Source organism: Danio rerio, chromosome 17, assembly GCF_052040795.2.
Source record: "Danio rerio strain M-AB ecotype USA chromosome 17, GRCz13ab, whole genome shotgun sequence".
NCBI classification, from domain to species: Eukaryota; Metazoa; Chordata; class Actinopteri; order Cypriniformes; family Danionidae; genus Danio; species Danio rerio.
The window spans coordinates 49,273,668-49,417,846 of NC_141037.1; the positions used below are offsets into that span (position 1 = coordinate 49,273,668).

Genomic DNA, 144,179 nt, shown 5'->3' on the forward strand with positions numbered 1-144,179 from the left:
TGACTACTTATACGGTAACCATTTCACCGTTATTACAGATAGCAACCCTTTGACTTATATCCTCACTACAGCAAAATTGGATGCTACAAGTTATCGATGGCTGTCAGCTCTTTCCACCTTCTCTTTCAAATTGCAGTACAGAGCTGGCAAGCAGAATGTAGATGCGGATAGTCTCTCAAGGAGACCCCAGGAACCCATTCCTGAGACTGCTTGGTCCAGTAAAGAGCAGGAAAGAATCCATCAATTTGTACAACACCATCACCATGATGCTGCTGACATTGTTAGTGCCCCAAATGATGTAGTTCATGCTATTTGCGAAAAGCACCTTATTAATCAAGACGCAGCTTCTGGGGTTGCACTGGTGGGATCACTTGCACTCCGTCCTGATGCTGTACCTGATGAGTATGGAGAGGATTGTAATTTAGATGGATTACCTGTTATGCCTTACCTACCACATGAGATTGGTGAAAAGCAGAGAGCAGACTCAGTCCTTCGAGAAGTCATTTTTCACTTGGAGTTGGGGGAGAAACCTTCTCCTACAGTGCGAAAAGAGATTCCAACTTTTCCTCTTTTTCTAAAGGAGTGGAATCGACTTGAGTTGCGAGATGGAATACTCTATAGAAGAAGGCAGGAAAATAATTTACTCACTTACCAACTAGTACTCCCTGAGGAGTTAAGACCCTTGGTGATGAGCAGTTTACATGATGACATGGGTCACCTAGGGATTGAGAGGACTGTAGATCTGATTCGATCTCGTTTCTACTGGCCAAAAATGGCTGCAGATGTGGAACGAAAAGTCAAGGAGTGTAGTCGCTGTGTGCGTAGGAAGGCACAACCCCAAAAAGCAGCTCCTCTGGTCAATTTTCATGCCACTAGGCCGTTACAGCTGGTGTGTATGGATTTCCTTTCATTGGAACCTGACAGGAGTAATACCAAAGACATCTTGGTTATTACGGATTTTTTTACCAAGTATGCAGTGGCTTATCCTACACCGAATCAGAAGGCTAAAACAGTAGCAAAGTGTCTTTGGGAGAACTTTGTCACACACTATGGGTTTCCTGAACGCTTGCATAGTGACCAGGGCCCTGATTTTGAGTCACATGTCATCAGAGAGCTCTGTGAAGTGTCAGGCATAAAGAAAAGCCGAACAACTCCCTATCACCCGCAGGGAAACCCGGTTGAACGCTTCAATAGGACCCTGCTGGGCATGTTGGGTACTTTGGAGGAGAAAGATAAAGCCCATTGGAAAGACTTTGTCAAGCCACTTGTCCATGCGTACAATTGTACGAAGCATGAAGTCACTGGGTTTACTCCTTATGAATTGATGTTTGGCAGACAGCCAAGATTGCCTGTTGACCTTGCTTTTGGTCTGCCTCATCATGGGAAATCAGATGTCATTCCTCATTCAGAGTATGTGAAACAGCTGAAATCACACTTGAAGGAAAGCTATTTGCTTGCTTCACAAGGTATGTTGAAAACTGCTGAAAAGAACAAAACCAGGTTTGACAAATCTGTCACTCATTCTTCTTTGGAGGTCGGGGATCGTGTCTTGGTGCGAAATGTCAGACTGCGTGGTAAGCACAAGTTAGCAGACAAGTGGGAATCTGAGGTGTATGTGGTGGTAAAGAAGGCTGGCGACTTACCTGTCTACACCGTTCATCCTGAAAGCAGTGAAAGTCCCCTTCGTACCCTTCACAGGGACCTCCTTCTTCCTTGTGGTTACCTGCCATTGTCAAACAGTTCAAACCCCTCCCCACCCAAAATGTCAAGACCTAGAACAAGGCAGAATCCAGGTTTCCAACAACCTGAAGAGGATTGTTCTTTCCTTAGTCCAGAAGATGAGGATTATGAGTGGTATGGTGATAACCATCAAAATGTGGAACCATTGCAGTTCTCTACAGTGTATGATGTTCCCCAACCAGTAAAAGGAAAGAGTGTGTCCTTAGCTGATGAATCAGCTGGTCAAAACCTCGGAAAAGATGGAACTCAATGCAAGGAAGGAACTCAAAATGATAACCTACCTGTAACTCCTCCAGTTGACAACTTACCTGATGATCTTCCAGCCAATGATCCTCCAGTTTATAATGCACCTGTACACTCTTCAGTTGATAACCCATCTGATGATGTTCTGGAAGTCTGTGAAACAACTGAGACACCTGGAAAAGACCAACCTGAAACTGATAACAGTAAAGACTTACCCACTCAGAGAGAGAGTAAAGTTGAAGAGGCAAATGATTCAGAAAACTCTGTTTCTTGTGAAAGAGAAGAACAACAATCAGAACAAGAAATACCTTCACTAAGACGTTCTGCAAGGGAGAGAGACAAACCTGAGAGACTTACCTACTTTCAGCTTGGAAATCCTCTGTCTCATGTTGTTCAGTCTCTGTTCCAAGGATTAAGCACTGCTCTTGTTAGCTCTCTCAATAGTGTTGAAGATCTGGGTGATTCTCCTATAACTTCTGACATTCCAGCAAACATAGTGACTACCCAACCGCTCAGAGCATGCAAAGGGACTTGCATTGTTTCAAGAGGGGAAGGTGTAACCCCCCTAAAATAATGAATGGGAGTAGATAAAACAGATAAGATAGATAAAATAGATAAGACAAATAAAAACAGATAAAATAATAAATAAATATACACCTCATCATCATTATTAAAGTGTTAAAGTGTTGATGTTAAAATAAGTATTAAAATAAAATGTATAAAAAATGTTAAAACATGTATATGTGAGTTATAATTCTCTAATTGGGTGTCAGGCTGTCAGCAGTCTTAAGTCAGCAAATGAGAGCGCTGGATGCTCATCTCCGCCCCCTTGTGGTTGCGGATATTACTAAAGCATCGGAAGAGACACACAGCGTGACAGAAAGGAAACCCGAGTGATTATAAAGTAAATATAGCAAAAATACATAAGTTAAAACTTTTAAAACCAATATAATGTTAAAAATATAAGTCTATAGCACGAGGATGGCGAGGGATTGAGTAGATATATGCTGATTTGAGCGCGATGGATGCATTTTGACTCGGTGAGTTTATCATTAGCTTATTGCTAAAATAATAGAAACATATTGAGTGACAACATGTTGAATGTGATAATATTTTATTAGTTTCATGTTTAAGAAGTGATAGAAAGTTGTATCTTTCTGTTTAATGGAAGAATTATCCATTATCACAAGGTTATAAAACCGCATGGTGTTTTATTATTTACTACAGCTCACAGACATCACTGTGGTCACGTGTACCTGATAGGAATAAAAAAAAGAATACATTAGAAGAACAGGTAACTGAAATTAATGTTATTTGTTATGACAGTAGTTTTTGTATATGTTTTGTGGATGTTTTTATGCTATTTTGTTCTTTATGTATATATTTTTTTATTATATTGTAATACTGAATATTTGCTCTGGTCTGTGAAAACAGGCCAGGTTTTTTATGTTGCTGGATTTTGGAACTCTTGCGATTCTCGGTTGATGGCGAGCCTCCCAAGTGCAGTTTCAGTGGACCTACAGGAAAGGACTGATTTCTAGGGAAAAAGGACACTTGCTTTTTCACTATTTCCCTTCACTCAAGTAAGAGGATTTGATCCTTAAGACTGTTTCTCTTTTTTTTCCAAGAGGAAGACATTTTGTGAGTACCAAAAAGACAGTTGAAAGTAAATAATTCATTTATTTTATTTTGATCTTCCTGGATTTGAGACTTGATATATTTGGAAAAATTTTATTTGGTTACATGTAACAAAACAATTTGGAAATTGCTGATTTATTTGAACTCTCATCTATTTGTTAAATTGTGAATTTAACAAAATTTACAGCGTCATATAAAGGGTGCACCCGGGGTATATTTTTACTTAGTGTTTATATTATTGGTATTTCTTTTGTGTGTGTATATAATACAGAACAACGTTGTGCAACTTACTCTTTCGTCTCTGTGAGTTACTCAGCATCACCACTACCTCCTTTACCGTTCTTAGTAATCTTCTGATTTTAATTGTTTGGTCCTTTAAGGTTTAATACCCGTTACATATGGGCTGTATGAAAAGAACCAACTGCAAACCCAACTGGTGGAGCTTGATGTCTAGTTCCTTTTCTCTGGAGTTTATCGGTAGAACTGGATAGTCCAGCCATACCCTAAAGGCCCTTGTATACTTCAAAACATAACTGAAATGGCATTATTTTGAACAAAATCTAGCCAAAACAAGCTACCACTGGTCTGTTGCATATATGAAATGGGTCTGGTGTATACTAGAATGTTTTGGACATGAAATTTCTGATTGTATGAAGAAAAGACAAAAAAGACAACATCCAAAACAAACACAATAGCCACTGTAAAACACTGGAGGTTTGAGTAGCAGAGCTGGTACAGATGTATCTGCACCTGGACGATTATTTACAGAGAGATTTTAGGGAATCCGAGGGGGTCACACACCAGACGAGAAGTGCCACAATGATGTAGCCATTCAGTGTCTGTCTGTAACAAGTAGAAAACTATGTAAAGATGTGGTACATCACCAGATGTCAATGAAATGTTAATTTTCTATCTCAGCCCTTGTCTTTGTGTTTTGGGGTGCATGCAAACAGTGTGACACATTTATGACCTCACCTCCTACAGTTCGAGGGGTGTTTAAGTGTTTGAACCGTATACTGTCACTCAGTCTTTTCAAACTTACTTTGGACCTCGAATGAAGAACAAAAAGAACTTCATTTGAAGAATATTGAGGCCTTAAGCGTAACTCCATCACAAACATTCAGAACTAGGTCAAGCTCCACCCATCCAGAGAGGGAGATTTAGTCACCCCTTTAGATCTGCAGTGAGCAAAACATGTTTGAATGATGTCAGTGTACACTTGTTTAGAAGATTGGTTAAGGTCGTACAAGTGAAGATCTCTCAGTGTTGACTAAATCCGGCATTTCCAGAGTAAGAAAAATAGATCTACACTTTTTTTTTCTTGTACCCTGATGGTGTATCCCAGAAATTAAGGCACCACGACTACAGCGAATTATACTTTCCACTCCAACAACACTGTAATCAGATCTTGTGGGACGACAGGGCAAGGCTCAGTGCTCACCAGCTGCCAGTCTTCTCCCTCTTTATTTGAATCTTTTATTCTTGAAGCACTCACAAACTTTTAGTTCTTGTATCAGATCCACCTATTTAGAATATACCTGACTGAAACTCAATTTGCATGTTTTTTTCTATATGACAAGCAACATAAGGTTCAGAGTTTGAATTGTACTAACGCAACTCATATCAAACACACCTGCCTGTAACTATGACGTAGTGTTCAGGTCCTAATTAATTGGTTCAGGTGTGTTTGATAAGGGTGGCAACAGAAATCTGCAGGACGGTGGCTCTCCAGGAACAGGGTTGGCCACACCTGTACTATCGTTTCAAGGGAAACTTTTATTGTGAATAGGAAACCTAAGGTGTACTTTAGAATATCAACTGCCTGACTGTACTTTGTCCATTACAAATCTGTAAACTACTCAATACTACTTTGTCTATGAGTCGTAATGGTGCAAATTTATCAGTTACTTAAAGAACATTCAGAATATAAATTTACATCAAATTTGTTTGTTTTCATTAATATATATTGTATTGGTCTAACCCAGGGGTGCCCAAACTTGGTCCTGGAGGGCCGGTGTTCAGCATAGTTTAGCTCTAGCTTCCTTCAACACACCTGCCTGGAAGATTCTAGTATACCTAAAAAAAGAGCTTGATTAGCTGATTCAGGTGTGTCTGATTGGGGTTGGAACTAAACTCTGCAGGACTTTGGCCCTCCAGGAGCAAGTGTGGGCACCTCTGGTTTAACCTGAATGAGTGGTATACCTGTGGTGCTTTTCTTGTGCCACAGTGTCCGCCCAGGCTGGGAGTGGAATAACAGTGGACAGGCCCATCTCTCCATTCCATTTCCTGGCAAGAACAAAATTCATGATGTTCATTAAATGGCAAGACCTAAGCCACCTTATGGATCACCCTGCTTTAGAAACAACTTGATGCATTCTTTTTAAACTATTCAGAAAAGATGAAAGAACATTGTAAGTAACCTCAGACGTTGTTGTTTTGCCTGCCATGCATGCATGCTTGTCAGGATTCAGATCAGCCCTTGTGGCAAGGATCTTTGTTTGCCATCCCTGTGAGTTGAATGTTAATAATTAGGATAAAAATGATATTGATTGCAATAAATTTCTGAATGAAAGTATGAATGACTGTTACTATTTGTTATGTTCAGAACTTTACTGGTTGTGGTGGATGGGACTTAATAATATTGTCACCAGATTTATCACAGGTGCTTTGAGATCCTTTGGCTGACATTAGAACTCGGTACACAAGTATAAATAAAGTAATGATAAAAATGCATTACAAACAATTGGGGTTTAACAGTACACAGAAGTCAAGATTTGGTAAATCCCTTGGTTTTGAGGTCAGAGTTTGATAACAGGAATATATTCTCTGTGCTTGCCTTTTTTATTTATTTTTAACAAGCAGACTTGTTTTGTCACATTCACCAACAGAACTGAAAAGCTTAATGTGTTTCGAAAGTAGAAAATAAATAAAACAATGAAAAATAAAACAATTAGGAGATTGTATTAGGTTTACAACGGTTCATCCCTAACATCTAATTAAATAACAGAAAAAGAGTAATTGTGCAAAGATTCATTCCTGGAGGTCCATCCATAACAGAAAGTGCAGTGGACAACAATTGTTCAGTCTTGTGCAAGTTTTGTCTCATGTAGCAGCATTCATTAATGTCAATTCCAAAGCATTGGACCAGTCAGAAGAACTTGGCAGGTGAAACGAGCATTGTGAGCTTCTGTTTACAGTACCATGTCGGCATGACAACAACAACATGGCGGAAGTATTTCTGAGTCCTGCAACTCATGTTATCAAATGCAAAGACACGTTCTTTGTGAATGGCTTCTAAGTTGTTGCATTGCTGTGGTCTTTGTTGCCAAACTCCATTGACTGGCACATTTGGATGACTGTTTTTGTCGTTCAATCGAACTGTGACCCCCATACTGTGACAGGACAAATACATGTACTGTTACCCCCCTAACATAACATACAATTATAATAATAATGATAAAATCATAATTATGTGTTCGACCATTAAATCTGAAGAGTGACATCTGCAAAACAAAAGAAACTGCAAAAATGTAACTATTTAAACATGTTTCCAGAATATATCCCACATTTATCATTGGTCAAGCAAAAGGACAGTTCTGCCCCAAACTAATGTCCAGCCTCTCAAAACAACTCCTGAATTGGAACAGCTTATAATTATGCTACTCTTACCCTTTTGTAAAAGAAATGTAAATACAATATAGTAGTATGCTAGTACATTTTTAACCTTCTGACTCAGCCTTGGCCTACAAAGTTTGGATATAAAAAATATTTAAATAATGAAAAAAATAAAAATTACGTTAAATCTCATGTCTTTTTAGCTTCAACATAAAGATAATATCACAGTACTGACCTGGTTCTAAATTAACAAGTCGAGGCACTTCAGGTCTTCCTGTCAAAGGAGGCAGGCGGTTGGGTTTCCTCTGTCCCACAATTCCTTTCTCTTGCATCTCTGGGTCTTTAACAACAGTGACCATCCATGGCGAGGTTGGAAGCAGGGAAGGTTTATCCTCTATTGGTTGACTATGAGATGGTGCAACTTGGCAAATCTTTGGTCTGGAGCTGTTGCTCCCCATGGTCCATTTATACTCCCAGCCAAGGTAAACTATATATCAAAATCAATACCTTAAGTAACCACACTAGCCGCAACCAATAGCCTAATTCCTTACTCTATTCCAATGTTGTATCCGGTTGTCTTAATATTGGCAAGGGTGTGCATTCTTCAAATATGTCCATTTGCAAATATTCCAGTGAATTTAAGACTTGACCTGAACAGAAGGTTATTTCCTCTCAGTTCTGTGAACTACAAAATGAAACTCTTGGCAAAGTTGTGTTGTGAAATGGCAGGTGTGTGCCCCCTCTCTCTTGCTTTATAATTCCTCGTTTTGGCGTAATGAGGAAAGTTTCCATGGTGACTGTCCCCACAGGTTACTTTATAACTGTGTGTTAATGCTTGGACGGCAGTGAGAGGGCCTGTCTCTCCACTGATTGCTCAGGCATGCGACTGCTCAGGGAACCAGGCTTGATGATTGACAGAATTAGTGGTATTTTTCGCTTTGTCTTTGATTGTTTTCGGATTTAGAGAAAATGAACCTAAGTGGGCCGGTATTAAAATATGGCATTCTAATTATGCTATTTTAAAGTATTAAATTAGTTTTTTCTTCATAAACCAAGCAAAAATAAGTTGGGACAATGATAAGAATATATGGTATCACTTTATTTTGATGGTTCCTTTTAAAGATCTTGTTGACTATAAGTTTTATTTTCCAACTACATGCCAACCAATTCTCGTTAAGAGAATTAGTTGACAGTTTAATAACTACCAACAGACATTTTCTTCACTATAAGATACTGTTGGACAAGTAAATGCCAACTTACACTAAGCCAAAAGTAACCTAGTCTACTAATACTCATAACTGATAATCAACTATATGCATTGAGTGAAGTTTTTAAACTAATTTCGAGAGGAGCACGTGATATAATTGACTGCAGCTGGCCACCTATCTACACTCATTAGTTAGCCAATCAGATCTATCCTAACTCACTCTAAGTAGCCTAGCTAGATATTACTCCCTTATCTTCGTTTTCCGAAGAAACCCCCCATCCACCCCTTTCTCCTCCTTTCCTCCTTTAAAAAGGGGAGCTCTCGAGAACCACCTGATCTCGTACTCCCCTCACATGCTCTATGGACCTGGCGGGATCCCTGGGCTCAACTATCTCCGAGCTCAGGGTTCTCTCCCGGGACAGCATGCCAAACCTGCTAACAGTTGTCAAGCAACATCTAAGTGTGAACTCTTGAAATGACCATTAAATTAAAGTTATACGGAATATAGATGATAAAATAAAAAGTATTTATGCAGTTTTCACCAAGATACTTGAATGAATGCCCCACTAGTCAGCATAAGAGACTTCTTGTTGAAATATTAAAAATCTCATGACTCTGAATTTTGGCCTTTGAAAAGGTCATAAAAAATACTGTACATCTTCTGATTGAACTGTGTCAGCTTATGGAGTGTTATCACCACCTTCCAGGCTGAATGAACCGGGCCCATTATGTGGATTTAAAGACTTCCTCTGTGCTCAGTGTACTCCCCTCCTGTTACCCTTCTTTTTCTCTGCCTCATTTGATTTAATGGGCTCCTTCAGCAGAGAGAAGATGTTCAGACTGTCCAGTCAGCTAATATCTCATTACATTTCCAAGAAAGCAAGGTCATTATATGCATTTACACAGAGCAACTGACAAAGGACTGTGATGGTGTCCATGTGTGTTTATCATTGGGAGAAACGAGGGAATGAGGTGACCTCTCCCACCTGCAGCTTCTGCACAAGAAGTTTGGCTATAGGAGAAATGGTCAGGCCCAACTGAACCTGGTTTCTCTCAAGGTTGTCACACTGGCTTGTATGGTTTGGGACTTGTGGAGCTGCGCATCTATGGATTTGCTCTTCGGTGTTTGGACTTTTAGCAGTGAAAATTAACCCACAATAAACTGAAGTTCAACTCTGAAAACTGGACTGACACTGTTTCAATGTACTATAATCTTCTATGTTAAGCTGCTTTGACACAATCTACATTGTAAAAGCGCAATAGAAATAAAGATGAATTAAATTGTACCTCATGGTCAGATCATAGAATATAGAGCAGTCCACCAAAGCTATAGAGAATGGGGTGAAGGTCTGAACCCTTTCTGCACATTTTAAAGACAGAATTTGCCCTCCATTCCTGGCATTTTCGTGTACAGTATTTAACATTTGATGTGGATCAATAGTTTTTCAAAATGATCCTGACCAGAATAGGTGTTGCTCAAGAGTTTCAGGATAACTTGAAAAGTGGTGCCACTTGGCCCCCAGGAAGTCCTCGCTATGCCCACTCTAGCCCTATGTGGACTGGCCTCACCTTACCCACAGGAAGACCTTACTAGGCCCCTTACTTAGTTTGCACAACTAAACCAATGGTATTGAATGGTCTCAAAAGGTTTTAATGTATAACAGTAATTGTGTTCATCTGAAGAAAGAAAGTCATCATTTTTTTATGTTGATTTTTTTTGTACCTGTACATGTTTCTGACTCAAAATTGTGAATGCCATTGACTTGCATTTTATGAATAACCAGGTTCCTAGTCAAAAGACTTCTTTAATGTATCAAAATTAAGTCACCCACATCTTAAATGGCCAGAGAATGAGAACATAAACAGCAAATTTTTAAACTATTCAAAGGGGTGCAATTCTTTTAAAATGTATTTCAATTTTGAACAGTCTTTTGAATGTATGATGAAATATCCATGCAGGTAACAACATAATATATTGAGATCATCATATTTCGTTTTGAAGGCTTTCTAATTTATGTCTCTTATATCAGGGGTTCCCAAACTTTTCAGCCCGCGACCCCCAAAATAACAATGCCAGTGACTCGCGACCACCAATATCCTCTGAGGTGGTTATAAATACAAAAACCTTGCATGCAATGACGCAAACACACCAATTAAATTTGTGTCAGTGCTTTAAATGTGCCAGAAAGTTTAACCTGATGTTATAAAATCAAAATGCATCTGACGCTATTGCTGCCTTTAATATAATGTTATTACCCCAGGGGTCGCATTCAAATAGAACTAGTAACTATAAGCTACTATAGTAACTATAAAGTATATAGTAACTATAAACGACTATTTTTATTTTCAGTATAGTTATGGATAAAATATGTTAATTCTTATGGTTTAATAAAAATAAATAGATTTTTGGAAATCACCAGGCGACCCCCTTTCATTGCCCCGCGACCCCTCGGGGGGTCCCGACCCCCACTTTGAGAACCACTGTCTTATATAATGGTGACTTTAATAATTAAATCGCTTCAGGATTATGAGTAGTGTGGCTTGTCCATAAATATCTAAAATAAGATTTCTTGTGCAGAATGTGATGTTTGCACTATATACCCTCCAATAGTCCAATAACAAAATGACAGGCACGTTTTCAAAGTAGATCTTTATTTTTGTCTTTTATTATAAAAGGAAAAGAAAAGCTTATTCATTAAAGCATATTATATTTCTCCTACATATATTACACTACTACATACAATGCAAATATTCCTCATATTTCATAGACATATATATCCGATCTCTGAATGCATTCATGTGAGCCGAACTGGCCCTGACAGAGTCTATATTCACAGAATACATTCCATGGGGAGGGTCAGTCGAGAGGTTCAGGGGTGCAGGGCTGGCGTGCAATAGGAGACCAAAGTCTGAAAGTCCATTTCTATGGAATGGATGCGTAACTTCCCATAGAAACGGCAGGGAAGATAATGCTAGATTTAGATTGTAAATTAAAAAATACTGTCAGTAAATATCCCCGTTCCAGTAAAACGCTATTCTCAGAGCACTCAAATCTCTAATAAAGAGCAGGGGTCTCATTTATAAAAATTGATGTAGAGACCATCCTAAAAGTTAACGTACGTCAGAATAAGTTTGAATGTATTTATTATTGATAATGGCTTATAGGGTATACTTAAGTTAAATATGTTTACTTACAGCATAGGTCTCAAACTGGATTCCTGGAGGGCCACAGCTCTGCACAGTTTAGCTCCAACCCTAATCAAACAAAGCTGATCCAACTAGTCAAGGTGTTCCAAACTACTAGGCTGCGTCCGAAACCGTTTACTTCCATGCTATATAGTACGCTAAAATCAGTATGTGAGCTGAGGAGTATGTCCAAATTACTAAAATTTAAAAAAACAGTATGTGAGAAGTACCCGAATGACCTACTACTTCCGAAGAATCCATGCACGTTGCACTATCCCATGATGCCCCACAAGAGAACTCATGAATGGGAGTGAAGCGATGCAACTGACACGGTTAGGTCATGTGACCATGACAAAACGGCAAATGTAGTACATCCGGATTCCATTCATATTGCTCTGCACTGGCTTTTTATTGTCTACACCAACCCTGACCTGCTTATACTGTATAGAACGTACTTTTCAAACTGCCGAGTAGTATGTTTAAATCCAAATGCAGTACCTACTTGGTAGTGAGCAGTTTTGGCTGCAGCCCTAGAGACTATCAAGCAGGTGCGAGTTGGAGGTGGTTGAAGCTAAACTATGCAGAGCTGTGGCTCTCCAGGAATTAAGTTTGGGACCATTGACTTACAGCCTCCCATCAAGTTAGGTTTAGGGTTTGTTTTTGACAAATCACAACCTTAGCGTGAGAAGTACCCACGTTTCCACCCTAGTTTTGTGCATACGCCATGTTTATAAATGAGACCCATAGGACAGCATGCTCTCATTTTTTACTTTGCGACATGATTGATTATTATTAAAGAAACACCATCCTTCCTTTGCTTCACTATTCTCTTACTCCCCCCCCCCCCCCCCCTTCTAAAAAACAATTAAACTGCTGGATCTATGTTGATCGCTGGCTACTCATTCACAGGTCAAAGGTCATGCCAAGGGAATGGATACGGCACCGTTGGCTCTACTTCGGCTGCGCGTGTGTACGCTGGATTCTGTGAGCTCTTCTCCATGCTCCTCCGTCTTCTTGTCGGCCAGGGTGGTGAGGAAGCGCAGGGTAACCGTGTCCCACTCCTCAGGGAGCAGCAGCAGCAGGAAGCCCAGGCAGATGATGCAGGTGGCAGCCAGACGCACCACGCTGAAGATGACCTCATGCTTCAGCACATCAATAGCTGATCACCGAACAAAGAAATTAAAAAAAAAAGAGAAAATCATGTTTAAAATAAAAATGTCTAAAAATAATGCCTGTTTTTGTTAGGAATGAACTTGAGGGTGTGCGGGATCAGTATGTTGTTCAGCTGATGAAATGTCTTTTTGACAACATTTTGAGCTCAAATGTTAAGGTCTGTTTTCCAGATGTCTTCACTGCAGTCTGTAGCGTGATAACATACTTGATCTGGCCTATTATGTAGTGGACATTGTAATGCACATGCCCCTGTGAGGATTGGGTTTAGGGTTGGGATAGGTGTAGACGTTAATGACTGAGGGTTGGGGTAGACATTAATAACTGTGAGGGTTGAGTTTAGGGTCGGGGTAGGTGTGGACATTATTAACTGTGAGGGTTGGGATAGGTGTAGACATTAAAACTGTGAGGGTTGAGTTTAGGGTTGGAAAAGGTGTAGACATTAATAACTGTGAGGGTTGGGTTAAGGGTTGGACAAGATGTAGACATTAATAACAGTGAGGGTTGGGTTATTAAAGGTTGGGATAGGTGCAGACATTAATAACTCAGGGTTGGGTTGTAAAGGGTTGGGATAAGTGTAGACAGAAATAACTGTGGGTTGTGTTGTTAAAGGTTGGACTAGGTGTAGACATGAATGACTTTGAGGGTTGGGTTAAGAGTTGGGATAGGTGTAGATATTAATACCTGAGGGTTGGGTTAAGGGTTGGGAAAGGTATAGACATTAATAACTGTGAGGTTTGGGTTGTTAAAGGTTGGGATAGGTGTAGACATTAATATATGTGAGGGTTGAGTTTAGGGTTGGGGAAGGTGTAGACATTAATAACTGTGAGGTTTGGGTTGTTAAAGGTTGGGATAGGTGTAGACATTAATATATGTGAGGGTTGAGTTTAGGGTTGGAGAAGGTGTAGACATTAATAACTGTGAGGATTGGGTTGTTAGGGGTTGGAATAAGAATAAAAAGTCATAACTAAGGGTTGGGTTGTTAAGGGTTGAGCTAGGTGTAGAAATTAATAATGCGTACCTTGACTCTAAAGGTCAAACAACAAAAAATAAGGTCAAAATCTTGGTGTGATTCTGGAGTCAGATCTGAGTTTCAATAGTCATGTCAAAGCAGTAAGAAAATCAGCACACTATCATCTGAAAAACATTGCAAGAAATAGATGCTTTGTTTCTTGGACTTAGAGAAACGTGTTCATGCTTTTATTAGCAGCAAGGTGGATTACTGTAATGGCCTTCTCACTGGCCTTCCCAAAAAGACAGTCAGACAGTTGCAGATCATCCAGAATGCTGCAGCCAGGATTCTGTCCAGAACCAGAAAATCAGAGCACATCACACCTGTCCTCAGGTTTTTACACTGGCTCCTAGTTACATTCAGAATAAATTTTATTACTTGTCTATAAATAACTAAATGACCTCAACACATTACAGATTTGCTCACTGAATACAAACCTAACAGATCACTCAGATCTTTAGGATAAAATAAACTAGAAAATCCAAGAGTTCAGTCAAAGCAGGGTGAATCAGCTTTCAGCTACTACGCCCCTCGCTGCTGGAATTACCTTCCAGAAATGATCAGATGTGATCCAACAGTAGGCACATTCAAATCAAGACTGAAAACACTTCTGTTTAGCTGTGCCTTTACTGAATGAGCACTGTGCTACGTCCAACAGATCACACTATTATGTCTTTCTTTTCTTTTTCATTCTTTTATAACCTGTTTTAACACATTTTCACCTGTTTTTAATCATTTTTATTATTTGTTTTTTTACTTTCTTATACTTGTCTTTTTTTATTCTTGTTTATGAAAAGCACTTTGAATTACCACTGTGTATGAAATGTGCTATATAAATAAACTTGCCTTGCCTAACAACTGTGATGGTTGGGTTAAGAGTTGGAATAGGTGTAGACATTAAAAACTGTGAGAGTTGAGTTTAGGGTTAGAATAGGTATAGACATTAATAACTGTGAGGTTTGGGTTGTTAAGGGTTTGGGTAGGTGTAGACATTAATGAATGTGAATGATGAGTTTAGGGTCGGGGTAGGTGTAGACATTAATATATGTGAGGGTTGGGTTTAGAGCTGGAGTAGGTGTAGACATTAATATCTGTGAGGGTTGGGTTTAGAGTTGGAGTAGGTGTAGACATTAATATCTGTGAGGGTTGGGTTTAGAGTTGGAGTAGGTGTAGACATTAATATCTGTGAGGGTTGGGTTTAGAGTTGGAGTAGGTGTAGACATTAATATCTGTGAGGGTTGGGTTTAGAGTTGGAGTAGGTGTAGACATTAATATCTGTGAGGGTTGGGTTTAGAGCTGGAGTAGGTGTAGACATTAATATCTGTGAGGGTTGGGTTTAGAGCTGGAGTAGGTGTAGACATTAATATCTGTGAGGGTTGGGTTTAGAGTTGGAGTAGGTGTAGACATTAATATCTGTGAGGGTTGGGTTTAGAGTTGGAGTAGGTGTAGACATTAATATCTGTGAGGGTTGGGTTTAGAGTTGGAGTAGGTGTAGACATTAATATCTGTGAGGGTTGGGTTTAGAGCTGGAGTAGGTGTAGACATTAATATCTGTGAGGGTTGGGTTTAGAGTTGGAGTAGGTGTAGACATTAATATCTGTGAGGGTTGGGTTTAGAGTTGGAGTAGGTGTAGACATTAATATCTGTGAGGGTTGGGTTTAGAGCTGGAGTAGGTGTAGACATTAATATCTGTGAGGGTTGGGTTTAGAGTTGGAGTAGGTGTAGACATTAATATCTGTGAGGGTTGGGTTTAGAGTTGGAGTAGGTGTAGACATTAATATCTGTGAGGGTTGGGTTTAGAGTTGGAGTAGGTGTAGACGTTAATAACTGTGAGGGTTGGCTTAAGGGTTGGAGTAGGTGTAGACATTAATATCTGTGAGGGTTGGGTTTAGAGTTGGAATAAGTGTAGACATTAATAACTGTAAGGGTTGGGGAAGATGTAGACAGTAATAACTGTTAGGGTTAAGTTTAGGGTTGGAATAGGTATAAACATTAATAACTGTAAAGGTTGAATTTAGGGTCGGGGTGTTAAGGGTTGGGTTAAGTGCAGACAGTAATAACTGAGAATTGGGTTGTTAAGGGTTAGGCTAGGTGTAGACATGACTAACTGAGGGCTGGGTTAAGTTTGGGTTGTTAAGAGTAGGGATATGTGTAGACATTAAGAAATGTGAGGGTTGACTTTAGAGTTGGGGTAGGTGTAGACATTAATTGTGTGGGTTGAGTTTAGGATCTTATTAGGTGTAGACATTAATATCTGTGATGGTTGGGTTTAGGAAAGGTTAGTTGTATAGACATTATTAAATGTGAGAGTTGAGTTTAGGGAGGGTCGGGTTTGGTGTAGTCAAAAACTGTGAGGCTGAGTTTAGGGTCAGGGGAGTTGTGGACTAATAACTGTGGGTTGGGTTTAGGATAGGGGTAGATGTAGTCATTAATAACTAAGGGTTGAGTTTAGGGTCTGGGTAGGTGTAGACATTAATAGATGTGAGAGTTTGGTTTAGGGGTCAAGGTGGGTGTGGGCATTAATAACTGTGTGGGTTTGGTTTAGGTTAGGGGTAGGTGTGTGGGCATTAATAACTTTGAGGGTTGGATTAAGGGTTGGGGTATGTGTAGATGTTAATAATACAAAATATAATGGGTAATTTAATAATTAATACAAACAATTCACATTTCAGGCAAAACAACCCCTCGCAACATGCACATACCAGATCCAGTATGTCATCATGCTACAGGCTAAGGCGAGGATACACTACCTGTTTTAGGGGCATACAGTAGTCCACATTTCAAGTGGATCAAAAAAGTTTTTCAAAATTGTCAGAGATTTTGATGAAAGGTTCCACTTGTTGAGTACCATGGTTTGTTAGAATCAATATTTTAAGAGTACTGAAAGTACAACGCCCAGTGCTTGGAAACACCTACACCATCTTTCATTCACACTCCTACATCACATGTCTTAGGACTGTGGGGAAAACAGAGCACCCAGAGCAAACACACACAGAAACACCTCCTGGTCCAGCCGGGTCTTGCTGTGAGACCATGCTAACAACTTAGCCACCATGCTTATTGCAATTTAGCATGTTAGAAATAAGTTTTGCTAAGTTGATAGATTGCAATAAATTAGCTAGCTAGACATACCTTTTTACTTACATTATGCTAGCTTAGTTGATATGCTTAAAGTTGTTTTCCAAATATCTGAAACATATAAATATCTGAACTTTCTGTCAGTATTTGTTAGTTGGAAAATATGTTTATACTGTTATTGTTATAGATATACAGGTATTTATTACTATACTCTCTACATTAGAGATTCATGGTCTGAATTATTTGGAGAACAATTCTTAGAACTATTTCTTTAAACAGTGTTTGCCATTGCACAAATGCTCTCTGAAACTGATTGCATTACATAATAGCAGCAACGTATGCTTGTCTATCTATCAGATGTGTGCATTTACAAATCTTGATCTTTTCATTTATTTGTCAAAATAACTGTTCATACATTTCATTGCTTGTATTTTGTTCACAAATGTGACTTTTAAATAACTTTGTGCTGGTGCAAACTGGTTGTAAATATGAACTCTTATTTGTTATTAAACTGAATGTTGCTATGTGGGTTGCTTGATGGTCCAAGTCAAAACTGCACTCTTAAACTTCTATTAAATTTTGGTCCCTAAAAAGTGTGTCAAAATAAGAAAAAAGTCAGATTTAAACACTCATTTTATCATCTTTCAGTTTAAACACTTTGAATAGTAACAGAAGGACAGTACGAAATATAAAAATTAATTAAAGCTGCAAGCAGCGATGATAGGGACCTCGCACCCGGGCTCACCGCCGCCGGTGGCCTCCGGATGACAAAGAACAGCGAACAATAATAACTTAAGCCGATATATAAAAAGAACCAGAGAAAATCACAGATTTATGCCTAACTTTCTCCTGTCAGCAGGTGGCGCTATGACTGTGTCTCAATATTGGCATGTAGATGTGTTCAGGAGAGGATTTTACTAAACCATGTGAAGTTTCAGGCTGATCAGACATTGTGGGGCTGAGTTGTAAGCCAAACTACTATCTGCCAGCAGGTGGCGCTATGACAGACTCAATATTATTATGTAGATGTGTTCAGGAGAGGACTTATATCAACCATGTGAAGTTTCAGGCAGGTCGGACATTGTGTGGTTGAGTTATAAGGACTTTCTGTTCCATGGCGAAGCGTTGAGGTTTGTCATGCCGCACAGACACTCTAGATCTAGATCTTTACAATATATCATCGCTAGAAATTTCAGATAACACCACCCAGTTTTGGTGCTGATACGATAAAATATGTGGGAGGAGTTTGTTACTCCGTAAATCATGTAATTTCCTGTGGCCAGCAGGTGGCGTTATAACTGTATCTGGATATTGGCATGTAAACGTGTTCTGGTATGGACTCTTATTAAACATGTGAATTTTGAGGCAGATTGGATAATGCATGCCTGAGATATAATGACTTCCGGTTTTGTGGCGAATCATCAAAGTTTGCGAGGCCGCCACAGACACGCCCATCGACAAAAACTCTAAAGCTTCGCAATTTAACATCGCCAAGGCCTTTTGATGACAAAACCCAATTTTGGTGTCGATCGGATAAAATCCCTAGGAGGAGTTCGTTAAGATACAACGCCTGGAAATGGCAAAAATGCCACTTATTTGCCGCAGGAAGTTAAAAATATCCGACTTCCTGTTGGGTTTGAGTTATGGCTCCAAGAGACTTTTTTGTATGTTTTGGCGTGTTTGAGGTGTGTGTCAATTTTCGTGCATGTGTGTGATTCGTAGATCAGGGGCTCGTCCGTTTAATTATTATAGGTGGCGCTGTCGAGTCATTTTGCCACGCCCACTTCAATATTGTTATGGGGATGTGTTCAGGAGAGGACTTTTATCAACTATGTGAAGTTTCAGGCAGATCAGACATTGTGTGGTTGAGTTATAAGGACTTCCTGTTCCATGGCGAAGCGTTGAGGTTTGTCATGCCGCCACGGACACGCCCCTCTGCAAAAACTCTAGATCTTCACAATATATCATCGCTAGAGCTTTCAGATGACACCACCCAAATTTGGTGCTGATACGAAAAAATTTGTAGGAGGAGTTTGTTACAGTGTAATACATGTCATTTCCTGTAGCCAGTAGGTGGCGCTATAACTGTATCTGGATATCGGCATGTAAACATGTTCAGGTCAGGACTCTTATCAAACGTGCGAATTTTGAGGCAGATCGGATAATGCATGCCTGAGTTATAACGACTTCCTGTTTTGTGGCGAATCGTCAAAGTTTGCGAGGCCGCCATGGACACGCCCATCGACGAAAACTCTAAAGCTTCGCAATTTAACATCGCCAAGGCCTTTAGATGACAAAACCCAATTTTGGTGTCGATCGGATAAAATCCCTAGGAGGAGTTCGTTAAAATACAACGCCTGGAAATGGCAAAAACGCCACTTTTTCGCCGCAGGAAGTTAAAAATATCCGACTTCCTGTTGGGTTTGAGATATGGCTCCAAGAGACTTTTTCGTATGTTTTGGCATGTTTGAGGTGTGTGCCGATTTTCTTGCATGTGCGTGATTCGTGGATCGGGGGCTTGTCCGGTTAATTTTTCTAGGTGGCGCTGTCGAGTCATTTTGCCACGCCCATTTCCAAAACCAGTAACAAACGTAAATTTTCGCCACTTCTGAGGTGTGTGCAAAGTTTCGTGAGTTTTCGGGCATGGTAAGGCCCTCAAAATCGCGATTCATTCCGGAAAAGAATAATAATAATTAAAGCTGCAAGCAGCGATGATAGGGACCTCGCACCCGGGCTCACCGCCGCCCGGTGGCATCAGGATGACAGAGAACAGCGAACAGTAATAATTTAAGCCGATATATTAAAAATATCTGAGAAAATCACAGATCTATGCCAAACTTCCTCCTGTCAGCAAGTGGCGCTATAACTGTGACTCATGATTGGCATGTAGATGTCTTCAGGAGAGGAAACTTATCAACCATGTGAAGTTTTAGGCAGATCGGACATTGTTTGGCTGAGTTATGAGCCAAACTCCCTTTTGTCAGCAGGTGGCGCTAAGACAGACTCAATGTTGTTATCAGAGATGTATAGTAACGAAGTAGAACTACTTCACTACTGTACTTAAGTACTAAAAGGCAGTTTCTGTACTTTACTGGAGTATTATTTTTTTGTCCTACTTCCACTTTTACTTAAGTACATATTTTCCATGAGTTTAATACTTTTACTCCGATATATTTTTTATGTGCTGCATCGTTACTCGTTACTAGGGGTGTCAAAATGATTGATATCAGTTCATTAATAGACCATAACCACTTATTACGTGATGACGTCATTTATCTCCTATGCGCGATGTCGCAATACTATGGCGAAGGACGGAAGCGCGAGGACGAGGCGGCATGAGCCGCTAGTTTACTATTTGGGAGGAATGTTGTAAAACTTCACCTCTGCCTATCTCTCGCTCTCTCACTTTGGACATTTGACCCGCTGGCCAGTTTGTAAGGTAACTTTTCCCCTCTTCTTAGCTGTTAAAGCTGTGGATCCAGACATGAGCATGCCTAATGTGCAAGTTTTCTCCACTGTGTCTATTACCTGTGAAAAATCACGTATTTTTCCCGCCATGGGTGAACAGCGCTTATATTTCTAAAGCCCTTTCCGTTGAGGACAATAACCAATCATAGCCGTGTAAGACCCGCCTGTCAGCGCTCAAAAAGCAGCCGGGATAATATTGACATGAGTTTATTAGCTGTAAATGCTCGTGCTGTCTTCTGTGAATGAGTTTTGTTTGATACATCCAGAAAGAGTGTTTTCTTTGAGCAGGTCAAATTGAGGGCACAGTTTGTATATCTGACTGCTGTATTAAAGGACAAAATTGTATTACAAAAAACCCTTTAACTGTCACACCAAGACAAAGCAATAGAATTTTTTTGATTGTATTTCTTAACTCCTAATGTCGCTAGTTAACACAATCAGTGCATTTTTATTCAACACATCACATTATTTCTAAAATATCAGCCTCTACCAAATGGTTGAGATGTTGGTTTATGGTAAATGTACCAGAATTAATAAATATACTACAGAAAATATGAACTGTAAGACCAATTTAATTAAAAACATAATAAAAATAAATAAAAATTAATACTAAATCATAGCCATAAGCCATATAATATTTCCGATTTTCATTTAACACAGTAATATACACATTTTCCTGTTTTTTTTTAATTAAAATCAAAATCAAGTGAATGAGTGAAGCAGGATTTAGTTTGCTTGTTTAGTTTAGTTTCACAAGTGCTTCCAGAAGACAGAACTCCTGTTTATTGTGGTATTAACCAATCAAACTTCAAAACTCCCAAAGTGTGAGTGTGTCTTTGTGTGTGTGTGAGTGAGAGTAAATAATGTGTGCGTAAGAGAGAACAAAAGTGTGTGCGTCTGTGTGTGTGTGTGTGTGTGTGTGTAAGAGAAAGAGAGTGTAAAAACAATTGCAACCTATGTAATGTCCCCACAATTCACAAAAATTTGTGTGTGAGAGAGAGATAGAGAGAGAACTGTGTGTGTGAGAGTGTATGAATGTGTGAGAGTGGGGAGAGAGTGTACATTTAGGTGTGTGCAGTGCAGTGTGTGTGTGTGTGTGTGTGTGTGTGTGTGTGTGTGTGTGTGTGTGTGAGAGAGAGAGAGAGAGAGTGTATGTATGTGAGTGAACATGCTGAATTATCTCATCAGTGAAGGCATTTTCTGGTAAAAGGGCCTGACGATGTGAGTTCCTGTACCATAGAAACTATTTACAGAGGAAAACAGTATCATAAGCCATGTTTCTTTTCGTTCTGCTAAATCAAGTACCCCAAAAAACATATTTAAAATAAACAAAATAATTAGTGTATTTTGATTACTTTCTTTAATAACTACATTACACAATACTTGTACTTTTACTTTCAGTACTTGAGTAGTAAATTTTGAAATAAACTACTTGCAATACTTAAGTACAAAAAATGTTGAATACTTTTGTACTTCCACTTAAGTATGGTGCTTAAAGAGCACTTCTACTTCTACTCAAGTCAATTTTTGATAAAGCACTTGTACTTTTACTTAAGTATGGGTCTCTAGTACTTTATACATCTCTGGTTGTTATGTAGATGTGTTCAGGGGGTGACTTTTATTAACCTTGTGATGTTTCAGGCAGATCGGAGTTTGTGTGGTTGAGTTATAAGCCAATCTACCTTCTGCCAGCAGGTGGCGCTATGACTGACTCAATATTGTTATGTAGATGTGTTCAGGAGAGGACTTTTATCAATCATGTGAAGTTTTAGGCAGATCAGACATTGTGTGGTGTAGTTATAAGGACTTCCTGTTCCATGGCGAAGCGTTGAGGTTTGTCATGCCACCACAGACACGCCCCTCTGCAAAAACTCTAGATCTTCACAATATATCATCGCTAGAGCTTTCAGATGACACCACTCAATTTGGTGCTGATACGGGAAAGTTTGTGGAAGGAGTTTGTTACAGTGTCAAACATGTCATTTCCTGTAGCCAGCAGGTGGCGCTATAACTGTAACTGGATATCGGCACGTAAACCTGTTCAGGTCAGGACTGTTATTAAATGTGTGAATTTTGAGGCAGATCGAATGATGCATGCCTGAGTTATAACGACTTCCTGTTTTGTGGCGAATCATCAACGTTTGCGAGGCTGCCACGGACACAGCCATCGATGAAAACTCTAAAGCTTCGCAATTTAACATCACCAAGGCTTTAAGATGGCAAAACCCAATTTTGGTGTCAATCAGATAAAATCCCTAGGAGGAGTTAGTTAAAATACAACGCCTAGAAATGGCAAAAGAGCCACTTTTTAGCCGCAGGAAGTTAAAAATATCCGACTTCCTGTTGAGTTTGAGATATGGCTCCAAGAGACTTTTTCATATGTTTTGGCATGTTTGAGGTGTGTGCCAATTTTTGTGCATGTGCGTGATTTGTAGATCGGGGGCTCGTCCGTTTAATTTTTATATGTATTCAGGAGAGGAATTTAATTAACCATGTGAAGTTTCAGGCTGATCGGAATTTGTGTGGTTAAGTTTTAAGGACTTCATGTTTCATGGCGAAGCGTTGAGGTTTGTCATGCCACCACAAACACGCCCCTCTGCGAAAACTCTAGATCTTCACAATATATCATCGCTAAAGCTTTCAGATAACAACCAACCAAATTTGGTGCTGACACGAAAAAATTTGTGGGATGAGTTTATTACTCTGTAAATCATGACATTTCCTGTGGCCAGCAGGTGGCGCTATAACTGCAACTGGATTTTGGCATGTTCTGGTCTGGACTTATATTAAACATGTGAATTTTGAGGCAGATCGGATAATGCATGCCTGAGATATAATGACTTCCGGTTTTGTGGCGAATCAAAGTTTCGAGGCCGCCACAGACACGCCCATCGACAAAACCTCTAAAGCTTCGCAATTTAACATCGCCAAGGCCTTTAGATGACAAAACCCAATTTTGGTGTCGATCGGATAAAATGCCTTGGAGGAGTTCGTTAAGATACAACGCCTGGAAATGGCAAAAATACCACTTATTTGCCGCAGGAAGTTAAAAATATCCGACTTCCTGTTGGGTTTGAGTTATGGCTCCAAGAGACTTTTTTGTATGTTTTGACGTGTTTGAGGTGTGTGCCAGTTTTCGTGCATGTGCGTGATTCGTAGATCAGGGGCTCTTCCGTTTAATTTTTATAGGTGGCGCTGTAGAGTCATTTTGCCATGCCCACTTCAATATTGTTATGGGGATGTGTTCAGGAGAGGACTTGTATCAACTATGTGAAGTTTCAGGCAGATCGGACTTTGTGTGGTTGAGTTATAAGGACTTCCTGTTCCATGGCGAAGCGTTGAGGTTTGTCATGCCGCCACGGACAGGCCATTCTCCGAAAACTCTAGATCTTCACAATATAACATCGCTAGAGCTTTCAGATAACACCACCAAATTTTGGTGCTGATATGATAAAATTTGTGGGAGGAGTTTGTGACTCTTTAAAATCATGTCATTTCCTGTGGCCAGCAGGTGGCGCTATAACTGTATCTGGATATTGGCATGTAAACGTGTTCAGGTCAGGACTCTTATCAAGCGTGTGAATTTTGAGGCAGATCGGATAATGCATGCCTGAGTTATAACGACTTCCTGTTTTGTGGCGAATTGTCAAAGTTTGCGAGGCCGCCACGGACACGCCCATCGACGAAAACTCTAAAGCTTCGCAATTTAACATCGCCCATGCCTTTAGATGATAAAACCCAATTTTGGTGTCGATCGGATAAAATCCCTAGGAGGAGTTCGTTAAAATACAACGCCTGAAAATGGCAAAAATGCCACTTTTTCGCCGCAGGAAGTTAAAAATATCCGACTTCCTGTTGGGTTTGACATATGGCTCCAAGAGACTTTTTCGTATGTTTTGGCATGTTTGAGGTGTGTGCCAATTTTCGTGCATGTGCGTGATTCGTGGATCGGGGGCTCGTCCGTTTAAGTTTTCTAGGTGGCGCTGTCGAGTCATTTTGCCACGCCCACTTCCGAGACCCATAATAAACGTAAATTTTCGCCACTTCTGAGGCGTGTGCAAAGTTTCGTGAGTTTTCGGGCATGTTTAGCCCCTTAAAATCGCGATTCATTCCGGAAAAGAATAATAATAATAATAATTAAAGCTGCAAGCAGCGATGATAGGGACCTCGCACCCGGGCTCACCGCCGCCCGGTGACCTTACAATGACAGAGAACAGCGAACAATAATAATTTAAGCCAATATATAAAAAAAGATCTAAGAAAATCACAGATTTATGCCAAACTTCCTCCTGTCAGCAGGTGGCGCTATAACTGTGACTTAAGATTGGCATGTAGATGTCTTCCGGAGAAGAATGTTATCAACCATGTGAAGTTTCAGGCACATGGGACATTGTGTGGCTGAGTTATAAGCCAAACTACCTTCTGCCAGCAGGTGGCGTTATGACTGACTCAATATTGTTATGTGGATGTGTTCAGGAGCAGACTTTTATCAACCATGTGAAGTTTCAGGCAGATCAGAGATTGTGTGGAGATTGTGTTTTAAGACAAACTACATTCTGCCAGCAGGTGGCGCTATGAAAGACTCAATATTATTATGTAGATGTGTTTAGGAGAGGACTTTCATCAATCATGTGAAGTTTCAGGCAGATTGGACATTGTGTGGCCGAGTTACAAGCCAAACTACCTTCTGCCAGCAGGTGGCGCTATGACTGACTCAATATTTTTATGTGGATGTGTTCAGGAGAGGACTTTTATCAATCATGTGAAGTTTCAGGCAGATCAGACATTGTGTGGTTGAGTTATAAGAAATTCCTGTTCCATGGCGAAGCGTTGAGGTTTGTCATGCTACCACAGACACGCCCTTCTGCAAAAACTCTAGATCTTCACAATATATCATCGCTAGAGCTTTCAGATTACACCACTCTATTTTGGTGCTGATACGGGAAAGTTTGTGGAAGGAGTTTGTTACAGTGTCAAACATGTAATTTCCTGTGGCCAGCAGGTGGCGCTATAACTGTAACTAGATATCGGCACGTAAACCTGATCAGGTCAGGACTGTTATTAAATGTGTGAATTTTGAGGCAGATCTGATAATGCATGCCTGAGTTATAAAGACTTCCTGTTTTGTGGCGAATCATCAAAGTTTGCGAGGCCGCCACGGACACGCCCATCGAAGAAAACTCTAAAGCTTCGCAATTTAACATCACCAAGGCTTTAAGATGACAAAACCCAATTTTGGTGTTTATCAGATAAAATCCCTAGGAGGAGTTCGTTAAAATACAACGCCTGAAAATGGCAAAAGCGCCACTTTTTTGCCACAGGAAGTTAAAAATATCTGACTTCCTGTTGGGTTTGAGATATGGCTCCAAGAGACTTTTTCGTATGTTTTGCCATGTTTGAGGTGTGTGCCAATTTTTGTGCATGTGCGTGATTCGTAGAGCGGGGGCTCGTCCGTTTAATTTTTCTAGGTGGCGCTGTCGAGTCATTTTGCCACGCCCACTTCAATATTGTTTTGTAAATGTGTTCAAGAGATGACGTTTATCAACCATGTGAAGTTTCAGGCAGATCGGACATTGTGTGGTTGTGTTATAAGGACTTCCTGTTCCATGGCGAAGCGTTGAGGTTTGTCATGCCGCCACAGACACGCCCCTCGACGAAAACTCTAGATCTTCACAATATATCATCGCTAGAGCTTTCAGATAACACCACTCAATTTTGGTGTTGATACGATAAAATTTGTGGAAGGAGTTTATAACTCCGTAAATCATGTCATTTCCTGTGGCCAGCAGGTGGCGCTGTAACTGTATCTGGATATCGGCATGTAAACGTGTTCAGGTCAGGACTTTTATTAAATGTGTGAATTTTGAGGCAGATCTGATAATGCATGCCTGAGTTATAACGACTTCCTGTTTTGTGGCGAATCGTCAAAGTTTGCGAGGCCGCCACGGACACGCCCATCGACGAAAACTCTAAAGCTTCGCAATTTAACATCGCCAAGGCCTTTAGATGACAAAACTTAATTTTGGTGTCGATCGGATAAAATCCCTAGGAGGAGTTCGTTAAAATACAACGCCTGGAAATGGCAAAAACGCCACTTTTTCGCCGCAGGAAGTTAAAAATATCCAACTTCCTGTTGGGTTTGAGATATGGCTCCAAGAGACTTTTTCGTATGTTTTGGTGTGTTTGAGGTGTGTGCCAATTTTCGTGCATGTGCGTGATTTGTGGATCGGGGGCTCGTCCGTTTAATTTTTCTAGGTGGCGCTGTCGAGTCATTTTGCCACGCCCACTTCCAAAGCCCATAACAAACGTAAATTTTCGCCACTTCTGAGGCGTGTGCAAAGTTGCGTGAGTTTTCGGGCATGTTTAGCCCCTCAAAACCGCGATTCATTCCGCGGAAGAAGAAGAAGAAGAAGAAGAAGAAGAATAATAATTAAAGCTGCAAGCAGCGATGATAGGGACCTCGCACCAGGGCTCACCGCCGCCCGGTGGCCTCAGGATGACAGAGAACAGCGAACAGTAATAATTTAAGCCGATATATTTTAAAAATCTGAGAAAATCACAGATTTATGCCAAATTTCCTCCTGTCAGCAGGTGGCGCTATAACTGTGACTCATGATTGGCATGTAGATGTCTTCAGGAGAGGAAACTTATCAACCATGTGAAGTTTTAGGCAGATCGGACATTGTTTGGCTGAGTTATAAGCCAAACTGCCTTTTGTCAGCAGGTGGCGCTATGACACACTCAATGTTGTTATGTAGATGTGTTCAGGAGAGGACTTTTATCAACCTTGTGAAGTTTCAGCCTGATCGGACTTTGTGTGGTTGAGTTATACTGCAAACTACCATCTGCCAGCAGGTGGCGCTATAACTGTGACTTAAGATTGACATGTAGATGCCTTCAGTAATGGAATTTAATCAACCATGTGAAGTTTCAGGCAGATCGGACATTGTGTGGTTGAGTTATAAGAAATTCCTGTTCCATGGCGAAGCGTTGAGGTTTGTCATGCCACCACAGACACGCCCCTCTGCGAAAACTCTAGATCTTCACAATATATCATCGCTAGAGCTTTCAGATGACACCACTCTATTTTGGTGCTGATACGGGAAAGTTTGTGGAAGGAGTTTGTTACAGTGTCAAACATGTCATTTCCTGTGGCCAGCAGGTGGCGCTATAACTGTAACTGGATATCGGCACGTAAACCTGTTCAGGTCAGGACTGTTATTAAATCTGTGAATTTTGAGGTAGATCGAATATTGCATGCCTGAGTTATAACGACTTCCTGTTTTGTGGCGAATCATCAACGTTTGCGAGGCCGCCACGGACATCCCATCGATGAAAACTCTAAAGCTTCGCAATTTAACATCACCAAGGCTTTAAGATGACAAAACCCAATTTTAGTGTCGATCGGATAAAATCCCTAGGAGGAGTTCATTAAAATACAACGCCTGAAAATGGCAAAAACGCCACTTTTTCGCTAAAGGAAGTTAAAAATATCCGACTTCCTGTTGGGTTTGAGATATGGCTTCAAGAGACTTTTTCGTATGTTTTGGCATGTTTGAGGTGTGTGCCAATTTTCGTGCATGTGCGTGATTCGTAGATCGGGGGCTTGTCCGTTTAATTTTTATAGGTGGCGCTGTCGAGTCATTTTGCCACGCCCACTTCAATATTGTTATGTGGATGTGTTCAAGAGATGACGTTTATCAACCATGTGAAGTTTCAGGCAGATCGGACATTGTGTGGTTGAGTTATAAGGACTTCCTGTTCCATGGCGAAGCGTTGAGGTTTGTCATGCCGCCACGGACACGCCCCTCTGCGAAAACTCTAGATCTTCACAATATATCATCGCTAGAGCTTTCAGATAACACAACCCAATTTTGGTGCTGATACGATAAAATTTGTGGGAGGAGTTTGTTACTCCGTAAATCATGTCATTTCCTGTGGCCAGCAGGTGGCGCTATAACTGTATCTGGATATCGGCATGTAAACGTGTTCAGGTCAGGACGCTTATCAAGCGTGTGAATTTTGAGGCAGACCTGATAATGCATGCCTGAGTTATAACGACTTCCTGTTTTGTGGCGAATCGTCAAAGTTTGTGAGGCCGCCATGGACACGCCCATCGACGAAAACTCTAAAGCTTCGCAATTTAACATCGCCAAGGCCTTTAGATGACAAAACCTAATTTTGGTGTCGATCGGATAAAATCCCTAGGAGGAGTTCGTTAAAATACAACGCCTGGAAATGGCAAAATCGCCACTTTTTCGCCGCAGGAAGTTAAAAATATCCGACTTCCTGTTGGGTTTGAGATATGGCTCCAAGAGACTTTTTCGTATGTTTTGGCATGTTTGAGGTGTGTGCCAATTTTCGTGCATGTGCGTGATTCGTGGATCGGGGGCTCGTCCGTTTAATTTTTCTAGGTGGCGCTGTCGAGTCATTTTGCCACGCCCACTTCCGAAGCCCATAACAAACGTAAATTTTCGCCACTTCTGAGGCGTGTGCAAAGTTGCGTGAGTTTTCGGGCATGTTTAGCCCCTCAAAACCGCGATTCATTCCGCGGAAGAAGAAGAATAATAATAATTAAAGCTGCAAGCAGCGATGATAGGGACCTCGCACCCGGGCTCACCGCCGCCCGGTGGCATCAGGATGACAGAGAACAGCGAACAGTAATAATTTAAGCCGATATATTAAAAATATCTGAGAAAATCACAGATTTATGCCAAACTTCCTCCTGTCAGCAGGTGGCGCTATAACACTGACTCATGACTGGCATGTAGATGTCTTCAGGAGAGGAAACTTATCAACCATGTGAAGTTTTAGGCAGATCGGACATTGTTTGGCTGAGTTATAAGCCAAACTGTCTTTTTTCAGCAGGTGGCGCTATGACAGACTCAATGTTGTTATGTAGATGTGTTTAGGAGGGGACTTTCATCAACCTTGTGAAGTTTCAGGCAGATCGGACTTTGTGTGGTTGAGTTATACTGCAAACTACCATCTGCCAGCAGGTGGCGCTATAACTGTGACTTAAGATTGGCATGTAGATGCCTTCAGTAATGGACTTTAATCAACTATGTGAAGTTTCAGGCAGATCGGAGTTTGTGTGGTTGAGTTATAAGCCAATCTACCTTCTGCCAGCAGGTGGCGCTATGACTGATTCAATATTGTTATGTGGATGTGTTCAGAAGAGGACTTTTATCAATCATGTGAAGTTTCAGGCAGATCAGACATTGTGTGGTTGAGTTATAATAACTTCCTGTTCCATGGCGAAGCGTTGAGGTTTGTCATGCCACCACAGACACGCCCCTCTGCAAAAACTCTAGATCTTTACAATATATCATTGCTAGAGCTTTCAGATGACACCACTCTATTTTGGTGCTGATACGGAAAAGTTTGTGGAAGGAGTTTGTTACAGTGTCAAACATGTCATTTCCTGTAGCCAGCAGGTGGGGCTATAACTGTAACTGGATATCGGCACGTAAACCTGTTCAGGTCAGGACTTTTATCAAACGTGTGAATTTTGAGGCAGATCTGATAATGCATGCCTGAGTTATAACGACTTCCTGTCTTGTGGCGGATCATCAACGTTTGCGAGGCCGCCACGGACACGCCCATCGACAAAAACTCTAAAGCTTCGCAATTTAACATCACCAAGGCCTTTAGATGACAAAACACAATTTTTATTGTCAATCAGATAAAATCCCTAGGAGGAGTTCGTTAAAATATAACGCCTAGAAATGGCAAAAGAGCCACTTTTTCGCCACAGGAAGTTAAAAATATACGACTTCCTGTTGAGTTTGAGATATGGCTCCAAGAGACTTTTTCGTATGTTTTGCCATGTTTGAGGTGTGTGCCAATTTTCGTGCATGTGCGTGATTTGTAGATCGGGGGCTCGTCCGTTTAATTTTTATAGGTGGCGCTGTTGAGTCGTTTTGCCACGCCCACTTCAATATTGTTATATGGATGTGTTCAAGAGATGACGTTTATCAACCATGTGAAGCTTCAGGCTGATTGGACATTTTGTGGTTGAGTTACAAGGACTTCCTGTTCCATGGCGAAGCGTTGAGGTTTGTCATGCCGCCACGGACACGCCCCTCTGCGAAAACTCTAGATCTTCACAATATATCATCACCAGAGCTTTCAGATAACACCACCCAATTTTGGTGCTGATACGATAAAATTTGTGGATGGAGTTTGTTACTCCGTAAATCATGTCATTTCCTGTGGCCAGCAGGTGGCGCCGTAACTGTCTCTGGATATTGGCATGTAAACGTGTTCAGGTCAGGACGCTTATCAAGTGTGTGAATTTTGAGGCAGATCGGATAATGCATGCCTGAGTTATAACGGCTTCCTGTTTCGTGGCGAATCGTCAAAGTTTGCGAGGCCGCCACGGACACGCCCATCGATGAAAACTCTAAAGCTTCGCAATTTAACATCATCAAGGCCTTTAGATGACAAAACCCAAATTTGGTGTCGATCGGATAAAATCCCTAGGAGGAGTTCGTTAAAATACGACGCCTGGAAATGGCAAAAACGCCACTTTTTCGCCGCAGGAAGTTAAAAATATCCGACTTCCTGTTGGGTTTGAGATATGGCTCCAAGAGACTTTTTCGTATGTTTTGGTGTGTTTGAGGTGTGTGCCAATTTTCGTGCGTGTGTGTGATTCATGGATCGGGGGCTCGTCCGTTTAATTTTTCTAGGTGGCGCTGTCGAGTCATTTTGCCACGCCCACTTCCGAAGCCCATAACAAACGTAAATTTTCGCCACTTCTGAGGCGTGTGCAAAGTTTCGTGAGTTTTCGGGCATGTTTAGCCCCTCTAAATCGCGATTCATTCCGCGGAAGAAGAAGAAGAAGAAGAAGAAGAAGAAGAATTAAAGCTGCAAGCAGCGATGATAGGGACCTCGCACCCAGGCTCACCGCCGCCCGGTAGCCTCAGGATAACAGAGAACAGCGAACATTATTAATTTCAGCCGATATATATAAAGAACCTGAGAAAAATCACAGATTTATGCAAAACTTCCTCCTGTCAGCAGGTGGCGCTATAACTGTGACTCAAGATCGGCATGTAGATGTCTTTAGGAGAGGCATCTCATCTAACCTGTGAATTTTCAGGCAGATCGGACATTGTTTGGCTGAGTTATAAGCCAAACTACCTTCTGCTATCAGGTGGCGCTATGACTGTGACTCAATATTGTTATGTGAATGTGTTCAGGGGAGGACTTTTATCAACCATGTGAAGTTTCAGGCTGATCGGACTTTGTGTGGTTGAGTTATGAGGACTTCCTGTTCCATGGCGAAGCGTTGAGGTTTGTCATGCTGCCACAGACACGCCCTTCTGTGAAAATTTCAGACCCTAACAAAATGTAATTGCTAGAACTTTCAGATAACAACCAACCAAACTTGGAGCTGATACGAAAAATTTTGTGGGAGGAGTTTATTACTCTGTAAATCATGACATTTCTTGTGGCCAGCAGGTGGCGCTGTAACTGTATCTGGATATTGCCATGTAAATGTGTTCAGGTCAGGACTCTTATTAAACATGTGAATTTTGAGGCAGATTAGATAATGCATGCCTGAGTTATAATGACTTCCGATTTTGTGGCGAATCGTCAAAGTTTGCGAGGCCGCCATGGACACGCCCATTGACAAAAACTCTAAAGCTTAACAATTTAACATCGCCAAGGCCTTTAGATGACAAAACCTAATTTTGGTGTCGATCAGATAAAATCCCTAGGAGGAGTTCGTTAAAATACAACGCCTGGAAATGGCAAAAATGCCACTTATTTGCCGCAGGAAGTTAAAAATATCCGACTTCTTGTTGGGTTTGAGATATGGCTCCAAGAGACTTTTTCGTATGTTTTGGCGTGGTTGAGGTGTGTGCCAATTTTCGTGCATGTGCGTGATTCGTAGATCAGGGGCTCGTCCGTTTAATTTTTATAGGTGGCGCTGTCGAGTCATTTTGCCACGCCCACTTCACTATTGTTATGGGGATGTGTTCGGGAAAGGACTTTTATCAAGCATGTGAAGTTTTAGGCTGATCGGACTTGGTGTGGTTGAGTTATAAGGACTTCCTGTTCCATGGCGAAGCGTTGAGGTTTGTCATGCCGCCACAGACACGCCCCTCTGCGAAAACTCTAGATCTTCACAATATATCATCGCTAGAGCTTTCAGATAACACCACTCAAATTTGGTGCTGGTACAATAAAGTTTGTGGGAGGAGTTTGTCACACTGTAAAACATGTCATTTCCTGTGGCCAGCAGGTGGCGCTATAACTGTATCTGGATAGTGGCATGTAAACGTGTTCAGGTCAGGACGCTTATCAAGCGTGTGAATTTTGAGGCAGATCGGATAATGTATCACTGAGTTATAATGACTTCCTGTTTTGTGGCGAATCGTCAAAGTTTGCGAAGCCGCCACGGACACACCCATCGACGAAAACTCTAAAGCTTCGCAATTTAACATCGCCAAGGCCTTTAGATGACAAAACCTAATTTTGGTGTTGATCGGATAAAATCCCTAGGAGGAGTTCGTTAAAATACAACGCCTGGAAATGGCAAAAATGCCACTTTTTCGCTGCAGGAAGTTAAAAATATCTGACTTCCTGTTGGATTTGAGATATGGCTCCAAGAGACTTTTTCGTATGTTTTGGCATGTTTGAGGTGTGTGCCAATTTTCGTGCATGTGCGTGATTCGTGGATCGGGGGCTCGTCCGTTTAATTTTTCTAGGTGGCGCTGTCGAGTCATTTTGCCACGCCCACTTCCGAGACCCATAATAAACGTAAATTTTCGCCACTTCTGAGGCGTGTGCAAAGTTCCGTGAGTTTTCGGGCATGTTTAGCCCCTCAAAATCGCGATTCATTCCGGAAAAGAATAATAATAATAATAATAATAATAATAATAATAAACGGAGCAATTCCAATAGGGCCTTGCACCGTTCGGTGCTCGGTCCCTAATTAAAGCTGCAAGCAGCAATGATAGGGACCTCGCACCCGGGCTCACCGCCACCCGGTGGCCTCAGGATGACAGAGAACAGCGAACAGTAATAATTTAAGCCGATATGTTTAAAAAAATCGGAGAAAATCACCGATTTATGCCAAACCTCCTCCTCTCAGCAGGTGGCGCTATGACTGTGACTCAAGATTGGCATGTAGATGTCACCAGGAGAGGAATCTTATCAACCATGTGAAGTTTCAGGCAGATCGAACATTGTTTAGCTGAGTTATAAGCCAAACTGCCTTTTGTCAGCAGGTGGCGCTACGACAGAGTCAATGTTGTTATGTAGATGTGTTCAGGAGAGGACTTTTATCAACCATGTGAACTTTCAGGCAGATCGGACTTTGTGTGCTTGAGTTATAATGCAAACTATCATCTGCCAGCAGGTGGCGCTATAACTGTGACTTAAGATTGGCATGTAGATGCCTTCAGTAATGGAATTTAATCAACCATGTGAAGTTTCAGGCAGATCGGATGTTGTTTGGCTGAGTTATAAGCCTATCTACCTTCTGCCAGCAGGTGGCGTTATGACTGACTCATTACTGTTTTGGGGATGTGTTCAGAAGAGGACTTTTATGAGCCATGTGAAGTTTTAGGCTGATCTGACTTTGTGTGGTTGAGATATAAGGACTTCCTGTTCCACGGCGAAGTGTTGAGGTTTGTCATGCCGCCACGGACACGCCCCTCTGCAAAAACTCTAGATCTTGACAATATATCATCACTTGAGCTTTCAGATAACAACCCACCAAACTTGGTGCTGATACAAAAAAAAATAGTGGGAGGAGTTTATTACTCTGTAAATCATGACATTTCCTGTGGCCAGCAGGTGGCGCTATAACTGTATCTGGATATCGGCATTTAAACGTGTTCTGGTCTGGACTCTTATTAAACATGTGAATTTTGAGGCAGATCGGATAATGCATGCCTAAGTTATAATGACTTCCGGTTTTGTGGCGAATCGTCAAAGTTTGCGGGGCCGCCATGGACACGCCCATCGACAAAAACTATAAAGCTCCGCAATTTAACATCGCCAAGGCCTTTAGATGACAAAACCCAATTTTGGTGTCGATAGCACAAAATCCCTAGGAGGAGTTCGTTAAGATACAACGCCTGGAAATTGCAAAAATGCCACTTATTTGCAGCAGGAAGTTAAAAATATCCGACTTCCTGTTAGGTTTGAGATATGGCTCCAAGAGACTTTTTCGTATGTTTTGGCGTGTTTGAGGTGTGTGCCAATTTTTGTGCATGTGCGTGATTTGTAGATCAGGGGCTCGTCCGTTTAATTTTTCTAGGTGGCGCTGTCGAGTCATTTTGCCACGCCCACTTCAATATTGTTATGTGGATGTGTTCAAGAGATGACGTATATCAACCATATGAAGTTTCAGGCTGATCAGACTTTGTGTGGTTGAGTTATGAGGACTTCCCGTTCCTTGGCGAAGCGTTGAGGTTTGTCATGCCGCCACGGACACGCCCCTCTGCAAAAACTCTAGATCTTTACAATATATCACCGATAGAGCTTTCAGATGACACCACTCAATTTTGGTGCTGATACCATAAAATTTGTGGGAGGAGTTTGTTACAGTGTAAATCATGTCATTTCCTGTGGCCAGTAGGTGGCGCTATTTCTGTATCTGGATATTGGCATGTAAACGTGTTCAGGTCAGGACTCTTATCAAACGTGTGAATTTTGAGGCACATCGGGTAATGCATGCCTGAGTTATAACGACTTCCTGTTTTGTGGCGAATCGTCAAAGTTTGCGAGGCCGCCACGGACACGCCCATCGACGAAAACTCTAAAGCTTTGCAATTTAACATCGCCATGGCCTTTAGATGACAAAACCCAATTTTGGTGTCGATCGGATAAAATCCCTAGGAGGAGTTCGTTAAAATACAACGCCTGGAAATGGCAAAAACGCCACTTTTTTGCCGCAGGAAGTCAAAAATATCCGACTTCCTGTTGGGTTTGAGATATGGCTCCAAGAGACTTTTTCGTATGTTTTGGCGTGTTTGAGGTGTGTGCCAATTTTCGTGCATGTGTGTGATTCGTGGATCGGGGGCTCGTCCGTTTAATTTTTCTAGGTGGCGCTGTGGAGTCATTTTGCCACGCCCACTTCCGAGACCCATATCAACCTGCTATTTACACCGGGTTTGGTGTGTGTGCAAATTTTCATGAGTTTTCGGGCATGTTTAGACCCTCAAAAGTGCCCCGATAGGGGGCGGAATAATAATAATAATAATAATAAAAAACGGAGCAATTCCAATAGGGCCTACGCACCGTTTCGGTGCTCGGTCCCTAATTAAAGCTGCAAGCAGCGATGAAAGGGACCTCGCACCCGGGCTCACCGCCGCCCGTTGGCCTCAGGATGACAGAGAACAGCGAACAATATTAATTTAAGCCGATTTATATAAAGAACCTGAGAAAATCACTTATTCATGCCAAACTTTTTCTTGTCAGCAGGTGGCGTTATGACTCTGTCTCAAGATTTGCATGTAGATGCCTTCAGTAGAGGAATCTTATCAACCATGTGAATTTTCAGCCAGATCGGACATTGTTTGGCTGAGTTATATGTAATTTCCTGTTGCCAGCAGGTGGCGCTATAACTGTGACTCGCTATTGGCATGTAGATGTCTTCAGGAGAGGATTTTAATCAACCATGTTAATTTTCAGGCTGGTCAGACTTTGTGTGGCTGAGTTATAAGCCAAACTATCTTCTGCCAGCAGGTGGCGCTATAACTGTGACTCAATATTGCAATGTAGATGTCTTCAGGAGAGGAATTTAATCAACCATGTGAAGTTTCAGGCAGATCAGAAATCGTGTGGCTGAGTTATAAGCCAAAATACCTTCTACCAGCAGGTGGCGCTATGACAGACTCATTATAATTATGTAGATGTGCTTAGGATAGGACTTTCATCAACCATGTGAAGTTTCACGCAGATCGGACATTGTGTGGTTGAGTTACAAGCCAAACTACCTTCTGCCAGCAGGTGGCGCTATGACAGGCTCAATATTGTTATGTGGATGTGTTCAGGAGATGAATATGATCAACCTTGTGAAGTTTCAGGCAGATCGCACATTGTGTGGTTGAGTTATAAGCATTTCCTGTTCCATGGCGAAGCGTTGAGGTTTGTCATGCCGCCACGGACACGCCCCTCTGCAAAATCTCTAGATCTTTACAATATGTCATTGCTAGAGCTTTCAAATAACATCACTCAAATTTGGTGCTAATATAATAAAGTTTGCGGAAGGAGTATATTACAATGTAAAACATGTCATTTCCTGTGGCCAGCAGGTGGCGCTATAACTCTATCTAGATATCAGCATATAAATGTATTCAGGTCAGGACTGTTATCAAATGTGTGAATTTTTTAGGCAGATCGGATAATGCATGCCTGAGTTATAACGACTTCCTGTTTTGTGGCGAATCGTCAAAGTTTGCGAGGCCGCCACGGACACGCCCATCGATGAAAACTCAAAAGCTTCGCAATTTAACATCGCCAAGGCCTTTAGATGACAAAACCAAATTTTGGTGTTGATAAGATAAAATCCCTAGGAGGAGTTCGTTAAAATACAACGCCTGGAAAAGGCAAAAATGCCACTTTTTCGCCACAGGAAGTTAAAAATAACCGACTTCCTGTTGGGTTTGAGATATGGCTCCAAGAGACTTTTTCGTATGTTTTGGCATGTTTGAGGTGTGTGCCAATTTTCGTGCATGTGCGTGATTCGTGGATCGGGGGCTCGTCCGATTAGTTTTTGTAGGTGGCGCTGTCGAGTCATTTTGCCACGCCCACTTCAATATTGTTATGAAGATGTGTTCGGGAGAGTACTTTTATCAACCTTGTGAAGTTTCAGGCAGATTGGACATTGTGTGGTTGAGTTATAAGGACTTCCTGTTCCATGGCGAAGCGTTGAGGTTTGTCATGCCGCCACGGACACGCCCCTCTGCAAAAACTCTAGATCTTCACAATATATCATCGCTAGAGCTTTCAGATAACACCACTCAAATTTGGTGCTGATACGATAAAATTTGTGGGAGGAGTTAGTCACACCGTAAAACATGCCATTTCCTGTGGCCAGCAGGTGGCGCTATAACTGTATCTGGATATCAGCATATAAATGTATTCAGGTCCGGACTGTTATCAAATGTGTGAATTTTGAGGCAGATCAGATAATGCATGCCTGAGTTATAACGACTTCCTGTTTTGTGGCGAATCGTCAAAGTTTGCGAGGCCGCCACGGACACGCCCATCGACGAAAACTCTAAAGCTTCGCAATTTAACATCGCCAAGGCCTTTAGATGACAAAACCCAATTTTGGTGTCGATCGGATAAAATCCCTAGGAGGAGTTCGTTAAAATACAACGCCTGGAAATGGCAAAAACTCCACTTTTTCGCCGCAGGAAGTCAAAAATATCCGACTTCCTGTTGGGTTTGAGATATGGCTCCAAGAGACTTTTTCGTATGTTTTGGCATGTTTGAGGTGTGTGCCAATTTTCGTGCATGTGCGTGATTCATGGATCGGGGGCTCGTCCGTTTAATTTTTCTAGGTGGCGCTGTCGAGTCATTTTGCCACGCCCACTTCCGAAACCCATAAAACCCAGCCATTTACACCGTGTTTGGTGTGTGTGCAAATTTTCGTGAGTTTTCGGGCATGTTTAGACCCTCAAAAGTGCCCCGATTGGGGGCGGAATAATAATAATAATAATAATAATAATAATAAATTAAAGCTGCAAGCAGCGATGATAGGGACCTCGCACCCGGGCTCACCGCCGCCCGGTGGCCTCAGGATGACAGAGAACAGCGAACAATATTAATTTAAGCCATTATATTTAAAAAATCTGAGAAAATCACCGATTTATGCCAAACCTCCTCCTCTCAGCAGGTGGCGCTATGACTGTGACTCAAGATTGGCATGTAGATGTCACCAGGAGAGGAATCTTATCAACCATGTGAAGTTTCAGGCAGATCGAACATTGTTTAGCTGAGTTATAAGCCAAACTGCCTTTTGTCAGCAGGTGGCGCTACGACAGACTCAATGTTGTTATGTAGATGTGTTCAGGAGAGGACTTTTATCAACCATGTGAACTTTCAGGCAGATCGGACTTTGTGTGGTTGAGTTATAATGCAAACTACCAACTGCCAGCAGGTGGTGCTATAACTGTGACTTAAGATTGGCATGTAGATGCCTTCAGTAATGGAATTTAATCAACCATGTGAAGTTTCAGGCAGATCGGATGTTGTTTGGCTGAGTTATAAGCCTATCTACCTTCTGCCAGCAGGTGGCGTTATGACTGACTCATTACTGTTTTGGTGATGTGTTCAGAAGAGGACTTTTATGAGCCATGTGAAGTTTCAGGCTGATCTGACTTTGTGTGGTTGAGATATAAGGACTTTCTGTTCCACGGCGAAGTGTTGAGGTTTGTCATGCCGCCACGGACACGCCCCTCTGCAAAAACTCTAGATCTTGACAATATATCATCACTTAAGCTTTCAGATAACAACCCACCAAACTTGGTGCTGATACAAAAAAAATAGTGGAAGGAGTTTATTACTCTGTAAATCATGACATTTCCTGTGGCCAGCAGGTGGCGCTATAACTGTATCTGGATATTGGCATGTAAACGTGTTCTGGTCTGGACTCTTATTAAACATGTGAATTTTGAGGCAGATCGGATAATGCATGCCTTAGTTATAATGACTTCCGGTTTTGTGGCGAATCGTCAAAGTTTGCGGGGCCACCACGGACACGCCCATCGACAAAAACTATAAAGCTCCGCAATTTAACATCGCCAAGGCCTTTAGATGACAAAACTCAATTTTGGTGTCGATAGCATAAAATCCCTAGGAGGAGTTCGTTAAGATACAACGCCTGGAAATGGCAAAAATGCCACTTATTTGCAGCAGGAAGTTAAAAATATCCGACTTCCTGTTGGGTTTGAGATATGGCTCCAAGAGACTTTTTCGTATGTTTTGGCGTGTTTAAGGTGTGTGCCAATTTTCGCGCATGTGCGTGATTCGTAGATCAGGGGCTCGTCCGTTTAATTTTTCTAGGTGGCGCTGTCGAGTCATTTTGCCACGCCCACTTCAATATTGTTATGTGGATGTGTTCAGGGGAGGACTTTTATCAACCATGTGAAATTTCAGGCTGACCGGACTTTGTGTGGTTGAGTTATGAGGACTTCCTTTTCCATGGCGAAGCGTTGAGGTTTGTCATGGCGCAACGGACACGCCCCTCTCCGAAAACTCTAGATCTTCTCAATATATCATTGCTAGAGCTTTCAGATAACACAACCCAAATTTGGTGCTGATTCGAAAGAATTTGTGGGAGGAGTTTGTTACAGTGTAAAACATGTCATTTCCTGTGGCCAGCAGGTGGCGCTATAACTGTATCTGGATATTGGCATGTAAACGTGTTCAGGTCAGGACTCTTATCAAGCGTGTGAATTTTGAGGCAGATTCGATAATGCATGCCTGAGTTATAACGACTTCCTGTTTTGTGGCGAATTGTCAAAGTTTGCGAGGCCGCCACGGACACGCCCATCGACGAAAACTCTAAAGCTTCGCAATTTACCATCGCCAAGGCCTTTAGATGACAAAACCCAATTTTGGTGTCGATAGGATAAAATCCCTAGGAGGAGTTCGTTAAAATACAACGCTTGGAAATGGCAAAAACGCCACTTTTTCGCCGCAGGAAGTCAAAAATATCCGACTTCCTGTTGGGTTTGAGATATGGCTCCAAGAGACTTTTTCGTATGTTTTGGCGTGTTTGAGGTGTTTGCCAATTTTCGTGCATGTGTGTGATTCGTGGATTGGGGGCTCGTCCGTTTAATTTTTCTAGGTGGCGCTGTCGAGTCATTTTGCCACGCCCACTTCCGAGACCCATATCAACCTGCTATTTACACCGGGTTTGGTGTGTGTGCAAATTTTCATGAGTTTTCGGGCATGTTTAGACCCTCAAAAGTGCCCCGATAGGGGGCGGAATAATAATAATAATAATAATAATAATAAAAAACGGAGCAATTCCAATAGGGCCTACGCACCGTTTCGGTGCTCGGTCCCTAATAAACGGAGCAAATCCAATAGGGCCTACGCACCGTTTCGGTGCTCGGTCCCTAATAATAAACGGAGCAATTCCAATAGGGCCTTGCACCGTTCGGTGCTCGGTCCCTAATAAACGGAGCAATTCCAATAGGGCCTTGCACCGTTCGGTGCTCGGTCCCTAATTAGGCATAAATGAGAGATTAATCAGGCTTAGCACAAAAAACCCTGTGCAATTATTTAATATTATTAACAGTTCAATGATTACCGGCAATTTCTATAAAATTATTTAACTACACAGGAGTGAGTTCTTATAATTCAGATGTGACCTTGTGCCCACACTGTCTACATCACCAAAGTCCTCTTTGCCACACAACCAATTAACTCCAGTAAAAGAAGATTCATTACTGTGAAAATCTTCAGCATGAGCTTTAAGATTTCCAGGAGAGAGCCGTTTGGATGACTTTAAAATACACAACCTTTTTAGTATTAAAATTAGTGCTCATAAAGTCCAATTATAATAGCGTTTGTTCCTCATTAATGGCTCTAAAAAAGAAATTATTTCATATCAAAGAGTGTAACTGTGAATTTACATTTACAATCCCATTCAAATGCATTACGCAGTCTACCATAAGCAATGCAGCATAAATCACAAATGAATCATAGAAGACTGTGTAAAGAAAAGCCAAGTGGAATATAACAAACTGACCTTGAAAGACAAGGAACAAGACAAGCACCCTCTTAAGGCATTTACTGTCGTCTTGGCAACCTCGCCACCCCTTTATTATAGTCTGGTTGTTTGCCTTGAGTTAAGAAGACCTGACTTATAATACAGTATGCCTTAACATCATTAACATCTCCAAGTTTTATTTTGCACCAAAATCTTAATTTTGTCAGTAATATTTTTAGATTAATTTAATTTGGGTTTTTTTACAAGTTGTTTTTTTGTGATAATATTAAACTAATATGAATAATCCTAATTATCATCCTAATAATTTATGATAACACCCATCTACCAGATGCTGTATTAGGTACATCTGTACAACTGCTAGTTAAAGCTGTTATCTGATAAACCAAACTGAACATGGCAGCACCTTGATGCAGATGTAGACAAGACAATCTGTAAAACGTGAGAATGGGAAGAACATCTGGCTTAAGAATACCATTAAACGTCTTTGATCTTTTTTTTTTTACTCGTCAGTAAATGTAATGCTATTTAAGTTTAGAATTGATTTTAAACTTTTGATGTTTGTTTTTAATGATCTTGCTCCTACTTATTCATGCCAAAATTTTGCACATTGACAAACCCAGCAGAGCTTTGCGATCTGCTGACAAACTTCTGCTTAAAGTCCCTCGGTTAAGATACAAGCAGTAGGTTGATCGCTCTTTTGCAGTGGCAGGTCCTAAACTTTGGAATACCCTTCCTACTGAGCTTCGTGCAATCACTGACCTGCCACTTTTAAAGCCGAGTTTAAGACCCACTCGTTTAAATTGGCTTTAATGCATAGCACTGACACTTCGTTATGTTTTAATGTTTGTGTATTTTATTGATATTTCTAGTATTGTTTTGCATAGTCTGCTTTTTTAATGTGTTGTATAATTTGCTTTTACTTGTGTAAAGCACTTTGGTCAACCTTGGTTGTAGTAAAGAGCTACATAAATAAAAGTTGAGTAATTGATCTTTTTTTTTGACAGCGCAATTATAAGCATTTTATGTTTGCTTTTGATTAATTTTGAAGTTAAAGTCAGAATGAAAAAGAGAAAAAATCCCTATTGATGCCAGATTAATGAGGAGAATGACTGGACAGTTTAGCTAATACAAAGACAACAGTTAGAACCTTAAAGTAGATGAGCTACCACAAATAGCTCACACCACAAATGGGTCTCGGCACTTACGTCATCGCTGCTGCGCTGTTCAGTGAGAAGCGCTCTCTCACTCAGCAGCACAGTAGAGATTTCTCTACTTATTTCAAGAGATCACACTTAGCTGATGATTTACAAAGCTTATTTGGCATGCTGTCCCGGGAGAGAGCCCCGAGCTCAAGGGCTCCTCGAGCCCGGGGCTTCCTCCCGTTGGCAGAGCAAGAAGGGTGCCCGAGCTCAGTGGATCTCAGAACTCCCCTGCTGCTGTAGCTAAGGGAACGTAAGGGATTAGAAAAGCTTAATTGTTATGTATGTTGAATGTCTTTGGATGGTGGGAGGAAACCGGAGAACCCGGGGAAAACCCACGCGGACACGAGGAGGACATACAAACTCCCCACAGAAACACCCACCGGTCCTATGGAACTAGGGCCGGCAGTATTCTTGCTGTGTGGCTCGCAGTGCTAACCACTGGACCGCCGTGCCGCCCAATCACAGGTAAAGGAGGAGAATAGGGGAGGAGGGGGGTTTCTTCCAAACGAAGATAAAGTGAACTGAAAACTGAGGCTATTTATAGTGGCTTAGGGCTCATATGATTGGAAGATTAGTGATTAGCAAATGCGAGACTGGCCGTGATAAATCATAAGCATGTGATCCTCTCAAAATTAGTTTATGAATAAACTTCACATAGTTTCAGTCGTTTGATATGCAGTGACATGCAGTCAAATATTTCGCCAAACAGTCCTTAGGGATGCGGTGACACGCAGTCAGATATTTCGCCGAACAGATCCGCCACTTTTGCATTATTTGTTTTAATTTTTGTCATTTGCCCTTATTTTATTTTTTTGTTTGTTTCTTTTTCTCTCTCTTTGTCTTTTGCTTTACCTTTTTAAAATTTCTTTTAAAATTGTTACATTTCTCTTGTTGCAAAAAGTAATATTTGTATTGCTTGTACTATACTTCTATCAGTTTTTTTTTTGTTTCTATTGGTTGTAATAAAAACATTAAATAAAAATAATGATAATTAATTTTTTTACAGTACTGTAACAGTTGAGTTTAGGGTTGGGGTAGGGCTAGGCGTTAAAAAATACAATTTATTGGGCAATTTAATAGATAACATAAATAATACTTGGTACAACTACAGTTTTACATTACTGTATTACTGTTAATAAAATACAATAAATTTAGAAATTTAATAAACTATAAAGAATTCTTGTTAACTTTCGGCCACAAACGTATCCGATCTAGCAACAACCCAGTTTCAACTGCTTTCCCCCACAGTCTAAAAACATGCGCTATAGGTGAACTGGATGAACTAAATTGGCTGTAGTGTGTGAATGTTAGAGTGTATTCCCGGTACTGGGTTCTGGCTGGAAGGGCATCCGCCGTGTAAAACATATGCTGCAATAGTTGGTGGTTCATTCTGCAGTGGTGACCCCGGATAAATAAGGGACTTAGCTGAAAGAAAAAAAATGAATGAAAGAACTAATCGCTTTTCCCAGTGTATGATTAGAATTTGGCATAATCAACATGACAGCATGAATACATTCTGTTTCATTGAGTCAAGCAGTTGGTGCTGTAAGGGAATATGTTTGGGCCTATTAGTACAAGTATTATTTTAATCACAGCCAACCAAAATATTGTTACATATTGGGACCACAGTGCCTCTTTGTGATGGCTATTTCTGGCAGAACGATGTGTATGTGTGTGGATGCAAGTTTATAAATACAGTTCATACATATATACTTATAACTAATAAATCATCATGCATTGTCTACTGCCTAATGGCATACAAAATTGACTCACGCACCTGCATTGCCTGGAACACTGAGTAACGTCCCAATGGATATGAGGATAGGATATGTGAGCACCACTCCTACATTGACCAGGATGTTAAATACTATGAGAGAGAGAGAGGGAGAGAGATAGAGAGAGGGAGAGAAAGAGAGAGAGAGTAAATAAGAAACATGAACTTAGTGTTATGCTTTAGTCATATAGCATCTTTTGTCATTCAATCCTCTCCGAGTGGTCAAATATGCAGCAAAATTCATGATATTTGGACAAGTGACAAAGGTTAATGGATATCATATTATCCTTAACCCCCCCTAGAGACACGGAGGTCCGCTTCAGCTCAAATATACTGTAAATATAAGTGGATCCGTTACTATTATGCTCTACACTGTCTGATGCAGCACATATTGGGTGTCTAAGAAATGCTTCTTCAAGGTGTAAATTGATGATTCTAACCTGATTTCGCTCACTTACTAAGCACTTAAAGCAATCTTGGAAGTGTACTTAAAAGATGTACTGTATTTGATCCACTGCAAGGCTGGCTTACATCTGAACCAGCAGTGATGAAGTGGTAAACTGTCAGCAGGATTTATCACCAGAAACTTTGTACAAACTGAGGTTCTTTTTTTTGCTAAGCTAAGCTTTGGTTAGCCTACTGTTGCTTACTGAGACAATACTCAAGGTTTTGCTGGTTAGCATTTGTTTTAGCGGTGGGTGCATTTATTCTTTAGTTCAGTTCATTTAGGCATTTATGAATGAATTGGATCTGCAGCAAATAAAACAGTGAAATATCATTTAAATGCGAAAATTATCTCTAAAGTTGTTTGGTTGCTGTAAAAATAAGCAGCTCAAGCAAATAGATTAATGAAGCAGGCTTTTTTATAATGAATGATGAACTATTACAAGTACTGTAAGCACTTTTGATAACAACTCTGAATACGAATCATAGATTTAACTGGAATATCTAATTAAAATAGCCAGATTGAGGCCCAATCCCAATTCTACCCCTTAGCCCTGGGCTATTCAATTGGCGGCCCGCGGGCCGAATCCGGCCCCCGAGGCACTTTGTTCCGGCCCTCCAAACAGTGTGACAGACATCAAAAATAAATTTAGTTCAGTCGACAAATGGCCGCTATAGTTATGAAGTTATGTGCGTCTGTTCAATAACAGCACGAGCTGCAGTTAAAGGCTTACCAGAGCGTGAGTCATCATAAGCGAGTGGTGCGGGCAGCTGAAAACATGTTTGTAGAAAAGGCTATTTGTACAATGCACTGATATCGATAATAGGGATGCAACGATTAGTCGATTTCACTATTAACTGCGATTTAATTCCTCACAGTTTATTAATCGTAAAGTCTTCTCTAAGCCGCATTTCTGTTGCACGGAATGCACTGTCTGTGCGCCAGTTTTAAGTTTGAAGTACACCGAGGCTAATACGCACGCACACAGGATTTACTATCGCAGCGGCCGTTCCCATATCACGTCTTTTCCGCTTGCAAGTTTGTTATTTCTAATGTAAGAATATATGACAATATGCGGGCGCCAGCGGAGCGACGCGCTTGCGTCTTTCTGGGCGAGCACGGTAGAAAACATTTCACGGTGAGATTTGTGCGTGCCTTTTAGTGCAATGTAAACAAACGATATGTTGGATGAATTATTATTAAAATGATTATGTATGCATGAATGCAGATGGCAACAACAGTTAATCTTAATAGCTACCTACCTAATATAAAGTTTGAATTTACATTATACGTGATAACAGTGAAAACATGATTATTCTTCAGACTATATAATTGTACAACCAAAATCTATAATTGTTGCATCCCTAATTGTTATGCAGTTCAAAACATAACATATGAACGTGTTTGAATGTAGAAGAAGCCTACTTCAGCAATGCACTGCTTTTGTTGTGCTCTGAAATACAACATTTGTATGTTTGTAAAAAAAAAAGTCTATTGTACAATGCAGTAATATTATGTAGTTTCAAAATACAATATATTAACATTTTAATGTAGAAAAAGCCAACGTGGGTGTCTTAAGGAGCAAAAATATACAGCATATTGGCTCTTAAATGCAGTTGTGTCATCACTTATATAGCAAGTTATATCTCTCCGGCCCTTCGTCTGGGATGCTTTTCATGAACTGACCCCCATGACAAACTGATTGAATAGCCCTGCCTTAGCCCTTCCCCCTTTTTACCCTGTCCCGATTCTCTTTAGCTTAAAAGTGTAGGGCTAAGTTGAAGGGCTAGATACCCCTTAGAACGGAGATTTTTTATGACCACACATAAAAACCAAGGGGTAAGAAAATTTCCCAGAATACATCTGCCACAATGGCAGCATGGCTTTTTTATCATTATTATGAATTTTTACAACAAACAAGTATATATTTTAATATATTTAAGTGTTTTACAGTCATGCTTTAAAAAAAAAACCACTAAAATAAAAAAACTCTAAATTTTGCTCTCCATAATACCTAATAATAACTCCTGTATAGTAGTCCAACAACATTCTGAAACTGAATGAAACTCGAATACCCAGTCAGAAAAGTCAAGCTGGGAATGACCTTTACAGCACAGGTGTCAAACTCAGTTACAAAAGGGCCGCAGCTCTGCACAGTTTAGTTCCAACCCTAATTAAACACACTTGATCAAACTAATTGAGTCCTTCAGGCTTGTTTGAAACCTACAGGTAAGTGTGTCGGAGCAGGGTTGGAACTAAATTGTGCAGGGCTGCGGCCCTTTTGGAACTGAGTTTGACACCCCTGTTTTACAGTGTCTGCTATAATATCAATGTTGTTTTTTGTGTGTTTAAATTGATGAATATAGCCACTTTGCAAATGAGCAGTATAGTTTTAATCTTATTGCCACATTATATCATTATGATAACATGATATTATTGCATTCAGTGATTTCCTGAAGAATAAATACCAAAAAAAATTAACGCAACTGGAAAAACTCCAACAGTCGCGATTGTCAATCTCTTTTGAAGCATGAGATTGTGATGACATATGATGATGTGTGCAGGTGCTGTAGGGCTGTCCCAATTGTTAGGGGTAAAGTTTAAAGCCCTTCCCCTTCACACTCGGTATTAAGGGCCGAGGGAAAGGAAAGAGGTAGGGGTACAAAAATAGAATTGGGATTGGGCCAAAGCTACTTTTGTCAAAAAATATACATGAAGGTTTGATTCCTACTGAAAGTCATAAGGTGCATTATAACCGCGACAAAGTTGTTTATTTAGCCTGATATAAGGAGAATCCTATAACATACTCTGACTTGAACTACGGGTATAACTACCCAAGTATTTATAGGAATTAAGTTATATGATCAAGGCCAGTCCCTTGAAAACTAAATATACCCCTGGGCAATTTTCAAATTTACCTTGCACTAATGATGTCACAATACTGGAATTCGATACTAACCGATACTGAATGTTTTAAAATTTCCCGCTAATATTTGAGCATTGTAACCACAGATACAGGGACATTGATCCCTTCGATCAGCGGGCTTGTCTGTTTGTTGCTGATGAGCGATCGCTGTATCTGTGTTTACACTCAAACAGCATTGAGTTGGGTGAACTGATTACCTTCATGGCCAATCACAGTCACTTCTGTTGAGCACTTCAATGGTAATTCTAGTATGGTGACAACTCCTGTCACTAGGAACTGATGTAAGCTAGCCGACAGTGACATCAGGTATTCAGTCGGCAATTGAAGGACAAGTCATGGGTTGGGATAATGAAAACATAATGTCATTGTATGAGTTGTGTTCTAGCGCTAAAAACGGAAGGCTAAATCACCTATGACAACTTTTGCCATTCCAAATCATCCAAGGTGAAAAGAGAACACAGCTCCACAGTGCTAACATTAGTTTTCTGTCTATTTAAGTATACGTACAGTATATTGTATGGGATGCTTAGTCAAAGCACATTGTGTAAGTTGGACCCTACTCTGAAGTAAATGCTAATTAAGCCCCCCAACAGTGTTACTTTGATCTAAATCATGGGTCTAAAAATCCTGGAGGGCTGCAGCTTTGCACAGTTTTGCTCGAACCCTAATCAAGCACAGCTGATCCAACTAATCAAAGGCTGTGTCTAAAATTGCGTAATTTCATACTATATAGTATGCTAAAAACAGTATGTGAGCCGAGTAGTATCTCCGAATTCAGAAAATTTGAATTGAATTGAACTTGAACAGTATGCAAGAAGTACCCGGATGACTTACTACTTCCAGCATGATTCTGAAGTGCCCATCCGATGCTCGCTACGCTTTCCCATGATCAGGTCACGTGATCATGACAAAATGGCGAATGTAATACATTCTAGTTAGTCATACTACTCACATTCATACTATATAGAGCGTACTTTTCTAACGGCAGATTAGTATGTTTCAATTCAAATGCAGTACCTTATAGTATACCTGCATAGTAGGTGGTTTCGGATGCAGCCAAGGTACTCAAGACTACTCAAGCAGGTGTGGTTTGGAGGTGGTTGAAGCTAAAATCTGTTTGAGTTTAAGACCACTGATCTAAATGCTCAAAAATAATTTCTAGTTACAGTGTTACAAAAAGCGAGTGATTTTGACAATAATTCAAGGAAGCATGGTAAGTTTCTGAGGTAGGAAAGCCCAGTTGTATGAAAATGTTTTGATTTATTTATTTAGAATGTTGTGAAAGCCAACCAAACTAAGGAGAAACTGCAAAACTGAATGCCTGTTCCAGAACAAATCAAACAACCCCTAGGTGTGAAAACATAAAATTAGGTAACACTTTAGTATAGGGACCAAATCTCACTATTAAATAGTGGTTCATTTCCTGCCTACTCTTAAGATACAGTATTTGCTGTTTATTAATACCCTGGATCCATAATCCTACCCAATATCTAAACCCAACTACTACTTCATTAATTACTGCATCAAATTAAAGTTTATTGAGCTAAATGTCACAGTTAATTAGTTATTAATAGTGAGAATTATACCTTAAAATGAAGTGTGGTTAAAAGTAGTTTTCATAAATTCATGTTACCTAGCCAAAGGCCAGCCACCCCGCAGAGGTAACCCCAGGGTAAAGAGGAGAGGGATCCCCAGTGCTCCACTCTGGTGAAGTACAGGATGAGGGGAACACAGGAAATGAAGATGAGGTTGAAAAAGCCCATTGTTGAGAAGAAATGAGCAGCCTCGCCCAAATTGGCACTGCCGAGGAACATCTTAAACAGCACCTGAGTGGTACAAAGAGGTTTTGAAGGAAAGCATACCAATACTAAAGGAGTCTTAATGGTCATCAAGGGTCTTCTGGGAATCAGTATTTTCAGCTGAGCATGAACAGCACTGACCTTGTAGAGCGCAGAAGTGGAGGCGGAGCCAACGGCTAAGGCCACACCCATAAAGGAATCTCCATGGAAACCATCAGCATACGCCATCATCACAATTCCTGTGATAGCCATGATGGCAGCAACAATCTTAGAGGAACAATTACAAAGACATTATTATTCAATAAAGCCTTAAACACTACTGAAGTCAAACTACAACATGCTTCAGTGCCCTTCAGGGTATGATTTTGATTTACACTTGTCTGCTTTAATAATTGAGATGGATAGTTGAAAATAGAAGCATGTTTGCTGGAAGTAGTACGCAGATACTAAAGAGTCCAGATCTCTGAGACATCAAGTGCAGTAAAAGTCAAGAATTCTGACATAAAATAGCAGCGTCTTTCAGTGCCGAGCTTTTTAAAACTTGAATAATTCATTTACCCACCAATTATATTTGCTATCTGTAAAAAATATGCCACGACACTTGTATCTTTACAATCATCTGTATACTAGATCCTGTGGAAATATTTTAGGAGCCAATTAAAAATCCTAGCTGCGCATCTTGTTCTTATCATCGAAAATAATGATTCTAGACCTAAATGAATATATGTATTGCCTTTCTGTAATATTTACACAGATTTTGACTTAAACGTTTTTGTGGACATCTTCTATTATAGACAATGTCATGATGATTGGACATATTCAATAAAAAGAAAATCAGTTCCGTTCTGATTTGCTATTGGTGGTCATTTTTATCACTGAACCTAAGAAAATGCAGAAGAAAATACATATTCTACCTACCCGCACACCCATGAAACGATCTTTGAGGACGATCCATGACAGGAGGAAGACAAAGGCCTTGTGGCAACAGTAGAGTGCTGAGACATCTGTGGCGGTTAGTTTTCTCAGAGCTAACAGGTACAGGTAGTTAGTCAGTGTCCACAAGATGGAGAATGGTGCCGTCCTCTTAAGAAACACCTTCAGAGACATGCCATCCTCACCAAACAATCTGCTACATTCCCTAAACAATTAAATGAGAAAAAAATGCTGTTTGTTTAATTTGTTAATGCTGGACTGTAGCCTACTGGTTCTACCAAGAGCAATGATTTTCAATCATGGTACAAGGAACCTACAGCTCTTCAAATGTCTCATTTTTAACACAATTGATTCACATCACCGGCTTATTAATTTAGGACTTGAAGGGCTCATTTAAGCAAGACATAGGGGTTTTTTACATCTGGTCACTTAATGTGCTTTTTTTGATCAGACGCATTTAAGATGCAAATAGTTATAGAGAGACATGTAAATCCGATCCCTCAAACCACTTCAGGAGGTGGTTTGGGATGAAACGGGACAGGTATAAATGCATCTGGTTGTTGAGATCATATACAAGATCAAATGTATGTACATTTTAGTTCTCCCAAAATGTCAAAAATAATTGGGAGAGTAGTGAATAATTTGTATGTCAAATAAGGTACAGAGCATATGATTCTGTAAATAATAAAATGGGCAGATCCATGGGACAGGTATCCATCTATGTGCGGAATTTGAAGATCGGAATCATATCTGTTTAGCTGAGACGCATTATTGTGGTCAAATGTACATTTAACCATTTTCACAAATCAGATAGCTATCCAATCAGAAAAAGATGCATTAAGTGACCGTACAGAATGTGCAGATCACAAAGTTTGCAGGATCAGGACTGAAAACCATTGGTTTAAAGTTGGGCTATCCAAATCTGTTCTTGGACAGGTGTTGGCAGATTGAAGCTGAAGTCCTAATTTAAGCAGCTACATAGATTCACTACAAACTTCGAGGCAGTTGTGTTTGGACTGGCTAAAATTAAACTCTGTAGGACTCTGTGGGACCTTTAGGATCACCCCTGGTACAGACATGTTAAAGCCCACGCCTCAAATATGGTCCTCCGGATTCATTTTCCTGCAGTTTAGCTTCAGTCCAAATGACGCACATATAAAGAGGTTAAACTAGAACTTCAGGAGCACTAAAATCTTTAGGCAGATTTGCTTGATTATGATTGAAGCTACGCTCTGCTAGCACCAAAGAGTTTGCATACCCTTAGTCTAGATATTGCTGAGCCTGAAGGCCTTTATTAACTACTTACAGTTTAATGAGTTAGAAACAAATCTATGCAGGATGGTCCTGTTCAGAGCAGGTTTAGAAACTTTAGTAAACTGTGTGTATTCCACCTGGAAGGGCTCATTCCTATGTCATAATATCTTCAAAGGGTTTACCCTCCAGAGCATCGAAAGGATTAGGGCAGGGTTCACCAAACTTGTTCCTGGAGGGCTGGTGTCCTACAGATTTTAGCTCCAACCCTAATCAAACTCACCTAAACAAGCTAATCAAGCTCTTACTAGATATACTTGAAACATCCAGGCAGGTGTGTTGAAGCAAGTTGGAACTAAACCCTGCAGGGACACCGGCCCTCCAGGACCAAGATTGGTGACTCCTGGATTAGGGCATAGGGATGAGCCCTTCAAAAATTAAAGTGCGGTTTGACACCAAACAACTTCCCTGACAAAGGATCATTGGGGCCTAAAGTCTCAATCAGTTGTTCCCTTTGAAATCTTTCATTCCGAAAAGGCGCTTCAAAGTGGGCAATTTTGAGCACTTGGGTATGGAACTCCACCTAAATATGGTGATGATGATAGCTTTCACACCAAAGTTTTTCATTCAGAGGGCAGTATATCCAGTTTGGAGTTCATCGTGTTTCTGTTAGAGAAGTACAGCAGGAATGTCCAATACTGTTTCTGAGGGCCAACATCTTGGATTTCAGCTTGATACATCACGCTTGCCTGAAGTTTGTAATGAATTTGAACACCATGATTCGGTGTGTAATTGCAGCAGAAGCTGAACTTTGTCGGACAGAGTTCCCCAGGAGCAGGTTTTGACATCCCTGTACAGTAAGTTACTTTAGAGGAAAGTGTTTAATAAAAGACAAATGAGTAAATACTCATATCCTTGTAGCATTGTAGGGTATCATATCACATCCTAATTCACCTGATTCATTCATTTGAACTTCACCTGAATTTCTGAATGGGTGTCTGTTTTTCTCTGGTGGTAGCCACATGCCCGGAGTAGTAGAGGGGGAAGAATAGAATGTTCCAGTTGGTGCTGAACCATGTGATGAAAAAGGGACAGGAAAACGATTTGAAAGTAAGCTGGACCACCTGTGTGGTGCCCACCCAGGACGAGGAGACACACAGCACCAGCAGCAAGCCCCCCAGCACCTTGAGCACTGTGTTGGCGCAGGTTTGACATGCAGTGGCCTCTCCACTTGTTTCACTGACTGGAGTCTCTGCATGCGAATCTGAGCCCTCCTCTCCTGCAACACAGAGATCAGTATTGCACCATTACAGCACACATTAGAGCACACTTCCCAGCCTCATTACATACCAGGTAATCAAACTGGATTCTGAAATTGTGTTTATTTTTATTCTCTGCTGCACACTGTTCTGCAGCTCCAACTCAGTTAGCGGTCCATTCAAATGCTATTGTGTAGATTATTTCAGCTTTATGGGTTGCTATGTATTTTGAGTAATGTTTTAAAAAAATGTTTAATGGCTTTTTTCTCAAAATACATTCTTACGCAATGAGGTGAAATACAGACATTATGATAGTAATCCAGATGTTTGGGAGTTTTGAATGAACGTGAATGCTGGGCACGTTCATTTACAATCTTCATTTACATTTGTTTAAAGAGCACCTACTGTATGATGCAAAATCAAGTTTTAAAAGCTTTGCTCAAACAAAAGAAGTGCAGGGGTGTCCAAACTCACTCGTAGAGGTCCGGTGCTCTGCATATTTTGATCCAACTTGCCTCAACACACCTGCAAGTATGTTTCTAGAAGGCCTAGTTGGAGCTTGATTAGCTAGCCCAGGTGTGTCTCATTGGGACTGGAACTAAACTTTGCAGGACACCGGCCCTCCAGGATAGAGTTTGGGCACCCTTGGTGTTGTGTGTCCACATTTATATTGGAGTTATATAAACCCAAGAAGTCTCTTTTTCAAAATTCCATGACATTAAAATAGGATCCAAATTCCAGTGATTTTGAGGCCCATCACAGCATGATGTACAGAAGTGCGGTTTTCCCCTCCCACTGAATTGATTGACAGCAGCGTAACATGTCTCCTTTAGTAACACAAATAAACATATCCACAGAACAGGATTTGTAAAGAAACTGGAATTAAAAGATCTGTTCCAACTCTCTGTGATCAGCTGGACCTCAAGAATGAGTTTTAAGTTAAAATGGTTTTTAAATAAGTTTGTGTTTGTAATGAAGTGAACACCGTAAAATAGATTTAAAGGCACAAGCAACAAAACAGCTCCAATGTAATCTTATTCAAAATGTACATATTCAGCAATTCATATAAATCAGGGATTCGATTGTTGCCTTCTGATTGGTTTTTGAGACATAGCGGCTTTTGCTGTCAAAGGCAAGTGGCGTTTAGCGGCTTTTGCAAACAACTGTTATTTGTGGATGCGCTGCCACTGGGTTTTAGATGATTTTAAACAAAACTTTTTGTTGAACATGTACTACGTGCCTAAAGCACTCACTCAATGTTATTAGCTAATTTTTGCTGGAAATGGCTTTTGTTGTGCTTTCTGTTATCAGTTCTATTATTAGCATTTTATAAAAAAATATATTTTATTGATTTAAATTGAATCATATATAAAATAAAAAATATATCATACATATATATATATATATATATATATATATATATATATATATATATATATATATATATATATTTAAATATACACAGATTCAAAGAGAACCACAGATCAAAAGGGATTTTGCAAAAGACTGGACTGACTGAATATCTACTATTAAACATCTATTATTCAATACAGACAAATGTAAAAATGCAGTAAACCAGCCTAAATCTGTTGAAGCACGTCGATCTGATGACAGTTGAGTTTGCAGCTGGATATTGTTGAGAGATCGCTGACAGAAACAGTGAACAGCTCCATCAGAGCATGTCTGAAGCTCATATGCAAGTTTATTTTACATTCTATGGCAGAAAAACCATTGAGCCTCACTAGATCCTCCTGTATGGGCACACGTCCATTATAAAACACTTACAGGACATTAATTTGGACAACTATGCGGATATATTTAATAGATCACACAAAAATACACAGAGATACTTTCACTTCACGCATAGTTTGTGAATGAACAGACATGTTGTAATAGAAGCAGACGCAATCATGAGGCAGTTTTTTTTGAGCGAGTTTGAAGTAATCAATCAGTGAGCACGATAAAGTGCATTACCTTAATCATTTTAATATAGCATATTATAATGAAATCCAAAAATGATTGTATATTATTGAGAGTTCATTTTAATCTTGCAGCCCATCTGCAGGATCGCTAAGGCCCACCGATTGAGAATCCCTGTAATAATTGATCTGCTAAGTTTTTTGAGCAGAAAATCTTGTAAAACTTGTAAAAATCTGATTTTATCATACAGTTCTAGCATTCTTTTTACAGAATTATATTTACATATAAAAACAGTTGCCGAGTGAATTGTGGTGTTTCTATGGCGCAGACGTGAAAACAATACATTTATGATCACTAAGCAGCCCCAGATAGCACAGACAGCTGTCATCTCTTACCTTATGCTGTGTGCTTTAGCGCCATTTCTCCTCTGTTTTTGAGGTGATGTGCAAAAGTATTCCTTTTATTTGTCTAAAGTGGTCCAAACACAGTGAATTATGTTTGATCAAACAAAAAAATAGTGAAATATGAAAACAATGATCGGTCCCTGTGGCTTGTATAGCACCTCTCATCAGATGAAATACAATAACTTTTGCATAAATTATGGTAGAGACATTTTTCTCTTTTCCTATGATTATAGACATGTGCAGGAACCACCAAAATTAATCACAGCACGCTAGACCACATAGAACCTAAAAGGTACACTTTCAAATTTGAGTTCATAAAAAAATACAAAAAGCACCTCTTTTTTTAGGTGGTTCAAGAGTTTACACTTAGCTGATGATTGATTACAAGCAAGTTTGGCATGCTGTCCCGGGAGAGAGCCCTGAGCTTGAAGGTACTTGAGCCCTGGGCTCCCTCCCGTTTGCAGGAAGAGATGGGAGCCTTGAGCGCAGGTAGATCTTGACAACTCCCCCTTGATAAGAGCTGATGACTAAAAATTGAATGCTATTAAAAGATATGCTGCATTATGAGATTACCTGTATTGCAAAATTTAGATTTATCAATTTACTTGTGCATATTTTTGGAATGTGGGAGGAAACCTGAGGACTTGGGGAAACCCACGCAAGCACAGGAAGAACATGCAAACTACACACAGAAACGACCACCGGCCTGTTAGAGGACTAGAACCAGTGAGGTTCTTGCTGTGAGGCGACAGTGCTAGTCACTGGGCCACCATGCTGCTCTAAGGAGGGAAAGCTGAAAAGGTACGGGTGGAAGGGGGGATTCATTATGAATAAACTTCACTTAATATAACACAGACAACATATACAGTTATTTTAAACACTTTCAATAGTGTTTTATGAACATTTCAAGGGTTTTCTTCAAAATTATACTAAATTTTTGCATTTACACCTCTGCATGTGGATTCGGGAAGCTTTTAAATTTGGGTAGGAAAAATCCAGGCGGAGATCCCAAAATAACAGCAGAGTTTAACTGGTTAAGTGAAATAATGTAGGGAATATTGAATGACTGTATTAGTGGCGATTTTGGATACAGAAATAATGTTTAAATGACCCATAAATTCTGATTATGTCTTATTTGGCAAATAAGAAATTCATTATTTAAAACCATCTCTAATATGTAATTACACTTTGTTTTCTTTATTTCCCTTTATGTTTAGGTGCACTTTGTTTCTAACTATATTCTACTTCAAACTTTAAAACTATTCCTTTGTTGCTTTCCAAGCACTAGTATTTCCTGCTGATGATGCAAATATACTTTAAGTTTGCTGTACATGAGCAAAAAGGTTCTGTTCCAGCCTTTTATTTGGTCAAACATTGGGACACATTATTACAGACTATTTTTAGCCAGGGTTTGGAAATGCAAATCACTTGCTTTTGTTGGCGTGTTTTATTCACCAACACTTCCTCATGCTGCTGGCCCCAATCTTTCTCTTTGATACGTACGGATGTATTGATCAGTGGCTGCGAGTGTCAGTTACCTGCAGGTGAAGCACTAATGCTGGACACTGTTTAAAAATCTGCCAACGTCGCACAGTCAAGCCTGTCAAAAATAGCTCCACAGGGTCATGGCACAGAGACCATTCAGATATAGTGGGATATACATAGAAACTCGACACCACATGGCGCCCACAAAAACATCGGCCAATCAGCATGCATTCTGCTTGACATCAGTCATTACTTTCTCCATAGAAGATTTATTGATGACATTTTATGTGTCTATATAGATGGATGGATGGATAAACAGACAGAGTACTGGCAGATGGAGGTGATTGAAAAAAGGGAAAGAGCGCTAGTATCACAAAGCCAAGATCCGTTATGCTGTAGACTCAGAGTGATCAATTTACACCAGGCCAGGAATAAAAGATGACATGCGCTGGCCGTGGTCACTAACTTGCAGTGTGCTGGGTCAGCAAGCACGTCCACACACACACACACACACACACACACATACACGGATAAACGCACATTCACATAGACTCTTTGTTATAGTGATCTTCGCAAAAGGCCAAGGAACTAGACTTAAATTTAGAGAAAAAATTATTTTAAAAGATTTTTTTGAGGATGTAAATGAAATTAAAGATTTTTTTTGTTTGCTTTCCAAAAAACACAAACTCAGTGTGTAACTAAATGCTTCTTTGTAATTTGTTTCTATGTGTTTTTTTGATGAAAGTGTCTAGGTTAGTGTTGTGTTAAAAATAAATCTGTAATATCTGTATTGATTATCAGTGGTTTTATTTCTGTAATTTTACTTGTAAAATAGGGTAGAAACCTAAAAGAAATTCAAAATTTTTAAGTACTGTAAATGTTACCGTATTTCCTTATTCCTAGTGTTTTTTAATTATTTATAGTGTTATAAACTGTAGTACACACAAATCTACAATTTTTATAATCCATTTAGCTGATTAGTTCCGCTAAGCTAAAAGTGCTCCCGCCCGACCTGGAGATCTGCTAAATCTATAAACTGAAATGTAAAAGAAATACCAATTCCAATTTATAGTGTTATAAATCAATGTTTTGAAGTGCACACAAATCTACACTGAGAAAGTTGAGGTTTACCATTTTTTTGTCAATTTAGCCGTGTAGTTCAGGCTAATTAGACAATTATCAACTTTTCTTTTTTGGTCAGACTCAGGACATGATGAAACTACACAAGAGTCCAGCTTTAAATAGGACAATTATCAAAACTCTTCTGCCATTTACGAGCGAGATGCTAATGATCTAATCCAACTAACTGATCTATGCTAAGCTAAGCTAAAAGTGCTCCTGTCCAACCTGATGATCTGAGTCAATAATGAAGTGAAATGTAAAAGAAATTCAAAAATTTTACAGTAAACTACCGTATTTTATTAACTTATAGTGTTATACATCAATGTTTTGAAGTACACACAAATATTAACTGGGAAAAAACAAAATTTTTTTGTCCATTCAGTCGAGTAGTTCTGGCTAATTAGACCAGCGATTCCAAAAACGGGGTCTCATCGAGCTCTGTGGGGGGAGTCGCGTCATATTTTAAAAAAATGTTTAGCAGTGGACAATCAGGAGAACGATCATGTTTCTATAGTTCACCTCATCCCCTGGCTGTCCAAAAAAATTTAACATATTAGTTATTTGTCCACCACAAAAAAGACAGAGTCTCACTGATTCTTATGTATATACTGAATCCAATTTTTAAGTAAATGCTACCATATTTCATTAATTTTTAATGTTATACACCCATGTACAAAAATGTACAAATTGTAGCTTTGTTACACAGAAAAAAATCTCATTAGATGTAACATTAATTAAAAATAATTAAAAAGACTAAAAACAACCATAGCCGCAAGCCAGCAGGGAATTCTGGAAAAGTCCATCTATAGTTACTCACCATATATATTAAGGTAATTTACTGTTAACAAATTTTTACTGGATAATTTTTACAGTTTTTATCGTTGAAAGGGCTGGGCCAATTTTATATCAAATCGCGATAAAATTTATGTCAATAACAATGATAAGCTCAGAACTTTTTTACTCTATACTGATCTAAGAGCCAATAACAGAGCAGAAATTTGCAACAATGAGAATCTAAAAGTGTGATGATATTAGAGATGTGTCGAATTTTCGGCCCCAGAGAATTTATCAGCTGAAAATGTGTTATGCCATATAATGGACCCTCTAAATTTTGTGGCTAATTGTTAAGGTACTCTTTCAAATGTCGCAGCATTAACAACTTATATCAATATATATATCAATATATATCAATATATATATATATATATATATATATATATATATATATATATATATATATATATATATATATATATATATATATATATATATATATATATATATTAATATTGTGTGATCGTTCAATGTGGAAATTAATTATCGAGATTGCACTTTTGCCATATCGCACTGCCCTATGTTGAAATCACAACCATTTTTACAGTATTGAATTTGACATGCTATTTATTTTTCAGACTAAAAAAAAATATTTGAATAAATATTACTCTAATTCCATGTAAATAACAGACAGTTTGTTACATTACATTATTGTATTATTTAACAAAATAATAATTACATCAATTTGTATTGTATAATTGACCAATGTATGTCTACGAAATCATGGTAAAGTGCAACACAGGCATTTAAAAACAAATATAAACTGCTAATTTTACAGTATTATTTTAATACCTGCAGATCATAATCAAGTCAAGTCTCCTAAAATCTCAAATAATTTAATCAGTTTATGACTAGTCAAGGCAAAATTCCCATGTGATATGATTATGCAGTAATATCTGTTAAATAATGAATTATATTTGATAAATTAATGAATAGGCAACACAGTGGTGCAGTGGGTAACACGATCGCCTCACAGCAAGAAGGTATCTGGTTCGAGCCCCTGCTGGGTCAGTTGGCATTTCTGTGTGGAGCTCTCCCTGTGTTTGTGTGTGTTTCCTTTAGGTTCTCTGGCTTCCCCCAGAGTCCAAAGACATGCGCTATAGGTGTATTGAATAAGCTAAATTGGCCGTAGTGTTTGAGTGTTTGTGCAAGAGTGTGTGGATGTGTCTTGGGATGCGGCTGAAAGGGCATCAGCTGCATAAATCATGTGCTCGATAAGTTGGTGGTTCATTTCGCTGTGGCAACCCCAGATTAATAAAGGAACTAAGGCGAAAAAAAAAGAAAGAATAAATGAATTAATTAATAAATAAACTTAAAATATATTTACATTCCTTTAAAAATAACTAAATGTGTATTTACTATTAAGATTCTTTTGAAATATTTAACATTTTAGAGTCAATTAATATCGTTTACGCTTTTTTAATGGTCACATTAGAAACAAAAAAAAAAAAAACCTTTGCAACTGCATACTTATCTGAGTATTTGGTAGATTGAAGGTATAGGTTAAGGTTAGTAGAATAAAGCAGCAGGATAATGTTGATGGCACCAGTAGAGAAATAGTCTTACTGAAGTCGAATATGCAGTTTGTAAACATTCATTCATTCATTTTCCTTCAGCTTAGTCCCTTATTTATCAGGGGTTGCCATAGCAGCATAAACCACCAACTATTACGGCATCTGTTTTACACAGCGGATCCCCTTCCAGCCATAACCCAGTACTGGGAAACATCCATAAATACTCACATTCACACTCATAAGCCTACACTAAGGCCAATTTTGTTCACCCTATTTAACTATAGTGCATGTCTTTAGACTGTAGGGAACATCAGAGCACCCAGAGGAAAAACCATGTGAACACGGGAAAAACAAACTCCGCACAAAAATGCCAAATGGCCCAGCCGGAACTTGAACCAGCTAGCTTCTTGCTGTGAGAAGACAGTTCTAACCCCTAAGCCACTGTGCTCCAGTTTGTAAACATGACAACAGTAAACAAGAGACTGACCCCATTTTACACTATTGATCATTACTTCACATGCTTCAGCCTTTCACACAAAGGGTATGTCTGTGAGTATGTAACATCAATATTCTGCTCAGAGAGAAGCCAGAAAGCTGCATTAATGAGCCTCATTTTACCATAACTAACTCTAAACTACAAAGCTACCTGACTTTTTAATGCTAAATATACAGTAAACAAACATCAACATTCACCATTAAAAGTTTATAAGTGCTTTAGTGACCATTTAGCTTCTTTTGCAGTCCAATTAAAATGTCCTTAAAGGATCACTCAACTTTTTTTCCTCTTTTTTCAATGGCCTATTTTGCAACTCCTCTACCGTTGAGGTTGACCATTTTTTAATGCATTCTGCCAATTGTTTCCAGCTATTTTCCCTTTTCCGTTGGTCTTAGAACACGATAAACCTACATAAGAGTTCTGCTTTAAATAGGAAAACTATCAAAACTCTTCGATCATTTTTGAGCGAGATGCTAATGATCTAATCCAAATCACCAGCCTGATCTCATGAGAAAACATTAGTATTTTACGTTTTGCCAGTTTTGTGGCTAATTCAGTCGTATGAAATTGTACAATTTTAAAAAGCAGGCGTGGCACCTAACCCCACCCCTAAACCCATCCGTCATTGGGTGATGAGCAAATTGTACTAAATTGTACGAATTAGATCGTATGAATTCATACGAATTAGCCACTAAATCAAAAAGTTACGAATTGCCGTGAGATTGTGTTGGACTCACTGATCTACACTAAGCTAAGCTACATTAAAAGTGCTCGCACCAGACCTGACATACAAGTCTATACAAAAGTGCTCAAATACAGTAAGTGTACAACTGTACAACAAAAGTAACTGTTTAACTCGATAGGGAATTGTAAAATTAGACTTTTCTCAAAAAAGAAAATGTCTAAAGAATCTTAAAAAAAATTATATTTCTAAACTCCTTTCAGCGAGCTACTGTACTCTAAATCAATGGTTCTCAAAGTGGGGGTCGGGACCCCCCGAGGGGTCGCGGGACAATGAAGGGGGGGTCGCCTGGTGGTTTCCAATAATCTATTTATTTTTATTAAGCCATAAGAATTACCATATTTTATCCATAACCTACTGAAGAGAAAAAATATTGTCGTTTATACCATATATAGTTACTATAGTATAGCTTATAGTTATTACTTCTATTGGATTGCAACCCCTGCGGTAATTACATTGCATTAAAGACACAGCAATAGCGTCAGATGCAGCAGATTTCATAACACCTGGTTAAACTTTGTGGCCCATTTACAGCTCTCATACATTAAAAAAATTAAAAGAAGAATAGACTTTGGTCCATTGGTGTGTGTGCGCCATTTCATGCAAGGTTTCTGTATTTATAACCACCTCAGAGGATATTGGGGGTCGCGAGTCACTGGCATTGTCATTTTGGGGGTCGCGGCCTGAAAAGTTTGGGAACCCCTGCTCTAAATGGTCAGGTGGTCCAGTCTCTCGTGATCAGTTACAGCACATGTTACATTACCAAATCTGAATTTTAGTCTAAAAGATTCCAAAATTTTGGTACAGTAATGCTGTAACACTTTATTTTGATAGTTCATTGGAGTATTAGTAGACTGTCTGCCTAATATCTGCTGATACTGCTTCTTCAACAGTCATTTAACTTACTATAAGAAACTTTGCAAGTACATGTCAACTTACACTAACCCTAACCCCAACCTTACAGTCTACTTATAATCTAATGAGATTTAATTCACATGTAGATGCAATGAAACTTAAATTCAACAAACAGACCATCAAAATAAAGTGACCAGTAACACTACCATTGATCTAACCCTATTAATTTAAGCACATGAACTAGTTCTTATTCTCAACCTGTTGATGTAGCAAGCACACCACAATCAAATAGTTTATGTCTAGCTATGTTTCCATCCACCTATTTTTATGTACATTTTAGAAACACCAAGATCCGCATCTTGTAAATGCGAATAAAAACGTATGCACATAACTGAGAAGGATAAACTTTTTATTCGATTAGTAAAGATGTGCATAAAATAAGATGGAAACACTTTTACCAAACTAATTCCAGTATGCGCATTAAGTCATGTGATTTTGTTTTAAGAGATCGTGTGGTGATAAAAATCTGTGTGAATGGAAAAACCAGCAGGCTGAGCACATTGTAAAACATCTGGGGCCTAATGTATCAACGCTGCCAGGTTTCATGCTCACATTTGGATTAACTAACAATGAAATGAACGTGGGAATGTGTGCTGGTCCATGCCAACTTCATGCCAGGCGTACGTGCATTTCTTGTGTGTGTTTGTTTTATTTCCATTGGCGACTCCTAGAGGATGTTGTGCTAAACTGCACACTACAAAATGTCTTTAAGCCGTGCAATGGCAGCTGTTTAAGACAGGTTCATCTGCATGTCTAGCAGGTATATAAGGTTTTTGTACCATGCAGTTGACCAGCCAAACATTAAATCGCAACTTGCAGCGGTCGCCGGTTTTTCCAATGTAATCGGAGCGATCTAATTTGCATACGTGAATCAGAAACATTTCCATTCAATAAATGTGCAAACAACATATGATGCACAGACTTATTAATGATTCCTACTTGACTTCCTTGTGATGAAGAGTAGGCAAAATCTGATATGTAGCGGGGGAAAAAAGAAGAATGAGTTCATCAGACGTTGGATTCGAACCGAGTGCATGCTTGAACGTAATTTACGAGATACGCTACTCACGCTGTTAAAAACATGACACACTTTTACACCTATACATCGCACTATTTTATTTTTAATCCACTCAGTGCGATGTTCAGACCAAACTGTGTTAACCGCGTCCGCTAAACTCTCTCACTCTATTGTCTTTCTTTTGTTAATAATTCTGGAGGAGAAACTTGCAAATAAGGCTGTTTTTCTCCGGTGTACCTCCGAATGAAGCAGCACCTTCAAATCACATTCTGTGTTAAGTTTCTTCTTGCTTGCTTTTGCCATTGTTTTTTCTTGGGTTTTGCCAAAGTAGAGTCATTAGCATATTCATAAGGGAGCGGAGGCAGGGAGGGGTTTTGCGCTCATGCATGTTGCGCTTAGTTTCACGTTCATTTGGATGTACAAAGAGAATTATGCGTGGGATTGCGCATACGCAGTGTTTCATACATCTGAATTTTTTACATTTACAAAGCTGTAAATGTGCGTACGCAATGTTTTAGTATGATTTCAACGCAAGTCTTCCTACATGAGGCCCCAGAAATGTTGTTTTACTCATACTAAAATCCTGTAACCATTTCAACATTGTTATTATAATGTTATTATAGTGTTATTATAATATCAATATCCTCTAGAATCAAGAGTGTCTGTGCTCTGCGGCTCACGCCTTCAAATGTGACCATGCATTCATTGGATGTCAACATTGTCTTCTGAGGCACAAGTCAATAAAATCTGCAAGACTCTTAACCACAGTATTGCTTTCTATTGAAGGCTTAATCTTTCCCCCTCCTTTTTAGATTTCTGATCAAGTTATGTCAGATTTATTAATGTAGTGAATCATCTGATTTTCATTACGCAGATGTAATATTCATTAATATTAATTATTCAAATTCTTACATTCACTAAGGTGCCGCTGTTTGGGGTTGAATAATAGTCAACCTGCAGGCTGCATTCTGCTCATAGGGCTGCGAGAAAATAAATACATAAAAAGAGTGAAGCTGCGGCAAAAAAAAGGCTACGAGTCAAATAAATAAATAAATTTAAAAAGAGTGACTGCTAAGAGTGCAAGCAGCTAGTGAAACCGGCACTCGTGGCCAAAAAAAACGGACCGGCCCACCGGGAATTCTCATGGTCCTCCCGATTAGCCAATCCAGGCCTGGCATTAGCCCTTTTTCACACAAAGCAAGCATAAAAACTTTTTTTTATTAAAAATTTGTCATTTCCACCTTTCATTTCCAATGTAATACTTTAAAATGTGCATTGACACAGGGTAAAGGAAAAACATCACATGTCCAATTTAGACTTATCAGAAAAATGTCACCAAAATGAACAAAAATATCCTACAAATTCAAAGTAATGGGTTAAGAATTGCCCCTGCACAGCTAAACCAAATCTATCATGACTGTTGCTATTACAGCAAAGTGTGACAATTTAACAAATAAAGTGTCAATTTGCAGCATTACATTTGGATTTTTTTTACATTGCTTTGAATATTAACAAATCACTCTAGTTTCTGTAAAGCTAATAAACCCAAAGGCCAATCAGAGGCATTAAGATAATCACCACAGCGACATGCGACATGTTCACAAGCACCCAATGAAGTGACTTCCCCATGCTGATGCTCGGTTTGAACTGCAGCAGATCGTCTTGACCATGTTTACATGCCTAAAAGCATTGAGTTGCTGCCATGTGATTGGCTGATCAGAAATTTGCCATAACGAGCAGTTGGACAGATGTACCTAATAAAGTGGCCAGTGAATGTATACTGTATGACAAGGGGAAAGAATTTACAATTGTGAAATTAAATGTTGCAGTTGACCTTTCAATTTTTTATTCTATGATAGAACTTTCTGCAAGAAACGGCAGTTTCTCTCAGCCTGTAAAAAAATACACTGTTCTTCCCATAACGTCAAAATCACATTGTTGTTTCAATGTTAAAAAGCCTGGGATTTGTATTTCTGAGATGTGCTTCAGATATGAGCATCTTTGTCCTGTCTGATGGAGAGCAATTCCTGACATTATCAGACAGAGGTGCAGAAAAACCACAACTCAATTCCCACGTCTTTTTAAAGACAGAGAGAGGGGAAAAAAACATACCTGACAACGTTTAGACATATTTTATGCTGAAAACAGGGCACCCGCAGTGTGCACCCACACTAGGAGACTTTTTATATCCAGCAGAAAGCTTGGCTGGAGAGCTTAACAACCTGCAGAAACCAACAACACCAGGGAGGTGCAGGTCCAAGATGTGGAGGCACAGAAATGTCACATCAATGGTAAATCCCTGCTTTACCGCACCTACACATTTTCACAGCACAGCACAAAATGCTATTGTTATTTTACAGCAGTGAAATTCATAAGCATCATTTTACAAGGCAGGAGAAGAGAGGAGAAAATTGACTTTATACTCAACCTCGGTTTTAAGTATATAGTTTGGATGTTAAAAAATATTATTTGATTTGTTTTTTAGAATTGTTATTACAGCAATTATTAAGACCTTGATGTATTTGTAGGAATAGTGTTATATTTAAAGTGTTATGTTTGCATGTGTTTAGGAATATTTCATCAAGATAATTTATTTTAAATCCTCACGTTAATCATTCATTTTCCTTTGGCTTAGTCTCTATTTCAGAAGTCGCCACAGTGGAATGAACTGCAGAGGATGCCTTTCCAGCCACAACCCAGCACTGGGAAACACCTATACACTCTTGCATTCACATCCACACATACACTACGGACAATTTAGCTTTTTCAGATCACCTATAGCGCATTGTTCGGGAGAGCGGAGCACCCAGAAGAAACCCACACAAACACGGGGAAAACATGCACACTCCACACAAAAATACCAACTGACCCAGCCAGGACTTGAACTAGCAACCTTCTTGCTGTAAGGTGATAGTGCTAACCACAAAGCCACAGTGCCACCTTGATGTCAAACAAAAAGGTCTATGGACAATGTTTATAATAATTTTAACAACTATTATTAATTGATGCTTACTTTTAGAAATTGCATATGGGTAAACTATTCCTTTTCAAACGTTGCAGTGCCTAAAATGTTCACTCAGCAATTTCATGCTCATCTAAATGTATTAAAAGCATTTTAGTTTAAATCCAGAATTTGATAGTAGAATTAGACATTAATTAGACTAATTTATATAAAGGTATTGATGAATTATTTATCGATACAAAAAACTAATTATCTTATTAGAAGCAACTAATTAAAGGCCACACTGTAAAAAATAGCTGTAAATTAGCAGTTTCTTCTTTGTTTAGTTTTTGTCTTTTAATTTTCACTGTTTATTTTTGCTTTTGAATTACATTATGGGACCTTGATCTTTCTTCCATTAACCTTTTACCTTGAAAAGTTGGAAAAAGTGACTTTTATTACCATTTTTAATAGTTTATTGTCTGGGTTGGTGTTGTATATTACACTACAAAAACCTTGTAATAAACTGCCGTACATTTTCTGTTTTTTACATATTTCTCTATATATTATTTATTATACATTAACTTATTATAAAGTTAAGAATAAAGTTGAATTTTCAACATCAAAAGTCGACAGAGAAGAGATCAAGAAACAAATTCACAACCACAGATAAAAGGAAATCACGAAATACAGAAACTGTTAATAGACAGTTATTTTTTTTAAGTGCAATACAGTATAATCAAATATAATGGGAAAAAATCAGCTTAAAAAATCCAGTTACCACTGTACATTGAGCTACTACTTCAAATTTACATAACAGAGACATTTTAAGAGCCTCAATCTGATTTGTCACAATCCCACAATGCAACAGTGCTGCATGCTAAGTGCTGCTGAAACCACAGCCAACAGCAAAAACATATCTGGAAAACAATCAGACATCCTACTGAACACTTGTTACTGAACAGGTAAAACCACATCTTTTCAATAACATCCCTAAGGACTTAACCGTTCATTAAATGCTTTACATAAACAAGCACACAGACAAGTTCCCCGCAGTCTTAAATATAAACCCATTCTCATTTACTCACAGTCATATTATCACAGAATAATGTTAAACACAAACACTGAAATTCGATCATTTTTCTTTTTAGATTTAAGGTAATTAGGTTCAGTTTGTTCACATTAGTTAAGCACATTAAATCACATGAACTAACAAAGAACGATACTACTAAATAATAATTATCTTATAATGTTTTGTTTAATACAAAAAATGTGCATTTATAAATTGTAAGTTGTAGCTATTTTTTTTATATGTGTATTTATCAATTAAACAGATTAATAAATGTTATGGCACTGTAAAAAAGCACTCTCTATATACCCCTATGTACATTTCTGGAGAGCATCAAATACATCCCAGTAGCTATTTTTTTGCAGTTTTTGTTTTCGCGAAACCACTAGAGGCCACTGTGTCCTCCCTTTGAGATTTCAAATTTCTCTCGGGAGTGCCATTTACACCTGCATGTCTCGCGTAAATCCACCAGAGGCCAATGTTGACTGACTGATTGACCGATCAGCTGACCCACCATCCTCCTTCCCAAAACCCAAACGACAGTGTTTTGTTTAAAAAAAAAAGCACCACTTGACCTGGCCACCCACTTCACAAAACCCAACCGACAGTGTTTTCAAAAGCTATCAAGAAAAAGAAAGTCTGATTTTTTCCACGTTTTCAGATTTTACCATATTCTAACTCTGTTACTCACTTGTTTATTATATTTTTTGGCTTTTGGAGCTGTTCTTCATCAGACTTAAATCCCATTGCCGTGGTCAACTCCTATTCATGTCGCAAAAAGCTGTTATGCGCTAAAAGACACGGCGTCATACCCCTCCGTAGTGTTAATTTTAAAGACAAAATGCAGCCATACTTACTTCTGGCTACATACTTTGTGATCTCCAGAAATGTATATAGGGCTACGTTATAAGAATGAGACTATGTTGAAAAAATACTGTTATTTCATGCTGTCCTAACAAAAATCGATGTATTTAACTTAATGTTTTTACAAATTTAGGTGGATTGAACAAAAAACTAATAAATCCCAACCCCACCCCCAAAAATATAATAATTATGTTGCTTCAACTTATTTCAAATAAGTAGTTTAAACAAGCAGCAAAAGTCATTTTTGTTTATCATGTAAAAAAACAAGCCCTCATTGTAAAGAGTTGTACTTCAGAAGCACTCAAACACAGCATGAAACCTGTGTCAAACGTAAATAAACAAACTGTACATCATCAAATAAAATGATATTTATTACTGAAAATGCGATACAAACTCCTCAGGCGAGATCGTGGCTCCTATTCTCCCTGGTTGCTAACAATAAACAATAAACTTAAGCATTCATTAACAATATTTTGTTAAATACGACGTTTACTACTTTATATTTTAAATTAAAGTAATACTGTAACTGTTAACTCTCTGACACAAATAGTAAACAACTGTATTTTTAACTATTTGTAGTTACTAAACATTAACAGATTATTAAATGTTACAAAATATGTTAAGGCATTAACCAACGTTAACAAAGAAGACCTTATTGCAAAGTGTTTTACTTCAGAAGGACTCGACACACCATGAAACCTGTGCCGAACTTAAATAAACAAACTGTACATCGTTAAATAAAACGTAATTCGATACTGAAAATGTGATATAAACTGCTGAGGCCAGATTGCGGCTCCTTTTCTGCTTGGTTGCTAACACACTAACTTCTGGAAAGGAACACACACACACATACACACACACACACATTTGTACAGCTTTCTTTATGGGGACTTCCCATAGCTGTAATGGTGTTTTTACTGTTCAGACTGTCTCTTCTATCCCCCATCCCAAACTTCATGGGAAACAGTTTGTATTTTGACTACTAATACTAGTAATACTTAATTCTGAGTGCTTTCAAATGCTATAACTTAATTAATACTTAATTTTTCTCATCTGATCAAAATAAATGTTGTACATTTACTGTTATTGATATACTTATGGGGACATTTGGTCCTCATAATGTATGCAATACAAGGTACGCACTCATACTCTGAATACATTTCACATCACAATCATTTCTGAATTAATTTTGTTCATTTGATCAAAAAAATTGTCAAAAATTTACTGATATTGCTATACTTATGGGGACATTTGGTCCTCATAATGCATGCATACACACATACTCTCAATACATTTTACATCACAATCATTTCCGAGTTTATTTATATCTGTTTTATCCCTTCTTTTTTTTATTACAATGCACAAGATTTCCATCTTCATAAAAAGTTACTAGACTCAACAAAACCCACAATTTAACTCTAAGGATGTCCCTTTTTCTCAGATGTAGCTAATATCTGTGCTCAAATTCTGCAATGTAAGCATAATCAGTAACACACAAGCATTGCGTTTTACCTTCCGAGATGGGGCAGGTGAGCACCTGAGCGCTATAGGAGCTGAGCGGAGCCACACGAGCCGAGTGTTTCTTCATTCTCTCCTCTTTCCTTAAGAGTCCTGAGATTTTAGAAGTATTTGTGTTTGAGCGGCACGGCTCAACTCCTCCGGCAAACCCACTTCATCCCCACGCGCATCTTCTCCTGTCACTCCCACAGACTCTTTCTTGTTCCTCTTGATATATCGCTGCTGTTACTGCGCTCTTTCTGCCCCCTGACAAACTTACTTCTGTTCTCTCGCACGGCTCACACACACACTCTCAGCATGGCGCACACAATGGTACATCGTAGATGTTGCGCTGTCATGCTGCTATCCTGCGTCTCATAGAAAGACTGAGCTTCAAGTGTGTGTGGAAAGCAATCATCCCCTTCATATCATTCTCTCTCTCTCTCTCTCTCTCTCTCTCTCTCTCTCTCTCTCTCTCTTTAGCTCTGTCTCCGCCTCTTCTCTGAGTATCCTTTGCTGTGTTTGGAAGGTAACCAAGCAGCTCAGGCTAATTATGCTGCATTGGCCCTGCTCCCCTTTTCCTCTGTTTTACTGCTCCAAACCGATGTTTTCTTGGAGGTTGACACATTTCTTGGATTAATACAGGCAGGATGATAAGGATGCGTGATTTAGTAGAGTGGAAAAGTGTTTCTTGGGTTCTCTGTTCTTGTCCAATCATGGTATTTCTTTCTTTCATCAGCTCTCCACTTGAAGGCCCTTCACTGCTCACTTTAGCTGAGGTCTTGTCTTGCCATCTGAGTCTCTGTTTAGCATTATGCTAATAAAGCTGAGTACAGAGCCTTGGGGGGACGCCATGAAAAAGTACCGCTTCTTAACATGCTGTGCCTTTTCTGGATTGAACAATTCAACCCCTCTTCTTCACATTCTCCTCTCAGTGTGTCAGAAGTCTTGGACCAGTACTTTTGTTTAGTTTTGATTTAGATTTTTGAGAGTTGGGTTGCACGGTTGCTTAGTGGTTCGCACTTACAGCAAGATCATGGCAGGTTCGAGTCCCGGCTCGGGATTTTTCCCACAGTCCAAAGACATGCGCTATAGGTTAAAAAAATTAACCAAATTGGACCTAGAGTATGTGTGGAAGGGCATCCTCTGTGTAAAAAATACGCTGGAATAGTTGGCGGTTCATTCCGCTGTGGTGACCCCTGATAAATAAGGGACTTCAAAGGAAATTGAATGAATTTTAAGAGATATTCAGAGGTGTAAAACCTCTTTTACATCTTTTACTTGCCTCTTAGTTGTTTTATTATTGCTGTCTAATACCGTGGAACACAAAAAGAGATTTTTGAAGAATCCTAATGCTGTACTTTTGATATTTTTTGTACTTTTGATATTCTTTTGATATAATACTATGCGAGGAGACATTGAGCATAACAGGTATGACGTTGTTTCAAGATGGACAACTGAAGGAGCGATGTGCAGGGTTGTCAGAGCTGCTATTTTCCAAACAACAACCTTTTCATGATAGGGTTATATAGTTTTTTTTTTCCCTTAATATAAAAACCGTCATATAAATAAGGCTTTTTGGTTTACTTGTGCTATCGTTGATCTTTGTCTTTCACATCATTCTGTCGAGGGACTACAGATGAAAATTACTCTTAATGTCTCTAAATATATTAATGAAATGAAAACAGATTTGTTAATTCTCTGAGAAATGTGGTCAGAATACTGTATGCTTTAGTCTTATGGAAAATTGCAGCTTTAACATTTCACGAAATCTCTCATTTTGTGTCCTTTGGAAAAAAAAAAGAAAAACAGGTTTAGAATATCATAAACAATAACAGAAGTCTTCTTTTCTTGTAAACTGTCCCATAAAATGTACTTTATTAAGTGAGCTGACTGTACTGAGATTTTATCGGACTTAAGGGAGTCTTCAGATGTAACTCTGGTTTCGAGTAGACCTTTAGCAGGTCTGCCTGGTCAAAGCGGAGTCCATTACAAGCTGCCCTTGTCTGCGGTTTTCATGGCCTTGCATTTAATACGTCTCAATGATGCTCGTTCCAGTGGCCTCAGTTGTGCACTTGATTAGCGATTCACCCACACACGCCTACATCTGTTTCTTCTCCATCACACACACCACATCACATATACATAAAGCCTTCCGCCTCTCATTCATTTATGCCGGCTTTATTTAACACCACGAACACAAACAGGCACGGCTAATAGTAACACATTGCGGCGCTCTGCATACTTCTGTGCTCAAATGAAGCTTGGTTGCTTAGCCAGCACTCATTACACTGGCAAATCTGTGGAAGAGTCAGATTTCTCGGATGGGCTCAAAAAGTGTCACCCAAACAGCATACTGTGCCAGGGTTGGCATTGTTTTTTCCTGCATTGTATGAGTCTCAGCAGTTTTGTCTTATTCCCTAAAACGTAGATGTGTCTTCAAAAACGAATCCTAATGTTACAGAATGAAATATTAACATGTTGCATGGTAATAATGTGTATTGGCGCAGTGGGTAGCATGATCAGCAAGAAGGTCGCTGGGTCGAGGCTCGGCTGGATCAGTTTGGCATTTCTATGTGGAGTTTGCATGTTCTCCCCTTGTTCATGTGGGTTTTCTACTGGTGCTCCGGTTTCCCCAACAGTCCAAAGACATGCGGTACAGGTGAATTAAGTAATCTAAATTGTTTGTAGTGTATGTGTGTGTAATGAGTATGTGTATGGATGTTTCCTAGTGATAGGTTGTAGCTGGAAGGGCATCCGCTGCGTAAAACATGGGCTGGATATGTTGCCGGTTCATTCTGCTGTGGTGACCCCAGATTGATAAAGAGATTACACTGAAAAGAAAATGAATGAATGAATGTTGGAAAAAGCAGTTTCCCCCAACATTTTTCAGAATATCTTATTTTGTGTTTTGTGAAAGAAATTCCTAAAATAATATGGTGAAGAAATTTTTATTTTTGGGTGAACAGTCCCTTTAAATAAAGCTGCTGTAAAGTATTATTATGCAATCATATTGTATTTACTTGTGGAGATCTGAACTTGATGGACTGAACATGCTAAAAGACTTTTAGATAGACTGAATATTGTTAAAGAATGCAGAGCTACAAAGTGATGCCCACCTATTACATCATCATCATAGACCAAATAGTAGGGGTGTAACGATACACTCAGCTCACGATACGATGTGTATCACGATATAATGTTTACGATTCGATATGTATCACGATATTTGGAATAAAAATTAAAAAAATTAAACTGAAATGCAAATTTTACCAAGTAAACTATTTTTTTAAGTATTTCTGTTGTTTCAACTTATTAAACGGAACCTTCTTTAAGAAAATAAATTAAACAGGCCTGTCTCTGGAAAATAAAACAATTTAAAAACTTCTTAAAAAATATTATTGAAATGACAGAGACAAAATTAAGGAACAATTTAAGTAAAGGTGCAAAAAAAATAAGCTTTCTACTCAATTGAATTTAACAGTAAGAGCTTAAGGCTTTGCTTGGTCACTTGCGTTTTTTGTGTGTGCAAAAAAAATAAACATTTCTAGGTATTTAATTCATATTTAATTAAATTCATTTAGAGATATCTCTAATTACAATTGTGACTAGTCAAAACTCATTTAGAGATATCTGCAAATATTTTTCAATGGAAGTCAATGGAGGAATATGACTAGTCATGATATATTTGCAGATATCTCCAATCTGATTTCGTACTAGTACAATTGTAATTGCAGATATCTCTAATTGTCATTCTGACTAGTCGAATTATAATAATGACTAGTCAAAATATAATTAGAGATATCTCTAAATATATTTATGGATAGTCAGAACAAGAGTTTAAATGCTAAAACGGCTTGCCATACGCGCGCGTCTTTCATAGTCCGCCCTCACGGTCAGCTCACGTCATGTGTGATTTTGCGGCCGCCAATACATCATTATATGAAAACAGAATGATATTTTAGGGTGAATTGTACCTTATAAATACAGTCTGTGACTCTTTCAACACCATTAGAAGGTTTCCATGTCGCTGTGCAAAGTATGTAAATCACTGTGAAGACGTTAAAACTTAGGATGTTTGACCCAGTATGCGTGACAAAAAGCGGACGAGTCTAAAGCAATGACTGTACAACCGAAATGTTGCCAGACGTCTGATTTTGAGAGGATGAGCCATCCTCTATTTCAGCTCCACTCATCTTGGTCTGCTAACATTACTGCTGCTGCAATCTGAACTCACGTGCGACAGCAGGTGGAACGTAGCTCACGTGCAAACAGCTCAACTAATAAGAGAAAACGGTTGTCATATCGTAATCAAATCGCCATAACGCCACGAAGCATATTGTGACATTTTTGCATCGCAATAATTTGTACAACGATAAATCGTTACACCCCTACCAAATAGTAATTCAAAAGTAAAAAAAAAAAACTATTTAAATGTGTTCCTAAAAATTAGCTTTTTGCAAAGTTGTTTCACTTAGGTTTGAGTCCGGCAAAGCATGGTTCCACAAAAGAGATTAAAGTAATGTAAAATCAAGGTAAAATTATATGGTTGTGGTGCACTTTTCTCTTTTGCTTGCTTTTGTAAAGACTATTGCTTGAGTTTAGGCATGGGTTTAGTTTAGTGGTACAATAAGCCCTGCCTTCTCATACATGTGTACATGTAGGACTTGTATCTGAAACATACAACAAATTGTACCCTAGGCAACACATTTCAGATTCTCAAAAATGTAAACAGCACCCTCTAGTGGATTTGTCATCTGAAACATGCAATGAAATGTACCCGGAGGAATGTAATTTATACGTTTCACAAACATTTAGACACAGATCCTTAATTACAGAAGGGAAGACTGAGAGTAGCTTGACATTTAACTCATAATTAGCTTGATGACAAAAGGTTCGTTGGGACAAAAATACACTGATAGTTGACTGTAAAAACTTTAATCTTTTGAATCAGTATTTTCACAGTAGGCCACAATTAATTTGCAGATTTGGCTTATTATTGTGTCTGGATCATTGCAACTGCAATCTTTTTATGAATGTAACATCACTTCTCTAATTTTAGTTAATTAAATCTTACTATTTCAGTTTAGTTTTAAAACTATTGAACAGTCTTTCCACATCCACAAAATCCACATACTATACAACTCATTCTGTTCAGTCAACTGAGTTTGCATTCAATCATGTATTCATCAATATCTTTCCTGTGTTTGCATCTCTTCACACTCATAAAACATAAACCCCAGCAGTGCATGAAGAGAGAGAGAGAAATCTCAATAAACAGATTCATATTTCCGCAGCCCAAGTGTAAGCTTATATTACACATTCACACATTTCCGATGATGGATTTTATGCTAACAGTGCGTATATCTTGTGATGCCAAAAAGAAAATAAAACCATGACTTTTTTAAATGACCTAACTTTTCTCTTGCTTATATATAATTAATATGCTGCAGTCACTAAATGATCATTTACTTTACCGAGTGAAAGACCTCATGTGTAGAAAATGGAAAAGCACATAAACCGATTAATGCTCTCATTTTTTTTAAGCCTCTCTTTTTTAAATGGACACCTGCCAATTGAGAAGCCTGTTGTTTTTCGTCCCAGTGCCCTCCTCCTTTTTGCATTCTGCCATAGCAACGCCTGGACCCTTGTGTTCAACCTTGGACACTGGCATCACGGCCTCATTCAGCACCTTTGTCATTCAGATCAGTGCCATGTTCCTCCACCATTGTCCACAGACCTGCTGCGTCCTTTATGCACGTCTATTAGCGCTGCACCCACACGCTATGAGTGTTACACACTTCAGGAGCGATTCGTCAAAACACTGCACAAGACTTATGAGTGCTGATGAGCTGCGGGATTTGGATAAACATGAACTTTTGCATCTTTACTGCTTTAGATCAGGGGTTCCCAAACTATTCAGCTTGTGACCCCCAAACTAACAATGCCAGTGACTCGCGACCCCCAATTTCCTTTAAGGTGGTTATAAATACAAAAACCTTTCTTGCAATGGCGCACACACCTATAGACCCAAGTTTATTCTTCGTTACATTTTTTAATGTATGTCAGTGCTGTAAATGTGCCAGAAAGTTTAACCTGGTATTACAAAATCAGTCTGCTGCATCTGACGCTATTGCTGTGTCTTTAATATAATGTAATTAACTAATTAAAATAATAACTATAACCTACTAAAGTTACTATATACAGTAGTATATAGTAACTTAACAACTATTTTTTAGTAGGTTATGGATAAAAATATGGTAATTCTTATGGTTAATAAAAATAAATAGATTTTTGGAAATCACCAGACGACCCCCCCCACTTCATTGCCCTGTGACCCCCACTTTGAGAACCACTGCTTTAAGATGACTAGTTAATGTTGGAAAACAAATTCTAAAAGGTCAGAGGTATCTGGTATTTTCTTCTTACAAATATGTCAACAACTCTGTAAAAAGCAAAGTTATAATGATAAGAAAATATTTTTAAATATCGAATAATTATAAGGACATATTTAGTCATTACTAGAAGAGATGTCAAAATTTTGACTAACTGACTTAAGTTTTAATGATACAGTACAAAAGTTATAAGCAAAAAAGATGAAATTGTAAGATTATAAAATTTAAAGATAACGTTATCAAAAAAAAAAAGGAAGGAGGAAATATCAGAAAAAAAAAACAATAACCATAAGATAAAAAAATTTAAATCATGAGATTTTTTAGATTAATAAAAAAAATTAAATGGGCAAAAACTTTCAAAAATGATATGATAAATAATAATTTTGAAAATTATAAGACAATTATAGACAAAATATTTAGAGATAAAGTACAATATTGTCATACTAAGTAATAGTGACATATAAATACAACTATGAGAGTCTAAATTACGCAATACTAAATTCTGTTTATGAGATAAAAAGACAATTATGAAAATACTGCAGTCAAAGTTATAAGTAATAATCATGAGATGATTGGAGGAAAAATACATATTTATGGAATTAAATGTCTAAATATGAGTTTAATTATAATTATGACAATATTTCAAAACATTCTGACTCTCAAAGTAATTTTTATAAAATAAAAGTGAGACACTGCAGCACAATATATCATTTCAGCATCGATATCACAATGTGTGTGTCCGCAATATAGTCATATTGCAGGATATGCAATGTTAAGGTGGGATTATAGAAGATCAACAATTGAGAATACTGTACATGAGATTTGTGGAGTCATATAACCATAACAGAGTGAAACATTTTAATTTGCAAGTGCTTTTTAGACTTTTTAAGAAGAGTAAAGCATTCGGGCACAATAACGTACAGCATTTGTAACACTAATGAAGGATAATTTGACTGAATAATACAATGAAGCCTATGAAGTGTTATTTTTATACCTGAATACTGGTTGACTCTACAAAAACCATAAAGCACTGTTGGACTTTTTCCCCTTGCTCTATTGTAATTACTCTTGCTTGCAATTTGTTTATTATTTTTATACATGATTCATTTAAGCATTTATTTCCCCAAATGGAGCTATTGAAGCCATCTAGTGAAATTGTGGTCACATTGCAATATATATTGCAGAAAAACAAAATATTGCAATGTCAGATTTTTCTAATATCATTAGTAGATTAGCCCTACACTGCATCATAAAACAATATGATCAGCAAGTTATGAAAACAAGCTTTAATGTTACCTTAACTTAAATTATAAAAGTTAAAGTTAATTATATTTCAATATTTTTTATATCATATATGATTTTTTAAATCATAATCAACTTTAAGCTATAAATAATTTAAATTGTTTTAAGACAGTTTGGTCAGAAATTATTAGTAAAGTTAATGTATGTTAAACTAAATCAGAATTATGTTTTGATTTAATAACCATTATCTTTCTACCCTATACTCTATAAAATAAATTGTTCATAATTAGTACTTTTTGGTCCTTGATGATTTGCAACAGAATTTATTATTATTAATTTTTAATATGGCAGAAACAGGTTTTCATAAACAACTCAATTTGCCAACATCAAACCTTCAGTATATTAGTCTCCAAAGCATCTTTTTGATTTTGACCTAATTGTGTTCAGGTTTATTTCAGCTATTAAAGGAATAGTTTATTCCTTTTTTTTTTTTTATTAGAATATGCAAAAAGGTACATAAATTGGGATCATACAAATACAAAAAACATCAACAAAAAAACATAACAAAACAACAATAAAAAAAAACAAACAAAAAAAAACAATATAGTCAGGTACTGTTAGGTGTGTGTGTGTGTGTGTGTGTGTGTGTGTGTGTGTGTGTGTGTGTGTGTGTGTGTGTGTGTCCATGTAAAGGTAACTTGGTGGAAGGTCAGATTACATACATTAGGAACAATGTTAGCCAATAAATGAATCTAGTCTCGCAGATATAAGTAAAACAGATATAGAAGAAACCAGTCAGAGTTAGGGAGTAACAACTATGTTTAGTAATGTATAATAGAAATAATGACAGTAAAAAGAAAGAAAGGACAACAGTAATAATAAATGACAATGATAATAAATCACAAGTACTACCCTAACTACTACTACTGCAGAAAGTTACTTATATTACAATTATTAACTACTATTGCTGCTACTACAATCACAACCACAACTATTACTACTATAATGTCTACTACTGCTGATACTACCACAACAATGACTATCACTACTGATACTACAGCGTCTGCTACAACTAATACAACTTCTACTACTACTACTACTACTACCGCAATCACTGCTACTACAACATCTACATCAACGACATCTACTACTGGTACTGCTACACCAACAACGATTACTACTGCTACAACGACATTTTTACTACTTCTGCTACCACTATAACAACGACATCAACTACTACAGGAACTAATACTTCAATAATCACAATTACGATCGATACTACTACAATGACTACTACTACTACTACACCAACAACGACTACTACTACTACTGCTACAACGACACCTTTACTACTTCTGCTACCACTATACCAACGACATCAACTACTACAGGAACTACTACTTCAAAATACAATTACAATCGATACTACTACGATGACTACTGCTACAACTACTACTACTACTACAACAACAACAACAATTACTGCAACCTTATTAATGATAATCGTATTAATACTTATATTAATGATAATGAAAAGATAACAGGAGGACAGGTCAGAACAGTGATAATATTAATGATAACAATGATAATATTAATGATAACAAGGGATAGTTTATTCCTAAATTAACATTCTGTCATCAGTTACTTACCTTTCTTTTTTTTTTAATTTAATTAATTTAATAATAAAATAATTTAATTATTTAATATTTAAACACTTTCCTACTATGGATGACAATAGCTACCAGCTTCTAACATTCTTCAATACATCTTCTTTTGTGTTAAACAGAAGATAGAAACTTATAAAGTTTTGGTAACATTTTAGAGTGAGTAAATACTAATAGTGAGTTTTAATTTTTATTTTTGGGTGAACGATCCCTTTAAACTCTGGTTATAGATGGTGGTGTATTAGATGAATTACTTTACTGGCTCATAACAACAATGAAAACAAAAAATGTAGATTTAGGGTGCACAAATAGGAATGTGAACTGATACTGTAGCTTTTTCCAGGATTAGGCCTCTTCAGGACCATTGGGAAATGAGAAGAGTGACACCTTGCGGCCAAGAGAAAGAGCAACTCTTTAGCTCAAACAACGCTGCTAAGGTAACCATAACTAAACATTTATTGTGTGTGTGTGTGTGTGTGTGTGTGTGTGTGTGTGTGTGTGTGTGTGTGTGTCCACAAGTTTAGCAAGAACAGTACATTTTGACCTTGAGGGGACATTTCTTTGGTCTCCAAGAGAAAAATGGCCCATAAATCACAGAGAACCAAGTAATTTGAATATGTAAAAATGCAGAATGTTTCCTCTGTGGGCTGGTTTTGGGTGGGATACTCTGTAAACTTTACAGAGTAAAGTATAAAATCATTATGTCTACGGGAGTCCCCAAAAAGACAGCTGCACAAGTGTGTGTTTGTGTGTAATAGTCTAAAAACATAGATCCTTACTATATTAGCTTGAATTAAGAGGATACTTTAAAAAACTGGAAATTCTGTCATTATCTGTTATCATTATGTCACCTTTAGTTCCAAAGTTTGACTTTCTTTCTTCTTTTGAACACAAAAATATAAATTTTAAAGAAAACTTGACAACTGTTACTTCCAAAGTAGTTGTTTCTTCTACTATGGATGTTTTCAGATTTCCTCAAAATATTCCATAAAGGTATTACAGTAAATAGTGAGTAAATTGTCATTTTTGGGGTAACCAATAGTCATATGTCCAATGACCAGACGGGGGCAGTGCAGGAGTGGACAAAGTATTCCTGCAGTTTTGAGCTGATCTTGCAATATTTGAACACTGTTTCTTGCGATTACAAACAGCATCAGAGATTCAGAGGCTAAAACTGATTTCGAGGTTTTGAATGTTTAAGACGACATTCAGTGACCCAGAAAAACAAACACCATGCACTATATCTTATATAATAACTGCCAAAAATATCAATAACTGTAAGTGAAGTGTACAGGGACGGCCAAAAAGTTTGGAAATGCCTCAGGGAAAGTGGAATTTTGGACAACATCTGCATAAAGCCTTATTATTCTGTGATGAATTCATGCATTAATGAGACAGTACAGATTATGCACACAATGTATTGTATAAAAATATTCAGAAACTTGAAAATACCAAAGATACTTCTAAATCAAATCTAAACTGTATTCATATTGTGTGCTAACCTTGACTAGCTCAAGAGAAAGGAAACCTGTTTATTCAGTAATCAGGCATACAATAGGCATGACTGTGTTGAATACTAGATTGATTTTAACATGCCATTAAAAAGAAAATCATTATTGCTGCTCTTTAATAATCTTACATTATCTCAACATTTATGCCAAGACTGATAAAGATTTATGCGGATATTGTCTAAAAGCATATTTTGCCTGGGGTATTTCCAAACCTGCAGGAAACAGAATGTCAAAACAAATCAGTTATAAAGGTTTATTTCCACATGTCGCACAGCTTGTGTAAACACTATTAGAATTCATTCACTACAAACTATGTAATAATATTTCTGGCTGTTCACACTGCATTTGCGACGCACAAATCTGTTTATTAAGATGAACATTTTAATTCAGGATTCAGCAAAATATACATTTGTTTTCTGAAAGTAAACTACTGTGAAACTGATAATTTTGTGCTATTTGTTGAGTGTATATTATTAACAGATGAAAATATTTTTCAGATATGCATTTTAATATAACAGTACTGTGAGCGCTGTGCTTAAACAACAAACATATTTCAAGTGATAAGACACAAAAAAATATAAGGAATTATTAAAAGGCCCCACATGAGAATATCAGACCTCAAAAAACCCAAATGTGATTCAAATCTTATGAGAGTGTGTAGTAACATCTCTAAAAGTTCAAATGCTCTAAAGCTCTAATGCACTTCACTTTTATAGGTAAATAGCTGAGTTTAACCATTTTTATACAATCATCAAATTTTCAGCTCTGACAGAAGTACTTTTAGATTAGCTTAGAACATTGAGGGCCCTATCATACACCCAACGCAATAATGTGCAAGACGTTTATTGTGCAATTTGTTGCTATTTTCAGACCAGTGCAACAGTATTTTTCATGTTTTGCGACACGTTGTTTAAATAGCAAATCTATTTGCGCCACTTTGCAGAGCAGAGGTGGGCAAACTACGGCCCGCGGGCCATATGCAGCCCGCTGAACACTTTCATCCGGCCCGCGAGGGAGTTTAAAAAATGCTGCTTCTGAGTAACAGTTTGGTTTCAGAATTAGTAAATTAATGATATATTAATTTACTATATATAAACAATACAAGTGAACGCCATTTGATGGCAGTATTGCACGCGGTACAGTAAGTGCAACCAGTAGAACACACTCTCGAGTATTAAAATGCACACGACCATTAATGACTGAAAATGAGTCAGGCAAAAAAAAAAATTTAAAAAACGACTTAGAATGTCGTGTGTTTAAGGAAGAATGGGCAACAAAATACTTCTTCGCCAATATCAGACAAATAGAGATAGGTCTAATATGGCCAGAAAGTATTGCTGTTTTTAAGGAATACAACCTCAGAGTCAGATCACACCGAACGTGCATTTACGTTCCAAAAACGCGAGGTGCACCGCACTGCGGTTTGTTGAAAAGAAAAAAAGGAGCACAGTGCGCTTTTTAATGTCGTTAGTCAACGATTGAATCAGGTATTTTGCGAGAGTGTTGCTGTTGATATTAGTGTTGCCACAGCCATATTCCCCTGCAGCCCAAGACCGGGTACTCACTGAAGCTAACCAGAGCTGAGCCAGGTCAGTACTAGGGTTGGGTACCGAAACCTGGTGCCATTATAGCACCGGTACCTTGGTAACCGGTATGTACCGGTATTAAATCAGCGTATGAATTTTGGTGCCTAATTTCGGTGGTGCGGCAAGAACTTAAGGGGTGCATGAAAAAGGCACACATACAGTAGGTGTTGTGTCACAGCATCACTAAACATTTTATTCTTAACAACTTTGAGGAATACGGACAGGCGATATCAGGCAATTGTTACTGTTGCTAGGGAACAGACGCACGCAACGCGCGCAGTACAGCGTATTTAGCCTGGTTTTCCAGCGGTTTTCTGTGAGCGAGAGATTAACACGCATGATCGCGTTCATCCAATTTGCTTAAACTAAGCATTCTAAAGCGTATTTTACAAGTAAGGATTCTTATATAGCAACTGTCTTTACAAAAGTTGCGTGTAAGGGGGAAACATGTCAAACTTAATGACACATGATTTGAGGGCGCAAAGGCAGAGCCTCTCTCGCGTGCTTTAGGTCGTGACTCACGAGCAATAGCTCCCTCGGGCACTCGCTTATGCTTGTTCCCTGTTTTTGCGGCACTTGCTATCTCTGTGACGGTGCTGCGCGCATCAGGTCCCTGCATTCGGCAGAAGTTGTCGCCCAAATTGACACAGGTAATAAAAAGATTAAACTTAAGTCATGTTTATGTTGTTTATGTTTCAATAACGATTTTAACACTGTTAATATAGGAAGTCCTATAAACTGTAGGCCTGTTAAGGTTTACAGGTGCAACAATGTGCCTTGATGTACTTGAATGTTAGAGTATGTGTTCTCCTACACCAGTATAACATTAGTTGTCAAATAAATGAACAAGGAAGATTATTTTGAGTTTGTGTATTGCTGTACATCCTTTGTGTATTAAGCAATGTGTAAGCGAGGTGCACAACTAACGGGCTCGGCGCTGGACTTTAGACCTCCTCTCAGCTGGTCTATTGAACAGTGTATTTTAGTTCCTCAAAATAGCAACACGCAAAGAGCCTTAACACGCCTCTTTTTTAGACCAGAACGCCTTTGGGCGCACATATGAGCGCAAATGCATTTGCTATTTAAACAACGTGCAAAACGTCAAAATGACTCTTGCGCCGAGCTAAAACTAGCAAACAACAATTGCGTCGCACCTTGAGCCTCATTGCGCCAGGTGTATGATAGGGCTCAATAGTTTTAATAACTCATTTCTAATAACTGATTTAATTTATCTTTACCATGATGAAAGTTACTAATATTTTACTAGATATTTTTCAAGATACAAGTATTCAGCTTAAAGTGACATTTAAAGGCTTAATTAGGTCTACTGGGGAGGTTTGGGTAATTTGGCAAGTCATTGTATAACGCTGGTTTGTTCTGTAGAATATCAAAAAATATAGCTTAAAGGGGCTCATCATTTTGACCTTAAAATGATTTTTAAAAAGTTAAAAGCTGCTTTTATTCTAGCCAAAATAAAACAAATAAGACTTTTTCCAGAGGAAAGAATATTATCAGACATATTGTAAAAATTTCCCTTCTCTGTTAAACATAATTTGGGAAATATTTCATTCATTCATTCATTTTTTATGTCAGCTTAGTCCCTTTATTAATCCGGGGTCGCCACAGCGGAATGAACTGCAAACTTATCCAGCAGTTTTTTTTTTTTTTTTTTTTTACGCAGCGGATGCCCTTCCAGCCCATGCCCTTCCCATCTCTGGGAAACATTCACACGCACACACACACTCATACAATACGGACAATTTAGTCTACCCAATTCACCTGTACCACGTCTTTGGACTGTGGTGGAAACCGGAGCACCCGGAGGAAACCCACGCGAAGGCAGGTAGAACATGCAAACTCCACACAGAAATGCCAACTGAGCCGAGGTTCGAACCAGCAACCCAGTGACCTTCTTGCTGTGGGGTGACAGCACCACCTACTGCACCACTGCCTCGCCTGGGAAATATTTAAAAAAAGAAAGAAAATTCAAAGAGGGGCTAATAATTCTGACTTTAGCTGTAACTTATTGTTCATTTATTTGTTTGCTGGAAATTAGAACTGAGTTTAGAAATAGTTTAGAAACAAATCTTTGTGCTTTACAAATGAAATTAAAAGAGAAAATAAAGAGGCCGAGAGGAAGAGGCTCGTTCTTTAGCCTCGCACAGATGCTCTGTTTAATTGTTTTCTTGCTAGTAAAGCGTTCAGTTTTTCTGCTTACAAAGTACGCCATGTAAATAGCAAATGTGCCATGGCACGACACAACTGACTCTTAAAGGGAATGGGAGATGAGACTCTGATTGGTTTAATGCACGTTATGCTCAAAACACACCCATATCTCATTAAGAAAATAAACCCAACCCTGTTAGACCATGCGCCAGAGCGCAAACTGTATTTTTCCGCCTTTGAAATAGCAAAAGTGGATTCGACATGCCCTTAATGCTTTTGCGCCCCGCTCTTTAGACTTTGCGCCTATAAGTGGTTCTCAAACTGTGGTACGTGTACCACTAGTGGTATGCAGGCTTCCTTCTAGTGGTACCCGGAGGAATAAATTATGTCATGTTCATGCTACACACATTTAAACATTTATCAAAAATGATCTATATAATATGCCATATATGACATATAGCCTTTATTTCTGAGATAATCTGCCACGTTTTTTTTAACTGTGCAGAGGTGTAGCTGCTTTACTGGGCCTATTACACTATTGTATTTCAATACTGGTAATTTTGGTGGTCCTTGGAAAGACCATTTTTTTGGGGGTAGATCATTAAAACAGAACCCTTAATCAGATTGGCCATAAGCATCTTGCTCAAAAATTACCAAAGAGTTTGATGATTTTCCTACTTAAATATTTACATTGTGTACTTTTTGCTCGTCAGACATTGTGACAGTTTTTAGGATTCCTGTGTGAAATTTAAATGAGTTTGAATTATTTAACTTTGCTAATGTTAGTTAGCAATAAAAATACAACATTTCACTGTTATATGTAAGTTAGATCAGGCTCATAAACAAAATACTGACAGATACAAGTCATGGGTTACACCAATTTAAGGTTTAACTACTGAGTAATGTAAAATTAATTACACATACCTACTATATAGTTAAGGTTAGAATGTGGGTAATGTTTTGAGTAAGGGTTAATTATTAATTAAAAATGAATATATAAAAATATCAACTAAAATATATAAAAAATAGTACCTCTGTGATACTAAAGTAACACTGACTTTAATGATTATTTTTTTTTGGGTTAATGATTTCTTACGTCAGCTGTCTTTTCTGAAGTCTGTAAAGCTCCCTAGAGCTCACAGTTAACCGCGCCTCTCTGGCTAAGTAGATGAGAAGAGTCCCATTAGGCCTGTGACTAAAAATAGCTCTCCAGACGAGGTGGTCTGCAGCTGAGCGCTGCTGCAGATACATTTAGATGATTGGGTCACATTGACTCACATTGGGTGGATGAGAGGTTAGAAGACAAAAGATGACACCAGCAGACTGTTTCTGGCATAACTCTGCTGGATAATTCTTTCTCATGCTAGATGGATTTAATTATTATTTTTGGGGGCCAATTAACAAATGGTTACAAACTTTCTGTTGAAAAAGCTTAGTGCAAGAACGCTGTTTCTGCTATGTGATCTCAAGCAATTACATCCAGCGGGTAGAGAAGCATCATCATGGGTTGATTTGGAGATTCTGGGACTTATTTGCCCACATTAGTCTGATCAAGTAGTTTGTTACACAACTGAATCAGAGTCAAAACCTCATTGTGTTGAACGTTACTCATGCACATATAATTGGCCAGTGTCGTATCATAAATGGGGGTGTGGTCTAGGAGTTGAGTTTGTGTGGAGTAAACAATTCTTATCCCTGTGTTGGAAATGGATAGCAGTAACCCGAGTTTAGGGCTGAGCGATATTAGAAAAAACTAACATTGCAATTTTTTAAAAATTGTAATAGATTTTTTATTCTGATATATTTTACGATATGAATGAAATTTTACTCAACGAGCTGAGTAACTATTTGGAAATTTATAATTTTACATGGGATGATCGTGTAGGAGGGTGCATCTGCAAAAAATATAATAAACAATTTACTGGCATAAAAAAAAAAAAAAAAACAAACGAAAAAAAAAACTAAAGAAACAGTATTTTATTGCTTTGCAAGGAGTCTAACTGTATTAAGGTATACAGTACTTAAATAATTAAAATAAAAAATAAAAAATTACAGTTACAGAGAGTACAATTCCTTATCTATAAATGCTATTAAAATCCTCATACATGCCTCAAAAACACTTGCGAAATGATCAATTCTAATCTAGACTCATTGCATATTTTGCCATATGACTATTTTGAACGGTCACATTATGATATTAATAGAGAAATATATTAAAATGTGCAGCCCTACCAACACAATCTCACGGCAATTCGTAACTTTTTCATTTAGTGGCTAATTCGTACAAATTCGCACTATCCAATTCGTACATTTTAGTACGATTTGCGTATCCCCCAATGACGGTTGGGTTTAGGGGTTGGGTTAGGTGCCACGCCTCCTTTTTAAAATCGTACATTTTCTTACGACTGAACTCGTACGAATTCGTACGAATTAGCCACTAAACTGCCAAAAAGTAAAATACTTACGTTTTCTCGTGAGATCAGGCTGGCCCTACCAGAGTTGTAGAAAAAAGTTTGCCTTTTATCACCAAAAATGACACCCCTACCCGATTAAGCATCGCTTCTGTGAAATCGCTAACCGATTGCCTAATTCAAGCCAATTCTCTTCCAAATAATAACCCATGCAATAATCCACCCAATGATCCCTATATTGGCAAATAAGTTGAGCCATAATGCATTTTTTGGCAGTACACTGACTTCTAGGGTAAACATCACCACACAAACTAAATAAGGGACATTTGTCTCAAGTTTGTGTGAGACAATGTGGGCATCCTAACTTAAATACCTTATTTGTATTTGCCTGTCAGATAGTATGTTCTGTGGACCCTTCCAGAAAACACATTGCAATGTAATTTCTTAATTTTACATGTAATTTAAATTCAGGGAATGACCTGCTTCACATTTTAGACAGCCAACTATTATATAGGCGAAATAAACTACACCATAAAATAATAAAGGCCTCATATAAAAGGCAAGACTGCATTTCTTAATATGACCATTATCCCAATATGCGATGTTCGGGACAAAGTCACCAATAGCTGATGTGTGGTGAGCACAATGGCGCAGTTGTCCTGTGGCAGTCGTCGCATCATCCAAGTGGATGCTGCACACAGGTGGTGGTGTGGAGAGACCTCCCCTCATGATTGTGAAGCGCTTTGGATGTATGACCATTACATTACAATATAACTATATTTTCAGGCTCATTGTTCACATTAACACACTCATAATAACAAGACTTGGAATAACAAAGACTAAGATTCTTCTTCTGCTTTATCTCATAGTTTTATAATGATTGATATGAGCATATTAATACAAGCTCAAATGAGATTTTTGTCAGAATATATTTTCCATGCAAACATCCACTTTAAAAAGTTATTTTATCAAAGATTTGTGGTTTTATCAAGTTTTATGATGATTGATATGTATATTCTAAAAGCTGTACAAATTAGATTATTGTAAATTTGACTGAATAGTAAACTTAGTAAACAATATGCGATGTTCGGGAAAAAGTCACTGAGTGGGTGGTCAACCTACTGGTTTCTGATTTTTTTTGGCAATATATAAAACTTAAAATTTGGATTTTTAACTTATCTGAGTTGAGAAATATTACTAGCAACTTTATTATTAAATCAAGCTAAAATATATCAATTTCTTTAAAAGGTCAAGATAAAGTGCCTAGCAAGGTCTACAAACATTTGTTCTTATTGGTTGTTTTTCCCCATGGCACAGACTGTTTTGATGTTGATGTAAAATGACTTCTGCAGCTTGTTCAAACTACTTATTTATGATGAGTTAAAACAACGCGATTGTAGAGATTTATAGATTTATTTAGACAACTTATTTTTTTTATGTTCAACATACTTAAATTTTTGTGCATATACACACACAAATACACACAATTTTTTGCCCCCCAATTTTTGGACAAAAGATTTTTAAAACTCATTTGTAAACATGATAGTTTTAATAACTTATCTCTAATAACTGATTTATTTTATCTTTGCCATGATTACAAATAATATTTGACTAGATATTTTTCAAGACACTTCTATACAGCTTACAGTGATATTTAAAGACTTAACTAGGTTGATAAGGTTAAAGCCTGATTTATACTTCTGCGTCAGGTGACCGGCGTAACCCACGGCGCATGCAACGCGCGTGGCTGTGCATTTATACTTCTGTATCTATACTTCTGTCTCTGTTGGTCTGCATTAACACTTCCGAAAAGCTAGTGGGCGGTGAGGTGTAAATGTTCCTCTGTGTTGAGTTTCTTCTTTCTTCTTTTCCTGAACACTTCCTGGATGTACAAGTGCCTCAAACTCGCTCATTTTGAGGCAGGAACCGGCGGACGTGCAACAACTTTAACTATGAGGTAAACACAGAACAAAACTTTCCATCCGGAGCTCCTTTACGGTACTCCACACTTGTAAACAATCGCTCGCACCATTCGCGCGGCTCTCGGTCCCGCCCAGACTCGTCAGCGCTACCAAGCCGACCAATCACAGAGCTTACGCTATGCATCGTTGCGACGTGTAGTTACATTTTTGAGAGGTGCACGTCAGTGACGGCGACGGCGACAGCCGTAGCATACGCTGGTGTTTGATGCAGAAGTAATAATTTTAATTATAATAATAATTATAAGCGCTAATAATTTTGACCTTAAAAACTGCTTTTGTTCTAGCCAAAATAAAACAAATAAGAATTTCTCCAGAAGAAAAAATATTATCAGACATACTGTGAACATTTCCTTGCTCTTCCTTGCAAAAAAGAAAAAAAAACTAAGGGGGGTGGGGGGGTGGGGGGGATGGGCTAAGAATTATATAACAAACAATTAGGTTAACATATTGTGTTGGTGCAACCATGAACGCAGCATTTTTTACACAGTTTAGATGATCTATTAGTGGCTCTGCTATTTTCTGTGTTGTAAAATCATTTTATTATATTCAAGATGGAGTTTGGAAAGTTTGTGTTTACTCTTAGTCACCACAAGTCATCACAAAATGATAACACTTTATGCTGATGTTGTCCAAAACACTACTTTGCCAAGGGTGCTTACAAACTTTAAGAGGGGACTTTAAATATGCACATATATTACACTGACTACCACTGCCAAAAACTGGCAAAACTAATAATTGTGTATATTATTTAGCTTTCATTCCTTAAATAGGACAAAAGTTGTTAAAACATTAACACATGTTTTTGTACATCAAGTACAAAAACACTAATGTTAATTAATGTTTAATTTTAATAAAAAAATGTTTGAATTACATAACTGAACATACACGTATATTATGTTGTATTAAGATGAAAAATGAATTCATAGTTGATTTAATTATAATTTATATCAGAATTTATAATAGAAAAGGACTACAACATGCTATTAGTTGATGATGAACTTGATCACATCCCTGGTCGTTATATCCCTGTCAAAAATCAAAATGCCTGCCAGGGGTGTTTTAGATTTACATTTACAGTAGTCTGGTCTGGCTTTGGAATAGATATTTTTCACATACATCAATAAAATACCACGTTTCCCTGTAAACACTCTGCCAGTAAAGATATATTTTCTCAGAAAAATAAGGATTTAGTGTTAAAGCGCTCACCCTTAAGATATGGGTGACTTTTTCCTTCCATAGAACTTTAAAAAAGATTTTTAGCTAAAATGTTGCTCTTGGTGATTCAGAAAATGCAACTGAAAGACTAATGACATTTTGAAAGTCAAAAAAAAAAAAAAAATTCAGGCTAAACAAAATCAATGCCTTTGGGTCCTGATGGTATATTGAGGTCTAATGATAATGATGAAGCAAAAATATCTGGACCATGTGCCACACGCACTGTAATAATTGTATTGAAGGTTCCGATAGTTAATGTTTGTTCATGTATTTACTAACATGAACTACTGTAAGAACGAACAATACTTGTACAGCATTTATTATTGATAGTTCAACATTTACTAATGCATTATTAAAAGCTAAAGCTGTGCTTGTTAACTTTAGTTAATGCACTGTGAGAACTAACAATGAACCACTTTTTTCATTAACTTACGTTACAAAAGATGAATACATTCAGTAATAAATATATTGTTTATTGCTTGTTCATGTTAGTAAATACTTTAATTGACATTAACTAATAAAACCTTGGGCTGCACGGTGGCGCAGTGGGTAGCACATTCGCCTCACAGCGGATGCCCTTCACAGCTGGAAGGGCATCCGCTGCGTAAAACATATGCTGAATAAGTTGGCGGTTCATTCCACTGTGGTGACCGCAGATTAATAAAGGGACTAAGCTGAAAAGAAAATGAATGTATGAATAATGAAACCTTGTTGTTTAGTGTTGCCATTTTTGTTATTTAACATGTTTGCACTCTCCAAAAAGTGCCTGTAACTTTCCATTTTAAGAATCACCAAGGATCAAGTTTGAACCTAAAAGCTTTCTTTAACATTCTACTGAAGAACAACATCTTTGAATAAGTATGAGTTACTTTTCCTATTTCCTCAGAATGAAATATGTGTGCAGTTTGAGCAAAACCAACAATAATTTGTGTATAAATTATAAAGGATCAATTCTGTGCTTTCCCATCAATTGCTAAACATCTGAACCTGAACCCATGTGAGCAAAAGCAGGACCCCCTCCTCTCTCCCCCCACACAATCACAAGGAGACCATTGTTAAACAGTGAGTGGGCTTGACAAACCACCAATCTCTCTGACACTTTAACCAACGCTTGCACCAGTTTTGCAAATGTGCACCGAACACTTTCTTACAATCACGCCGAAAATTACAATCTTACAATCGATCTAAAATAATACAATGTGCATTTATGATGAGTGCTTCAAACAGGTGAGTGGGCTTGACAAACCACCTGTAAAAAACACAATCTTTCATCTTACTGACACTTTAACTGACACCAATTTTTATACCTGTCAACCCTCCAGTCATCCATCCCACTATCCTCCCGTAAAGGTATTTTCCCTGTATTTCTTCCATATTTTTAATCTTCCTATAAAGGATAGTGTAATAAAGTTTATGGCCCTTTGGGCGCCAGGAAGAAGAAGGCGGAGAACCGACGCACTTTTAAAATATTTATTTATAACATGAACAGCAGCTCCTCACGGAGGCTGCCGTCTAAACCAAAACAAACGGACGGCAGCTCCTCAAGGAGACTGCCGTCAAACTGAAAGCAAAAGTAAAACAATATGTCCGGTAGAGATGCGCGGATGGGCTATTATTTCATCCGCAACCGCATCACAAAACTCATCATCCGTCCGCCATCCATCCGCACTAACATTTTTGACCAAATTTTAAACCGCACCCGCCCGTCATCTGCTGACTGAGCTCTTTATTTGAATGGCTTATTCCTTTTTATTATTAAATGAATGTTTCTTTATTGATTATTAGAAAAAAAGAGAATGACTTTAATGACATGCAGTTAATCCAAACGTGCAAGTCAAATCCAGCATTAATTGACGCTTTGAAGTGACGCTAAACAATACGAGGACGTGTCTTTTCACTTGATTCGATTCCTCGGTCGGTTCTTGAGTCTTTTCCTTGCGTCCTTCCCTCGCATCCTATAGGGGTGGAAAGACGAGGAAAGAAAGCAAAGAAAGGAAACGAGGATACACAAATAAGAAATGAGAAGCACCCCTATAAAGCTCTCAGAATATCAGCAGTGAACTCCGTCTCCAATTGGCGCACAGGAACAAAAATAAATAAATAGCCTAAATTAAACGCACTGTACTGTACAATTTTTTTTATTATTATTGTAGCCTAGAAAACGCATTTTGACACATCATTTCAACATTCAGACGAGAGCGCTTGGCCTCTGATGCGCCCTGCTGCACTGAAGGAGCGCTCGCTCGCAGCACTTGTTGCTGGAATGCATAGAATTCTCTTGGCAAGGTGCTGTAGACGTGGGAATGACTGCCTTGTTTCTCCCAAAAGGAAAGTAGATTTTCCTCTGCTGATCCGTCTATACGGAAGTTTGTAGATGAAGACTTCTGTACTTCATCCAGAATTAGTGTATCCGATTCCTCCTCTCATTCTGTGAAGTCAGTCCTAAGCTTTTTCGTTGGTGCGCCAGCTATGTGTACAAAAACAGTACAACCGCTCACCACCCGCCCGAATTTGATTAAAATATTATTTTTCGTCACGTCATCCGCCCGATCCGCGGTTTATCCGCGGTTTCCGCGGCTGTAACCGCCATCCGCGCATCTCTAATGTCCGGGCCCGGTCCTCTCTCGGCTTCCTCTGCCATCGTTCCTCCTCTTATAGTCCAGAGCTCCTTCCGTGGGATTCGAGGCCAGTGCGCACCACAGGTGCATCCACTTACGCGGCAGCCTTATTCCGTTCTCACGGCTCTCGGCCACGCCCCCTCACCACAGATAGCAATAAACATCAACCCATACTGCTGAACCACCAGGGGATGCCCCTTGCTCTTTGAAATAAATCTAAATACGGCAGGATTTCCTTCCTTTCCATTACAGGCACCATTGCCCCTTCTATTCAGTCCTCAAAACAATTCTTTCATATAGCGGTGCGTGACTGTTAGACTGTTATTCCTAATTTTCACATCCCAATGTTGACTGGAATGCCAATTGTGCACATTTGCACCAGACACTTTCTTACAATCACTCCATAATTCTGTGCATTTATGAAATTTGCATTATGTAGGTGAGTGGGCTTGACAAACCACCTGTAGAAACACTTTCCTCTCTCTAAAATAACAACACTCCCCTCCTTAGCACTCAATTCTCTGAGCAATAGCAGTTCCTATGTACAATTAGCACTTCTTGTGTATTGCCTCTCTTGATGAATCGCTGAATTTTTAAGTCGCTTTTGCACAAAATCGTCTGCAAAATCATCAGTTTTTTTGGTGCCAATTAATGAAGATCACAGATAGTTCTCTTAAATAAAAGAGTTTTTGCATTGTTCTCCTCTCTGACACTTGAATTCACTACATATAGTGCTGAGTCAGGGTTTAAAACTCTGAAGTCCCAGAGGAAACATATTAACATGACACTTTCTCATTAAAAAAAGAGAGTAAAAAATAGCCTCTTTATTTGAAAAAAGTCATTTAAATATAGTGCCCCTAAAAAGTTTTCTGCGCTTTAATTGGCAACTCTGGCATAACCCATCATGTGTGATGTGCTTTTGCAATACAACAAGAGGCAAAGATGAATGAATGCTATGCAGAGTTAACATTACCATGCACCATCCTCAGGAACTAAGAGATACAAAACATGCAAATACATTCAGTCAAACATGCTGATGTTCATTAGACATGATTCATGTACTTGCATACTGCACCAGTGTAATAACAGCACACCAGAGACCAGAGTGTGGTGTGTACTTACACTTACACTTGGCCACAAAAAAAAAAAAAAAAATACACAGGCCTATATACTTATATCCTGCACGCTATTAAAAGCAGAACCTCAAATTTGCCCTGAAACAAGACTCCTTCAGTCGCATTTAAATAGACCGAGGGCATTGAAATTCAGGAAAGACAGAGACCTATAATTAGGATTCAATCATCACGCTACTCCATTCACATTGTCATTTTAATAAGCATTCAGCAAATGACTGTCTGCTATAATGATTGCATTCTGTCCAACCACACATGTTGCTTTATCCATTGCTTGTGATTCCTTGTTTGCTTTTTGTTTAATGATTTCTTATTATTTTCATTGTCTTACTGTGGGTGTAATGTGCAGCATACATTATTTTTATAAAACATTTTACCCAACAAAAGGTATTAAAAGCCATATGTATTTACCACACAATCTTTGTAAGATATTTTTATTTGTTGACACTAAATCACTGATGAATCATTGATGAATTTAAACTGTCCACAAAGAAAATGTGCATTTATTTAGGTCATTTATTTTTACTTGCGTTAAGTTGATTTCACAAAATAATCTGGATTATTTTAATTTCTTAATTTTTTATATATCAATTTTTGTTCTACTCTGTATTTCAGTCTTTCCCATTTTCAATAATTACATTTTTAATTTTAACCTTTAATTTTATTCTATTTTAAATTTCACCTCATCCATCTTATATTCCACATTCTGTTCTATTCTATTCTATTCTATTCTATTCTATTCTATTCTATTCTATTCTATTCTATTCAAAACTTCGACAGAAAGTTCTGTCAACTGAACTGAATTACACAGAAAGCACCTAACTTACGAGCAAAGCTCCATAAAGACAAAATGAAACATTCTTCACAGCAAGTGTTTTCCCTTCACATTCAGATTGCATACGTTCTTCTTTCAAGGCCACCCGTGAGAAGACAGCAGTGACTTGATCCTGACACCATCACTATTGCATCTATTATTGCGCGTGTTTATAAACACTTACTTCTGTGGCTGGAGTATCCGGGGTTATAGCCGTAGTAGCCGGTGATTCGTAAAATCCGATCCTCAATGTCATGCAGCCCGTTGGCCGTCACTTGAGGCGCATCCCAGCGGCTGGTCACCTGCGGAGACGCCTTGCCCGTTAGGTGCGGGCTCTTGCCCGGTAGGGGCTCCAGGCGAAAGCAGGGCTCCTCTCCCGAATCCTGGATCTCCGGGCTGCTCATTTTACCTCCGCACGGGCAAAACGGCAGCTTTCAGGTCACAAGCGATAAACATGCGAAACCCGCTGTTGAGAGCATCACCCGAGTCAAATTCCAGCACACGTTGCTTTGAGGAGTCGCTCAGGGTTGTGTGAAACTTGCTCAGCGCCGTTCCTGCATCAGACAGCAGGTGGCGTCACGATGCTCCGAACAGATGGTTGCCAGAACAGGGAGATCCGATTCATTCCGGCGAATCGGTTCGTTTGAATAATTCATCCTCATGGAAATCGACCATGGTTTTTATTGTAGTAAGAGTGTAATTATGCATCACCACAATTTTCTACAGATATCAACTGTGGGTACTGTAGCAAAACCATTAGTTATTTATTTGTGATTATCATGATTTAACAAGTATAATTTTAATTTTGTAGCAGTTTTGTAAGAATATTTCATTTCAGTTTCATAAATCACTATTCTCTATGATTTATTTATTTATTTATTTTTTTGGATTAAATACATTTTTTGTTAACATTTTACGGTAACACTTTACAAGGTTCTATTAGTTAATGTAATGCATAAGTAGGCTAAACAATATATTATCTCAGAAATGTTCTATCTTGTAAGAGTTAGATAATGTGAATAAAGTCATCTATTGTTTTTGTTAACCCATTACATTAGGTAATATTACGTTAGAAAGCACAACTTTAGATTTTAAAAATGAACTACATTTGGAGCTATTGATAAAGGGTGTACAATTTTTGTTCATTCTTAGTTCATGTTAGTAAATACATGAAATAACATTAACTAATAAACCTTATAGTAAAGTGCGTATTACTCCTTTGTAGTTCATAACACTCGCCTCACAGTTTGACTCTTGGGATTCGGTTCGAATGAATCAAAGAAAAGAACCTGTTCAAAACAACGATTCGCTTAAGATTCAGAGTGGACGCAGTGGAGTCGTTTTCGCAACAGAGACACGAGTGCATCGTCGTGTCATAATCATGTTATTAGGCTCCTCCCCAAAAATATTTTATCATGCAGTGTTGCACTGACTTTCAAGGCACTGCAGTGAGAAGGCATATGGTCTTGTGCATTGCACACTATTACATGCCAACTAGTCATACGCAGTTTTAAAGTGTAAAGGAGATGCCAAATATCTAGAGCATAAAAAGAGCTTTTAGATTGCTCTCAAAATATTTAAGTCAATAATACTATCAGTTACATCAAAATGAAAATGGTCAAAATTTTCAGTCGTTTTATGTATAAAACTCTGTTGTGATCTATGGCAACAGTTTGAGTGTTAGTTTACTGTTGTGAAATGTAGAAGGCTATAGTATAGTACGCATGCCATATATCCATTTCAAATATACACATCATCGCACGTTGGATATTGATTGAAAAAGACTGGATATGATTCACAACCACACTACTATATAGTAGTGGACTGAGTCTGACAAGGGAAACATTTTATAACTTTATTGTGATATTAAAATTCTAATTAAACTGCAAAGTTACTGTATAAACACGTGTAGTCTCATCATGTCTGGTTTATCATTGGTTAATTTACATTCTCTTCATTACTGTAGTAAAAAAACATCATAAAGATGGCGCCGAGCATGGCCGCCGTGTTGCGAGCTCCCAGCAAACTTGTTTTGTGTTTTGTGTGTTTTACTAGTATTTTTGTCGTTTTTTTTTTTTTGTGGTGGATGTACACACTCTCATTACCTACGACAGACACACACTTCGGGAAACTTGCTCCCTCCCTGCACATCGAAGACTGGACTTTAAGTTCTTTAACGACGCTCTGTTTACAAACACAGCAACAGAGCCCTTTGTCTAGGCACACAACCAAAGCGACGGCGGAAACGCAGCTGGAAATGAGGTAAGAGAGCTGGCGTCCTTGTCAGACTAAGACACAGTGGATTTCGACCGATGCTCCCCACTATTCTGCTGGCTAACGTTCAGTCACTGTACAACAAACTTTGTGAGCTTCGGGCACGCATTTTCTTCCAATGGGAAACAAAAAACTGCTGCATTATCTGCCTAACAGAAACCTGGCTATCTGGGGAGGTACCAGACACAGCTGCTGAACTTTCGGGGTTCTCCGTGCACCGCACGGATAGAACAAAAGAACTCAAGGAAAAAGCAAAGGAGGAGGTGTTTGTTTCTTTACTAATAACTTATGGTGTGATGAGAGAAACATACACCCAGTTAGATCCTTTTGTTCTCCTGATCTGGAATACCTTATGCTTCGGTGTCGACCATACTGGCTACCAAGGGAGTTCACAGCTGTTATAATTACGACTGTGTTCATCCCCCCCTCAAGCCAACACAGAGCAGGGGCTCACGGAACTGTATTGGAGCATAAGCGAGCAGGTAACCGCACATGTGGTGGCAGCGTTTATTGTTACAGGGGGACGTTAACAACGCCAATATCAGGAAAATCGCTTCAAAATACTATTAACATATCACCGCAAACATGCGTTATGACCGTATTTTGGACCATTGCTACTCTCCATTCCGGGATGGCTACAAATCCCTCCCCCGCCCACCGTTTGGTACATCAGATCACTCTTCTGTTCTGCTCTCACCCACCCTCTTGACGTTTCAGAGCTGAATGGAACAATCAGATTACATACTTCAAGACTGTTTTGATCACGTGGATTTGGAGATGTTCCGGGCAGCTTCTGATGACATCATCGAAGTGTACTCAGACACAGTTACGTGCTTCATCAGAAAATGTATAGAAGACGTGGTCCCAACAAAAACTGTCCGTATCTACCCCAACCAAAAACCATGGATCAATGGCGAAGTTTGAACAGCCCTATCAGTGCGAACCCTTTGTCTATATATCCAGAAATGCTAAGGAACAAAAACAAGCAAATTACAACCTCAGGAAAACCATCAAAGCAGCAAAAACGTCAATACAGAGACCAGGTAGAGAGTCAACATAACACCAATAACGCAAGGAGCATGTGGCAGGGACTTAATTACATTGAATTCAATTCAATTCAATTCAGCTTTATTTGTACAGCGCTTTTACAATGTAGAGTGTGTCAAAGCAGCTTCACATAAATGGTCATAGTAGCTGGAACAGTGTGGTTCAGGTTTTAGTGTTTAAGTTCAGTTCAGTTCAGTTTAGCTCAGTTCAGTGTGATTTAATCATTACTGAGTGTTCAAACACTGAAGAGCAAATTCATCGATGCGTAGCTCTACCAATCCAGAACCATGCGAGGCAGTGGCGACAGCGGAGAGGGAAAAAAAAACTTCACCTGATGGGAGTGAAGAAAAAAAACCTTGAGAGAACCAGACTCAGTTGGGCACGACCATTTTAATTTCTCCGCTGGCCAAAAGTCTTGTGCAGAGCTTCAGTCGCCGTGGTTGAGGCTGGAAGATGGCCTCAGCGAAGACTCGTCTGTCCCTGGAGCGTCGCTGGAATCAGACTCATGTTCTCCACTCCCCACGACCATCAGCGCAGCAGCAGCTCAGGATATGGCCTGGTCCCGGATATGGAATCCTTGGGATCATCTCGTCGCTGGTCTTGGATCCAATCAGTGACTCCGCATAATCTGAGGACCTCGGGATGAGTATCCCCAGGTGAAAATAGAGAATAAAGAAAATAATTAGCGTAGCTGCTGTTCATAGTGTATATAAACAAGATGCAGAAGCCTGTGTGGAACCCGCTAGGTGATGCATTGAGTGTATGCTTTACTAAACAGATAGGTCTTTAATCTAGTTTTGAACTGGGAGAGTGTGTCTGAGCCTCGGACGTTATCAGGAAGGCTATTCCAGAGGGTAGGAGCCATGAAAGAGAAGGCTCTTGAATTGAATTACATCACGGACTTTAACAAGTTAGCCACTGTAAACATTGCAGCGTCTCTCCTGGATGAGCTCAACTCGTTCTACGCCTGCTATGAAGCCCAGGACACACTGTGCGGTTCCGCGGCCGATACCGAAACTGCCAGCACACTCTCTGTTTCTGTAGCAGACGTAACAAGATTTTTCCGCCAGATATGGGCCTAGATGGCATCCCTGGACATGTACTTAAAGCACGCACACACCAGCTACCGGAGGTTTTCACGGAGACCTTTAACCTCTCGCTCTCTCTGTCTGTGGTTCCCACATGCTTTAAGACAGCTACTATTGTGCCTATACTGAAATCAGCTAAATCCACATGCTTGCTTTCACCTTGCACACTGCTCGGTCTCACCTTTAAAACAAAAACACATATGTGAGAATGTTGTTTGGGGACTACAGCTCAGCATTCAATACCATAGTGTAGTTAAGCTCCAGGCTCTGGGTCTGGGTCACATCTCTGTGCAACTGGATCCTGGACTTCCTGTCAAGCAGACGCCAGGTGGTCAGAATGAACAACATTACATCATCCACACTGATCCTCAACACTGGTGCTCCACAGGGCTGTGTTCTCAGCCCACTCCTGTACTCCCTTTACACACATGACTGTACAGCCAAACACAGCTCCAACGTCATTGTTCCCACTGAAAGGAGGTGCACACTCTGACGCAGTGGTGTCAGGAAACCACCTCTCACTCAACATCAGCAAAACCAAGGAGCTAGTGGTGGATTTCAGGAGAGAGAGGAAACAACACACTCCTATCACCATCAATGCGACGCCAGTGGAGAGAGTCAGCACTTTCAAGTTTTTTGGAGTACACATCGCTGAGGATGTGACATGGACTGCTCATACAGACGCAGTGCTGAGGAAGGCACAACAACGCCTATTCTTCCTCAGGCATCTCAGGAGGTTTGGAATGAGCCCCCACATCCTCCGCTCTTTCTACACCTGCAATGTGGAGAACATCCTGATTGGCTGTATCACCACCTGGTATGGAAACAGCACCAGCAGCAATCGCAAAGGCCAACATAGGATTGTGCGAACAGCTGGACACGTAGTAGGAGGTGAGCTTCCTTCCCTCCAGGACATCTACAACAGCTGTTGCATGAGGAAAGCCAAGAGAATCATCAGCGACTCCAGCCACCTAAGCCATAGACTTTTCTCTCTGCTACCCTCAGGGAGACAGTTCCGCAGCATCCGGTCACGCACCAGCCAACTGAAGAAAAGCTTCTTTCCTCAGACTATCAGGCTGATGAACACTTAACACACCTCATACAAGCTATTCCATACCCTTCACTGCACACCATCAATATGTAGCATGCACTGCACTTTAACCAATACATACTTAAAACAATACTGCCTACAGCTATGGGTACACCTGTTCATTGTACATATCGATGTCATCATTGCCAATTTTAAATTGTCCTGTTTTATGGGAGTATGCCATAGTATTTTGCACTCTCGTTGTATACTCAAAAAAAAAAAAATTGTTGAATGAACATGATTTAATCGTGGCACCCTTTATGCATCTGATCCAATCAAGTAAACCTGAACTGCTTTGAACATGTTGTATGAACACAAAGCACATTTGTGGATAAAACATGGTTTCAATATGTCAGTCTAACTTCTTTGCAACTTATTGACTCAAAATGTTTGTATTGTGTTATTCTAATTAAAATGATTCTAATTTACTCAATGTAACACTAAAGCTTTACTTTAACAAAATTATGTCTTGTTAAATCAGCTAGTAATCAGCAATATTGTTGTTTAAATTCATTCATTCATTCATTCATTTTCTTGTCGGCTTAGTCCCTTTATTAATCCGGGGTCGCCACAGCGGAATGAACCGCCAACTTTTCCACCAAGTTTTTTACGCAGCGGATGCCCTTCCAGCCGCAACCCATCTGGGAAACATTCACACACACTCTCATACACTACTGACAATTTAGCTTACCCAATTCACCTGTACCGCATGTCTTTGGACTGTGGGGAAAACCGGAGCACCTGGAGGAAACCCACACGAAGGCAGGGAGAACATGCAAACTCCACACAGAAACGCCAGAAGCGACCTTCTTGCTGTGAGGCAAACGTGCTACCCACTGCGCCACTGCCTCGCCCTGTTGTTTAAATTACATTTTTTAAATGACAATACTATGAAGCAAGATTTAAAATTAAGTAATTCAACACAAAAAGGACAGAAAACATGTTTTATATATATATATATATATATATATATATATATATATATATATATATATATATATATATATATATTTCCCAAACTGTGCCGAAAACACGCGGTAATACTTCTTCTTGTTGTTTTCGTATGGTGACATCCAAACGCACTACCGCCACCTACTGATATGCGCGAAGTGACTCTCCAGAGTAAGAGTTGTCGATTTGAAGCGTCTCAGTCTCATTGAATCAACATGTTCTGATCAAATTGATTTGATATTTCTTGATTCAGTTTCAAATAACATGAAATAATCATTTAACATACGTAAACTTGATTTGTTCTTTTCAATCTGACAAGTTTTTATTTTGTAAATCCAATACATGCCTAGTTGATTTTTTTGAGTGTATTTGCACTGTTTGTAGCCAGCACCTAAGGTTTTCATTCATCATAGCACACGTGCTGCTGATGATGTGACAATAGAAGTTATTTGATTTGAAGTCAAGATTCACTTGCACAATTCATGGTTCAAATGAATTGAGAATTATTTTGAAAGTATGCTTGATATGCCATGATAGAGAGCTAATTGAAGATGAACTGGCTGCCAAATAGACAAACAGATATGTAAACTGACCAACCAATAAGAGAGAAAAGAGTATGCAAGAAGAAGACAGATTAATTGACAAATGAAGGAATGAATGCTGGACAGATGGACCCATAGATGGATGAATGGATGGACAGATGATAATGACACACAAGACTGATCAGTATTCCAGTCTTTTTGTCCTTGCATACTGTTTTCAGGGAAAGTAAAGAGACAGTGTTTGTCCATTCCATGCTTGAATTGCCCCTTCTATGTTTTAGTGCACATATGTTACACTTTAATACTTTAGTGGCCTGTGGCTGTGTCTCTATTTATTGTTTATCTTCAAATATTTATGAGGCTTTGAGAGTGAGAGTGTAGAGGCTCTGAAATGGTGCCGCAGGGCATTTTTTTAGCCCAACAAAATTAGATTCCACCAGCTTCATGGTTTCTGCATTCAAGGATAATTTCTCCACTTATTGTTAATGTGAGTGATACAATAATGGCTACTTCATATTTGATCTATAACCACAGATGCACAGTTTTTGTCATGAAATCTTATTGCTTCCATTTAGCCACATGGTTTAGAGCTCCAGTGAGTAAAAACAACTTTACATCTAGCAAAGCACTACAAAATGCCTCTGAATGCAAGTTTGTGAGTTGTTGGTCTCAGCTTAGAGCACCTCTGCTCAAAACCAACACATCTTGGACAGAACATCCTGCAAAAGTGCTGAGGTTCACCCCAAACCCAGTCCAATATCACTGGCCAAGTCTATTTTGGTGACTCCTCTATGGTTCTGCAGCAAATCCTTTACAATTTGTGTGAAATTGATCTCCGGCAAAGGGAGGACAATTTTCTCACGGTGCTCTCGGATTTTCTGCGAGAGAAGGACACATGCTGAGTTTCATATGTGGCCCAATTACAGTGCCAGACTCTATAAGCTTGCCTTCCCTCACTCTTGGCTAAACCAATCTGCTCTGTGCATTGTTTTGTTTCCTTTTGTTCTCCTTCCAGCTAGCTATAGTATCTCTGTCTCCTACCATTATTCATACTTGTTATGGTTGCTTTATGTCCACAACAGCAACTTATGACACTCAAGCCTAGAACTTTCCTTTACTGATAAGAAGGAATTTCTACTCATCACAGTTTAAAAGTACATCATTTTAATCTTAACAGACTAGAAATAATTCCATCAGCTAAAAAAAAGGCATTAAAGAGAAAAGGGGCACAAATATGAGTTGAATATAGGCAAAGGAAGTTTATTTAAATAGCACATTTCATACACAGTGGCAATTCAAAGTGCTTTGAATATAAAAGATAAAATCTGAATAAAATGTGTTAAACCAGGTTATAAAAGAATGAAAAAAGAAGAGAAAGACATAATAGTGTGATCTGTCAGACATAGCACAGTACTCATTCATTCAAGCAACACCAGCACTATTAGTTTGCTTATAAGATATCTTTGATTATCTTCATAAGGGCGCTCTCTGAACTATGATGTGCTCTGAAACCAGATTAGAAATGGTCTAAACATTCTCTGGAGCTTAAAAACGTGTTAACCTGGTTAAAAACTACTTTTCAATGATTTTGCCAATGGAAGGGAGATTTGAAATTGGTCTGTAATTGCTCAGTAGGGTGTTATCCTGGTTGCTCTTTTTTGAGAGGGGTTTAACATGGCTAAAATATATGCCTGGAGTTGGGGAATATGTGCCTAAATTGAAAATAAGAGCATGTCTTTAGAAATGTGTTTAGTTATTTTAACAATAAGCAAACTAGATCACATAATATATGATTAATATATATTTAGAGCAGGTGTTCTCTATTCAAACAAACCCAAACACAACGTAAAAGTATATTTGAAATCAAAATTTACAATGTTTGTTTAGCTAGCGCACATTTTTCTTCAAGGTAACATTTAATCCATGCAAGTTAATCCACTAAAAATATTTGTTTTGGTAATAGTCAATCAAAGTCTGACCATTTACTTTCGCGTTTGAAGTCGTGGTCCTGTTTATGTCATTTTGATGGCTTCATCTACAATTACATTAGTCATTTAAATAGCAGCCGGCAGCTAGCTCTTTGCAACTCACATGGTCACCCACTGAAGCTAAGCAGGGCTGCACACGGTCAGTACCTAGATTGGAGACCACATGGGAAAGCTGGGTTGCTGCCGGAAGTGGTGTTGGTGAAACCAGCAGGGGCCACTTAACTTGTAATCTGTGTGGGTCCTAATGCCCCAGTATAGTTACGAGGACTCTATACTTCTTTCGGATGAGACATTAAACTAAGGTCCTTACTCTCTGTGGTCATTAAAAATCCCAGGATGTCCTTAAAAAAAAAAAAAAAAAAGAGTAGAGGTTTAAACCTGGCATCCTGGCCAAATTTGCCTCTGGCCTCTATTTAACCATGCCCATACCATAATTGGCTTTATCACTCTGTCTCCTCTCCACCAATCAGCTGGTGTGAGGTCTGGCGCAATATGGCTGCAAGAAAGATTGAATGTAAAGGTTTTGGAAAGTTACTTAAAGCCTCTCTGTGATGGTACTTCAAGGCATTGTTCACGTATTGACCAGAGACTCCTTGAGGGGTTGTAAACTTTCAGAAGCAGGTGCAGGTAAGAGGGTCCTGAATAAGTGGCTGTTCTATAAGCAAACATCAATGACTTGAACTATATAAAATCTCCAACCAATCACCAGTGTAGAGAGATAAAGAAAGGTGTGATGTGGGCACTCTTGGGCTTATTGATGACCAGATGAATTGCAGCATTTTGGATCATTTGTACATTACAGTAGTCCAGCTAATAAATGACAAGAGCTTGGAATAGAAGTTGAGCAGCATGGTCAGTTAGGAAGGGTCTGTTCTTTCTGATTTTGAAAAGTGCAAAGCTGCAAGAACGAGTTATGTTAGCAATGTGCTCTTTTAAGGACAGCTGGTCATCTAGGATTACCATAAGATTCATTACTGAATTAAATGAGGTAATAGATAATCCAAGTTGGATGGAAAAATAATGTGTCGAGTTGCAGGGAAGACAAGAAGTTCTGTTTTTGCCAGATTAAGCTGTAGGTGTTACTTTTTCATCTATGCTTAGATATCCTCCAGACAGTGTGAGATCCTTGCAACTACCATTGGGGGTCATCTAGCTGAAATGAAAGATAGTTCTGAGTGTCGTCAGCCCAACAATGATAAGAAAATAAGAAAATTTGATTGGATGATGTTTCTAGCGATTTGGTGTAAATAGAAGGGGACCAAGGAAAGATGCTTGAGGTACCCCAGAGACCAATTGATGAGCTTTGGATAACCCTCCTCCCTAGGCAGAAAGATCTGTCAGTGAGGTAAAGGCTAATTTATACTTCTGCGTCAAACGGCGGCATATGCTACGGCGCTGACGCATAGCCCTTCGCTGTGGCCGTCGGCGTCACTGACGTGCACCTCTCAAAAAATGTAACTACACGTCGCAATAACGAGTAGCGCAAGCTCTGTGATTGGTCGGCTTGGTAGCGCTGACGAGTCTGGGCGGGACCGAGAGCCGCATGAATGGTGCAAGCCTGATGGAAATTTTTGTTTTGTGTTTACCTCATAGTTAAAGTTGTTGCACGTCCGCCGGTTCCTGCCTCAAAATGAGTGAGCTAGAGCCACTTGTACACCCCGGAAGTGTTCAGGAAAAGCAACACAGCAGCGAAGAAACTCGACACAGAGGAACATTTACACCTCACTGCCAACTAGCGTTTTGGAAGTGTTAATGCAGACCAACAGAGACAGCGCGCAGAAGTATAAATGCACAGCTATGCGCGTTGCATGCGCCGTGGGTTACACCGGTCACTTGACACAGAAGTATAAACCAGCCTTAAGACTCCAACCAGCAAAGTGCGGTTCCAGTTATGCCCATTGAGGAGAGGGTGGACAGTAGAATCTAATAAACCTGCTTTAGCAATCTGTAGGGTTTCAGTGACCGAGGATTATACTGTAGTTTCAGTGGAATGTCCACAATTGAAGCTTGATTGATTGGCATCTAGCAGGTTGAATACAACCCTTTCCAGTGTTTTGATTGTAAAAGGAAGGAGAGAGACTGGTCCTAATTTTTAACCATTGAGGTCTAAGTGGTGTTTTTTTGAGCAGCTGGGTTACTCTGGCCTGGATAAGGATGTTTGGGAAAATACCAGTCTGGAGTGAAATGTTAATGACGTGTGTTAGGTCCAGCACTATGGCCGGGGAAATGAACTGTAAGATGTGGTGTAGTGTCTAGAGGGCAAGTTGTGGGATGTGCAGAGAGGAGGTATTTGGATACTTCTTCCTCTGTTTTTTTTCTTCTGGGGGTGTTGTCTGACGGTAATTTGGGTTGGACATGGTGGAAAACAATTAAACAATGAATTAACAATGAAACATGCAAAAACAACTCAAACTTACCTTACCTTTAACAATTAAGCAAATAATTACTTACTTCAAGCAAATAATTAATCAATGCAAAACAAACAGACGCTTAATATAATTAAACACTCTGTCTGCACTGAACACTGAGATCACTTATTCTGAACCCAGACTGCAGCTAACCTGAGCTGTGAGAGTGTGTAATTTGTAATTTGTTTATTAAATTCTACATTAATGGATGGGAAAGAAGATAAATCCGCCAAATTTTTGGTCTAAAGTAGTGTCCCTCTTTCTGCTTTCACAAATAAAAGCATTCCCGTTGGTTCATAAATTTAAAAGTTGAACCACTGCAGTACAATGGACTACTTCAGTGATGGTTTTAATACCTTTAATGCCTCTGAAGTGATAATGGAGGAACATAAATGGCCAAGACTTGTGTCTTTAATTGACATGAATGGCTTTAATTCCAAAGAAAAAGAACTTGCTAAGAAATTGTATCTATATATATCAATGGAGGGTGGCGCAGTGGTGCAGTGGGTAACTCTGTTGCCTCACAGCAAGAAGGTCACTGGTTCGAGTCTCGGCCGGGTCAGTGGGATTTCTGTGTGGAGTTTGCATTTCATCCTCGTGTTCGTGTGGGTTTCCTCCGAGTGCTCCAGTTTCCCCCACAATCCAAAGACATGCACTATAGGTGAATTGGGTAAGCTAAATTTTAAAATTTGTAAATGAGAGTGGATGGGTGTTTCCCAGTGTTAAGGTGCAGCTGGAATTGCATAAAACTGTGTAAAACATATGCTGGATAAGTTGGTGGTTTATTCTGCTGTGGTGACCCCTGATTAATAAAGGGACTAAGCTGAAAAGAAAATGAATGAATATATCAATAGAAAGCTTATTTATTCAGCTTTCAGATTATGTATAAATCTTAATGGCAAAAAGGGTCACAAATGGTTCAGGACCACAATTGTGTATGCTAAGGCATTACAATTGTAGTGGTATATTTAATCAATTGAAACAAGTATCTTTAATATGAAGGGTGGTTTTTAAGAACTGTTGAGGGAGCAGCTGAATTTGATTAATCACTTAAATTAATTGGAGCTGATTACCATTGTTGATTAATGATGCTCTTGGAAAAGACACCCAAGTCACCACAGCTCTAACATTTACCAATCACAACAACTGGAAGGGCAGCACTTGTCCACCAAGACATATTTTAATTTCTTCTATGTTACTAAAAACAATATAACATCAACAACAAAACGATTTGTGTCTCGGAAGTGCCATCAATCTGAAAGTTTAATAGGCATCCTGGTCTATAGCCTTGACATTGGTATTCATACTCTGTACCCACACATTTATCATTCATGCTTAATCTGAAATGGTGGTTGTTTAGTCACTCTGTCTGTATTGTAATAGTGCTGTCAGACAGATTGCTTCGGTGAAGAGATCTTCAGCATGATAATAAGGACTGGACGTAAATGACTGTCCTCTTCACTCTTCATGGATTTTCTGCTCAAACAGGAGACATAGTTCAGTCAGTAAATCACTAGGCAGTCAATGCCCTGTGAACCTATCACTATGTCACACTGTACTGTATCTTTGAAGGCAATCTATTTTTCTCTTCTCTTCTTTCTTTTTCGCTTCTAACATTTTTTTTTTTTTTTTGTCATTTGCCCTCTGAGGGAGAGGACAAACAAAAATTCATCATCGGAAACAGAGCAGGCAGACATTCAGTGCGTGACTGGAGCCTGAGATGTCTATCCAGCTGATGCAGGAAGGATATTCTGTCAAGTGAGAGGGAGAGAGAGAGAGACTATTGTAATGAGATACGGAAGTGACATTTTATTGATTCCAACTAAATTAGTGAGGAAGATACTAATTACACAAGTCTGAGATTACGCTCACGTCTTTAATTTGATTTTGTCTCACAGTGTTGTTGTTTTTTTTTGTCCATCACATTTTAAGTAATTAACCTTGCTACGGCAAGCATCACTATTAATGTAGCTCATACTCTAGGGATTTGTTCTAAACTTTTTATTGTATAAACTATTGTTTATATGTACACAACCTCAAACACACAAGAAATGCACAGCCTTACAAAGTGTACCTGATTTGACTCAATGAGTACACAAATGTTGCAACAACTTGCAACAGCCCTCCTGGCTTCCTCTTTAGAAAGTGTTTTTGCAATGCAACCACAAATTGAAATCCATATAACATTGTTGTTATAATTGCTGCAGAAAAACTAAATGTGCATGTGTGACCTGCCCGCACAAAGAATACCCCGTTATTAAAATCGCATAATGAAATTTGTGTCACTCGCACTGTACCCTGAGCTTTGTGTACATGTAAAAAAGTGAAGAAAACATTGAGCTTATTGTTAAACGTTGATGTGCAACTTATTCTGCACCAATTATGCTATGCATTGATACCTTATCATTGCTAAAAAAAAAAAAAAAAGAAGTCCGCAAGAAGCTTTTGATTCAGATTGCACCAATTTGGAATGAAAAAAAAAGATATAAGGTTGTCCACCAAACATATCTGTATTGAAAAGACAAACAAAAGAGGTCACACTTTACAATAAGGTTCATTAGTTAATGTTAATTCATGCATTTACTAACATGAACAAACAATGAACAATACATTCACTACTGTATTTGTTCATGTTAGTTAACGTTAGTTAATGAAAATACAGTAGTTCATTGTTAGTTCATGTTAACTCATGGTGCATTAACTAATGTTAACAAGTATGGACTTGGATGTTAATAATGCATTAGTAAATGTTCAATTATGATTAATAAATGCTGTATGCTCATGTGTTATTCATGATTAGTTCATGTTAGTAAATGCATTAACTAATGAACCTTATTGTAAAGTGTTACAACAAAAGATGTCTTAACGCAGACATCTTGACCAAAACAAAGCTAAATTTGTTAATACAGATCTAACAGTAGTCAAAATATATGGTAGTCACCAAATCAACAAATTAAACAGATTTCAAATTTGTTTTCATTTATTTCTGTGTGTATTTGACAAATAATCTATTATTGTTGACACTTCAGATTTAGTCTTGTTTTAAGTAAGATATCTATGTTTTGATGTCTATTATTGTGCTTTCACATCTGTAGTTTGCTTCATTTGGTCTGGACCAAGAGGAATAAATGATACATTGTTGCATTTTATGCCTTCTTTGGGTCGTTTTTACACCACACTGCTGGCTTTGGTCCAAACCAGTTGAAAAGAACTAAAATGCAGTAGTCTGACAAAATCCACATCTCTCATTGGCCAGATGTTGTTGAACATATCCTAAACTGCTTGTTGATTGGTCAGAATTCATGTGCGGGAAAATGCCAATGACCTCCCGCAAGGAAGGAATTTCCCATAATGCACAGCGCATTGCCCTACGGCAGCTGGATTAGTCCAAAAGGCGCAGAACTTTTTGTGGTAAGGTCTGTTTTAGTATGTTTCCCCCATAGTCTAAAGACATGCGATACAGGTGAATTGGGTAGGCTAAATTGTGTGTTTGTAAATGCGTGTGGATGTTTCCCAGAGATGGGTTGCGGCTGGAAGGGTATCCGCTGTTTTAAAAACTTGCTGGATAAGTTCAACCCAAGCTCATTCTGGAAACGTAGCCCCGCGGACGTTTTTGGAGACCGTGATTTACGTGGCCGGAGGTACGTAAAGGCCGCGTTTGTTTTTTTTCGAGCGAACGCTGCGGGGCGGTGTGGCGCCGCTCCGCCCCTCCTCTTCGCGCTCGCCAGCCGACGCCTCTGAGTGGAGGGCTTTCCCGACGCAATCAGTTTGTCTGCCTAGCTCACAGCGTTGCATCGGCGGAGAGGAGGCCCCGGAGGAGGAGGAGGAGGACGAGCTGGACAACGACCGGGATCGAGTCCGGGGAACGACAGGTTCCGGGAATCAGGTAAGACGAAAAACGGAATCCGGAAATAAGGGCGAGAACGCGGCGGGATCCGAAAACGCGGTCGAAATCGAAGACGAGGGCTTTTGCTTTTTTTTTTTTTTCCCGATCCGGCGGCTATTCGCGCGAGAACGGCGCGGGCGCGAACGCCGCGCGCTCCCGAGAGGCGCCCGCCCGAGACGCGAAAAAGCCCGCACATCGGCCTCTCGCGGATCCACGAAAACAAAAAAACGCTCGAATACGTACCTCCCGGGACGTAAATAGCGGTCCGCAGAAACGTCCGCGGGGCTACGTTTCCACAATGAGCCCGGGTTGGATAAGTTGGTGGTTCATTCCGCTGGGATGACCCTGGATTATTAAAGGGACTAAGCCGACAAGAAAATTAATGAATGAATGAGGTTGTTTTAGTTCAGATCATATTCTCACCACAAACAAACCGCTCCAGGGTTTGTTTGAAAAAAATACCAAGACCCACTCTTCAAGCAGGTCTCGGTACGCTTTTTTGGTCCGCGTTTGGTGCTTACCCGAGTACAATTGCTGCATTCATACCTGCCCAAACGAACCACGCCAAGAGGGAAAACGAACTCTAGTGCGATTCAACCAAACTAAATAAGGCAGGTGTGAAAGCACCCTTAGTTTTCTTTAAAACACACAAAAAAACGTGCTGTGAAAGAATGGCTGCAAAAGACATCCTGTACATCCATGATGAGAATCTCCCATTCCACCACATCCCAAAGGTGCTCTATTGGATTGAGATCTGGTGACTGTGGAGTCCATTTGAGTACAGTGAACTCATGTTCAAGAAACCAGTCTGAAATGATTTGTGCTTTACGATATGGTACGTTGGGTACACTGATGGTCGTAAAGGGATAGACATGGTCAGCAACAACAGTAGCCATTAAAACGATGCTCAATTGGCACTAATAGGCCCAAAGAGTACCAAGAAAATATTACCACCACTACCAGCCTGAACCATTGATACAAGGCAGTAATGATGCATGGTTTTATGTTGTTGACACCAAACTCTGTCCCTACCATTCGAAGGTTGCAGCAGAAATCGTGACTCATCAGACCAGGCAACGTTTGTCCAATCCTCTGTTGTCCAGTTTTAGTGAGCCTGTGCCAATTGTAGCCTCAATTTCCTGTTCTTAGCTGACAGGAGTGGCACCCGGTGTGGTCTTCTGCTGCTGTAGCCCATCTGCCTCAAGGTTGGACGTGTTGTGCATTCAGAAATCTCTTCTACATAACTCTGTTGTAACGAGTGTTTATTTAAGTTACTGTTGCCTTTCTATCAGCTCTAACCAGTCCGGACATTCTCCTCTGACCTCTGGCATCAACAAGGAATTTGCACTCACAGAACTGCTGTTCACTAGATGTTTTCCCTTTTTCAGACCATTCTCTGTAAACCCTAGAGATGGTTGTGCATGAAAATCCCAGTAGATCAGCAGTTTCTGGAATACTCAGACCAGCTGTCTGGCACCAACAATCATGCCACGTTCAAAGTCACTTAAATCACCTTTCTTCCCAATTTTGATGCTCAGTTTAAATTGCAGCATGTGATTGGCTGATTAGAAACTATATATAATTTAGCATGTTATGTAAATATTACAGAGGCTTCAGTGACACATCTGCATTACTCTGAGATTGCATCTTTGAAAATATAATATGTTTTAGTTATGTGAAAGATCATTAATTTTGCCCGTTTGTCAGCCATTTTAGCCAAACTACAAGTGAAATTTCACAATCAACTGATTGTCAACCATTAGCAACAACCTTAGCATAGGCAACTTTTACATTGGACAAGCATGGTCATGAAGCACAAATTTTGAATTCAAGTTAATCTTTTTCTGATAAAACTGCACATGCTTCTAGCAGATATTTCACTTTGACGGTGTCACAAAACATACAAGAAACAATGTAGTACACTTTGTCCTTAATACTGTGCCATTATAGAAATGTAGCCAACGACTTCAATAGTATCTGTTTTTTCCTATGTGAACTGGAGCCGTTCAGTATCCGACATTGTTCAAAATATTGTGTTTTGTGTTCAACAGTAGAAAGAATCTCCATAATCCATAAAGGTTTGGAACCACTTAATGGTGCATAATTGAGTAAATGCTCATTTTTTGGGAGAACTATTCCTTTAAAAGGCACAAGGATTGTTTTTGAAATATTGCTGACTCATCTCTTCTGAGTTAGTGGATGGTATACTGGCATTAGATACTCAAATTATCAGCTCTAAATATGCCCTTCTTTTGCACTTGGCTAAATCGCTAATGCGAGGAGATTAAAATTCAGCTTTCATTGATTTCAGGAGCCAATAGCATGTTCCTCGGTCAGGGCTATCATGGTTAATGAGGCAGGTGGCTGTTAAGCCTCTATATTTAGAACTGCCATGGCCGTTGTATTGGATATGCAATCTTTTTAGGCAAATGAATCAGGCAGACCTTTCTAATCCGTCAGACCTCACATGATTTATGTAGAAAATATACATATTCAAGCAATTCGTGAATGCATTGTTGTGCTCTTCATTACATTTATATATTCAATGCTGAAATGTAGGCACTGCATGCATAACAGCATGCCTGCAGAGCTCTCTGATGTCCTGTGTATCGACTCTGGGGTTTTAATATCTGTCATACAGTACGGCTATCAAACATTTCATGTACAGGGACACTTGAAGGAGAGCAGTAACCTGAAGTCTCTTCTCTGTTTCTCAGACATGATGGGTCACCTTCACGATCAGTGTCTTCACAGCCACCTCCAGCTGGAATAAATATTCAATGTGCGCTAAAGATAAGGCTTAGCTGAATAAGAATGTTTTAGGCAGAATTTTTACATTCATTAGAGGCACTTGCTAAAGCTACATGGTAATACATGGTTAAGAATTCAAACAAGCCTCTTACCTAAAATCTAGTTCTCTTTCTTTGTTTTTCCTCTCAAGGCATTCAATGACCAAGCAACCAACAAAGGTCAGTTAGAAAATGAGCTTGTGAATATTTAATGTGTGGCTACTTGCAGTCACAGATCGTAGCAATGAATAGCCTTAATAAAAAAAAAAAAAAGCATGCCCTGATTGTAAAAAGCCATTGGGATAAAACCTCCAGGTGTGCCAGAAGACAGACAGTGGTATTTTGGGGTTTATTGATTCACTCAGACAAGAGTTATGCTTGGTGGATAAAGGACAGTGAAACAAGAGAAATAAATGCTAAAACCTGATCAGCAGTTGGTGATAATGCACATTGCTTTGTTTTATCAATGTCTGCACTGACCTTATCCTCTTTCTCTCTTATAAATAAAGATTATTTTATGGTATTAATTGTTCCATGTGTAACCTTTTATATCTATGGAACCTTTCTAACTGTTCTTTATATTGTCTGACACAAAAGATTTACATAAGAACCATTCAATTCACTGTTTAATTTATAAAAAGAATAATGTGAAAATAAAACAAGTATGATTTTGAGTGTTTTTGATTACAAGGACACCAGGCCTGTCCTAATAAACCACTGTAATAGAATACAACTAGGTCATATACATGTCATTATACAAAAAAAAAAAAAAAAAAAAAACTGTCATTATGGTGGCTTGAGAAAGCCAACATACTGTTATACATAAACTTATTCTTCCATCGTCTCCTTCTTCTTTGACTATTTTAAGAACCCATCTCATCTTAGACCAATCATAATACAACCACCAAACTAACTAAAAACCTCTAATCTTAACTTAATTAATTTGTTATTAAGTTGCTATATATTTTTCAACTGATCTGACTTATTTATTATTATTTTATTTTAATTTTTTTTGGCAATTTCCAGGCTGGTTTCCAGCCATTTCCAGCCTAGTCTTAGCTGGTCAGGCTGGAAAAATACCAGCCAAATCCAGCTAAAACCAGCTTGACCAGCCTGGTTTAAGCTGGATATAGCTGGTTTTGGCTGGACTCCCAGCTTGGCTAGGCTGGTCAAGCTGGTTTGCTTGAAATGGCTGGAAACCAGCCTGGAAGTGGCCAAAACCCCTCTAAAACCAGCCTGGTCGACCAGCTAAAACCAGCCAACCAGCATAGGCTGGTTTAAGCTGGATTTTTTAGCAAGTATGCTAGTTCATACTCAATTCATGCTAACAACATGCTACTAAAAACATGTTAGCAACATGCTAATTCATACTAGAGCCATGCTAATAACATGCTAATTTATGTTATCAATACCTTAGCAACTGCCTAGCAACCACTCAGTACACCTTAGCTACCACCTAGCAATGCCCTAACAACCTCTCAGACCACCCTAGCAACCACCTAGCAGCACCTAAGCAACCATTCAGAACACCCTAGTAACCACTTAGCAACACCTTAGCAACCACTCAGAAGCCAGAAACATGCCGATCCATACTAAACATGCTAACATAATTATAAGCAATGCACCACTTCCTGACCCACCACCAGCACCGCGCACTTCTTCGGCTTCCCCCAGCGCATCCAGTCCCATGGCTCGTCCAGCGCCCTACTCTGGCGGGGAGGAGGAGTGCAACGGATTCCTATTACAATGTTCCCGTGTATTCACAATGCAACCGGAGTTATATCCCACAGATCGATCTAAAATTGCTTTCATCATTTCACTTCTCTCTGGATCTGCTCTCCGGTGGGCTGAGACCATCTGGAATCAAGCTGGGCCGGTAACTAATTCCATTCAAGCCTTCACCACATATTTCAAAGAGGTTTTTGGTCGCTCTGATGGAGAAGTAGCAGCTGGAGAACAACTATACCATCTGAAACAAGGAACTATGTCCACACAGGACTATGCCCTTCGGTTCCGTACTCTAGCTGCTGCCAGCGGATGGAATAAGCGATCTCTTCTCACCACTTACCGGCTCGGGTTAGAACCCAAACTTCGTCTACAGCTAGCAGCACTAGATGATAATATGGGTTTGGAAAAATTTATCCAACTGTCTCTTCGATGTTCTGATCGTATAAACTCTTATCAACATAACCCAGATCACTTACCTCAAGCACTCCTCCATCCATCTGAGCCCACAATCCCTCCAGAACCAGAACCCATGATAATTGAAGGCGGTAGACTCACGGCCGCTGAGCGACAGAGGAGGCTGACCCGGGGTCTGTGTCTGTATTGTGGTGCCGGAGGACATGTCAGATTGGACTGTCCTCTCCATCCCATGAGCCCCTGGGTGAGTGTGTTCAGTTTTGATATCGAGAAGATGAATCCTCTCACTACCAAGGTACTGTTAACTACCCACTCTTCTTCTGTTTCAGCCACCGCCCTTATCGACTCAGGGTCAGCTGGGAATTTCATCTCACACTCCCTCTGTCGCCAGCTCCACCTCCGCACCGAAGCCTCGACGCACATCTACCAGATTCAACCCATAACCAACAATATCAAGTCACAGGCACGTATTCACCGTAAATGTGAACCCGTTAGTCTCCAAATTGGGTGGTTGCATAAAGAAGATATACAATTTCTGGTTTTGGAGGGAGCCACCATGGATATCATCCTAGGGCGACCGTGGCTGGTGAAGCATGATCCCATCCTCTCTTGGGGCACAGGAGAGATAAAGAGATGGGGTGAAGGATGTACACCAGGCTGTTTCCCCGATCTTCCCGTACAGATTCAAAAACCCCTATCTGTCTATGTCACGTCAGTTGAAAGCCCCATCGAGTCACGATCAGTCCACATTCCTGAGATCTACACTCCTTACAAGGACGTGTTTTGCCCCAAGAAAGCTTCCCAGCTACCTCCACATCGGTCATGGGTCTGTGCCATAGATCTGGTTCCAGATGCCCCAATGCCTAAAGGTAGAATCTATCCACTGTCGCTTCCGGAAACCAAGGCCATGGAGGAGTATATTCAGGAGGCATTGCATCAGGGGTATATCCATCCTTCCACATCACCCGCAGCATCCAGTTTCTTCTTTGTGGCTAAGAAAGATGGAGGGCTGCGGCCGTGCATTGATTATAGAATTCTCAACCAAGGTACAGTCAAGTTCCGATATCCCCTTCCTCTCGTTCCTGCGGCCCTAGAGCAACTTCGATCTGCCAAGATCTTCACAAAGTTGGACCTCCGCAGCGCATATAATCTGGTGAGGATACGGAGGGGTGATAAATGGAAAACCACGTTTGTGACCCCTACTGGCCACTACGAATATCGGGTAATGCCGTACGGTCTGGTCAACGCCCCTTCCATATTCTAAAACTTCATCCATGAAGTCCTCCGAGAGTTCCTTCATCTCTTCGTCATTTTATACATAGATGATATCTTGATTTACTCCAGAAATAAGGTCGAACATCGCCACCACGTAGAGAAGGTACTGCAAACCCTCAGGAAACACCAACTGTACCTCAAAGCTGAGAAATGTTCATTTCATCTACCATCTGTTCAGTTTCTGGGATACATCATAGATAAAAGAGGGGTTCGTATGGACGAGGGGAAGGTCACTGCCGTTGTCTCCTGGCCAGAACCCACAACCGTCAAAGAACTCCAACGATTCCTCGGCTTTGCAAATTTCTATCGACGATTTATTCATAACTACAGTCTCGTCACCGCCCCACTCACCAACCTTCTCAAAAATAAACCCAAGAAATTATCCTGGCCTTCTGAAGCCGCCGCAGCCTTCCGAAATCTCAAAGAAGCCTTTACTCGAGCTCCACTCCTGACTCACCCTGACCCAGATTTGCCTTTCATAGTAGAAGTAGATGCCTCCACCACTGGAGTGGGAGCCATCTTATCTCAGTTCCACGGTACTCCCAAGTTACTCCATCCATGTGCCTATTTCTCCAGGAAACTTAGTCCGGCGGAGAAGAATTATGACATCGGGAATCAAGAGCTGCTAGCCATCAAGCTCGCCCTGGAGGAGTGGCGACATTGGTTGGAGGGTGCTAAACAGCCCTTCCAGGTAATCACAGATCATAAAAATTTGCAATATCTCAAAGATGCTAAACGACTCTGTCCTCGCCAGGCCCGCTGGTCATTGTTCTTCTCCAGATTCCATTTCTCCATAACCTATCGACCAGGATCAAAAAATATCCGAGCGGACGCACTATCCAGAATTCATGATTATCAAGAAACCATCGAAACCCCGGCCAAGATTCTTCCAGATCATATAGATGTCTGTCCCATCAGATGGTCTGCTCCTCCAGCCGTCGCCACTCCTGAAATCAGAGCTCCGCCGGGCTGCCCCCCAAATCGACAGTTTGTTCCTAATAATCAACGGGTAGATCTCATCCACTCCACTTATACCTCTCTGGGCACTGGGCATCCTGGGGTCAACAATACCCTCTCGCTGCTATCCCAACGCTTTTGGTGGCGGAGCATGGCAAGAGATGTGAGAAGGTATGTGCTAGGTTGTAAAGAATGTGCCATGTCAAAAAGTCCACGCCATCTACCTGCAGGCAAGCTCCACCCTTTGCCCATCCCAAATCGTCCCTGGTCACACCTAGGGGTAGACTTCATGACGGAACTTCCCTCATTTGACGGTAATACCTGCATTCTGGTTATCGTAGATCGATTCTCAAAATTCTGTCGTTTGATTCCCTTGAAAGGTCTTCCCACAGCCCTAGAGACAGCTGAAAGTCTCTTTAACCATGTCTTTCGATGTTTTGGTCTACCAGAAGATATAGTCTCGGATCGAGGTCCCCAGTTCATCTCCAGACTATGGAAAGCCTTCTTCCGACTCCTAGGTGTGACCGTCAGCCTCTCGTCTGGCTATCATCCACAAACCAACGGCCAGACGGAGAGGAAGATTCAAGAAGTGGGACGATTTCTCAGGACCTTTTGTCACGGTCGCCAAAATTCCTGGAACCAGTTTCTGGGCTGGGCGGAATACGCCCAAAAATTACTGCGGCAACCCACCACAGGACTCACGCCATTCCAGTGTATTCTGGGATTCCAACCTCCACTTTTCCCCTGGAATGACGAACCGTCTGATGTACCCGCAGTGGATCACTGGTTTCGGGAAAGCGAGAGGGTCTGGGACGAGGCCCATCACCATCTCCAGAGGGCAGTCCGAAGAACCAAGGGGGTGTCAGACAGGAGAAGGATTGAAGGTCACGTCTACAACCCTGGACAGAAGGTCTAGCTGTCCACCAGAGACATCCGCCTGCGACTGCCCTCCAAAAAACTTAGTCCCAGATTCATTGGTCCCTTCACCATCCTGGAACAAATCAACCCTGTCACCTACAAATTACAACTACCACTACAGTACAGGATCCATCCCACATTTCATGTGTCACTCCTTAAACCCTATCACGAACCTCTGATTCCCTCCACAGAGCCTGGCCACGAAGAGGAAACCCCTCCACCACTGTTGCTAGAAGACTCAATTTACTCTGTCAAGGAGATTCTACGGTCCCGGCGTCGTGGTGGTCAGCTAGAATACCTCGTTGACTGGGAGGGATATGGACCAGAGGAAAGATCGATGGTCTCCAGATCAGACATCTTAGATCCCTCACTGATGGAAGATTTCCACTCAAATCACCCTAAGTGCCCGGCACCTTGTGGACGAGGTAGACCACCACGGCGTCGGATTATTAGGCCCCCAGGAGCGGGCCCTGGGGAGGGGGGTAATGTCACAGATTGGCCAGGCTCTTCCACCAATTTAACACAATGCCCATCATCACCTGAGTTTTAATCATGCACAGCTGCACCTTATCACCGTGAGACAATATAAGCACACACCTCACACCACTCTTTGTCCGGGCTCGTTCATACGAAGCGGACTTATAACGAATACTCTCCACGTATTCATTATCAGCGATTGACCATTCAGAAACTTACCTATTCTCTGTTTTATCTCCAGTTTGTCCAGTCAGCCCCGTGTCCAGTTGGAGGTGTGTGTTTCATCGTTGTCGTCTCCGCAACTCATCTAGTGGGTGCTCCATCATTCTGTCTCATCCCCTACTCATCTGGTGTGTGTATTCGGTCAGCATCAATATCATCATCCATACTGAAAGGAATACAGATAGTTACATCTCCTTCGTCTCAACTAACGGAACCCTGCATATCCTTCTATTGCTCTGCTGTGAAAATAAACGTTTATATTTTCTACTCACCCTGTTTGTCCGTCCGTTTCCTAACAGCTATCTGGGGAACTTTTGGCAGATAAAGTCTAGAAGTAACTGTATAGGCAATAATTTTTACAGTACTGTGACGGTTGGGTTTAGGGTGGGGGTGGGGGTAGGCTTTAAAAAATAACATTTATTGGGTAATTTATTAGAAAGCAGAAATAATACACCATACAACTACTTTTTTTACGTTACTGTGACGTTGGGTTAGGATTAGGGTTGGGGTAGGCGTTAATAAAATACAATAAATGGGAAATTAAAAAAATAATAAAAATACTTCTCATTAACTTCCGGGCGCAACCATATCCAATCTAGCAACAACAAGCTTGCCATAAACATATGAGTGGATACTTGCTGAAATCTGAACGTTTCATTAAAGTGTTAGTTCACTCAAACTTTTAAAGTATTTTGCTATTTACTCATCCTTGTGTCGTTCCAATGACCTGTTTTCTTTATCTTCTGAACACATATTAAGTTATTTTTGATTAAAACGAGAGCCTCACAATCAAGGGTTGTGAGATGAACCAAGGAACCTAAAACATGTCAAAGTAATCCATGTGACAGTGGTTTAACTGCAATTGTTCAAAGCTCTAGAAACACATTTGTTTACCAAAATCTGTTCTAATTACAGAACTTTGTTCAGCTCTGTCCTATTTTCAGCTGTGTCAGGTCTTTTACTATTTTAAATAATGCTATTGTGTTACACTGCTCACTCAATATGTTGCACTGCCCTAAAATGCGCACCCTGGTAACCTTACAAGGAAGAGAAAACATGGCAAACAAAGTGTTTTTTTTTTTTTTTTTGCCACAAGTGTTCTTTTAGTTTCATATGATTACAGTTGAGCCACTGAAGACGAATGTTTTGACAAATGAACAAACGTTGCTGTGTCAGAGCTCTCTGTTTCATCAAAAATACACTTTTATGTGTTCCTAAAATAAACAAAGGTCTCAGGAGATTGGAATGAAATAAAGATGTTGCCCATTAAAAGATGAAGAATTCAACCCCTCCACCAATCTCCAAATAGGAAAGGGTCCTGGAGAGTCACAATCGTGTTGAAAGAGGAAGATGTGGTACTTCTACTTTTGCTGGAAAGAGAAAATTTAACAGAACTCCTTCAAAATACATTTGCAATGTCCTTGCTCTCTTCGTTTTCCTACTCAATGTACTAGGGTAGCTTGTTGAGTGAACTCTACACTTTTGATACCAGGATAGTTACAATTATACACCCTTTTCTTTGAACAATGACTAACTCTTCTTGTGCTTGTCACTTACCTGTTTCATATTCACACCTTGCTGCCATCAGTGTCAAAGTCTCGCTGCATGGGATTTTAAAGTTAAGAAGGTGCACAAAAGAGGTTGTAACCTAAACTAGCATTCTCTTGCAAAGGTAGTATCAAAACATTTGAGGTTCATAACTGCAGGTTGAAAAATCTACCCAAAATCCTCCCTGAATGACTTGAAATACTCTCAGCTTTTTAAATTTTTGCCAGACTCATAGCAGGCTTAGTGTCTTATAGAAAAAGGGGGTCATGTTCTGTTTTTTTTTTTCACATGCTACATCTGCTACAATGGAAAATACTAGCATAGCCAGGATTTAGGCCTGCTTGTTGTGTGTTTGCCAAGTCCAAACACAACAACAGTTTTGGCATCATTCTCAACAAGAATGATGAATTTACCTACATAAAAACTTATTTATAGTAAATATTATGGTGTTTTTTAATCATACATTTTTAAACATACGCTGTGGCTCTAGAAATTTCTAAACTGGTAGATGCAAACATCATCCCTTTAGCTGATTCACTGGGTCCACTGGGCTCTCTTTGACACTAAAGCAATAATGGTATTTAAGCCCACATCCAATGGGATTTAAGCAATTCAATGCTTTATCCACCCAGTCACCTCATCACATGTCCAGCATCCAGAAGTTGCACTGTAGCATTTTTAACTGTTCTTATTAATACTCTCATAAATAGCGGTATTGTTTCACTAGGACAGCATCTTTCAAAAGGTACATGTTTGTACCTATAGGGTCCATATTGGCGCATTAAAAGTGCATAATTGCAAATGCTGTTCATTGTAAAATCAGCAAGTTGAAAGTTTAAATATAAAACCTTTAATTGCTGCAAATCAGTGGGGGTTTATTCATTCAAAATTTACTACATTTAAATGGTCATGATATGTGAAAAAGAAACACGCACTGCTAAATGTGATAATCAATCATCTATAGTTCACTGGCCACTGCACTAATAGCAAATGGATTATCTGCTGCTAAGATGGTTTCGCATCTGACCTTTACTTGGGCATGGATCAGCATTTAGCAAATATGAAGTACTATGGTAATTACTATCAGTGGTTAAGTGCACATGCAGTTTTCGTAACAGAGAGTCGGTATTTGGTTTTACAGCATTCCTTGGCAGATTAGTGCCAGTAATGTTTGTCAAATGCTGCAGATTTTTTTTTTTTTAACTTTATTAAACTGAAATTGATTGTGAGGCAATTAGAAGAATTTTCTCCAGTAAATATCGTTTTCATTATTGGTCCCACTTTATATTTATTTTTTGGAATTATGTTCTAAAACAGGTCGAGGCAGTGGCGCAGTAGGTAGTGCTGTCGCCTCACTGCAAGAAGGTCGCTTGGTCGAACCTCGGCTCAGTTGGCGTTTCTGTGTGGAGTTTGCATGTTCTCCCTGCCTTCGCGTGGGTTTCCTCCGGGTGCTCCAGTTTCCCCCACAGTCCAAAGACATGCGGTACAGGTGATTTGGGTAGGCTAAATTGTCCGTAGTGTATGAGTGTGTGTGTGTGGATGTTTCCCAGAGATGGGTTGCGGCTGGAAGGGCATCCGCTGCGTAAAAACTTGCTGGATAAGTTGGAAGTTAATTCCGCTGTGGCGACCCCAGATTAACAAAGGGACTAAGCCAACAAGAAAATGAATGTTCTAAAACAGGGGTGCCCAAACTCTGCCCTTTAGCTCCAACACCAGTTAGCCACACCTAAACTAGCTAATTAAGCTCTTAACTTATATACTAGAAGCTTCCTGGCAGGTGTATTGAAGCTAAACTTCAGCTTGTCCCTTCAGGACTGAGTTAGGGCACCCTTGTTCTAAAATGTAAATTAATATGATGAAATGCTTGTCAGGGGTGCATAAAGAAATAGCAGACACAGAGAGGCATGTCCTGGAGTGGTAAGGGAACAACTTTAAAGGAAAGGTGAGGGATTCAGATGGAGACAGAGGATCAGAGTGGAGACAGTGGAGAGAGGAGCCAGAGAAGAGACTGATGCAGGAGCATGGTGCAGACCCAAAACTCATTCAGGATTATGACCTACAATTGAGCTGAGAGAAGGAGTTACAAATGAAAAAAGCGACTTACAAATGAGGACAAAGAAGCAATTTACACAACTATAAGAGCAACAATGAATAAGTGCTGTAGGCAAGTTTAAAGAAAGTGTAAAAAGCAAAACATTAGTAATTTTTTTTTGTAGTTAGTTCAGGAGTCAGAGAGGGAATTACATATTAGTAGGGAAAGTGGAGACTAAATAGTTGAGTTTTTAGTCGTTTTTTGAAGACAGCGAGTGACTGCCGTTCTGATGCAGTAAGGAGTTCATTCCACCAACTGGGGTAGTTGAGCGCAAGAGTACAGGAAAGTGATTTCTTCTCTCTTTGGGATGGAACCATGAGGCGACGTTCAATCACAGAACGTAAGTTTCTGGAGGGCACATAAATCTGCAGAAGTGAGAGCAGATAAAAAGGGGCGCAGCCTGAAATCACTTTGTAAGCAAACATTAGAGCTTTGAATTTGATCCGAGCAGCAACTGGCAGCCAGTGCAAACGGATGAGTAGCAGAGTGACATGTGCTCTTTTAGGTTCATCAAAGACCACTCGTGATGCTGCGTTCTGAAGCATCTGAAGATTTGATAGAGTTCACACAGCGTGACAATATGTAAATGATCCACTAGAGGGGTCACACTCACAGACAGTGTTCAAGACAGCATTTAAAAATCCATGTTATATTGATCAATCCGCTTATGGATTGCATGATTCACGCAGATTTTTAACGCTCCCTTTTTAGCACTTTCTTGCTGTCAGAGCTATAATCAGCTACTGCTAGCTTTCTGGCTGTGTCATTGATGTAGGTCATCGTCACACAAGCAGCCAATAGTATTCAGCTATATCCAGCAGATAGATAGATAGATAGATAGATAGATAGATAGATAGATAGATAGATAGATAGATAGATAGATAGATAGATAGATAGATAGATAGATAGATAGAATTAACCTCAGTATTTTAATTCTTTTCAAGATAATTTAAAAATCGTTTGGTGTATTTTAAAATCAATTAATAAAACACATTATCACTTTTATTCTACTAGGGGGCAAAATTTATGTTTACTGTATTAACGTTAGATGATGTTGTAACTGTTTTAAGCTAGCACAAGACAGCAAAACCATAGTAAAGGCAGAGGATCAAACTTCTTTGAGAATTCCTTTTGCTCCAGTGTTTCCCCTACCATTACATTAGAGAGACCTTCAAGTGGAAGTGCATTAGTGTGTGAACCGTGTCATGATAGTATCACAACGTGTATTCAGCCAAAGCCTGTTTAAACCAACTCAAAATCACCGTGAACTCAGTTATTGCAATATACTCAGTTATTGCAATATATATTGAATAGTATTGAATCGGCAGATTAGTGTATTGTCCCAGCCCCAAGACAGATACATAGGTTCTTTCATGCTTTTAAAATATCTGTTTCTCATTTCTGCAGTTACATAAAGAATTATCGTTCTTATAGTTCCCTAATTAGCCTCCTGTATACCCTTAATATCCCTTTTGTTGTTCATTTGCAGTCTGATTTCATGTGTTACTGTCAGTTACTGCATGCAATTTCCCTCTCTTGCTTTCATGCAAGTTTGAAGAAGCTTTTAAATAGTGGCCGAGATTCTTTAAATTATGCACATAAAGACAAGTGCTCAGAGAGACAAGTGCCTTCTCCCGCATATATCTGTTCATCGCAGCGCCCAATGCTGTCCTTCATTTAAATAATGTCAAGGAACATTGCAGAAATGTTCCAGCGTCATATATTATTCACACGCCCAGCCAATCATCCTTATCCTCGGCAGACATCAAAAACGGATGCTTCACTTCATTGACAGTGAAAGGATGCCTGCTGAGAAAATAACCCCTTGCCCAGGTAATCCACTGGTTGTTTCCAGGATAGGGATAGCTAACAAAGTCAGTTTATCCAAGATATCTTCCTGGTTTTGCTAGTTAAAATTATTGGATAAAGTGATATTTTTAACAAGAGAAGTGTTACTTTAATATTCCACTCCCAAAAGATCACATTTGGTCAGGAACCCAGGGTCACCTTTTAAGGAACATGGTACCCTTTTAACATAATTTTCCAAAGCATATTACTCCATTTCTTTCTGTTAACCAGGCATGTGAACTCTATATTAAGACTATTGTTAGACATCATCTAGATTTTCACTGACAGCCCAAATTTAGCCTTGTTTAGACTTCTATTAAATGTCTATTAAATATAGTTGTCTTGTGGGGTAATTTCAAGTACTGTAGGACTAAGCAAATGTGATGTATAACATTATATCTATATATAGCTAATTCGATTTATTTACATTGAAAACCCTAATGTTGACTGAACTAAATTAATTGAGTAAACCCGTTGCCTCAATTTAATTGAGTAATGGAGTTTCCCAAAACTAGCACATATAAGTTTATTTAACTTGCCGGTTTTGTAGACTATACTTACAGTTTTTCTCAGTCGCTTTGCTGCATTTATCACAACACTATTTACATTAATGCATTTTGCAAAACAATTTGTCATCTGTGCACATTCTAGTAGCAGTTTCTCATTCTTTTCAACAAATTGCAAATGCTTTTGGACATGCATCAATTGCTTTCATACAACTCTCTGCTATTTTTAGCATTATCATTTGCTTATGTCATGTCAGTCAAAATTAACTAAACTTGTGAATGCTGAATAGTTATTCCATATAAAACTAACAGTCCTCATTTCATTACTTGAGTCATTACATACAAAAATGATGAACTAGTTGTCAAAATATGTTTAGCAATTTTTTTTTAAATTACATCATTTTCCTAAAAATGTCTTTAAAATTTAACAATTTCAAGGTTGATTTACTGACCTGTGTATGTAGTAGGTTCAGTTTCAATATGTTCTGCAATATAGTTTAAAGTTGTGCGCAGCTCTACCCAAAGGAAGTTTATGTTTTGTTGTACATAAGAGTGTATTTATTCTTTTGCACAATGCTGTGAATAAAGTAAAAATGTGAAACATACATATTTAGTGTCTTGTACACAAATACCTCACATAATGCAGTGATGTCTAACTTTACTGTAGTTTTCAAATGGTTCTGCAAATAGTATATAGTGCAAATAGTATATAGTGCTGTTTAGGGCATTTTGAGGAAGTGTCACTAAAATCAAAATCTTGGACTTTTTTGCATTGAAAAATATGTAGAGTAAACTGTCATAATGAAAACATGACAAAGCCATTTGACTACCTTGGTCATAAAAAATGGTGTCAATACTTTTCATTTTGATGATACTGACACTTTGATTGACATGAACTCTTGCTTTTGATGAATTTTGAGCATGTGACGTGCTTTTGCAGGTTATCATCTAGGTTTTGCAGTTTGTACTAATTGTTTTGAGAAATGGATTAACAGTTGTGCAGAAATGCACTAGTGTTGTGAGAAAGGCACCAAAGCGACTAAGAAAAACTGTAAATTGTTCAGTTCACCAGATTTAGTACAAGTTAAGATTTAGTACTAGCATCCTTTTTTTCATCTGCAGGAAGAGCCAGTTCTGTCCTTTTCTTCTTTCACTTACCATAGAACATGGTGGTGCTTACTGTATTCATATCTATTCAAAAGTAGTATTGCACTTAAAACTAGATTTTATCCATAATGCAAATGTCATTAACATATAACTAAGCAACATTATATTGCTAGCATTCATGTTGTTATTGTTACAACTTAAAAGTTTACAGCTGACCTTGCTAGCTAGCTAGCCCATTGCAATGTTGCACATTCCACTATTGTACAGTGTTGCCATTTGGCAACACACACATTTGATTGATTTACAAAAAACTAATTTGATTAAACATTTTTTTTTGTAAATATGTCATCATACTTACTGGAGGTGATGTTTTAGATTTTTTTTTTGTGGATCTGACATGAGTTGATACTCTGTTTTTATTAACATTTAGGTTTGCATTTAGCAACTACTCACAATAAACACCAGTCTGTCAGAAAATCGCGCTACAGAAACACTGCATGTCATGTTACTTAACCAATGCACGTCACTGGCTATGGTCTTCTCTTTCCAACAACAAAAAAATATGTTGGAAAATTCATGTTTTTAAAAAACAGTGGCAGAGAAATTAACATAAGTATCATGTTGCCATATGATAACACCGTGCTGTATAGGGTTAAATAAACAAGTTAAATAAACCTAAATATGAATGTTTTGGGAGACTCCATTACTCAATTAAACTGAATTAATTAATTTAGTTCAGTAAACATATCAGGGTTTTCAGTATATATATATATATATATATATATATATATATATATATATATATATATATATATATATATATATATATACATATATATATATATATATATATATATATATATATATATATATATATATATATATATATATATACTGTGACAGAATGAAATGAATATATAGTAACCAAATGAAATGTAACAGTAAGAAATGTCTGTCAATTGTTTTGTTTTTTTATCCATGGAATAATGGAAATAAAAATGCTGTTCTAATGGAACTACAGAGCACAATAGAGTGAGTTCTGTAGAGGCAGAAATATTATGGACTCAATATTATGTTTGGAATCAGACATCAGGAAAGCACAGACTAATAAAGAAGTTATTATAGCTATCTTTCTTAATATAGAAAAGGCGATATAATATGCTTTGGATGGAGAGATTGCTAATTAAATTAAAATCTTTAGGAGTCACTGGCAAAGTGTACAATTGGGTCATGGATTTCTTATTTGGAAGAAAGATACAAGTTAGGGTAGGAAAAGAATATTCACATGAATACACAGTGGAGAATGGAACTCCTCAAGGTAGTGTTTGCAGCCCATGGTTGTTCAATATAATGATAAATGAAATTTTCTCTCAGGTTGAACAAAGTGTAGGAAAACCATTGTATGCAGATGATGGGGCACTATGGATTAGAGGCCGGAATGTGTCATTTGTTCAAAGAAAGTACAGAATGCAATATTTGAGGTGGAAAAATGGGCAAATAAATGGGGATTTTAACTATCTGTTGCAAAAACTCAGGTCATTTGTTTCTCAAGATGGCATAAAACCATATCACTCGCTTTAAAACTAAATGGGCAACCACTATAACAAGTAAAAACTAAGGTTTCTTGGGGTTTGGTTCGATGAAAAGCTGATATGGAAGGATCATCTTAATAAAATCATAGACAAAAGAAAAAAGGTTATTAATGTACTTCGTTGTCTGTCAGGGCAAGAGTGGGGAGCGAGTAAGACGTCATTACAAAATATATACTGGGCCCTCATGAGATCTGTCCTTGATTATAGGTGTATAGCGTACATGTCGGCAGCAGAATCAAACCTAAAGAAATTAGATATATTACAAGCGCAGGCCCTTAGAATATGTAGTGGATCATTTAGAACCTCACCAGTTTCATCTATGCAGGTTGAAATGGGAGAAATGCCCTTAAGCATTAGAAGAATGAAATTAATGATGGCGTATTGGGTTAACATTCAGGGACAAAATGAATTACATCCAACAAAAAGTACGTTATTAGAATGTTGGGAGCATAAGGAAACTAATTTCATAAGTTTCGGATGGATAGCTGAGGCAAAAGCCAGAATTATTGGATTAGATCAATTGCAATACTGTAAGTCAGTCCCAACCCCATATATTCCGCCATGGTTTTTTCCATTACCTAATGTTGACCTCAGTATACAACAGGAGTTAAAAGATAACAATAATAATCTTCCAACAAAATGTATAGTGCAGAATTATTTAGAAAAACATTTTAAAGAATCAAAATTTTTATTTACAGATGAATCCAAAGATCCACAAACAGGTCATACAGGCGCAGCAGTATTTATCCCAGTTAATCAATCCCATATTAAGAAAAAATTAACTAATAATATATCAGTATATACAACAGGTTAATTGCAATATTAATTGCCCTGCAGTGGATTGAGGAGAATGACACAAATAGTGTAGTAATTGCATCAGATAGTTGCAGATGCATCAGAACCATTTGAAAAACCTTGCGTTTTATTGTCCAGATAGCTTAATGTTTGGAAAATTTATTGGTATGCTGTCTGAATAAGATTTGACGTTTTGGATACCATTATTGTAAAGATTCATTTCTCAATTATCTGCAAGTCGTTAAATCAATGCAAAAGTAGATCAACATATTTCAATGCACTCAATGTTTTTTTTTACTAGGAATCAGTGACCAGATTTTATTTTTTATTTTTTTACGCTTAACTTAAGGAAAAGACCATCATCCAAAAGCTAAGACATGTTTTGTTTTGTTTTGAGAGAAGTTTCAAAGATATTGGGGGTTTCTTAACCTTATTTTGGGTACAGTATTCTTTAATTACATTTTCCATCTAAGAAAAAAAAAAAAAAAAAAATATATATATATATATATATATATATATATATATATATATATATATATATATATATATATATATATATATATATGCATAGAAAAAAAACTGGTCACTGATTTGGATATAAAAAAATATTAAGTGGTTTAAGAGGTTTGCACTGACTGTGGGCTATATGTTGCATGTTGTTTTTGAACCCAAATAAGGACTGTATGAATGCTGTTTGTAGTTTTTCTGTAATTTTTTCGGTAACAAATCAGTCTGTATGGGTCTGTATGTGTTCATATATGTTGCATTTATTTATTTATTTTATATAATTGCAAATGTTACAGAATCCTCAAGTCATTGATCTGCAGTTATAATCAAATCATGTTCATATAAAGGTTAGTATTGAACATTTCTACATAAGTATTTATGTGTTTAAAGTCATTGACATTTTCTCAATGACTGCATGATTCGTTGTGACTACTTTAATTTTAACTCAGCAATTAATTTTTTTGTTAAAAGCTAATTTACAAAATCTCGTCAGCGCTACCAAGCCGACCAATCACAGAGCTTGCGCTACACGTTGTTGCGACGTGTAGTTACATTTTTTGAGAGGTGCACGTCAGTGACGCCGACGGCCACGGCGAAGGGCTATGCGTCAGCGCCGTAGCATACGCCGACGTCAGATAGGTCTCAAGAGCTCCCCCTGGTAAAAGAGGAATAAGGGGAGATGGGGTGGAAGAGGGGATTCTTCCAAAATGAAGACAAAGTAGTAGGGTGAAATCAGTCTATTTGTTGTAGGCTTGGATCAATCTGATTGGATTATTGCTGATTACAGATGAGAGACGGGCTGTGATCAATCAGGTGCTCCTCTCGATTATATTAGTTTGTAAAACTTCACTTATTATAGACATCTCTGCTTCTTCTCCATGTGATCACAAACAGAAAAGCATGAATTGGTCAACTGGCAAAATAAAAGCTCAGCTGCTTTTTTGGTCCCTTATGATGTAAGGAAGACCACAACTCCCATGATTCCATAATCAGTCACGGTGTCATCAAACCATGTCTTTGTTGTGAATACGCACCCTCTAGCAGTGAAAATTACACACTATGCCTTTACTGTTAGTTTTGCGATGCGTTTAGCTATGGATTCAGATAATACCAACTCTCCATTAAGTATTTAGGTTACTGCAATCATAGTTGCCAAACTTTGTTTTGGGAAACACATCCCTGATTGACAGGATACCTGTGAGCTTTAACACAACTTCAGAACAGACCCTAGTTTAGCCAACTTTTGCAGCAGCAGTCATGTTAGTAATTTTTTACTCCTGAGTACAGGTCAGCAATCTGATAGACGCAACAAGGATAGAGAGAACAATTGTTTGAGAAACAACAATTCTAAAGCTTTTAAGAATTCCTTTGGGGATTTAAGTGAAAGCCTTAAATGGCCCTTTTCTTTTTCTCAAAACTTCAGGCACTTTAGAGAATGTTGCTTTGTGGTGTCTGCAGCTCATGCAAGAGCAATGTAAATCTTGCAAATGTAAGAAATGACTTGAACATGCAGCTTTATTTAGGCATATGTCGTACTGTATGTAGGTCATCTATTTCAAATGATCATTACCATTTGTGTATTTAAAGACATTACAGGGACACATCCAATTAAAACTCTCAATTACTCTCCAATCAAAACACAATAATTTCATGTTTAAAACACTGAAAGATTAAGAATCTGCTTGATTAATGTCAACATTGCTGTAAATCTTTTCATCAAATCAAGAAAACTGCTTGATTTAAAGGGCACCTATGATGAAAATCATCTTTTTGTAGCTGTTTGGACAGAACTGAGTGTAGGTATAGTGTGTCCACAGTATAGGGGTTTCCAAAGTAATTGTTTCTTCTGTGCACTGGTTCTGATGTTATTTTTCTCATATGCGCTATATCGCGGTAGCTTACTATGGCGAGGGAGGCGTGAGTTTGCTGGAAAGTCTTTCACTGACTCTTAAAGCAGAAACCCCTGTTTCACTGCGATTGAGAAAAGTCAACTCCATTTCTCTCTCTCACTGTGGACCTTTGACCTGCTAGCGGGACGTTTCCTCTCCTCTCCGCTGTTACAGCGTTACTTCTGGATCCAGACGTGAGCTTGTCTGCAGAGCGAGTTTTCTTTAGCGCATCTATCATGGATCATCTGTGATCGCCGTTGCCGTTTATCAGTGTCACTCATCAGTGAATAGTGACAGAGCATTACAACGGATCACAGCCCTTTCTGTTGAGCGCATGACCAGTCATAGGGGTGTAAGAACTCGCCTGACAGGGCTTATAAAGTCAGCGAGACATTTACATTTGTTTATTTGCTATAAATGCTCATGTTGTTCTGTGCATGTGCTTGAGTTTTTAAAGTACAGTTCTGACTGTTTGTATTAAAGAACACAACTGTATAACAAACAATATATTAATATAAGTATATTTATACATTTTTCCTGTGCCGTGAAGTAAAATATTTAATTGTGTATGGAAAGCATTGTCACCGTGATGCACCAAGATATCAAATTGAACCGAACCGATGGCATGATAATCGTAACCGAACCAAACCATGAGACCAGTGTAGGTTCACCCCTCTAGTCCACAGTCATATTCGGGTGATATAAAAAGTCTCCTTTTAAATATTGCCTGACCTTCCGTGATCATCAATCATAGTCAAATTTGATCAAGAATGAGTTTTATAAGTTTAAAAATATTTTAAAACAGTGCATGTTTAAATTAAAGCAAGTTAAAGATAATAAACTCTCGATGTAATTTATCACCACAGCCGAATGTCAGCACAATTACAAAAAAGACACTTTAATCCCAGTTTGTAGATGTTAGATCAGGTTTATTTTGTACATTAACATAACAGATGTTCATACAGCAGTGGATATTAACATGTATCCTGTCATATTTGCCATGCAAAAACAGCGGAAAGTTAAATGCATGCACTGTGTGTGCGTGAGCTTGGTAACGACATTGTGGGACTCAAAGGCTTGAATTAACTCTACAACAAATACAACAAATAATCATTGGGAAAGTTCTCACTGTATTGTTTCTCACTAACATTATATGATATCTGCTTCCTTCATGTCTGTCACTGTGCTGTTTATCTGATGCAGCCGGAGATTGAGACACACTTTGACAGGCACGTGGGAACAGTGGGCGGGGAGAAAAAGTGCATTTGCATTAAAGGCACAGGCAACAAAAACAGCTATGAGGTGCTCAGAACTAAAAAAATAAACTTTTGAAAGGTATAATACATAATCTGATGGGTGTTTTGAGCTAAAACTTTACAGACACATTCTGGAGGCACAAAAGACTTTAGGGGTAAAACAGGTGCCCTGTAAATGGGTTACGTTCACAGTGTCATTAACTTTTTGAAGCAGCAATTAATTTACAGTGTCCATCCATTGTAATTCACGGTTATATTAGTTCACATGTAAACTTTTTTCTGTTACAAGGCTATTTTACAATTTTAGTTGTTATTTGTAGGAAATCTTTAGATTTTTATAGATAATTATGTTGTAGCTCTTAAATTCCATATCCCCCAGTGCATATTCAAATCTAGCACACTCGTGGTGGTGTTTTTTTTTTTAATTGGATTTTCAGTGTTTTGGTGGTTGAGATTGTATTACTGTACAATTAGGCATTTTACTTACATCAAGCTTTTTGGTGGTGTTTAAGATTGGATCTTCATTGGCGTTTTACTTACATTAAGTTTTGCCTGGCTATAGAAAACAATACTGCAGCACACAACTTTGGACTAGTCTCATTGTAAAAGTTTTTCAGTTTTTAATTTAATTTAATTTTGTTTTATAAATGGTAATTATCCCTTTCTCTGGGTTTTTGTGTTGCCTCTCTACACATTAAAGGCATACTACATACATTGCAGTCATTTTAAGACGACAAAATGAGCCTTATTTAACACATGTTGGCAGATGCACATTGCTGGATGGTAGCAGTTAGTATCATGTGCTGAATTGGACAAAAATTGTGAAGTTTAATCTCAAGGATCTGATGTGTACAAAGAGGGATACATGATGCTGTTGTTGGCTGGTTAATCACACCTTTAGTTTGGGGGGTAACATATTTAGAAGTCTCTGAGCCCAAAGCAAACACCACCCCTGCCTCTCCTACGACTGGGATGATGGATGAAGGGATCGCTAGAATAAAAGGTAACTGAGGTATAGAAAGACAATCTGGGGAAAGCCAGAGTTAGAAACAGCAAATGGGCATCTTGGAAGGTCTAGGGTCTAAATAAAGGATTTGGATCTGATAAGAAAATTCCAATGTGTTGCCAAACTCAATTGGGTTTTATATTCTAACTTTAAATTAAGTATACAATTCTAAACTGTAAATTTAGTTTGTAGATTGGGTTGTGGTAAACATTTAATGGAAATTACAGGCCATTCTAATTTTATAATGTGACGTATTAATGAAACAAAGAATGCTGCAGGCTCATTGCAAAAACAAGCCTGTAGCCATATTCCTTAAAAAAATAATAAAAATAAATAAATAAATATAAAAAAACATTGCTTTTTGCATATTTCCTAATGCTTTCATTAGAAAATTTATCTGAAACATATATATAACCTATAAGTTCTCTGAAGGGCCTAAAAATTAAATCCATGGAAACAGGGAGAGGTATATTAAACAAATACTCCCCTTTTGGAAAAAAATAAAATCCAATAGTATCTAATAGCCAGAGTTATTGAGGTCAGTAAAGCCAGTTTTTTTTTTTTTTTTGCGATCCTGGAATAATCTCTATGTCCATACATATGTTCAATTCATACCCAATTCCTACCCATAAACCTAACCTTGACTGTAAAATTAATAGGTGGATAGTGATGCAGAAGCACATATCCCTAACTATAAGGCAAACTTAACATAGTGTAAACGCATCTCTTAAATCTGATTGGGTGATTGTTATGTTGTTGGTGATACTGAGCTGAGCTTCAACAATTTCTCCTCCTGACCTCCTCCATAGTGCTTTAAAATATCACATTCTACACAAAGCCAAATTCAATTATTGAGATTGTTTTTTGCTGATTGATTCCAAAAATACTGGGGTATGTGCACAGGGACTTTTTATTTTCAGTAAGCCAGCTCAAGTGCTTTTAGTGAACTGTCAGGTTATTAAAAAAATAGCTGCTTTAGGATCTAATTTCTTTAAAAATCAGAGATCTTCACTGCCTGATTGAAATACGATATAAAGTGGGTCTAAGACTGGACAAATAGCACTGCATGTTATGACATTGTTCTGCTCCATGTTTTTAAAGAATTTAATTTTTTTTTACCCAAATATTTCCAATGGAGGGGGTCAAGGTGGCGCATTGGGTGGCCTGATCGCCTCACAGCAAGAAGGTCACTAGTTTGAGTCTCAACTGGGCCAGTTGGCATTTCAGTGTGGAGTTTGCATGTTCTCCCCATGTTCACGTGGGTTTCCTCCGGGTGCTCCTGTTTCCCCAACAAGTCCAAAGACATGTGCTATAGGTGAATTGGGTAGCTGAATTGTCAATGGGATATGTGTGTGAATGAGTGTGTATGGATGTTTCCCAGTTCTGGGTTGCAGCTGAAAAGGTATTTGCTGGGTAAAACCTTTGCAGGACAAGTTGGCGGTTGATTCCGATGTGTCGACCGCAGATTAATAAAGGGACTAAGCAGAAAAGAAAACAAATGAATGCATTTTCAATGGAATTTCTGCGCTGGCCTGCTGCTCCTGATGGCGCTCGCATTTAAACGAAATTTCATTTTTGCTTGAACAACTAAATGAAACTTAAGTAAATTTAACTGATTATATTTTATTTACATTCCTGTGTAAACAATCATCAATCTTTATAGCTTGATAGTTGTTTGGGGGGAGGAGTTTGTGTACAGATTCACTTGGCCATTTACTTGCCGATTACTGTGTGCCTGTGTTGATTTTAACTGGAAAATGGCTACGCAGCACATTTGCATCTTCTTCGTTGCAGATGTTGTTTCTGTACTTACAGAGCTTGTAACTGTATCCTCTAGTTTACATTGAAATAGCCGTAGAGAAGATTGATGTCTGAAACTCTGCGCATGCACAGTAGCAAAGACTATAGAATACATTAGACATGTCACTCGTATAGTTTTAACTGGGGGCGGAATTTTAGTTAGTCGATGTTACACATAAAAAACAACCAAACATCACGTCTACTGATGTTAGACTTTGACGTTGTATGGACGTCACATAATGACATTTAGATGACAATGGACCTTGTTTAGTTAATGCCACAACCTAATACCAACCAAAGATCAATGTCTACAGATGTTATACTGACATTGTATGGACGTCCCATTATGACTTCATTTGACATTAAACTGACATTGGATTTTGCTCCCTGATGTCGCAACCAAAATATAACCAAATACCTACTTCATATGACATTGTGTGCCTGCTGGGTAGTTAGTGCTTAAGTAACAAAAATAATGTGAAAGGTCACTTCAGATTTTGCTGTTGATTTAAAATATGTAACAAAATTTTGAGTTCAGTGAGCAGTTTTCGAGATTTTAGTATTCCTCTATTTGTTTAAATGGGACTTTGGTCTTGGATGAACTGCCCAGAGCTGTTGAAAAATTTGGCCATCAAGTGAACATGCAGGAATATTTTGTTATTTTCACATTTCTTTGTGAATGGGGATAGTTTTTACAATTTTTTCTTCTGTACGGCAAACTTTTCAAAAGTGCGAAGCTAAATCTTTTCTGTGTTTAGTATCTTTAAACATGTATCGTATAAACATACCATTTGGAAGCAGATTCTTTCCCCAACACGCATAACCTTTAAATACACCATCTTCCTGATGATTTTTTTTGGTCATCTGTAAATGTTAGGAAATGGAAAAGTGTGTGCATATTTCAAGATAACTGCTTATGAGGCCATTAGGCTGTCGTGTGCCCTGACAGCCGTGGTATTTTTATAGCTCTGGAACTTCTGTCCTTTCTTAGAATGATTGTAAGGTAAAGCACACTCACAATTACTTCTCCAACACTCCCCATCCCATCTCAACAATGCCTCTGAAAGCTTTATGCTCATGTGCATGGCTTTTATCACAAAGGGAGCCTAAAATTACTGAAGTAAATTAGATATGAAGATGACTCTGCTTCTTAACATGCTATTTCATTTAAGATATTTTTCACCAATGTTCAAAGTTCAAATGTATAACCCTTAGTTTGAGAAATAATACTGGTAAATTTTAATCTGTGCTGAGGCATACTGTATTTGATGATATTTGGAAAATGTAATGTTTAATCTTAATGTTCACTGCTTATTTGAGTAATCCACGTACGAAGAACGGACCCCAGGTTGACGTCAGAACCCAATGCCAGGCTGATGTCAATGTTCAACATCGGAAAGATACTGAATTTTGGCATTCCAATGCAACCTAAAAACAACAAAATATCAACGTTTAATGATGTTACAGCTATGACATCGGTTTAAGATGTTGCCTCTGTGTTTTTTTCGAACACAACCTAAAATCAACAAAATATAATTTCACATCTTTATTCGATGTCAAAATAACATTCTCCTTAGACGCTGGCCTAAATCTAATCTAATATTAAAATCTTATGATGTTGTGTGTCTGCTGGGCGTGGGTAGTGATCAAATAGTAATCATGCTGACATCCTCCATAGCGTTCTTAGCTTAAAACTGATCTATGATCTTTAGTAAAAGTTTGTCTCAACAATTGGTAAATTGGTTTTAAGAGACAACACTTAGCTAAAAACTTAGGATAACTCTTAGTGGTAAGATAAATTAATTTGGGAATACGAACTGTACATGTGCACTGTAAGTCCTTACAAAGTCATATCACCAACTATGCATGCCATGAAGTACAATGCGATCCTGAATTAACATCTATGTTGATCCTGGAACATCATTTTTGTTTGAAGATGTAATCCATACCTACACCTTACCCCTAAACACAATCATAACTAAATTTTTCCCAAAATCAGAGGGGAATAATAGTTTGATTTGAAGGAATTTTTGTTGATTTCCTATGCATTAATAGACTAATCCTTGCATTAATAGTTTAATTCTGTTATTAATTAATTACATTAACTTATGCTGATGTGTTTATCCTTAAATAACCTTATGTGCTTAACCTCATCTAACCTTGCTCCATAACAGCTGTGTCTTTGTGTGACTGATAACCGAGAAATTAACTCTTTTGTACTTGTTATCAACAAAATGTGATAACCCAGTGTGTGCCTAGCTGGCACAGACTGCCTGTGTTGCTGTTTTCTGACACCAGGAGCTCTGTAATGCTTTATTCATCCAATTAATGAAATTAATAAAACTTGTTTAAAGCCTCTGACTCATGTTTTAACCTGGGAGGACTAGGAAAAGTCCAACAGATTACAGTCATGTAGGTAAACCAATGGTAAGCCTAAAGTGAACATAAACGGTAAACTTTAATTCTGATTGGATGATTGGAATGTTGTTCTAGAATCAACACAGATGTTAATCCTGGAACATGTCCTACTTGGTCAACTCAGATTGGTGCACCAACTACTGGCCAGCTTGCAAAAGACAATGGTTTTATTCTTTTAGCAGATCCATTTATATGGTCATTATTTAGATAATGTTGTTGTCTGTGTGCCAAAAACTTTAATACATGATTGTTGTATAAACATGCTCTGAGTCACAGTCTGATCAACTGCACCATTTGAGCCTCATCTGACGCACATACACTTGCTATAAATCACACTATCACTATAAAACCGCCACAATTAGACAATTAACTAATTGAACAGGCAAGGCCATCGATTTTCAACTGCACAATTCTTTCAAGTATTCACCTCTTCCTGCTGAGCCATGGGGGACGTTCGTCTGACAATTCTCTTATTATCTCAGTGCCAAAACGCCAGACAGACCCCAGGTGCTGGGAGCGGGGCAATTCATTCTGTTCTTCTTCCAATCATACTTTATGACAGCTCTCCTGGGAGATTTGCCATCTTTTCAGCCTGTTGTTGCTGTGGCGAAGCAAATCATATGAGCGAGAGTAATGTCCACCTCCAGCACTTAGGCGATTACGCTATGAGAAATAATGAGTTAGTCACATATCACACGTTTTAATGTAATCACATTCACATTAAATACTTTTCTTCAAATAAGGCATAATGGAGCTGAGGTTGTAAAGAGAGAGATTTTCAGCATAAACGGCATAAACGAAACAACTGCAAAGATAATGTGTTTTGCATATTTTTTTCCAAAAGGCTAATGATTAGCAATTAGCAAGATCAAGCTGTTGGGTTGTAACATGACAACATTCATCCATTATTGTTTTATTTTTAATTGTCACTTTTTGCAACTACCAATTAAGATGTTTTTTTGGAAAGGTAATTGAAAGAATGTGTGATAGAAATTATGTTTGTTGTTTGGATTTGAGCTGATATTCGTCTTGATTCTCAAACCTTTTCTAAACATATAACGTTCGAGGTTACGGAAGTAACCCTTCGTTCCCCGAGGAGGGGAACGGAAGTGCCATGAAATGGGAGGATTCGGATCAGAAGCCGCTTGTCTGGAGAGTATTGAACGGGCCAATGAATGAAATTTATTGGCAGCGTAAGCTTGCGCAGGTGTGCGGCATAGGCAATTAGCCCAGCATATAAGCGCACCTGAAGCCAGCAGACGCTATCCTTTCAAGCTGAAGATCCTTTCAAACAGCTAAGGGACAGTCATTATGGCGACGGAGTATGGCACTTCCGTTCCCCTCCTCGGGGAACGAAGGGTTACATCCGTAACCTTGAACGTTCCCCTTCGGTTGGGGAACTTCAGTGCCATGAAATGGGAGAAGTATGGAAAGCGCCATAATGACTGCACCTTACCAACACCCCCGATGAGGAGATAGTCAAGCAAGCGTGACGCACCCACATCATGGGGGGCGCGGTCCTCCAACGTGTCCCTGGCCCTAATTTATCCTACTTCAACAGAAGTTTTACGGATTTAGATATATTTTTTGGGAAGTCGTGAGCATCTAGATAATTCTAGGAATACGACAGTACGTTGGGAAGCGTGCAATCCCGATAGGATCTGAAGCGAAAAGGATAGCGTCTGCTGGCTTCAGGTGCGCTTATATGCTGGGCTAATTGCCTATGCCGCACACCTGCGCAAGCTTACGCTGCCAATTAATTTCATTCATTGGTCCGTTTAATACTCTCCAGACAAGCGGCTTCTGATCCGAATCCTCCCATTTCATGGCACTGAAGTTCCCCAACCGAAGGGGAACTGGATGTTTATCTAAAAAAAATTTACTTGAGGAGTGGCTGAGTGGTTAGCACCGTCGCCTCACAGCTAGAAGGCCACTGGTTCGAGTACTGGCTGGGCCATTGCAATGTGGAGTTTGCATGTTCTCCCCATGTTAGCATTGGTTTCCTCCGGGTGCTCCAGTTTCCTCCACAGTCCAAGGACATGCGCTATGCACTCATTGGCCACTTTATTAGGTACAACATAGTAGTACCAGATGGGGACACCCTTTTGCCTTAAGAACTGCCTTAATCTTTCGTGGCATAGATTTCACAAGGTACTAAAAAGATCCCCTAAAGATTCTGGTCTCTATTTACATGATGGCAACATAGATTTGTAGATCTCCTGTTCCACCACACCCCAAAGGTGCTCTATTGGATTGAGATCTGGTGACTGTTCAGGGCATATGAGTACATTGTCATGTTCAAGAAACCAGTCTGAGATTATTTGCACTTTATGACATGGCACGTTATCCTGCTGGAAGTAGCCATCAGACGATGGGTACATTGTGGTTATAAAGGGGTGACCATGGTCAGCAACAATACTCAGACGGGCTGTGGCATTGACAAGATGCTCAATTGGTACTGATGGGCCTAAATTGTGCCAAGAAAATATCCCCACACCATTACACCATCACCACCAGTCTGAACCGTTAATAAAAGGCAGGATGGATCTGTTTTTATGTTGTTGATGTAAAATTCTGACCCTACCATCCCAATGTCACAGCAGAATTCGAGACTCATCAGAGCAGCCAACATTTTTCCAATCTTCTATTGTCCAACTTTAGTCTGTATAAATTGTAGCCTCAGTTTCCTGTTCGTAGCTGACAGGAGTGGCACCGAGTGTGTTCTTCTGCTGCTGTAGTCCAACTGCCTCAAGGTTGTACGTGTTGTGCTTTCAGAGATGCTCTTCTGCATATCTCGGTTGTAACGAGTAATTATTTGAGTTGCTGTTGTCTTTCTATCAGCTCGAACCAGTCTGGCAATTCTCCTCTGACCTCTGACATCAACATGGCATTTGAACACACAGAACTGCCGTTCACTGGATATTTTCTCTTTTTTAGATCATTCTCTGTAAACCCTAGAGACAGTTGTGCGTTAACATCCCAGTAGATTAGCAGTTTCTGAAGTACTCAGACCAGCCCAAAGGAAAATAAATGAATGAATGAGTACTCCTAGCATCTATTCTTTTCCCCATTGTGTTTTATTAATATATGTTTCATATGTGCCTATCAAGCAAAATGAAAGTGATGGTCTGTGCTTTAACTGCTATTCAACTTAAAAACAACAACAACAACAACAGGTGTATTTAATTGTATATTTCATGCAGACTTCAATACCTACAGAAAAAGATCTGCAGCTAATAAGTAAATAAGCAAAATTTACAAACGAAATGTTACAGAGGGAATTTCACTGTAATACTTGAGCAGACATGTCTCCTTGATTATAATAATGAACTGTGGTTTGTTAATAATTGTTTAATGATTTTTGCTATCCTATCAGTGCTGACCCCTGTGTCTTTACCAACTGAATGAAAACGTGATGTTTTTTTGTCTTACACTATTGTGGTAATAGACATTTTAGTCACATAGCAGGGTTTTCACGGCTTATTCTGCATCAGTGGAGCATGCTTTGCACTTTGGGTGGGCACTCTTCATGCCCTTCATATACTGTATGCCTGGACTTGAATGCCCCTTGAGACGTCCGTGTCTATTTTGATCACCATCTCTGGATTCACTTTTAGAGATTTTGCCATTTCCTCAGCTCTGTTTGGCGTCTGTTTTACTATGCAGGAAGGACTGAGAAAAGGGGGAGAAAGAGGCTGTTTTCATGTAGAGTGTGATTATAATATTTTATTACACAACCTTCCTGAACACTTGATTCGGATCGTATAATTTTACCAACAAATAAGTTAATGTCAAAAATATTTCATCTCAAAGCCTTTTCTCTTGTCATCATATTTTCATGTTATATAATGCTGTGTAATAAGATCTGTAGGCCTATATTTTTTGAAGGATGATGTTAGTCATGTAAATGATTCTACAAAAACAAAACAAAACAAAAGGTCATACATTTCCAATGTTCACTGTTACTTTCTGTAGTGTTGTTTGGCCTAGTACTGTTTTTATTCAGTTTACCCTTTATGTAAGTAGTTTGCACATCTGTTTCATTCATTCATTCATTCATTTTCTTGTCGGCTTAATCCGTTTATTAATCCGGGGTCGCCACAGCAGAATGAACCGTCAACTTATCCAGCAAGTTTTTACACACCGGATGCCCTTCCAGCCGCAACCCATCTCTGGGAAACATCCACACTTAAACATTCACACACACACTCATACACTACGGACAATTTAGCCTACCCAATTCACCTGTACTGCATGTCTTTGGACTGTGGGGGAAACCGGAGCACCCGGAGGAAACCCACACGAAGGCAGGGAGAACATGCAAACTCCACACAGAAACGCCAACTGAGCTGAGGTTCGAACCAGCGACCCAGCGACCTTCTTGCTGTGAGGCGACAGCACTACCTACTGCGCCACTGCCTCGCCCACATCTGTTTCAGTTTAGCTCAACTTTTTTTTTTCTGTGTATAAACATTATTTGTAGATTATGTCATTCTGTGTTAGTTATCTCTGTTTCCCTGTGGATCATTCCCCTTTTGTATCATAATGGCCCAATCCCAATTCTATTTTTGTTCCCCTACCTCTACTCTTTCCCGTTGACCCTTGAAAGAGAGGGTAAAGGAGAAGGACTTCAAATTGTACCCCTAAGAAATGGGACAGCACCTGCACGCATCATGATATGTCATCGCGAGCTCTTGCTTCATATGAGATCGACAATTGCGGCTACTGTAGTTATTCCAGTTGTTATTTTTTTGGTATTTATCTTCAGGAAATCACTGAAGGCAACAATATCATGATGTCATTGCAGTATAATGTGGCAATACCATCGTAACTTTACTGTGCATTTACACAGTGGCCTTATTCATCTATGTAAACTCACTAAAACAACATTTACATTATAGCAGACACTGTAAAAAGCTCATTCCCAGCCACTAGACTTTTCTGATTGGGTATTCGAGTGTCATCGAGTGACAGAATGTTGTAGGACTACTATACAGGAGTTATTTTTTGGGATTATAAAAAGCGAAGTTTAGCGGTCTTTATTTTAAAGTTTTTTTTTTTAAGCATGACATTAAAACACGAACGGGGATATGAATGTATTAAAACGTATACTTTATTGTCGTAAAAATTCGTAATAATGACAAAGGGCTGTAGAAGGACTAGGGGTAGAACTGGGGTATTGGGCCTAAAATAGTACACTCTATCTCTGTCTCCTTGCGATCACTGGTAGACAGCATGGACAAGTTATCGAATACCAGACCTAAAGGAATCAATTATTTGTATGTCTGTTTTATTTTACTGTTCATTTTGTGTCTGTGTGTTTGAGTTTGCTGCGGCACAGTGACTAAGTGGTTAACACCTCATAGCAAGAAGACAAGCAATATAGCTGTAATGTGTAAATAGGTGAGTGTGTGGGTGTTTCCCAGCACTGAGGGTTGTACTCTCAATGCTTGGTATAAAATTGGTATATATAATCTGCTGTATAAAACAAAAGTCAGAGTAATTAATAGTTTGTTCTGCTGTGGCAACTTCTGATTAAAGTGGAGAAATTAGGTGAAGAAGAGTGAGTGAATGATTATTGTAGTGATTTATTTTCATTTTACCCATAGATCACATTGCCGATGTTTCTCTGCTCTTTCTGGAGAAGAAGATTAACTTATTCCAGCCATATGACCAGCAACCTGAGCACGTTCCTGCTCGCTGGACTGTGGGTGGCTACATGGTCACAGTTATCAAACAAAGGGCCTCGATGGTACTACAGTCAAATTAGGGTTACTGAATGTCATCAACTCTCGAACACAACCAAGTATGACACCGACTCCACTACAGACACAAAGACGAGACAGCGAACACTCTGATGGAGCACGAGCAACAGAAGATGGAGAGACAACTGTCACAATCAAAGAGCGGTCACCACAAGGAGTGACTAGGCCAAACATCACCATGCTGTTAGACTTTGCTGCAGTTTTAAAGTTATTTACAATAAAAACACCCGGTAAAATATTACATACATTTTGTACAGTTCACTACTGTATATGCACTACATTGTGGGTCATTTTAAAACTTTTACAGTGACTTACTGCATATTAGAAATTTGCAGTACAAAAGAGTTTAAGTGCGTCAAAATTAAGATATTCAGAAGCAGAACATTCAGATTTATGAGGACACAACAGTCAGTTGTTTGTTAAGTAAATTTGTTTGAAATGCTTTAACGTAGACATGGTTATATTTGTTGTTTTCCCTCTGAACAAGCTAGGCTTTAAATAAAATAATAACATTTGAATGAATACAAAAGATTAAGACTTCACAATTCCTAAAATTTTTCCAGCTTTGTGTTTCATATACATTCAGCTAGGGGTTTGTGGGTGAGATGTTTGAGGCTGAGACTAGAGTTCATGCACAGCTCGTGCCCATGAATCACAACCAGAAACCTCCTGAGTCAGCAACTAATACACAATGCATTTCTTCCATTGTCCATGTCACATACAGCAGTGATCTGAAGCTTTCTCCATATGCTTGCAAAATTATGCATGTTCATTAGGAAAAACCCATCAAATCAACTGTCTGATTCCTGGCGGTCTGTTTCCGCCAGCATAATCGCAGAAGAAAGACATTGACTGATATCGCGACGGAAATATGAAGATAAGTGCTTGTATGTATGTTCACAAAAACAGCCAAGTCAGTATTCTGCAGTGACATCTGTCCATATTTTTTATCCGTCACATTGTACAATACATCCTGCAGGCACTGGCACTTATATCTAAAGGGTAATGAAAAGCTTACAGCAGGATGCATGGGAGGTTTTGTATTCATTGCCTTTCCTGCGTTTTATTTTTACCAACCCTGAGATTCCAGCTGATCTATCCTCCCTGTTAATGTCTTCAGGGTTTATAAATTCCCTTGCTTAATCAATGCGCCTTCTTGGCTCGATGACGGACTGGTTAATCTAATATCGAATCCTGTATTCTCCAGGCTTTACCCCTAACAATTATATCAATAGTTTTTTATCTTCCTGTCTCATTTGCCGATCTCCCCATGCCGCTAATTGTTTTTTCTCACCCCTCTACAGATTTTTGCATTAGTTCGTTTTAGTCCTATAAATGCAGTTAACTGTTTTTTTTCTCTTTATGCAGCTCACGTTCATGCATGCCAACATTATTCACTGTGTGACTTGAATGAAGACCCCTACATACTATTCACAACCCCATTTCGCTGCCTCCCCTATTGATCGATTCTTCCCACAAGCAATGCATGTCTCAGCGCAACACACAGCGTCTCTCAGATTCACATTGGGAATAATTTAACTCGTTTGTCATTGGCCGGCCTCCTTTTCTCTCCCTGCTCGCCAAAGCAGGCATGCTGGAAATAAAGAAGAACGAATGTGTGAGGATTAATCTGCTCCAGCAGCATGGCCTGTTATGAAATTGAAACATGCTGATCTTTGCTCTTGCCCTTCACTGAAAAATCTGTATTTGATGATGATTGATTGACTCGTTGAGTATTGATTATTAATTATGTTTTAAATGGTTAGTTCACACAAAAAG

At 39.0% G+C, this 144,179-nt stretch overlaps 2 protein-coding genes and 2 long non-coding RNA genes across 16 annotated transcripts in view; 1 reads left to right on the plus strand and 3 right to left on the minus strand.

The window, feature by feature from the left end:
• The window catches only part of LOC147833179 (uncharacterized), a 15,834-nt gene extending 7,871 nt beyond the window's left edge, over positions 1-7,963 (minus strand). For all 4 annotated transcript variants that reach the window (XR_015513791.1, XR_015513790.1, XM_087291069.1 and 1 more), the window contains exons 1-2: positions 7,472-7,963; positions 5,824-5,907 (exon numbers count right to left, since the gene is read on the minus strand). Coding sequence is in view for 2 of the 4 variants with exons in the window: in XM_087291068.1 (XP_087147194.1) it covers positions 5,824-5,907; positions 7,472-7,694 (307 nt within the window). In the remaining 2 variants the exon portion in view is untranslated. The remainder of the gene's footprint in view (positions 1-5,823; positions 5,908-7,471) is intronic.
• Positions 7,964-11,075: 3,112 nt separating this feature from the next.
• On the minus strand, positions 11,076-94,728 carry slc35f4 (solute carrier family 35 member F4). 10 transcript variants are annotated; one of them, XR_015513779.1, is made up of 8 exons: positions 94,402-94,728; positions 52,379-52,679; positions 50,135-50,354; positions 49,358-49,483; positions 49,051-49,243; positions 44,050-44,139; positions 12,257-12,788; positions 11,076-11,677 (listed from the first exon to the last, which is right to left on the minus strand). XR_015513779.1 is itself a non-coding variant. In XM_087291049.1 (7 exons), the coding sequence occupies exons 1-7, from the start codon at positions 94,619-94,621 to the stop codon at positions 12,547-12,549; spliced, it is 1,392 nt and encodes a 463-aa protein (XP_087147175.1). In that variant the 5' UTR covers positions 94,622-94,728; the 3' UTR covers positions 11,076-12,546. The 10 variants fall into 10 exon arrangements, 4 of the variants coding, with proteins under 4 accessions (XP_087147175.1, XP_087147177.1, XP_087147178.1 ...); XR_015513780.1 differs by having other exon boundaries at positions 12,253-12,788; XR_015513778.1 differs by having other exon boundaries at positions 12,246-12,788.
• Positions 25,406-38,865, minus strand: LOC147840040 (uncharacterized). The gene is made up of 4 exons (XR_015513816.1): positions 38,798-38,865; positions 33,333-34,829; positions 28,485-28,960; positions 25,406-25,539 (listed from the first exon to the last, which is right to left on the minus strand). It is a non-coding gene; the product is annotated as an uncharacterized LOC147840040 (long non-coding RNA).
• LOC147840041 (uncharacterized) lies at positions 31,261-38,168 on the plus strand. The gene is made up of 3 exons (XR_015513817.1): positions 31,261-33,076; positions 34,636-35,655; positions 38,079-38,168. It is a non-coding gene; the product is annotated as an uncharacterized LOC147840041 (long non-coding RNA).
• Positions 94,729-144,179: the final 49,451 nt, after the last annotated feature.

Coding starts and splice junctions, on each gene's coding strand:
- slc35f4 (XM_087291049.1), bottom strand. CDS start 94,621: ATGAGCAGCCCGGAGATCCAGGATTCGGGAGAGGAGCCCTGCTTTCGC. Junction 50,355..52,378: donor ACACCCATTCAGAAATTCAG/GTGAAGTTCAAA, acceptor TTAATTGTTTAG/GGAATGTAGCAGATTGTTTG. Junction 49,484..50,134: donor ATCGTTTCATGGGTGTGCGG/GTAGGTAGAATA, acceptor TGTTCCTCTAAG/ATTGTTGCTGCCATCATGGC.